Source organism: Notolepis coatsorum (genome assembly GCF_963971535.1).
Source record: "Notolepis coatsorum genome assembly, contig: SCAFFOLD_193, whole genome shotgun sequence".
In the NCBI taxonomy this organism is placed as follows: Eukaryota; Metazoa; Chordata; class Actinopteri; order Aulopiformes; family Paralepididae; genus Notolepis; species Notolepis coatsorum.
In genome coordinates this window covers 111,408-220,895 of record NW_028172772.1, presented here as the reverse complement: position 1 = coordinate 220,895, position 109,488 = coordinate 111,408, and the positions used below count along the sequence as shown (strand labels likewise).

The 109,488-nt window shown below is 43.6% G+C and overlaps 2 protein-coding genes and 1 pseudogene across 4 annotated transcripts; 2 read left to right on the top strand and 1 right to left on the bottom strand.

The window, feature by feature from the left end:
* The first annotated feature begins 25,927 nt into the window (after positions 1 to 25,927).
* On the top strand, positions 25,928 to 61,694 carry erlin2 (ER lipid raft associated 2). 2 transcript variants are annotated; one of them, XM_084338952.1, is made up of 12 exons: positions 25,928 to 25,999; positions 26,996 to 27,103; positions 29,060 to 29,141; positions 46,676 to 46,722; positions 47,704 to 47,765; positions 49,544 to 49,669; positions 50,644 to 50,717; positions 52,637 to 52,695; positions 53,328 to 53,419; positions 55,430 to 55,519; positions 58,156 to 58,235; positions 58,366 to 61,694. In XM_084338952.1, the coding sequence occupies exons 2-12, from the start codon at positions 26,997 to 26,999 to the stop codon at positions 58,540 to 58,542; spliced, it is 996 nt and encodes a 331-aa protein (XP_084195078.1). In that variant the 5' UTR covers positions 25,928 to 25,999; position 26,996; the 3' UTR covers positions 58,543 to 61,694. The 2 variants fall into 2 exon arrangements, with proteins under 2 accessions (XP_084195078.1, XP_084195077.1); XM_084338951.1 differs by having other exon boundaries at positions 25,959 to 26,116.
* Positions 61,695 to 66,325: 4,631 nt separating this feature from the next.
* On the top strand, positions 66,326 to 82,973 carry LOC311247977 (cholesterol 25-hydroxylase-like protein; annotated as a pseudogene). The gene is made up of 3 exons: positions 66,326 to 66,397; positions 79,288 to 79,343; positions 82,549 to 82,973. The product of its transcript is annotated as a cholesterol 25-hydroxylase-like protein (transcript).
* Positions 82,974 to 97,625: 14,652 nt separating this feature from the next.
* bmp10 (bone morphogenetic protein 10) lies at positions 97,626 to 99,783 on the bottom strand (the record flags this gene model as incomplete). Its single annotated transcript, XM_084338948.1, has 2 exons — positions 97,626 to 98,743; positions 99,354 to 99,783. The coding sequence occupies 2 exons, from the start codon at positions 99,781 to 99,783 to the stop codon at positions 97,626 to 97,628; spliced, it is 1,548 nt and encodes a 515-aa protein (XP_084195074.1).
* Positions 99,784 to 109,488: the final 9,705 nt, after the last annotated feature.

Sequence of the window (109,488 nt, the reverse complement as noted above, 5' to 3'; positions counted from 1 at the left end):
CTGTGTGCCTGTGTGTCACAATCACTCAACTGTAGAGGGAGCATTCAGGAGATGACATTGTTGTCTCACAACTGTTCAAACACAGACATAATTCCAGGTGTCAACACATTGTCACCACATCCACCCTCTGAACACACACACGCACGCACACACACACACACACACACACACACACACACACACACACACACACACACACACACACACTCAGATAAACTAAAACATTAAAATGGTTCTGTCTCTCTCTCTCTCTCTCTCTCTCTCTCTTTCTCTCTCTCTCTCTCTCTCTCTCTCTCTCTCCCCCTCACACCATAACTCATATCCCATGTCTCTCTCCCGGGTGCGCTGACAGCTCTGATCTAGATCCCCGACACTCTGGCCTGATTCCACCACCACAACGACCTGTTGTGAGCCTTAGTGGATACATACAGCTTATTGTCCCGCTAGGCCTTGTACCGTGCATGTTTTGCGTTAGCATTTCATGCCCATCCATGAGTTATGCATGTTTAATTTAGCAGGACTGTGAGAGAATGTGCGCTCACATTATGTGGGTTAGCGTTTACATTAGGGAGAGTCATTGCGGTTTGTTGAGTGAGGGTTAAAAAGAAAAAACTTTTTCCAGAGGCAGGGTGATTATTTTAGCTTTTTTTTTGGAAAGAAAGACCACTCCCTCACCTCAGCCTGCTTTTCACGAGGGACTCTCTCCTCTCCTCCCCTTATCCTCTCCTCTCTCTCAGTAGTGACTTCCTCCTCTCCTCTCCTCAGTAGTGACTTCCTCCTCTCCTCTTCCTCAGTAGTGACTTCCTCTCTCCTCCCCTTTCCTCTCCTCTCCTCAGTAGTGACTTCCTCCTCTCCTCGCCTCAGTAGTGACTTCCTCCTCTCCTCTCCTCAGTAGTGACTTCCTCCTCTCCTCTCCTCAGTAGTGACTTCCTCCTCTCCTCTCCTCAGTAGTGACTTCCTCCTCTCCTCCTCCTTCCTCAGTAGTGACTTCCTCCTCTCACCTCTCATCTCCTCTCCTCTCCTCTCCTCTCCTCTCCTCTCCTCTCCTCTCCTCTCCTCTCCTCTCCTCTCCTCTCCTCTCCTCTCCTCTCCTCTCCTCTCCTCAGTAGTGACTTCGTCCTCTCCTCTCCTCAGTAGTGACTTCCTCCTCTCCTCTCCTCTCCTCAGTAGTGACTTCCTCCTCTCCTCTCCTCTCCTCAGTAGTGACTTCCTCCTCTCCTCTCCTCAGTAGTGACTTCCTCCTCTCCTCTCCTCTCCTCAGTAGTGACTTCCTCCTCTCCTCTCCTCAGTAGTGACTTCCTCCTCTCCTCTCCTCAGTAGTGACTTCCTCCTCCCCTCTCCTCTCTAGTCAGGGGGCCAACACTGATATTGCAACTTAAGTAATCGCTCTTGGGTAGAAGCTGTCAACCTATCCAGTATTCATGTTTAACCCCTTGACATATGGCCTAGCTATGTTGACATCTTTGAAAATGATTTATTTGGTAATTTAATCATTGTATCATCGGACCTTTTTTCACAATGCTGCCAAATTAGTGACAATTTGCTCTGTAATTTCTAACAATTTTGTAATATTATCCCTCAATATATCTCCTGTGAAAGTATGATCTTAACTATTGATAAAAAAAATATCAACCAGATGCACTGTCTGGGCACATAGGAAGTGGAGAAATGGAAGCAGCTTCAGCATGCTATGAGGAACTTGTGCTAAAAGTTGGGGAGATTAAAGATCTGCTTGTACAGTTTGACAAGGCCAATGAAGACAAGCCAACCTTTACCTTCTGGAGACAGTACATGGACCTTGTGTCTATTCTCCTTGCGTTCACCCGGGCACTGAGATGTGGTGATTGGAACCTGTACATGTCAGCCTTCAAGAGCATGATGCCTTGGTTTGCTGCGTATGATCACGCCCATTACACAAGATGGGGTGCTGTGTTCATAGCAGACATGGAACAGCTGGCACAGACAGCACCAGAGGTCTACCAGGGCTTCCTAGATGGTGATTTTGTAGCCAAGGAGACCAAACACAGCTTCAACGTGGTGCCTTTCGAGCTTCGCCTTGAACACATCAATAACACGGGAAAGGTTGCTGGAGGTTTGATAGGCATCACTAGAAATGATACAGCAAGAAACCGTTGGTCAATCACCTACAATGAACGTGCATCCTTGGCAGAGGATACCAGATCCCCGTTTGGACCGACACATGATGACGACGATGATGAGGAGACGCACAAAGACTGCCTTCAATCAAGAATCAAGAGGGATAATCACGATGTCATTCAACTTGTTGATCAGTTCCAGAGATACAACGTCTTCCAACGTTGTATAATGTATGATTTAGTGTCCTTGACAACTGGTGATGTTGCCTCAGAAGAGATACTGAATGACCTTACACATGCTGCAGAGTCTGGCAAAAAAACAATCACTGAGTTGGTGAAAAACCGACTGGGCACAACGAACACAGACTTCCACGTCAGTCTCACCAAGAGAAAACCGAGAACATTCTCAAGCCTATACAGCACATAATTTATACATGACTATTTTATTTTTCATTATTCTGATTTAACTGATGGTCTTGTCATTGTTGTTATTATTATTATTATTATTATTATTATTATTATTATTATTATTATTATTATTATTATTATTATTATTATTATTATTATTATTATTATTATTATTATTATTATTATTATTATTATTATTATTATTATTATTATTATTACTGTTATTGTCCTGTTATTAGTATTGTTACTGTATTGTGTTGTCTTGTTTCGTGTTGAAAAGGGAAAATAAAGAACAATTTGATCAAAAAAAGCCTATACAGCACAGATACCAAGCTTGAACAACTCAGATCCAAGTGTGTGAAGCCTGACAGGGATATTTTTCGCCGCATCATTGTATCCATGGAGAGTGGCAGAGAGGTCAACATGGATGAGCTTCTCCAAAAAGAACTGTGTGCAGTCCCCCTGTCACTTGCCACAACAGATCAAGGGGGAACACGGTTGGTGTACATCCAGCAGAGTGAAAAGGTACCCAAATTCTCGGGCAATCTGGATAACGCAGACTCTCCTACCCTGGAAGAATGGATTGAACTGATTGAGAACCATATCCAGTTAAAATCGTCTGAAAAAGAAAAAGCTAATTGTGTGTATAACCATTTAGAAGGGGCGGCCCGGGTAGAGGTTAAATATCTTCCCAAACAAGAGAGAGACTGTGGGTGGAATAATTCAGATATTGAGAGAAGTGTATGGATGTTCACACTCTCTAATCTCTCTTCAGCGCAGGTTTTTTAACCGCAAACAACGTGAGGGGGAGTCATTGTTGGACTATTCCCATGCCCTTATGTCCCAAATGGATCAGATTGTTCAAACAGACGCACAGGCTAAGCCAAAGTCCCAAAGAGACCTGCGTGACCAATTTTGTGAGGGGGTCAAGGACCATGGTTTGAGTATAAGATTACGAGACAAAATTTGTGTGAACCCTAATTGGAAAATTAGGGATGTACGGAGGGAGGCTGTTGAGTGGACAGCGCAGTGTGAAAAACGGTCATTTAAAAAGGATAATCACTCTCCTCCATTTTCGAATGAAGTCCAGGCACAAGTGTCCTGCGAGCCAATTGAAAATAAATCAAGTTATTCTGAACTGAAAGCCCTCATTGAGGCTCAACAGAGACAATTGGATGTGCTAATGAAAGCATTGCAGCCCTTCAAACAGGAAGGTGGGGCTCAACCTCCATCTAGATTTAGAAGAGCTCCTGCTCCTGATGGAAAGCCTATCTGTTTTCGGTGTGATCAAAGGGGCCATATAGCACGTTACTGCACTGCAGCTCTCCCAAAAACATCCCAGCCCAAAAAGGGACCAGGCCAAGCAGAGGGACGAGAGCCCACTACTACCGAGCAAAGTCATATAAACCCTGAGACTAAGCTTGATTCAGGACGAAATCCATCTGTTATGTCGACACTTGTGAGTGAATGTCCAGTAGTGGAGGTTAAGATGGGGGAAATGGTGGTTCCATCATTATTGGATACTGGGTCCATGGTCACAACGATGACTGAGAGTTTTTTTAAAGAACATTTTGGTCACCTCACCGATGCTCAGTTACATGAGTGTGCATGGTTAGATCTTCGGGCAGGAAATGGTCTAGAGCTGCCATACCTGGGTTATTTGGAGTTGGACATCACGATTTTGGGAAAATGTATCACGGGCAGGGGTGTCCTGGTAGTAAGAGATGCAGATGACCCTCAAATGCAGCATAAAAAAAGGTTAACCCCGGGAGTACTGGGTATGAATGTAATCAAAGGGTTTTATCAGGAGTTGTTTGTACAGTCTGGCTCCAGTCTTTTTGAGGATCCTAGAGTGACAGAGGCCCCGGAATGGAGACGAGCCCTTAGACACTGCCAAGTGGAGGAGACCATGGCCAATTCCCCTGAGCCCTTCAGAGTCAGAGTGAGAGGTAAGCGGCCATTTTGTGTAGCTGCCGGTACATTAATAATGGTCCCTGTAACATGTCCTAAGGTCCATTCACAGCAGCACATGGAATTATTGGTGGAGCCATTACGGCCAGGTGAGGGGGTACTTCCAGAAGGGCTGTTGGTTTCACCTGCCCTAGTGACAGCTGAAGCAGGGATAACATATGTACCAATCACTAATGTGGGCTACTCTGATGTTTGGCTAACCCCACGCAGGGTCATCGCTACGGTGAGCATGGTAACTATAGTATCAGAACCAGCTCCTCAGGTTGAGTTTCGCAGGGATGTGATTAACAATGAGTGCACAGCATCTGTGTCCCTTCCAGGAACTGAAGCTGGGGGGGGGGGCTGACTGGGTTTTGCCTAATTCTTTTGAGGGATTAGATGCATCTGAGCAACAACAAGCGGCAGCTTTGATTAATAAATATAACAGTCTGTTTGCAAAAAGTGAAGCTGATTTGGGCTGTACCAATCTGATTCAGCATGAGATCCCCCTGCTAGATGATGCTCCTGTACGGCAGCCGTACCGTCGCATCATCCCGTCTCAATATGATATGGTGAGGGCCCACATAAAACAACTGCTGGACAGCCAGATCATCAGAGAGAGTTGTAGCCCTTATGCATCACCCATTGTCATGGTACAGAAGAAAGACGGCGGAAACCGAATGTGTGTAGACTATCGTCGCCTCAATGCTAAGACTAGGAAAGATGCGTTCCCTTTGCCACGGATTGAGGAGTCATTAGATGGACTGGTGGGAGCTAAATGGTTTTCAACTCTGGACTTAGCCAGTGGCTACAACCAAGTGGAGGTTGTGGAAAAGGATAGGGCAAAGACGGCATTCTGTACTCCATTCGGTCTATTCGAATTTAATAGGATGCCATTTGGATTGTGCAATGCTCCTAGCACTTTTCAACGCCTTATGGAGCGCATGTTCGGAGATTGCCGTTATCAGTCTGTTTTACTGTACCTTGATGATGTGATTGTGTTCTCTTCCTCTGTTCAGCAGCACATAGAGAGGCTGGAGGAAGTTTTCTCTCGGCTACAGAAGCAGGGGCTCAAGGTAAAGGGTTCTAAATGCCATTTCTTTCAGAGGCAAGTGAAATATCTGGGCCATGTAGTTTCGGCTGAGGGAGTGGCAACAGACCCGGACAAGGTAGCAATTGTGAAGGAGTGGCGGACCCCCACTAATCTGGCCGAGCTCAAATCTTTCCTGGGGTTTGCTAGTTACTATCGGCGCTTTATAGCTGGGTTTGCAAAGATGGCTGCTCCTTTAAATCATGCAGCAGCACAATTGTCCCCAGGCATAAAAAAGGGTAAGACTCCCAGGAAGCCACTGGCCCCGGTCTGGACACCAGAGTGTGAAGAGAATTTTGGCCAGATAAAGACGGCGCTGATCTCGGCACCAGTGTTGGCCTATGCAGATTTTCATAAGCCATTTGTGTTACAGATTGATGCTAGTCATGCAGGGTTGGGGGCAGTACTTTGCCAGGAACATGGAGGGAAGCTCAGGCCTGTCGCTTATGCTAGTAGGGCACTTAAACCTACAGAAAAGAACATGCAGAACTATAGCTCTATGAAACTAGAGTTTCTTGCTCTTAAGTGGGCAGTGTCGGAGAAATTCAGAGGGTATCTGTTAGGGGGTTCCTGCACTGTATATACAGATAACAACCCACCTAGACACAGCTAAACTTGGTGCAGTAGAGCAACGATGGGCAGGCGAGCTGGCTCCATTTAACCTTACTTTAAAATATCGTCCTGGGACTAGGAATGGTAATGCGGATGCCTTGTCTCGCCGGTACAGGGAGCCCAGTACAACTGAGGCCTCGGAGGAGGAAGATGTTTGGGAGGAAGGGCTCTTTGGCATCCAGTCTGACATTTCTGTGCTTCCAGGTTGTTCCAAGGAGAGCCGTGTTGCAAGAACAAGATCCAGTTATTGGACCACTGTTGGCCTGTTGGAGAAAAGCCAGGCCACCCGATGCAAAGGAGAGGGAGAGGTTTGGCCAGGGTACCAAGGAGCTTGCACGCCAATGGGGGCGCCTGAGAGAGGAAGGGACAGTGCTGTATCGACAGTGTAAATCTCCTGATGGTGGTAAGGAGATCTATCAGCTTGTACTACCACAGTGTTTACATAAAGATGTGCTCACTCAGCTGCATGATAATCATGGGCATCAGGGGGTGGAGCGGACGTTGCAGCTTGCGCGTTCGCGGTGTTACTGGCCAAATATGTACAGGGATGTCGAGAAATGGTGTCTGCAGTGTGGGAGATGTGTGTTGGCTAAAGCTGTACAGCCAAAAATTAAACCAGTTATGGGCAGTCTACAGGCCTCTAGGCCACATGAAATCCTGGCTATAGATTTCACCATGTTGGAACTAGCTTCAAATGGAAGAGAAAATGTGCTGGTCTTAACAGATGTGTTTTCCAAATACACCCAGGCCATTCCCACTAAAGATCAGCGGGCCAGTACCGTAGCTGATGTTCTGGTTAAACAGTGGTTTAATTTGTTTGGTCCTCCTGAACGTATCCATTCAGATCAAGGAAGAAACTTTGAGAGTGGGTTGGTCAGGCAGTTATGCAAGGTCTACAAGATTCGCAAGTCTCGTACTACCCCTTACCACCCTCAGGGAAATGGTCAGTGTGAAAGATATAATCGCACATTACATGATTTGTTGCGCACACTGCCCCCAGACCAGAAGAGATATTGGCCGCGGCACCTTCCTCAGTTAACCTATGCCTATAACACCACAGTGCATCAGTCCACTGGCATGACTCCCTACTTTTTAATGTTTGGCCGGGAGCCCCGACTCCCTGTGGATTTTTTGCTAGGGGAGGGGTTAGAGGAGGCAGAGCAGGGTCTAGAGGACTGGGTAAAGGAGCACCAGGAGTCACTGGAGGGAGCGTATAGCCATGTACGACAGCGCCTGGCTACAAGGAGAGAGTACAGAGATAAGAAACAGGAAGAGCAAGTGAGGGATCCATTTATAGGGGAGGGAGACCTTGTATATGTCCGTAACCATGGGGTGAAGGGTCGTAACAAGATTCAGGATGTCTGGGAACCGACCCCTTACCGGGTGGTACAGTGCCCCGCAGAACGTGGTGTAGTCTACTCCATCACCCCTGCAGTTCAGGATGGTCCGGTACGGCATGTCCACCGGACTGAGATGAGAGGTATGCCCATAGGTGGGTTGAGGCCTGATACAGGCCATGATTTGGGGGAAGAGCAGGAGGAGCAGGGGGATGGAGGAGACAATGGGGTGGAGGATACAGATGTTACATTGACAGAAGGACGGCCGTTGGAGTCGTATAGTGAGGGGTCAATGTCAGAATCCGAGCTTGGTCCAGAGGATGATGTGTTGGAAGGAGGGGATGGTGACTTGGAGACAGATTTCCCAGTGGTGGTGGAAGGCCTCAGGAAGTCTAATAGGAGTACTGCAGGTAAACACGATAATCCGTTTAGACTCCCTAAATTCTCAGTTTAAGGTTTTCCCCAAGTAGTAGATTGTATTGGTATATCGTCGGGACGCCGATACATTTGGAGGGGGTGTATGTGACGGGTGGCATTAATGAGAAAGGAGGAGGGGCCTCAATGAGCCAGGTTCCGTTATAGGGAGATACCTGCGGGAGGAACGTTAGTTGGAATTGTTTGTTGCGGCCGGTGCAGTGAGGTAGGTGCACACCTCACTCCGGAATGCAGGAACAAGCATTACACGCTAAGGTAGGCAGTGGTAGTATTATGGTATAGGAATAGCGGGTTTTAAGGTGCTCGACAATATGTGTGACATGGAGTGTTTGTTCCAGATCACTTGCCTGGTTCCCAGCGGGATTGAAAGTAGTCGGTAGGATTATAGGACCACCGACGAACCAGGTATTTTAAATGTAGTACTTTGTTTTAGCATGTAATGTTGTTTAATAATTATGCGTGTTATTGTTTTAATAATAAAGTGTTTTAATACTGTTGTGTTTGTTTCCCGGCAGAGCACCAGTGGTCCAGCTGCTCTTGCCGTGAAACACTTTTAGTATATTGTTTGGTAGTTCTAATATAATGTCTAATCCGCCCGGGCCAATGGGCCGGTAGACGGGCAAAAAGAATTGGGTCTTGCCCTTGGGCCGGATTAGTTTTCTTTACATGTATGTTTATTTGTGTGTCCGTTTCCCCCCCACCATAACACCAACCCATGTACAAGGTACCTCTCTCAGACGTGAACACGGGCAGGCTTAGTGTGCCATTATCATATGGATGCCGTGGTTATGCACAGTTTGCACAAGTTGAATCACCGAGTGGTAGGATGTCTGTTTACTTCATTGTGAGAAGTTTGACATCCCTTTTTATACAGTTCTTGACGTGGTATTTATTGATGTGTGATAAAGTTTCCTTCATTGTGTGAAGTGCTATTTATTAACAATCGATATCGTATGAAATGCTATTTATTGACAATTGATATTACTCCTTCATTGTGTGAAGTGTCACCTGGTTGCTGTGAATAAAACCCTGCCCGGTCAAGACTGATTGGGGTTCCTGAGCGTGAGGTTGAAGTGGGCTTATAGAAATGTTGTCCACTCCTTTTTATGTAATAAATATTATGGTTAAATTAACCTACACTCTTGTGTCTTTCTTAAAGCTAGGAACTTAGCGGGTGTAACATATGATAGCCTGCCTTTCAATACATGAACTTGAATTCCATCATGTTTGTGTGCGGGACTCACAAGGCTGTTGTCACAATGGGTGGTACCGGTGTACAGTAATAATAACAGTCCACACAATATCACGATCCATGCCATAGCCTATGTTCTATTAGGACATGATCTGTGACGACAAATGTTCTAGAATGTTTGATTAAGATATCATACTCTGACAGCATGCCTATCTATGAGCAACAAAAACGCGAACTTGAATCCCATCATATACATAGTCTGTCCACTATAGTGTCATTGCAATGCGTTTTCTATTCTTTCTTATACAGTAAAAAGGGGGAAGAACACTATATTCATATGACTTGTATTCTGCTTACAACTTCGAAGTTCCACTTGTTTCGTTTAACGTAAAGCCTTTTAAATATAATCAAAACGTTCCCGTGTTTCTGCGGTCTGCGCAGAATAATAACGAGTTGAGCTTTATGATTTATGATGAATTGAAAATGGGGGACCCTGATGTAAACAAGACGAAAGTTGGTCTGCATCCCCAATTAACAATTGTATGTACTGAGCTGTACTGTACTGTACCCATTCTGCAATCTGTTAATAAACTTTTCAATCAATCAATCAATCAAGCTACGCGGAGCGCAGTCAGTCAGTAGCCTACACCCCGTATATTCCGATAACGCTATATAAACCATGCTGCATTCATTCTGAGAGAAAGATCTATTATTCCAAATGCTATTTATAGGGTTTTGACCATAATTACACTACTGTTGCTATTTTACAATGAACTATAATGAACTACGGTTCGTACAAAACGTGCCAGTGTTATTATGCACAGAAGCTAATTTCCTTGTTGTAATAATATATTCTACCACTGGGCGCTAGGTACGCCAGGTCTGAACTGTGCGTAGATGTAAGCACGAAGTCAAGTTCAAGTTGAAATTGATGAATCCCACTCTTTGCTTAGAAATGATCGTACGCACAGGGTAAGCACAGATCTGTGCGTAGAACACGTTGATGAATGAGGGCCCTTCTAGTGCCCCACGCTGCCTTGACTACACCTCGTCTCACGCCATAGCCTACACGCACACTAACAACACTTCCAACATTCCCATTCTGCACACAATATGCACTACACACGCTTTGCACTCATACACATGGTCAGGGACACATTTCATATCCAGAATTCTAGTTGCACCATACACGTCCCAGAAATGTCCCTCCCTCTTCCAAATAAACACGCCTGTTGGCTTGAACCTGCCTAACCCCTGAGCTGCTCTGGTTCCTTCCGACCCTAACACTGGATTCATTTTATTGTTTTAGTTTTTATTTATGTTTTATGTAATATTGTGTATACATACAATGGTTCCATTACTGGGAAGATGATCCTCAGTAATCCACAAAATTATTTTGTCTTATCATTAAAAAGTCAAAAAGCATTCGCACGAAAGGTCACCTCGAGAATCATATAGATTTCCGCTTGTACATTACATTATTCAAACCTGTGTAGTATTGCACTGTATCAAACCACTGTGCTTTAACTTGGCAAAAGTACCTAGCATACATTGGAGTCATGATTCCTAAATTATTTGGGCTACTATATCATGTTTCCAAGCTGATATTCACTCTAAAAACATGTTTTCTTTTAGGCGGAAATATTTTTTTTTACTTTTTTCAATGGTCCAGCTCTATATTCTCTGACACAGTAACATCAATTTACATTGTGACACTTCTGCAGCCATCCCACTGCTGTCACCTTTCTTTTGATACCAGGATTATCTATATGGCCCTTGTGATTGGGGAGCTATTCTATATTTATTGTGGGCATGTCATTTCGGGCAGGCAATCTGAAAAATTGGCCTGAAATGTCCTCTAAAAGTCACAAAATAATTGTTCAAACTTGTCAATCACCCTAGAACATCTTACATAGGTCCCCTCTCACCAAACCAACATGTTGACAGCTTCTACCCAAACATGGCAGCAAAAGTGTTAACGGAAGCACTTTTCAGGACCCTGACTACTCCTCAGTAGTGACTTCCTCCTCTCCTCTCCTCAGTAGTGACGTCCTCCTCTCCTCTCCTCAGTAGTGACTTCCTCCTCTCATCTCTTCTCCTCAGTAGTGACTTCCTCCTCTCCTCTCCTCAGTAGTGATTTCCTCCTCTCCTCTCCTCAGTAGTGACTTCCTCCTCTCCTCAGTAGTGACTTCCTCCTCTCATCTCTTCTCCTCAGTAGTGACTTCCTCCTCTCCTCCCCTCTCCTCAGTTGTTTATTTTGTTTATTAGCAAAGGATCCCCATTAGCTGACGCCGAGACGTCAACTAGTCTTCCTGGGGTCCAAGACAACATTAAAACATTACAACATATACATTGCAATTAAAACATAATACAATTAAAACATAGCAAGACATACCAAATAAGGAAACACAACATAGCAAGACGTACCAACTGAGGAACCACAACAACATTAACACACAAACATATTATATCTAAATATGTACATCAACGGTAACATATTGCATATCTCAGCATTGTCAATATTGGCTACATGTAAGATTTTAATTTATTTTTGAAGCTTGCTACACCTCTTATGTCACGTATGTCACTTGGAAGATAATTCCATGCCCTAATAGCCCTATATAAAACTGTTCTTTGCATACTGTTAGTGTTTGTATGGGGTAGAATAATCTGCCCTCTACTTGCCCCTCTGGTAAAATGCATGTGCACATTTGAGGCGTAAATTATTTTATCCGTGATATATTTAGGACTGTGGGTTGTGATCACTTTATGAAAACAAATTAAAAGGTTGGCAGAAAGTCTTTTCTCAACACTCCTCCAACTAAGACGTTCATGCATTTGAACAACACTAGTCCTATATGAACAACCAAGAACGAGTCTTGCTGCCTTATTTTGTACCACTTGTAACCTATTTAGCGACTGCTTTGAAGCAGAAGCCCACACTACAGAACAGTAATCCAAGTGGCACAAAACCAAAGCACAAACAATCTGATTAAACAGTGCAAATCCTCCTCTCCTCTCCTCAGTAGTGACGTCCTCCTCTCCTCTCCTCAGTAGTGACTTCCTCCTCTCATCTCTTCTCCTCAGTAGTGACTTCCTCCTCTCCTCTCCTCAGTAGTGATTTCCTCCTCTCCTCTCCTCAGTAGTGACTTCCTCCTCTCCTCAGTAGTGACTTCCTCCTCTCATCTCTTCTCCTCAGTTGTGACTTCCTCCTCTCCTCTCCTCAGTAGTGACGTCCTCCTCTCCTCTCCTCAGTAGTGACTTCCTCCTCTCCTCTCCTCTCCTCAGTAGTGACTTCCTCCTCTCATCTCTTCTCCTCAGTAGTGACTTCCTCCTCTCCTCTCCTCAGTAGTGACTTCCTCCTCTCCTCTCCTCTCCTCTCCTCTCCTCAGTAGTGACTTCCTCCTCTCCTCCCCTCTCCTCAGTAGTGACTTCCTCCTCTCCTCCCCTCTCCTCAGTAGTGACTTCCTCCTCTCATCTCTTCTCCTCAGTAGTGACTTCCTCCTCTCCTCCCCTCTCCTCAGTTGTGACTTCCTCCTCTCCTCTCCTCTCCTCAGTAGTGACTTCCTCTTCTCATCTCTTCTCCTCAGTAGTGACTTCCTCTCCTCTCCTCTCCTCTCCTCTCCTCTCCTCTCCTCTCCTCTCCTCTCCTCTCATCTCCTCTCCTCTCCTCTCCTCAGTAGTGACTTCCTCCTCTCATCTCTTCTCCTCAGTAGTGACTTCCTCCTCTCCCCTCCTCTCCTCTCCTCTCCTCTCCTCTCCTCTCCTCTCCTCTCCTCAGTAGTGACTTCCTCCTCTCCTCTCCTCTCCTCAGTAGTGACTTCCTCCTCTCCTTTCCTCTCCTCTCTTCTCCTCAGTAGTGACTTCCTCCTCTCCTCTCCTCTCCTCTCCTCAGTAGTGACTTCCTCCTCTCCTCTCCTCAGTAGTGACTTGCTCCTCTCCTCTCCTCTCCTCAGTAGTGACTTCCTCCTCTCCTCTCCTCTCCTTAGTAGTGACTTCCTCCTCTCATCAGTAATGACGTCCTCCTCTCCTCAGTAGTGACTTCCTCCTCTCCTCTCCTCTCCTCAGTAGTGACTTCCTCCTCTCCTCTCCTCAGTAGTGACTTCCTCCTCTCCTCTCCTCAGTAGTGACTTCCTCCTCCCCTCTCCTCAGTAGTGACTTCCTCCTCTCCTCTCCTCAGTAGTGACTTCCTCCTCTCCTCTCCTCTCCTCAGTAGTGACTTCCTCCTTTCCTCTCCTCAGTAGTGACTTCCTCCTCTCCTCTCCTCTCCTCTCCTCAGTAGTGACTTCCTCCTTTCCTCTCCTCAGTAGTGACTTCCTCCTCTCCTCTCCTCTCCTCTCCTCAGTAGTGACTTCCTCCTTTCCTCTCCTCAGTAGTGACTTCATCCTCTACTCTCCTCAGTAGTGACTTCCTCCTCTCCTCTCCTCTCCTCGGTAGTGACTTCCTCCTCTCCTCTCCTCTCCTCTCCTCTCCTCTCCTCTCCTCTCCTCTGTAGTGACTTCCTCCTCTCCTCCTCTCCTCTCCTCTCCTCTCCTCTCCTCTCCTCTCCTCTCCTCTCCTCTCATCCCCTCTCCTCGGTAGTGACTTACCCAGCTGCCTGTGATGTCGCTCAGGGCGGAAAAACTTGGGGAGGGGATAGGAGGGAGGGCTAGGAGGGAGGGCCAGGAGGGAGGGCCAGGAGGGAGGGCTAGGAGGGAGGGCCAGGAGAGGGCGGGAAGGGAAACAGAGCTGATTATCCAAATACAGTCATTAAAGGGGAAATGTGTTTTTCAAGCTGTCAAGATGATTAATGGGCGAGAGCAAATCCTCACAAATGCTCTTGTTTAGTCTAACTGGCAGACATGATCCTGCCCATTGATTTATGGCAGGCCTGGTGTGTGAGGCCATAGTGAGGTTAGGGTGTGTGCATGTGTGTGTGTGTGTGTGTGTGTGTGTGTGTGTGTGTGTGTGTGTGTGTGTGTGTGTGTGTGTGTGTGTGTGTGTGTGTGTGTGTGTGTGTGTGTGTGTGTGTGTGTGTTTTGTACCAGGATGTGTGTTTATGTGTGCATATGCATGGATATTTGTGTGTGTGTGTGTGTGTGTTTGTACCAGTATGTGTGTTTTTGTGTCCATATGCATGGATATTTGTGTGTGTGTTTGTACCAGTATATGTGTTTATGTGTGCATATGCATGGATATTTGTGTGTGTGTGTGTGTGTGTGTGTGTGTGTGTGTGTGTGTGTGTGTGTGTGTGTGTTTGTACCAGGATGTGTGTTTATGTGTGCATATGCATGGATATTTGTGTGTGTGTGTGTGTGTGTTTGTACCAGTATGTGTGTTTTTGTGTCCATATGCATGGATATTTGTGTGTGTGTTTGTACCAGTATATGTGTTTATGTGTGCATATGCATGGATATTTGTGTGTGTGTGTGTGTGTGTGTGTGTGTGTGTGTGTGTGTGTGTGTGTGTGTGTGTGTGTGTGTGTGTGTGTGTGTGTGTGTGTGTGTGTGTGTGTTTGTACCAGTATGTGTGTTTATGTGTGCATATGCATGGATATTTGTGTGTGTGTGTGTTTATGTGTGCATATGCATGGATATTTGTGTGTGTGTGTGTGTGTGTGTGTGTGTGTGTGTGTGTGTGTGTGTGTGTGTGTGTGTGTTTGTACCAGTATGTGTGTTTTTGTGTCCATATGCATGGATATTTGTGTGTGTGTTTGTACCAGTATATATGTGTTTATGTGTGCATACGCATGGATATTTGTGTGTGTGTGTGTGTGTGTGTGTGTGTGTGTGTGTGTGTGTGTGTGTGTGTGTGTGTGTGTGTGTGTGTGTGTGTGTGTGTGTGTGTGTGTGTGTGTGTGTGTGTGTGTGTGTGTGTGTGTGTGTGTGTACATGCTCAGTGGGGTGGCAGGGCGTTGGAGAGAGGGAGGTTTTGAGGGAGGAAAGGGATTTGTGGTGAGTGAATGTTATAGCGTCCAGGACATGGAGAGAGAGGGGGGGGGGGGGAGTAAATACACCCAAACCTTTTCGCTCCTGTTTGTGAAAGTAGCAACATGGCTTGTCCGAGGGGGGGGGGGGGGGGGGGTATGAGGGGGGCGAGTTTTCCCTGAACTAGTCTCATATTTTATGGCGTTATTATGCAACCACAACACGGTGATTGATGTCACATCCTCGATGAATCAAACTTGTCGACGGGCATCCATTGCTCACTCGCCAATATCTCTCACCACCACAAACGCAACAGGAATAAGCAGTTATTATCTCATCAGTCAAGAGTAATTGACGTCCAGAAGCTCTCTGTCATAACGTAGCACAACTAACAACAACTCATTATTAATACTCATCATAATAGAATGTATCTTCACCCCCTCCCATGTTCCCTGTGGAAAGTATTACACTGCCAAAACATCCAAACAAGGAGGCGTGAACTCTGAACCCTATCATTCCGTTGTGAGGAGGACATAATTGGACAAAATGGGTTCTGTCTCTTTTAAACATTTGAAACATTATGGGAAATGCACTTACCGTTTTCTCCAGGTGGATACCAATTTCCTCTCTGTGCGTTCAGTAGAAAACTATCTGGCAGCAAGCTAGCCTAGCTTAACACAAGTGAATGAAAGTGGATACTACAGACCAGCTAGCCTAGCTTAACACAAGTGAATGGAATTGGAAACAGACCAGCTAGCCTAGCTTAACACAAGTGAATGGAAGTGGATACAGACCAGCTAGCCTAGCTTAACACAAGTGAATGGAAGTGGATACAGACCAGCTAGCCTATGCTGTTGGAAAAAACTCCTCTCCCGGTGTTTTAAGCTAGGCTAGTGGTCTGTATTCGCTTCCATTCATTTATATATTTTTTCATTACTTCACAATGATACAAAACAAAACAGCATAACGTTAAACTTGACAACATTTATCATTTATCATCATCATTTATTTATTCGTACATGGAATTACCACAGTCCAACAGTACATATTCATATAATTCATATAATAATAAATTTAACATCAACACAACCAAATTAAATCAACATAAATAAACCCATTTTGTCTATCTATCAGTCAAACTACATATTTAGGTTCATTCATTTACACACACACACACACCCCCACACACACACACTTATATAATGTATTATACTTCTATATACTATCTAATTTCTATTTTATTATAATATAACTAAATCATACTATTTATTCTACACCATATTGGTACAGTATTATACAATATTTTAATATATTATTATTCTATGTTACGCTGCTATATACTATATTACTATACTCATACTGGCCTACACTACAACTCTATGCTACATCATCCTGACACGCTAAACTGCAATATTATACTAAACTGTGCTATACTGTCTATGTATCTTTTCTTTGCACAACCTTTTGAAGTGAAATATATTATTGGAACTCTTTTCATCGTTCTGCAAGGAGTTCCATAGTTTGATACCTATAACTGAGGTGCACCTTTGTTTTAAGGTTGTTCGTGCAAATTGGTGTTTAAAATTTAATTTCCTTCTGCTGTCATCTGGACAGGGAACGAACAACCTCTGTATATTTGCTGGTAATACTCTGCATTTTGCTCTAAACAAAACTAATAAAGTCTGTATTTCAGCTAACTCTTTAAGTTTCAATAGTCTGGATTTAATAAATAATTCGTTGGTATGTTCTCTTGAATCTACATTGTGAACTATTCTTACTGCTCTCTTCTGTAATATAAATAATGGCTTTATGTTGCTTTCATACGTGTTACCCCACACTTCCACACAGTAACTCAAATATGGTAGGATGAGTGAACAATATAATATTCGCATAGAATTATAATCAAGCACGTTCTTTGCCTTGTTCAAAACAAAAACACTCTTGGCTACCTTATTTTTTATGTACATTATATGTGGCTTCCATGTCAATTTCTCATCCAACATAACACCCAAAATTTTTTACTGAGATACTCTTTCAATATTAACTCTGTCAATACATAATGCCACATTGTCCTTCTTTCGATTAGTAAATATCATAAATTTCGTTTTTTCCAAATTTAGGGATAGCTTATTGTTATCAAACCATATCTTAAGTTTACACATTTCATTTACAATGTCATCTGCTAATTTTTTAAGGTATTTTCCTGAACTGAAGAAATTTGTATCGTCAGCAAATAAAACAAATTGCAATATGTTTGACACTTCACATATATCATTAATATATCAAATAAAAAGTTTGGGCCCCAGGACCGAACCTTGAGGGACACCACATTCAATATTCATACATTCAGATGTGTAACCAGAGAGTTGTACATATTGTTGTCTATTTTCAAGATAGCTACTTAACCAGTTCATCGCCACCCCTCTCACACCGTATGTTTGTAATTTAGAAATTAAAATGTCAACCCTCAGTATTCTTTTTAATTTTAAAATTGTTATAGTTATATAATGTTAGTTAACATTTAAATGTATAGCAATAAATAGTTAATACTTAAGGACCAGCCAAACACAAAAAGCTTGTCCACTGAAAGACCACCATCAAAATGTAAATTGCCATCGACTTGGTCTGCATTCGGCCGAGCCCAGCACCCCGCGGTGCGGTCCTCCTCGCTACTAATATGCAGTGACCCTTCCCGGCACCGAGATCAGCCATCAGCACCCGCTACACCAACCTCCAGATGTCAGTCCCCCCCCCCCCCCCCTTGTCCCACGCGTCCTGCGCTTCAGAAGACGAAACAAGAACCAGATCACCACGTCTTTGCTGAGCATGTAGGATTTCATTCCATATTTTTTGGCTAAATTGTTGTATTTTCTTCCCTTCAACAGCCACATGTTGCTCCATTTTGAAAGATATGCAACGTTTATATTTTCCAATGAAATATAGAAGGAGGTCTTGAATTCTTCCAGTCATGCAGTGAGAGTTTTTTCATGACCAAGTAATCCATCCCATCATGGGTATTTAGTTACGGTATCATGATGGATATCATTAGACAAAGTGATGGTGAAAAGTGTATACTTACCTTCAATGTTTCAGTTAGCCAACACATGCAGTTCTGCACATTAGATTCACATTTTGTTACATTCCCAAAATGCATGTATTATAGAGTCACTTTCTATTTTACATTTTATACACTTATTTGATATGTTTTTCTTGATTTCTAACTTATACTGAATAAGCCGTACCTTTTCATTGGTTGTTATATCTTGTGTAATTATCCATGACTTTAACCAATTATTTAGTGATTCTCCTATAGGCCATGTTTCAATGTATTAATTATCTTAATTTAATATATAATACGTATTGTTTGATTTTCGTAATTCTTTAGAAAAAATATTTATATAGGTTTTTAGCTTGTTTCTGCAGTAAAGTTAACGTTTTCTATTGTACTGTCAACATCAAAATGATTGATGAGTTCAAACGTTTTATTAAAGGTGCGGTAAGTGGCATGTTTTTTGTTTATTAAAATAAGTGGTCTACAAGTTAAAATAGTAGCTCTACACTCCGACAGCCGTCACTGACATAGATTGTCTGGTCAGTAACATGGGTCTCCCAGTCCCTCCACTCTGCAGTAAACAGAAAATTTATTTTCTGGTATCCACTTTATCCAATCAGGAGAGAGAGCTCCACACTGTAAATGTATCTGACAGAAATAAGAAATAAAAACTAGTTTTAAGCAATGTGTCCTTGAAAGTAAAATAATCTACCAGTGCAGTAAGCACATTTTGCTTGGCAAGATTTCTTGAAATAAGTAAAAATATAATGTAGGTTCTCTCTTCTGATTGGATATAGTGGAATGTGATATCAGAACATTTATTTTCTGTTTACTGCAAAGAGGAGGGACTGGGAGACTCATGTTACTGACCAAACACTATATCAGTGATGGCTGTTGGAATGTAGAGCTATTTAACACTTATTTGAACAAAAACCATACCACTTACAGCACCTTTAATATAGTGACTGACCGTATATCTATGACTATTTCTAAGTATTTTAAATATTCTGTATTAGTGCAGTTATATTTCATTTGTATCTCCTCAAATCGTATTAATCAATTGTTATCCATCAAATCCTTAATGTATACTATCCCAACTGTTTGCCCATTTTGTCCATTTGATTGGTTTGTTTTGTATTCATTATCCCATCATTTAGTATTTTTGGTATTGATACTGGTTAGAGTCTTTTAGAGTTGCCTCCAATTATTATTAATGATAAAATGTTTTTCATTTTCTTTCATTTAAAATTGTGCTTAACTGTGCATTTTCTATTTGGATCCAGGATTGTTTGGAAGAATTTCTCACTATATGATATATTAAAAACCCTGTGTTGCCAAATACCTTTTATTTTATTTGGTAGGTTGAATCCACCTTTTGCCCTTTGTAGTTGCAGGATGAATCTGTTTATTCTATGGGGTTTATTTTGTCATATACTGTATATTCAGTTACTTTTGTGTGTATCATTTTAACAAATTCCCTTGGTGGCAGTATATGGGTATTATTGAGAAGGTAAATAAAGGTTTTGGAAGGCAGACCTATTCTAAATAAATCTATTCATCCCATTAATTTAGGGGGGAGATTTTACCATTTAAATAGATAATTTGTTATATATTTTGTTAATAAACTCTATTGTCTTTGTATGTTGCTTCCCTCAGATTAGAGGATCAAGAAAAGAGGGCGGGTTTGATTTAGATCAATTTGTAAATCGCTTTGGATAAAAGCATCAGCTAAATGACAAAATGTTAATGTTTTGAGATGAAGATGACTTCCATGCAGTGTAGTCCAGTCCTCTGACTATACGCAGGACACCAAACTGGGGAACGGCCCTCCGAGGGTCTGGACTAAAATATTTTAAATGTTTTTCTTTTACTAAAAGGTGCATATGAGTCACGACTGGGGAGGAGGGTGGGTCTAGAATGTCCTGCTACGCCCCGGTCAGTCATCTCTATAAACTGAAAATGCACCACAACATACAGAGTAGATGATCAGCCCTCCTCTCTCCAGGCTATAGTCCAGACAGATGACTAGCAGCTGTTAGCCTTATACAGCCTCTTCCTTCAGCGCGACCATTAGGCCTATCTGTCTGCAATTTTCTCATTCTTCCACTGCCCCCCTCTAAAGCCCAATGTTATCCGTTCCCACACCCCCACAGCACTGTATCTATACACTGTACCTCAGTTTGGCCTGAATAGGCTCCGGCACATTCACAGAGCCAATTACCCTGTCCGCCCACACATGCAAACACACACACACACACACACACACACACACACACACACACACACACACACACATACATACATATACGTGCACATGGGCAGTCGGGCAGCCATACACACATATGCACTTATGCATGCACATACTGAATGGCCAGTTGGGTATACATATATACACACACATGCAAGCACACAAATGCATACAGACACATATGCATGTGTACACAGACTCACACACCCTTAAACGCACACATACATACACACACACACACACACACACACACACACACACACACACACACACACACACACACACACACACACACACACACACACACACACACACACACACACACACACACACACACACACACACACACACTGAGTCGTCTCATAAATCTCAAAATGAAGCAAAAGCGGGACACCCATGAGGAAGGCGTTAAATGGAGATTTCTGCAACGAGGGGAAGACTAATGCAGGGGGGGGGGGGAGGAGGGGTGGCGTGTGTAACTCGACACCGGGGCGTCCTCTGGGACTGGAGATTGCTGAAGCAGTGAGAAGAGAAGGACATCGGAAACCATCCAACACTAATGATAATGGATGACCCTGGAAAAGAGCAGTGGAGAGGTAGATGAAAGAGAGCGTCCTCAGCCATAAACCTCTATCTCCACTTAATTGGTGTCCTCCCTGTTTCAGGTGTGCGAGAGACACTGTGGGATAACACTGATGCATCTGTCACGAGGGAGAGGCAGGAGGGCGGGACGTCAGATGGACAGCGAGAGATAAAAAGCACACAATCCGGGCGGCTAAGTGGCGCAGTGGGCAAGGCGCTCGCCGCTAACGCAGGAGATGCTGGGTTCGAGCCCAGCTCTCGGCGTTGCTACCGGCTTGGCCGGTTGTTCATACTAACACAATTGGCAGTGTTAGGGGTGGGAAAGCCGGTGGGTGGGGATCGGACGTTGTGGACAGCAACTCCTACAGGTCGGTTGGTGCGCCTGTACAGCAGAATCAGGAAGCATCGGGGGCAGCGTGAGCCTCCCACACGTTACTCCTCGCCACTGAAAGATCGCGCTGTGCAGGTGAAAAGATGCGACAGGCTGCCTCCTCGTGTACCGGAGGGGACACGTGATGCAAGGCTTGGTCCTCACTGCAGCCGACCAGTGGGAGGCATGGTCTAGCAACGTTCGAGACAGGGGAGGGGAGAATTGAAGGGAGGATTGGTGAGGCGAAATTGGGATGGGAGAAAAATAGAAAAATAAGGAGAAAAAGTGGATCAAAGAAGAAAAAAAGCACACAATCCCTTTAGCAAAAGTAAATGTACAAATGCTCTGATGAGAACGGGCCCTGGTGACAGTAAAGAGTCCTCCGTTCAGAGTTCTACTTAAGTAAAAGTATAAAAGTAGTATCAAAAGTACAATGCCTGGTAGTTTGATCCTAGAATGTATTGAGCTCTAAAGAAGAGCAACTGTTAACCCTTTCACTACCACACTACAGAAGGTTAGCCTTTCATATACCCTTTGTCGTGTGGCAGTGAAAGGGTTAACCTTCTGTATCGTCGCAGACTCGCAGTGAAAGGGTTAACCCTCTGGCAGTGTGGTATAGTGAAAGGGTTAAAGTAGCTGGTGGTCCAGTTGTGTTGACTGTCATTAATTCATAAATTCGAAAAAGCATACTTTTCATAAAATGATCATGTTTCTTTTTTTACAGGTACAGTATAATCTGTAATATCTTCAAACAGCAACCTCTATAGGCAGAAGAGCCCCCCTTGATATTTACTTTGTTTCCTTTTTCTGTTAGTCTGTCATTGTTTGGTTCCCCCTGCCTGTGTGTATTTATCCTCTACTATTTGTTCTGCTTTTATTGATCTCCCTGCACTGCACCTTGCTACACTTCTACTGTATTTATTTCATTTATTTCATTTATTTTATTTATTTTATTTATTTTATTTATTTTATTTATTTTATTTATTTTATTTATTTTATTTATTTTATTTATTTTATTTATTTTATTTATTTTATTTATTTTATTTATTTTATTTATTTTATTTATTTTATTTATTTTATTTATTTTATTTATTTTATTTATTTTATTTATTTTATTTATTTTATTTATTTTATTTATTTTATTTATTTTATTTATTTTATTTATTTTATTTATTTTGTAATGTTGTCATCGTGTGGCCCAGGTTGTTATTGTAAATGAGATCTGGTTCTCAATGAACTTGGTTAAATAAAGGCTAAATTAGATAAATAAATAAATAAATGCAGTATATATACAGTATACAGTATATATTTTCAGTATAATAAGTTACTAAACTCGATCCCACAAGTCAGACCAACAAAGAAAGTCAACAAATCACTATACCAAGTGTGGCTCTTTTACAGATTATACCTTTAAGCAAAACCTTTTCCTTCCAAGTAACTATTAACCCTTTCACTACCACACTACCAAATGGTTAACCCTTTCACTACCACACTACAGAAGGTTAACCTTCTGTAGTGTGGTGGTGAAAGGGTTAATGGAAGCAAAAAGTCCCTAAAATGGAAATACTCAAATAAAGTGCAAGTGTGTCAAATCTGTACTCTTGCATTACTTGATTAAAAGTACCTCCCTAAAAACAAATGTTACTTTGGGGGACCCTGATGTAAACAAGACGAAAGTCTTTCTCTGGTCTGCATCCCCTTGTGTGTACTGTACCCATTCTGCAATCTGTTAATAAAGTTTTCAATCAATCAATCAATCAATCAATCAATCAATCAATCAATCAATCAATCAATCAATCAATCAATCAATCAATCAATCCCCCCTGCAAATGAGGAGAGATGAGGGAATGAGAGAGGAGGAATTGGTGGTTCAGCAAATCTTGGGTATCCAACATTGTGAGTAGCTCACACACTGTTCCTGTGTGTGTGTGTGCGTGCATGTGTGTGTGTGTGTGTGTGTGTGTGTGTGTGTGTGTGCGTGTGTGTGTGTGTGCGTGTGTGCGACGGCGTGTGTGTGTGCGTGTGTGCGACGGCGTGTGTGTGTGTGTGCGTGTGTGTGTGCATATATACATTATTTGATGTAGGTTTGTGTATTTGGTGGAGTTTATCCCAGCTGTGAGCTAAGCTCCAGAGAGAGAGAGAGAGAGAGAGAGAGAGAGAGAGAGAGAGAGAGAAGGAGAGGAAGAAAAGGAGTGTGTGTGTCACAGCCCTATGATTAATGAGCCGCAGGGCCTTGTTTCTTCTCTCTCCTTCCTCTCCAGCCGTGTCACACACACCGTCACACGTCACCCTTAATGGACGGAGGCAGACCAGGCAGTGCTGCAGCAGCCAGGCCCCGTGGACATGGAGGAGGAATAACCAGCCAATACATGCAAACAAATACACATGTTGTGTACACAACACAACACAACACACGCTGAACACAACACAACACAACACACACTGAACACAACACATCCACCATCCATTTGATGAAACGCAGACGTTTCCCTAGAAAAAACAGCTCCTCTTTATCTGACACGACGTATGGGACACCAAGACAAAGTCCTGCAACAACGGGCGTGCGTGTCGTTAGCATGAGCCCGCGTGTACTACTGGAGCCGTCTTGTTGATGTATTGCGATGCTCTGTGTGTGTGTGTGTGTGTGTGTGTGTGTGTGGGAGGGAACATAGGAACTGACAGAGGGAGAGAGAGAGGGAGGGAGAGAGAGAGAGAGAGAGAGAGAGAGAGAGAGAGAGAGAGAGAGAGAGAGAGGAGAGAGAGAGAGAGAGAGAGAGAGAGAGAGAGAGAGAGAGAGAGAGAGAGAGAGAGAGAGAGAGAGAAAGGGAGCAGGGCTTGCATGTGCACTGGTTCCCAGCCTGTCAGTGTGCTGTCAGCCTGTGATTTATGGTGGTGAGACTGGGAGCAGTCTTCGCTGCCAGTTCAGTATTGTTACAACTGACAGCTAATGAGGCCAGACGGGCTTTCAAGCACAGCACTTAAGGCCTCCATCTTCACGAGTCACAGGCTCCTTCTTCTTCCTCCTCCTTTCTCTCTGTCTCTCTCTGTCTCTCTCTCTCTCTCTCTCTCTCTCTCTCTCTCTCTCTCTCTCTCCTCCCTCCCTCTCCCTCTCCCTCTCCCTCTCCCTCTCCCTCTCCCTCCCATGTATTTCTTCTTCCAGGGTGGCAGGCAGCACTATATGGGGAAGGCTCACTACAGAGAGAAACATATAGGCAGGCAGACAGAGATATATGGAGGACACTCTGTTACCAAGATTGCTCTCTCTCTCTCTCTCTCTCTCTCTCTCTCTCTCTTCTCTCTCTCTCTCTCTCTCTCTCTCTCTCTCTCTCTCTCTCTCTCTCTCATGCATGCTATTAAGCCAGAGGCTGAGCTTACATAAATCTGTGTGTTTGTGTGTGTGAGAGAGAGAGAGAGAGAGAGAGAGAGAGAGAGAGAGAGAAAGAGAAAGAGAAAGAGAAAAGGAAAAAGAGAGCGAGAGAGAGAGAGAGAGAGAGAGAGGGAGAGAGAGCGAGAGAGAGAGAGAGAGGAGAGAGAGAGAGAGAGAGGGAGAGAGAGCGAGAGAGAGAGAGAGAGAGAGAGAGAGAGAGAGAGAGATCCAGCCTGTACTGTAGCTTCCTTCTCATCCTCCAATACTAGTATTCCTTGTAGAATTCCACTGTCATATTTTCCCTGTTATTAAGCGAGTATTCTCTCTGTGTTTCAGTCCAGTTTTTCCCTGGGTCTAAGTGTGATTATGTGATTGTGGTGAGTGAGAGTGCTTCCTGGAGAGACGTGGGAGCCTCTATCCAGTGAGTGTATACCTGCACTTTGAAGGCCTTGGCAGCAGTGCGGTATATACCTCCAACACCCCGGCTGTGTGGACCCCGTGCTATAATCACTACCAGAGTCCCTGGCAGCGCTTACCGTGCTCTGCCTTCCTGCAGCTCCTCCCCTCTCCCTCGGCCCCTGGTTCCTTGTCAGTCGTGATTAATGGCACCAGGGCCCCGGTGCGGCCTACGCTGCCAGTTCCAGCGATGTTCCCTTGATACTTAATGAACTCTGACAAACTTCTTTTCCCTCGCTCTGTTGTTCCCCCCGCCCCCCTGCCCCCCTCCCGTCCCCTCCCTCTTTAAAATGCACAGCACAAAACTACCACTGCAGTACCTCCTAGAGGTTGGCTCGGGCCCTTTGTAAATGTCTCGAGAGGCCATGGTCTAAAAATAAAAAGCACCACCACGACCATCTTTGTGTCATGACCCCCATGCTTGTGTGCCAGGCTTGTTGTGCTCGTGGGCACATGAAAAAGTTTACTTTGTTTAAATAGTTAGGGTATAGGCTTACAGTCTGCACCCTTTTTAATTGGTTAAAAATCATGTTGATAACTTTAGACTAGTCTACGTCATCATCAACTGTCGCTTGTATCGGCAATTATCTCAAGGCAAGTGCATTCTCCTCTGCTGCTATATATTGGTTGACATGTTGAAACCAAAATATACTATGGAAGTGGGCTATTACTGCAACCTTTTTAATACAAAAAAAACAGAGATAAGTATGCTACTGGATCTAGACGGGTCTTTGGCGCCATCTGCTTGTCAAACGAAGAAAGTACGGCAAAGACGCCTCGAGCACGTTTCTTGTCCACTGCTAGTGACGTAGGACGTAAAATGCGGAAGTGAAACAGGCAGCAGGTGTATGCATAGATAATTTCTCCGCGTTGGGAGACGTCTCGTTGGAAAATACAGGTAGGTTACGGGGATAACACTGAAAGATCCAGGAGCATAGTATCATTGTATAATTACATAGTTTGACGACTTCGTTCTACTTAAATCGTGTGGTATCACGTTTGTCCGAGGCTAAAGGTATGTTTGCTAACTTATGGACAGTGTGTTGTTGTGATTATTATGAGTATGACACTTTGACCAGCTCCAGCAGTAAGCTAGCTTAGCTAACTGAGGCTAGAAGCAGCTTTTCACAACAGATGAGTGGCTCCTCTGCGTGTTTAGCTTGCCTACCTGAAGGGACCGTGCAGTTTGACAAACTCTTGACTTGTGCAATGTGCAATGGCCAGATATTCCTTGTGTGTGTGTGGTGGAGCGTTGCTCGTGTTTTTTTCTACAACATTGTCCAAAAACCAAAGAGCAGAGTGGTGAGGGACTCAATCCTCTTAAAGTGGGACAAGGTCAGCAGCCCCTGCTACTGTCTGACTAAGCTTCCCGAAAGGAGATAAACCTGTGAGCAAGATGCCACCGTGGCTCTCTTGCATATCTGTTATTATTACAGTATTAAGTTATATATATTTTTTAAATGTTTTGTTGTACTCATAAACTACTGTGTATTTGTAGATCTGGTATGTCATAAATGTCTAGATGCAACAGTACTGTGTCTACCTGTATGTTGTGTATGTTGTGATGAATTGAAAATGGGGGGGGGGGACCCTGATGTAAACAAGACGAAAGTCTTTCTCTGGTCTGCATCCCCTTAACAATTGTGTGTATTGAGCCGTACTGTACTGTACCCATTCTGCAATCTGTTAAATAAAATGTTCAATCAATCAATCAATACATGCTGCAAAGTTCAGGCGAGGGGCGGAAGTGCTGTTCCATCTATCTCACAGTTTGACATTCAGTCATTCCGTGGGAGGTTTGGAGGAGACCGAGGGCCTCTTAATCACAATGAAGGCTCGGTAAAGGAAGTGCCTCGCATCAGTTTGTTCAATTATTTTCTTGTCTTCTTGCCAGCATGGCCCAGTGGGGTACCATATTCTCAGTGATTGCAGCTTTCACGGGAGCAGCGCTCTTTGCATCAGTGCACAAGATTGAGGAGGGACACACTGGAGTGTACTACAGGTAAGGCTGCCGCTTCAAATACGTGTCCCACCAGACGCGGCTGCTCAAACGTTTATATACGCCAGGAATCCCCAAATAGACCCCATTCTGAAATAGCTTTCGGGTTTAGGTGTAATTTCGTCCAGAATGAACCTAAGATATTCCTTTATTGATCCCCTTGGGGGAAATTCAGGCATCATAGTAGCAGCATAACTAACTGCCTACACTGTGCATGGGGGAGATTACAGTAGACTGAGAGAGTGAAACAAATTATTGGAATAGTCATCATTTATACATTGTCACTGTGAAAACATTTAGTGAGTGATAGATAAGATAAGAATAAACTTTATTGTCCCTGAGTGGGAAATGTACTTGGAACATCAGTGCTGCATCATTCTGTGATAACAGTGTAAACAAAGGAGAAGAAAAAAAATATATATACAATCAATCATTCATTCATTCAGTTAGTAAAAAGGACTTCAGACAAATATGATGATACATAGAGATGTGCAACCATAATACATATTATAAGTAGGTAAACTCATTTCAAAAGCTTCATATTGCACCCTGCCCTAATTAAATTACAACAGATTAAGACTTGGACAAGAAAGAAAGAGGTGACAGCCCACTGTTAGGTGGTACCTCAAAGGAATCGACCTCTAGAACTTCTTATTCGGGATAAAGAATATGAGAAGGGTCCTGTAAGATTCTGTGCCTGGCTGACCACTACTTTCTCGAAGATAGATTGGAGTGACGGATACTTGGTGTTTCCGGTCACCTTCATCGTTGCTTTCACTAGCCTTCCAAGCTTCGATTTACATGCTGGACACCACCTGCAGTCCCATAATGGTCCCCTGACCCCACTTTGAGAACCACTGCTCTGCGACTCAGCTGCACTACTATGAGTAGCATCTGTTCCAATGCTACTTAAAGGAACACGCCAACATTTTGGGAAATTTGCTTACCGTCTTCTCCAGAGAGAGACAAGAAGATAGATACCAGTTTCCTCTCTGTGCGTTCAGTAGAAAGCTATCTGGCTGCACGTTAGCCTAGTTTAGCACAATGAATGGAAGCGGACATGACTGGTTAGCCTTCGGGAGAGGTGTTAGTTGGACAATGCCTAGGCTAACCGATCATGTCCGCTTCCATTCGTTCTCTGGAGAAGACGATGAGCTAAATGTCCTCAAATGTTGGCGTGTTCTTTTAACATCGAGCAAGTAGAATGGTAAAAGTACCTGACAACTGTTTTGTGTCGAAAATTCAACTCTGAGGCTAAATATATAGACCGTAATATACTGTAATTTGATAGGTCTGTCAAAATGTCAGACCTGGCCATCCCTCAGTCTGTACATCTTTTTTATTGATATATACAATTTGAATGCAGACCTGTAGGTCTTCAACTTTTGTTACCAAAATAACTCTGAACTGTCCCTGCCTCTTACCACCAGTGAGGCTCTACTCTCACGATTAGCCTACAGATTGCATCGCTAGTGACTGGGCATAATATGATACTGGGCATAATAAATCATTAGCGATGCACTGATACCGATACTGATATTAGATATTGGGCCGATAACGGACACAAAACTGATACCATGAGCCATGACTAACATGTCAGAGATGGATTAATCATTTTTCTCCAATGACCCCACACTTGTGGTCTAAGTCTATACTGTTGAGTCAAACAAGTGGATCTGATTGGTCCTGGGTATCAGCTGTTCAGTGAAACTAATGGATCAGATTGGTCCTCGGTATCAAACTAATAGTTGGGATAGGTCCTGGGTATACGCAGTCAAATGGTGGTATTATTGATCGTCCCTGATCTTATGACTCCTCATTCAATGGCAGAAGAAGTTGGAGGATGATTTTTTCAATAATCAAGTTCTCCCTGGTAAAAACACCTATTCCATTGTGTAACCTAGTGTACCAGGAATACATTATGATGTGTGTGTGTGTGTGTGTGTGTGTGTGTGACAGGGGAGGAGCCCTCCTGACACAAACCAGTGGTCCTGGGTTTCATCTCATGCTTCCCTTCATCACCACCTACAAACCTGTCCAGGTGAGGGGGGGGGGGGGGGGAGGATATGGCCGTCCAACCCATATTCTGCTGTATGATGTGTTAAGAAAGTATATATATATATATATGAATGTAGATATATATATACCCCAAGTTCAAATGGTCAAGAAAAATCACAGATTGGACTTATAATACTGTATATACCATATACAATGGGGGAAATAAGTATTGAACACATTAGCATTTCCAATGTGGCCATTCAAGTGAAATTTTCACCAGACTTTGGTATTAACTCAGGGAATCCAGATGAGAAATCTAAACATTAAAGTCCATACATAAATAAAGTTATGTGTAATAAAGTGGAATGACATAGGAAAAAAGTATTGAACACACTAACTGAAATTAATTCAATACTTAGTGGAGAAGCCTTGGTTTTAGGGATGCTCGATATTGGCTTCTTTACCTATACCGATATTGTCCAACTCTTAATTTCCGATACCGATATCAACCGATACAGATATATGCAGGGTTTCCCCCCCCAAAAAATGGAATAATTTCAGGTAATTAACATTACATATCTCTTGTTGTGGAATTAACACAACATTATGCATACTTTTGACAATAAATAAAATCAGAATTTGTTCTTACTTGTTTGCCTGGGTAAATAAAGGTTATAGAAATGTAAAAAAAAAAATTGAAAACCGATACCGATATTTTCCGATATCACATTTTAATGCCGATATCGGCCGATAATATCGGACATCCCTACTTGGTTTGTAATGACAGCTTCAAGGACGCTTTCTGTATGATGTAACTAATCACCCGCAGTATTCAGGTGTGATTTTGGCCCATTCCTCTACACAGATTGTCTTTAAATCTAGAAGATTGCGGGGGGCCTCTTGTGAAGATGGCAACAGGTTCCTCTCAAGAATCTCTCTGTACATGGCTCCATTCATTGTTCCTTCAATGATATGATGTCTGCCAGTACCAGGAGAGGAGAAGCGGCCCCACACCATGATACTTCCACCACCAAACTTCACTGTTGGTATAGTGTTATTCGGGTAATGTGCAGCGCCATTTCTCCTCCAAACATGGTGTGTTGTGTGACAGCCAGAAAGTAACATTTTGGTCTCATCTGACCAGAGTACATGCTACCAGTAGTTCACTGGCTTGTCCAAATGTTGTTTGGCAAACTTTAAACAAGCTTCAACATGTCTTTTCTTCAGTCTTGCGGGCTGAGCGTGCACAGAGGCCATGGTGGTGGAGTGCATTGCCTATGGTCCTTTCTGTCACAGTTGTACCTGCTGTCTCCAAGTCTTTCTGAAGCTCTTTCCTAGTGGTCCATGGCTTTTTGGCTACTCTTCTAAGTATCCTTCTGACTCCCTGCTCAGAAATGTTGCGCCCCGCCAACCAATGTTCCCTCTAATTTTTTTTCGGTCTGAGCAAACACTCAAACCTCCTGAGCAGACATCAGCAACTACTGAGCAACATACGTCACCTTCCGATTAACCGTTTGGTTGATAAGCGGCGGTTTGTAAAAAATTATTTACCTTAATATCCAACATAAAAATCTACACATTTAGCTGATACACAGAAATACACAAAATATTTATTTGACCATTGACGATACAGAGCAACGTCCTCCCTCCCTCTTCTCTCTCTCCCTCCCTCTAAACCTCTCACCTTCCCCTCTGCTTCATTCCTCCTTTCTGTTATTCAGATACACACAATTAAAAAAAAAAGTCACTTGTTTCCAGACTCCTCTGGTCTGGTCTTAGCTCTTACTTAGTCCTTTCTGTTAGTCTGTGTGCACACTGCACACCAGAACACCTGCACATAAGAACACCTGCACATAAGAACACCTGCACATCAGAACACCTGCACATAAGAACACCTGCACATCAGAACACCTGCACATCAGAACACCTGCACATCAGAACACCTGTACATCAGAACACCTGCACATCAGAACACCTGCACATCAGAACACTGCACATCAGAACACTGCACATCAGAACACTGCACATCAGAACACCTGCACATCAGAACACCTGCACATCAGAACACCTGCACATCAGAACACTGCACATCAGAACACTGCATCAGAACACTGCACATCAGAACACCTGCACATCAGAACACTGCTCATCAGAACACTGCACATCAGAACACTGCACATCAGAACACTGCACATCAGAACACTGCACATCAGAACACTGCACATCAGAACACTGCACATCAGAACACTGCACATCACAACACTGCACATCAGAACACTGCACATCAGAACACTGCACATCAGAACACTGCACATCAGAACACTGCACATCAGAACACTGCACATCAGAAAAGAGTCACTTGTTTACTCCTCTGTTCCTCAAAAAATAATAAATAAAATAATCCAAAGGCAGCTCTTCTCCTCTGGTCTGGTCTTAGCTCTTATTTAGTCCTTTCTGTTAGTCTGTGTGCACACTGCACATCAGAACACTGCACATCAGAAAAGAGTCACTTGTTTACTCCTCTTTCCTAGCATTACTGAGGCACCATCAGAGGTCAGCATCACCATTCTCTGCATGTCTAATTCATGTTTGGAATAAAACTGCGTGATGGCCTCAACAATAGCTGGAGCAGTGCATGACGTTAACTGAATGATGCATCATGCCACCAAACTCAGTTTTGTAGTTGACATCATTTTCCTCCCTGTATTTTATATACAGAACTAGCATTTTGTGCACTGTGATGTCTGTGCTCTCATCTACTATCAAAGTATGAAACGGGGCATTTCGAATATTGCACAGTCTCATTCTGTACAATTGCATTGATTGACTTCACAAACGCAAAGGCATAGTTCTTGCTCCGCCAGTGTTTTGGGATACTCACATTTTGCCACATGATCATGGATCTGTTGAACAGACAGCATCGATGCGTTTATTTGTATGCCGAGTAGTACATTGTCAATGAGCACTTTCACTTGCTGGCTGTTAGATCTGTTCTTTTGCAACTGCTTATTCCTGTCGTCGCGTCTCGCCCGTCCGCATGTATATTTTCCCTAACGCTTTCACTTCCGCGTCGGCTGCTGCAGATTCAGGAAGGGCCAAACGTTTAGGCAAATCACAGACGCCGATACTAAAACGTCTCTCTGTGGTGCCACGCAATAGGTTGGATCGTATCCAAGAGCTAGCCAACCCAGAACATGTAAATTACGTGCATCCAAACAAACTCCCTTTTTTTTTTCTTTACACAAACGTTTCTGTGCGCAACAGATTTCAGATGTGCGCGGGAGCATTTGGCCATGTGCGCACGGGCGCACCTTAGGGGGAACATTGCCGCCAACGGAACGCCCCGCCCCTCCAGAAAAAAATATAATAATAAAAAAAAATTTATTAAAAAAAATTCTATTTATTTATTTATTTTATAAATTTATTAAAGTTTGCTTTAATCACAGTAACGTTGGCGAGCTAGCTAAATTATACATAAATCGGTTTTCATATAAATCAATCTTTACTAAGACTTTAAAACAGTGGTGCGGCACGATCTACGAAGACGCAGAAATAAGCTACCAAATCCATTCCGAGACTGACTAGCGTTGCGCGTAACAAGTCTCAGTCTCTCTCTCTATCTCTCTCCCCCCTTCAAGTAACCAAACGTTACACTATAAAAACGAACTGGATAGTTGATATAAGTTGATATATGAACTGGATAGTTTATATAAGCCATTCTCCCTTTCTGTGTGTGTGTGTGCGCGCGCGCGCATGCCCGTCCAAACTCTGGTCTTTGGCAAGTTTGATAGTATTTACTGAGGATGGCCAGATAATGTTGATATTTAAACTTAAAAAATAATTATACAGAAAGAAGCTTCAGCAAGTACAAAACGCTGCTGACCGACAAAAGAGAATCACTGAGGAAAACACAAAGGCCTATCCATCATCTATCATAATGGTGATGTCAGCCAGAGATGGGGAGATGCATGAACCTTTAAAGGACATCTCTTTGAAATAAATTACATTTTACAGTTTTTTTCTGATTTCTTTTAAGCAATTTATTATTTTGTATTATTTACTATTTAATTGTACTATTCATTTAATAATAATAAATAATAATTTAATTGTACTATTTAATTATTATTTAGTTTCTTGCACTGCACTGGCAGTTGAACTGCATTGAACTGAATTGGAAAAAAGAAACCTCATAACCTAACTGGCACTGAACATTGAACTACACTGGCACTGTTTGCAGATGTACTGTTATTAAAGTTAGTTAAAAACATAATTTTGTATCGTTTTTTTTTGTTAAATCCAAAGGAAAAAATATAAAATCAGAGAAATCCGAAAACAGGAAAAGATAAAAGCGGATTTCATAGGGCCCTAGTTAAATTCACTATGAAAATCTGCTCCGCTCTCATAAACTGACTCTTCGGTCAGAGCGTCCAGTGTGCACTCTGAGCCCTCAGAATTTCCGAACAACATGAGTGCGCTCGCTCTGACACTGGTTGTAAATAGTTATGAGTGTTGTATGTGCCTCCCTGTATTGTAAATAATTCATATGTGTGTTGTCACTACTGGATGTATAATTGTAATTAAGTTAATTTATGTGTTATTAAATATTGTTAATATTTATTTACCTAATTTATGTGCAATCGTTTCATTTCAGCTCAGTGTAGAGAAATGCACAGATACTAACAACCGCCTTACTGCACGCGTCTATGACGACACTGTTGACACCACGTATCCGTGACACGCGCGCGGCGCGCCCCACGAAAACACTAGTAGTTTTTGGGGGCCTACCACCCCCCCTGAAAAAAATCCTAGGGGAAACACTGGACTGCTTACTAAGCCTTACTGGAAGATTCTGAAGTTGGGAAATACGTCTTTAGCCCATTATATTTTCATGATTTGCAACAATCTGTTTGTGAAGGTCTTGAGAGCTCTTTGCTTTTACCCATCATTTGATGTTTCTTGTGTGGCACCTTGGTAACAAAAAAAACATTTTATAGCCCATCAATATATTCTAACCCAGTTGACATTATTAGCACAGATAGGAGGTAAGTTGCCTCCTAATTAGTTTTGGTTTTCAGCTAGTTCCTTGCCTTTCCTTGCTGTGGTGTACTGTTTTTTCTTAGTGTGTCCAATACTTTTTTCCTGTTTGATTCCACTTTATTACACATAACTTTATTTACATATGGACTTTAATGTTTAGATTTCTTGTCTGGATTTCTTGAGTTTGTTATGTACTAGAGGCCTGGTCACTCCTGTTTCACCAGGGCAGGCAGGTGAGGGCTGCCAATTAGCCAATTAGTGCTGATTGGTTACCTGCTGGGGAGCTTCAAAGGCAGACCCAGAAACACACATGCACGGTCTGTGCCTAGTGAAAGAGCTGTCAGGTTCTTACAGTCCTTGTCCGTTGGGTTACCAGTACATTAGTTTATAGTTATATTAGTAGTTCCTTGGTTTAGTAGCATTTTTGAGTTAGAGCACAGGGTTTTGGTGTTGATTACACATAGGTTGCGTACCCATGAGCCAGGGTCGTAACAATTGGGCGCTCATCCGGGATCTTTTACCCCTAGAACTTTGTTTGGTGATTTTTTTTTTGTGTTGCACGGGGTGTCATGTTATGGTTTGGGTGGTGTTCGTTACACATGGTGTAACGTGGGGGCTGAGCCATTTTCATCAAACAGGTGAGTATGCCGTATTTGTTTGTAATTTGATGTGACTACTTATGCTGTTAAAATATATAGTTTAGTAGGCACCACATGTAGATAGGGACATTATTTTCTGGTTGTGGGTTAGCGTCCGGTGCACCACGTACTCCTGGGGCGGTCAATGAAATGATTGTATATGATCTTTGACTGGTAGCAGGTGTGGTTGAAGAAAGTTAGGTCTACAGGGCATTAGTTTAAGGGTAGGTAGGTTAGGGCGGCCAGGAAACACAGGTAGTGTGGTAGGGCTTGATTTAGTGTTTCTTAGGGTAGACATGTGGTAGGCCGGGGTTTTCTGCAGTTTAGACGTAGAAGCATATGTGGTCACATCAGGTTAGAAGGCGCACCTGTTTGGAAAATTTTGTTGGATTTATTTTGTTTGTTTAAGTGTTTGGTGAGCATACCTGGTAGCACCTAACACCCTGCGTGTATGACACGTCTATTTAGGGTGGGTGTGTTTTAAAAAAAAAAAATGTTGGTTGTTTGTGCAACCTGGAAAGGTGCGCTCCGTAGAGCTCACATTTCCACCGTGTTCCATTCTGGTTGTTATTGTTGGCAATTAGCATTATTCATGGTTCTTCAGTGGTTATTCGTTGTTCTTCAGTGGTTCGTTAGTGGTTCTTCGTGTCTGTGAGGTTGGGTGTGTAGCTTGGGGTGTCTAGTTCAGTGACAATGGCTTCCATCAGGGACTTTGTTGATCGCCCGTCTCATGACTTATTAGACACATTTTCCAAAGAACAACTGCTCGAGCTTGCTGTGCACTACAAGGTCGAGCTTACTCCCAGTGAGAAACGTTTGAAACCATCTGCCTTGGGTGCTTTGCGGGTTTTGCTCATTAGGGGACAGGTGCTTGAGGAGAGGGTGGAGGAGCCTCCATCGTCTGGCGCGTCTCCGCTATTACCTGGTGTAGAGGGTGAGTGGAGGATTAGGGAGTTGGAGTTTAAGGAGAGGCAGCGAGAGCGAGAGCGTGAGGAGAGGAGAGAGGAGCGTGAGCTTAAGGAGAGAGAGAGTAAAGAGGAGCGTGAGCTTAAGGAGAGAGAGAGGAAAGAGGAGCGTGAGCATGAGCGTGAGTTTAAGGAGAAACAACTGTTGCTGAAGCACGAGCGTGCACAGAAGGAGCTTGAATATAAGTATGCTGCCTTGCAGGCGGGTGCTCTGCATCCAGAGTCACGTTCCGGGTTTGATGTAGGCAGGAATATTAGGATGGTGCCACCATTTTTTGAGAAAGACGTGGAAAGATATTTTCCCCTTTTCGAAAGGGTGGCAACCACATTGAAGTGGCCTGATACCGCCTGGACACTGCTGCTACAATGTGTTTTGGTTGGTAGGGCACAAGAAGCCTACACTGCTCTGTCCCTTGAACAGAGCGCTGATTATGAACTTGTTAAAGCTTCCATATTGAGGGCTTATGAGTTGGTCCCCGAGGCCTATCGTCAGCGTTTTAGAGGTTATCGTAGGCAGGAGGGGCAGTCTTATGTTGAATTTGGAAAAGAGAAGGAGAACCTGTTTGACCGGTGGTGCACCTCGCAAAAAGCAGAGTCAAGGGAGCAGCTCAGACAGTTGGTTCTCCTAGAGGAATTTAAGAGGTGTGTTCCTGATAACGTTTCCACACATCTAAATGAGCATAAGGTATCGAAGATAGCCGACGCTGCTGTCTTGGCTGATGAGTTTGTGTTAACACACAAGTCTGTCTTTGTAGAGGAGGGCCGTGTGGAGTCCAGGGGTAGTAGGCGTCCTTCTCAGGGGAGCCGGTTCCCGGCACCCGTGTCTGCTGGTCGGTTTACTTCGACTCCTAGGCAAGGTGGCTCTGCTAGTGCATTCCCAGAGGGGGTTATCTGTTTTTACTGTAAGGAGCCTGGTCATATCGTTGCTGGATGCCCTGTGCTTAAGCAGAAAAATGTAAAAACTGTGGCTCTGGTAGAAATCATAGACAGGACACCTATGCCGACATTAGAGGGTGGGGTGCGAAGTATCAAAGGTGCAGACAGGGAGCTAGAGGGCTCCTCAACATTTAGGATGGAGGGATTTGTTTCACTGGTTGGTGAATTAGGATCAAGGCAGGCTATTACAATATGGAGAGATACAGGAGCTTTCCAGTCTCTCATTCTGGATGGGATTTTGCCATTTTCGGAAGATTCTTCATTGCATTCCGGTGCCATTGTTCAGGGCTTTGGAGGAGGCTTTGTGAATACTCCTTTGCATGAGGTCTCGCTAAACTCTCCCTTAGTATCAGGCAATGTTGTCGTAGGAGTGTGTTCTCACATTCCCATAAAGGGGGTGTCCTTCATTCTAGGGAACGATTTGGCCGGTGGCAAAGTGCTGGCTACTCCAGTTGTAATTCCCGTCCCTGTAGTTTCTGAGGTTCCTGATGAGCTCGCACAGAAGCATCCAGGAGTGTTTCCTGTGTGTGCGGTAACACGTGCAATGTCAAAGGTCAAATGTGACACCCATGAGGTTGTTAACTTAGATGGTGATATGACACTTAGTGACACGTTCTTTGTTGAGTTGAAAAGTGGCCCTGATGAGGGTTTTGGTAAGGTGATACCGTCTCATGAGCAGTTGGTACTAGGGATGTCCCGATCACCTTTTTTTGCTCCCGATCCGATCCCGATCATGTGATTTTGAGTATCTACCGATCCCGATCATTCCCGATCCGATCAATAAAAAATAATTTTTTTTTTTTTTTTTTTTTGATCTTAATTTCTCACATTACATTCACCCTGAATGTTGACGTTATCCAGGTGAAAAGTTGACTTCATTCAAGCGAGGCATTTGCATTTGCAATCCTTGACATAAATCATTTGATGTATAATTAAATCAAAGGAAATGCGTTTGGGTCTGAGTGTGGCTGGTCTGCCGTTCTACAGCTGGATACTATTAGTTTGTTTTGGCAAAATTCTTCTGCTCTGTGACTGTGAGTCTGTGACAATAAATAAATGAATGGTGATATGCAATTTAAAACCAAAACTAAGGCCTCAGTATGAGTTTACCTACCTCCCAGCACAATGTGCTCCAGCCTGTTGCTTCATGAGATGGCAATAACATACATAGAGCAATGGCGCCATCGTCTGTAAAAACCAGGTGACTGCACGTCAGCTAAAGAAAATGCAATCAATGTTTTTGTTATTTTTTTATTTAACAGTATCCAACAGGATTCACTTATTGCAGCACAAACAAAATAAATATAAAGCGTATAGTTATATATCAGTAGTGGTGCACCACAAAATAAAATAACCATGTAAAACAAATAGTGCAGAATTAAGAATAGTGCAGCAATAACAAATGTACTGGTCTGGTAGTGCAAGTAACAGAGGTAGCTTGACTTTACATTCAGTCATACTCAATGACTCATAAATAATAAAATAAAATATAAAAATTGTCTTAGTGCAGAATAATTCTAGTCTAGACTATGAACTAGTCTAGTTTTAAAATTAAATTAACAGCAGCAGCTCAATGAAACGTGACAAACATGTATATATTCAAATATAAATTGTAAACAATGGGATATAAAATTGCAACACACTTTTAAATTAACCCTTGAAATTTGAATGTACTCTAGACTATGACCTAGTCTAGTTTAAGCAGCAGCTCAATGCAATGTGAAAAACAACGTATTTCACAATTCAAATATAAAATGTAAACATGAGATTTTTTTTAAGGGAAGCCTAACCCCTTGAAATTTGAATGTTCTCTAGACTATGACCTAGTCTAGTTTAAGCAGCAGCTCAATGCAATGTGAAAAACAACATGTATATATTCAAATATAAATTGTAAACAATGGGATATAAAATTGCAACACACTTTTAAATTTTTTTAAGGGAAGCCTAACCCCTTGAAATGTGAATGTACTCTAGACTATGACCTAGTCTAGTTTAAGCAGCAGCTCAATGCAATGTGAAAAACTACGTATTTCACAATTCAAATATAAAATGTAAACATGGGATATAAAATATTAATTTAAACATGGGATATAAAATTGCAACCAACACGCTTTTTTTTTCTTTTTTTCTGCACTCTATTCTTACTCACTGTCTGGCATCACAATTAAGTGGAGATTTTTTTTTAAGAAAACCAGCATCTCTACCCTCTCAGCTGAGAGCCGATTCCTTTTCTCATCCAGGACGTTGGACACTGCACTAAAGAGTCTCTCACTGTCCACAGAGGTGCAGGGGGCACCGAGAAACTTGGTTGCAACAGCAGCCAGTGAGGGGAAACGTGAGACATTATCTTTCCAGTAGTGCAGAGGATTGCTTTTCCTAGGGTGGGTTTGCTCTGAGAGATAGGTCTGTACCTGGACTTCAGCTGATGTACTGCTCACAGACCGGGCCTCGAGCGGATTCTCTCCCAAAATCTCATCCATGACTCTGCCCAGGCAGCTGCTTGTGCTTGCTTCTTCTTCTAGACGCGGTGTCTTGCTTCTAGGCTCTGCGCTGGCGTCTGCGGCCTCTGGCTCTCTGGCAGCCCTCTCGTCCTCCATCTTCACCACCTCCTGGATGAGCTTCTCCTTGGCAAGCCTCAGGTTGTCTGACTTTGTGAAGAATCTGAAAGTAGATAAATGTATCAATTACCCACAAGTTCACAACTAAGTCAGTCAAACATATGGCAAGACAACACACAGCATTTTATTTAGATAAGATTATTTAGCATTAATTTTTTTTTTAGATTATTCTTGCCTGTCTTTGTATCTTGGATCCAATATAGTGGCGATGGTGTATAGTGGCTCCACCTCTATCTCAGCAAAGCGGGTCTCCACTGCAGCTAGGAGCGTGCTCTTCATGGTTTTGACCCCCTGGTCAGTGGTCATCTCTCGAGAGAGTACACGTCTGAGGGCTGTTTGGATGAATGAAATGGATGAATGGTTTATTATTTAGAATATAAAATACATTTATTTTATAGTAAAATTAAATTATTAAAATATAGCAAATTATTAATTAATTTAATTATATAATAATAACCTGTTATTGCAGGGATTACATCAGCTGCAGATGCAGTGGGGTTGCTCACATCCCTTGTGAGTTCCTCAAATGGAACCAACACCTCAGCTGTCTTCTCCATCAGGGTCCACTGGCTGGCTGTCAGGGTGGTTGGGAGGGTGTAGTCGGCTGCATACACACAGAGAGCCCGCTTCTGCTCCAAGATGCTCTGCAACATGTAGAGGCTGCTGTTCCACCTCACAGCAACGTCCTGCTGTAGACGCTTGATGTCCATCTTCAGGTCGTTCTGGATATCTTCCAGACGCGAATAGGCCAACGGCGAATGTTTGAAATGGCCAATGATTTTCCTTGCGGTGGCCAGTGTGTCTGTGACGCTGCGCTGAGACAGTAGACCCTCATGCACGGCAAGTTGGAGCGTGTGCGCGAGACAGCCCACACTTGTTACTTCCATGTCATCCATGGCCTTCTTCATGTTTCGCGCGTTGTCCCGCAAAATAACATGGACCCGTGACTTCTCAATTCCCCAACTGTTAAGCATGCCCAGGAGCGCCTCTCTAACACGATCTGCCGTGTGAGATCCTCGGAAGTTCTGCGTATGCAATGTAGCATGATGCAACTCAAACTCGGAGTCAATCCACTGAACGGTGAAACTAATGAGTGACATTGGACTCACTGAAGAACTCCATATGTCTGTGGTAAATGATAAAGCAGGCACACCTCTTAACATGGCTTGCAGGTGGTCACGGAGCTTGGTGTGAAGCGCAGGCAGAGCTTTGTCTGTGAAGTAGTGCCGAGAAGGCAGCTGATAACGTGGCTCCAAGTGCTCTATGAGACGGCGAAACCCCACGTTCTCCATCACAGATAACGGCTGGTCATCCAACGCGATGAATTCAGCTATCTTGGCTGTTATTTTCTTCGCCCTGTCACCCTGCTCTGGCAGTTTATCTTTCCGTTTAAAAGTCTCTGAAAGTGTCGGTTGTACAACGTGTCGGAGTGTAGTTGCAGCGATGTACTCGCCATGTTGTTGTTTGTGGCTTTTTTTCAGGTGACGAATTAGATTCGTGGTGTTGAACGCGGCTCTGTTTTTTCCTCCACGCGGAATCTCCTCCTTGCAAACATTGCAAGTTGCAAATGGATTGGCTTGACTTTGTACTTTAAAGTGCTTCCAAACCTCTGACATTTTTCTACTCCGTGGATAACGTGTTTCGGGAGCGACGTGTTGTTGTTGTGAGCGTGTAGGTATCTTGAGGGATTCGGCATACGTCACTCTTGCAACGGTGTAAATTAAAGGGAAGGTGTTTGTGGACATTTCTTCTGCTGTGTGTGACAATAAATAAATGAATGATGATATATTATGTAATTTAAAACTTAAACTAAGGCCTCAGTATGAGTTTAAGACGTGAACATGGTCATGTTTGTTGAATAATAATAATAAAAAAAAAAAAAAATTATAATACCCCCCTTTTTTTTGACGGCCGATTTTTTTTTTTTTTTTTTTTCGATCCCCGATCCTCTGAAAAGCACGTGATCGGCGCCGATCACGTGATCGGATCGGGACATCCCTAGTTGGTACTAGAGCAAAACAAGGATGTCTCCTTGTCGTCCCTCTTGGAAGAGGCGGTTTTAGAGGATGAAATGGTAGATACGTCTCAAGGATACTTTGTTAGCAATGACGTGCTCATGAGAAAGTGGACACCACCTAACCTGTCCAGTCTGGATGACTGGGGCAGTGTGTTTCAGATTGTTGTTCCAGCCGTGTATCGTCCTGATATACTGCATCTAGCACATGATCATGATCTTGCTGGTCACATGGGGGTCAGGAAGACTTATGACCGTGTGCTGAGACATTTTTGTTGGCCTGGTTTGAAGTCAGATGTGGCACAATATTGTCGCTCGTGCCATGTGTGTCAGGTGGTTGGTAAACCAAACCAGAAGATCCCTCAGGCTCCTCTGCAGCCTATCCCTGCCGTTGGGGAACCTTTTGAGCGGATCCTCATTGACTGTGTTGGTCCCCTCCCTCGAACTAAGACAGGGAACCAGTACCTTTTGACTATTATGTGTGCAGCGACCCGTTTTCCTGAAGCCATTCCTTTACGCAAGATCACAGCCCCAGCTATATCCAAAGCTCTGGTTAGGTTTTTTTCGACTTTTGGCCTACCAAAGGTCATTCAATCAGATCAAGGGTCTAACTTCATGTCCCGTCTCTTTGCTCAGGTCCTCCAGCAGTTGTCTATCCAACATTGCCCTTCCTCTGCCTATCATCCAGAGTCCCAGGGGGCGCTGGAGAGATTTCACCAGACTATCAAAACAATGCTGCGGGCATATTGTACGGAGTTCGACAAAGACTGGGATGATGGAATCCCTTTGCTTCTGTTTGCTGCTAGGGAGGTAACCCAGGAGTCTCTTGGATTCAGCCCGGCTGAGCTGGTGTTCGGCCACACAGTGAGGGGTCCTTTGAAACTGCTGAAGGAAAAGTGGTTGGCTGACCAGACTCCTTCCTCTACTAATTTGTTGGACTATGTGTGTGACTTCAAGCTTAAGCTTAGTAGAGCATGTGAACTAGCGAAAGAGAACCTAAAGGTAGCCCAAGGAAAAATGAAGGTGTGGTATGATAGGCGGGCCCGACATAGGGTGTTCTCACCGGGAGACAAGGTGTTGGTTCTCTCGCCTATTCTTGGGTCTGCATTACAGGCTAAATACAGTGGGCCATACTCCATTGAGCGCAAAGTTGGTGAGGTCGACTACTTGATTAAAACTCCCGACCGCAGGCGCAAGAGTAGATTATGTCACGTCAATATGTTGAAGGCGTACAATGATAGGGCTCAGGTTGACCAGTCAGGGGTCAAGCCTGTGGCTGTTCTAACAGTTTCTGCATCTCCTATTGTAGCCGACTGTTCTGTGTCGAAGGAGATTTCTCAGGGCCGGTTGCCAAACACCCAGATACTAGGTGACTTGGACTCACACCTGTCGTACTTACCACTTCCTGAGCGTACGGATGTGGTGCGCCTACTTAGACAGCATACACGTTTGTTTTCTGATGTCCCTAGTCGTACTAATGTACTCGAGCATGACATTGATGTTGGTAGTGCAGGACCAATTAAGCAACATGCCTATAGGGTGAATCCGGAAAAACGAAGGATCTTGAGTAAGGAAGTAGACTATATGCTGAGACATGGCATTGCGGAGCCCAGTTCTAGTGCGTGGAGCTCCCCCTGCCTGCTTGTTGATAAGCCAGACTGCACTCATCGGTTCTGTACTGATTTCCGTAAAGTTAATACAGTAACCAAGCCGGACTCGTACCCTCTGCCTCGGATGGACGACTGTATCGATCGGGTGGGTTCAGCAGCCTTTGTAAGTAAATTGGATTTGCTAAAGGGATACTGGCAGGTTCCGCTTACTCCGCGAGCACGTGAGATATCCGCTTTTGTCACACCAGAGAGTTTCTGCCAGTATACAGTGATGGCCTTTGGCATGCGAAATGCCCCAGCGACGTTTCAGCGGCTAGTGAACAAGGTCCTGGGCGGGGTAGCGTTCTGTGAGGCATATCTGGATGACCTGGTTATCCACAGTTCCTCTTGGTCACAACATGTGGAGCATCTGGCCGAAGTGTTCAAGCGGTTGGGTGATGCTAACTTGACAGTTAACCTTGCGAAATGTGAATTTGGACAGGCCACGGTTACCTACCTGGGTAAGGTGGTTGGACGTGGGCATGTGTGCCCCGTTACAGCTAAGGTGGAGGCTATAGTGGGCTTCCCTGCTCCCATCACCAGGCGGGAGTTAAAGCGCTTCCTAGGTATGGCAGGGTACTATAGGAGTTTCTGTAGGAACTTTGCTTCTGTTGTTGCCCCTTTGACCAATCTGCTCAGTCCTAAGGTACCTTTCGTGTGGACTGAGACTTGTCAACAGTCTTTTGAGAGCATCAAGGGTATTCTGATTAGCGCTCCCGTTCTGTCAGCTCCCGATTTTCAACTGCCATTCAAGTTGGCAGTGGATGCTAGTGACCTCGGTGCTGGAGCCGTCCTCCTGCAAGAGGATGCATTAGAGGTGGAGCACCCAGTGTGCTACTTTTCTAAAAAGTTTGACAGGCATCAACTGCACTACTCTACTATAGAGAAGGAGGCGCTCGCTTTGGTTCTTGCCTTGAACCATTTTGATGTTTACGTGGGATCCTCCAGTTTACCCCTTGTTGTGTATACAGACCATAACCCTTTGGTTTTTCTTCGCAGCATGGTGAATTCGAATCATCGTTTGATGCGATGGAGTTTGTTCCTCCAGGCGTATAACTTGGATATTCGCCACATTCGTGGGAGGGACAACGTGCTAGCAGACGCCCTCTCACGATCGTAGTACCGGTGTTTGTGGTACCCGTTATCGCTGTGGTGGTAGAGGCCCTGACAACTAAGGGGTCACAGTTGTTTTTTGTTTTGTTTATGGGTTGTTGTGTAGTGGTTGCCTCTTGGGCAACCAGTTTGGTGGGGGAGGTGTTATGTACTAGAGGCCTGGTCACTCCTGTTTCACCAGGGCAGGCAGGTGAGGGCTGCCAATTAGCCAATTAGTGCTGATTGGTTACCTGCTGGGGAGCTTCAAAGGCAGACCCAGAAACACACATGCACGGTCTGTGCCTAGTGAAAGAGCTGTCAGGTTCTTACAGTCCTTGTCCGTTGGGTTACCAGTACATTAGTTTATAGTTATATTAGTAGTTCCTTGGTTTAGTAGCATTTTTGAGTTAGAGCACAGGGTTTTGGTGTTGATTACACATAGGTTGCGTACCCATGAGCCAGGGTCGTAACAAGTTAATACCAAAGTCTGGTGCAAATTTCGCTTGAATACGCTGATTGGAAATACATTTACTGAACAAAATGTTGATGTGTTCAATACTTATTTCCCCCACTGTACATATATTTATCCACACCTGACCTGTTTGAATATACCTGCATATATTCCTGTATACATACTTGTATATACTAGGCTTGCTGTGGTAGTCTCTGTGATACCGGTGTTACTTGGTGTTCAAGGCATCCACAGAGTACATTACTTGCCCACCGCAGACATCGGTGTATTTATAATATAAATAAAAACCCATTTAGTTAATTTTCGCATATCAGTGCCCACATTCAAATAAAAAATGCAAATTTGTAAAATACTAAACGTGTTATCAAGCGTGTAAGACGGACATCATTATACCGTAACCTGTTTCACTTTCATTTACAGAGTAGTTTAAACTTAACATAAAGGAGACAAAGAAGCTCTAGAGACGAGTCGACATGTTGCACAACAATAGTGGAGGATTTGGAAATATTTTGGATTAAACCCTGAAACGGAGAATGCTTGACTGGAGAGGAGCTCAGAGCAACAGTCCAGACCAGCAACAGTATGTTTGACTGGACAGGAGCTCAGAGGACCAGTCCAGACCAGAAACAGTATGTTTGACTGGAGAGGAGCTCAGAGGACCAGTCCAGACCAGCAACAGTATGTTTGACTGGAGAGGAGCTCAGAGGACCAGTCCAGACCAGCAACAGTATGTTTGACTGGAGAGGAGCTCAGAGGACCAGTCCAGACCAGCAGCAGTGTGTTTGACTGGAGAGGAGCTCAGAGGACCAGTCCAGACCAGCAACAGTATGTTTGACTGGAGAGGAGCTCAGAGGACCAGTCCAGACCAGCAACAGTATGTTTGACTGGACAGGAGCTCAGAGGACCAGTCCAGACCAGCAACAGTATGTTTGACTGGAGAGGAGCTCAGAGGACCAGTCCAGACCAGCAACAGTATGTTTGACTGGACAGGAGCTCAGAGGACCAGTCCAGACCAGCAACAGTGTTTGACTGGAGAGGAGCTCAGAGGACCAGTCCAGACCAGCAACAGTATGTTTGCGCAGTATGTGATCAATGCGTCCATCAATGAACCGATAGAAAAGTTACCAAAGGTATTACTGTCTGTTGGTTTATTTAGAAATTGGAACTTAACGTCAACTCTGTCTCATTGAAAACAGATGTAGACGGATAGACACACCGGATAAATGTAGCTGCATAACGTTTCAAAGTAAGCGCTCTACAGATATTGAGTACTCAAGTGCTATTTAGTAAAATGTCAGGTGTCGCCGGTAATACCGGTGTTGTCATGAGTTTATTAGTCATGGGAAATTTCACATCACTGTGGCAACCCTAGTATATACTATATCTATATCTGTATATATTAAAATAAAGATAATCCGTATATTCCTTACTTACTCTTACTAGTTATATCACTGATCAGTATGGCTTACTACCTTAGTGTACTGTACATAATAATTCTGTAACATTGTACATACATCAGATTAGCATATTTACTCAGTAGTACTTGGGGGCGACAGTGGCTCGGGAGGTAGAGCAGTCGTCTGGTAATCCGGAGGTTCCCGGTTCGACTCCCGCTCCTCCCGGGCAACGTGTCGAAGGGTCCTTGAGCAAGTCACTTAACCCCTAATTGCTCCCGATGAGCAGGTTGGCACCTTGCATGGTTGCCTCCACCGTCGGTGTGTGAGTGAACAAATTGTAAAGCGCTCTGGATAAAAGCGCTATATAAATGCAGCCATTTACTGGTGTGAGCTGAGTAGTGTAGTTTTATGAAATTTCGGTGTCCATCGAAAGCCCTGGGTCTCCTCTTTCTTAGGACTACAACGATTTCATGACGGCATAATTTCCTCGTGTCTAAATCATCCGTTTTCCGATGTTTATTTTTATAAGCTCATATTTAGCTAATAACACTTCAAATCATGGGTAAACAAATGTAGTGCTGAAAATATACACTTTGACTGCTGTTTTGATAGGGTTAGGGGCTTTACTCTTGGCTACATTTGAAAAAGAAACGCAACATTACTTAATATGGACTGTATTGATCTATTTATGACGTGAAATAAATCTTGGCCCGGGCCGATGGGGCTTAAGGGGTTAATGTTTCTTCATTCGATTTGCAGACGACATTGCAGACCGATGAAGTGAAGGACGTACCATGCGGCACAAGGTACCATTTGAGTTCTCATTGGCTCAACTTCAATCACATAGTATTATTCTCCATTCCCTGGTGCTGTTTGTAAGATGTCCAGTTTGGAATGGGGACCATCTAGACACAACCACATACACATTTGTGAAATAAGCACAGAATGTAATGGTTGAGTCTATGTTCTTCATTGGTTGCCTGTCGAATCATTAAATGCTGTGACTATTTCACAATATGTGTTTGTCAAATCATTAAATGATGTGACTATTTCACAATATGTGTTTGTCAAATCATTAAATGATGTGACTATTTCACAATATGCGTTTGTCAAATCATTAAATGATGTGACTATTTCACAATATGTGTTTGTCAAATCATTAAATGATGTGACTATTTCACAATATGTGTTTGTCAAATCATTAAATGATGTGACTATTTCACAATGTGTTTTGTCAAATCATTAAATGATGTGACTATTTCACAATATGTGTTTGTCAAATCATTAAATGATGTGACTATTTCACTATGTGTTTTTCAAATCATTAAATGATGTGACTATTTCACAAAATGTGTTTGTGGTTGAGTCTACAACGCATCATTTAATGATTTGACAAACGCATATTGTGAAATGGTTCACATACCAAACGATCTTCCAAATAGTAGTGTGTATGGACTGTTTGGGAAGTTCCCTTAGTTTTTTTCCAGCATGGCTGCCTGTAACCACTTTCAAAAGAAAATGCCAAATTTCTGTGCAGTGGTAGAGTAGGTGGACACTGGAAAAGCATATTACTATTCTACTGTGACTTGTTTATAAGATCCAGTAATTATGTTTTTGTTGATATATTACTCGTATATCAACACACAACGACCGCCGTCTCTTCCATTGCCATGTACAAAACAATGGTTGCTATGTGACGGGCAGCCATGCTGGGAGAAAGAGAAGTCTCTGTTGGTAGTTCATCTTCTGGTCTGTGCCGAGACTTACACGCCATTTCTTCTCCACAGTGGTGGAGTGATGATCTACTTTGACCGCATAGAAGTGGTGAACTTCCTCGTTCCTTCAGCAGGTAAAACATTAGGGGGGGAATCATTGTGATTGTAATTATTATTACACCAGTTCACTGCATAGTATCTCTTAAAAATAACACGCCGACATTTTGGGAAATTAGCTTACCGTCTTCTCCAGAGAGCGACATGTTAGCCTAGCTTAGCACAATGAATGGAAGCAGACATGACCAGTTAGCCTAGGCATTGTCCAACTAACGCCTCTCCCGAAGGCTACCGGCCGTGTCCGCTTCCATTCATTGTGCTAAGCTAGGCTAACGTGCAGCCAGATAGCTTTCTACTGAACACACAGAGAGGAAACTGGTATCTATCTTCTTGTCTCTCTCTGGAGAAGACGATGAGTTAATTTCCCAAAATGTTGGCGTGTTCCTATTGTATTGTATTGTATTGTTGTCACACGTCATGGTTAACAAGACTAGGTCAAAACCTAGTATATGGCTGGACCATGTCGACCGGTCGTAATTTCTCTGACGTCGTTGGTCACCTGATCCAACGGCCCAATCATGTAACTTCATCACTCAGATCACTCAATCAATTTACTTCATTCACTTTTAGAATTGAACACGCAATTCCAGTAAAAATAACACTCTCAAAACCCCCCAAACTGGACAATCATTTATTGAATTTTTGCTAGGCTAGAAAAGTGATTATTAAGAGTCTGATTATTTCTCCACCACTACAAGAAACATACATGATGCACTGGGTAATGCATTTGGTATTCGATAAGTAGAGACAAAAAAAAAAGACCAGGGGACGCACCATTACCCAGATTAAAGGGGCACTTAACCAAAAATACAATACTGATTTATTACATTATCTCAAACATGAGAACAGGGATTTGCAATTTTTTGCAATCTCTGTCCTTTTTTTTTATCTACTTTTTCTCCTTATCTTTTATTTTTCTCCCATCCAAATTTCGTGTTTCCAATTCTCCCCTCCCCTGTCTTGAACGTTGCTCGACTATGCCCCCCACTGGTCGGTTGTAGGGAGGATAGAAGCCTTGCATCACGTGTCCCCTCCGGTACACGAGGAGGCAGCCTGTCGCATCTTTTCACCTGCCACGGCGGACTCTCAGTGGCGAGGTGTAACGCGTGGGAGGCTCACGCTACCCCCGCAGCCCGCTACTTCCTGTCTCTGCTGTGCAGGCGTCCCCCAACCGACCTGTAGGAGTCGCTGTCCACAACGTCCAAATCCCCACCCATCGACTTCCACCCGCTGGCTCTGCCAATTGAGCCAGTATGACGGCCGGCTCAAGCCGGAGGCAATGCTGACACCCGCATTCGAGACCGGAGTCTCTTGCGTTGGTGACGAGAGCAATCTCCGCTGCGCCACCCGGCCGATCATCTCTATCCCTTTGAGTTGTAATCAACACAAGTATTCGGTGTCCTCCAACAACATCATTATTCAAACGTGTTAACTCTCAGTAACTGTCAAACTAAATGAATGTGTGCAAAACAATTGCATGTAGGATTATTTGCCAAATACGAAGTACCCCCTTCAAAGATTTACCAGAGCCTTAAAAACATTAGATATTTCTCACAAATCTTTTTACGTTGGTTTTGGTTTTGGTATTTTCTATGCCGGCAAAGACACTTGTGAAACACAAGTCGGTGTGATCACTGTGATTGTGAAACGCATCTTCAAGACTTCTTTTCTACTGACAGCCTGGGATTATAGTTTCATGAGAAATTCTACATTCTTTCATGACACTTGCAGCAGAAACAAAGAGCACTCTGTACTTTGCAGCTGATCTGATTCAGTCATCGTTTGTCCTCCGCAGTGTTTGACATCGTGAGAAACTTCACAGCGGACTACGACAAGGCCTTGATCTTCAACAAGGTGCACCATGAGCTCAACCAGTTCTGTAGTGTCCACTCGCTCCAGGAGGTCTACATCGGCCTGTTCGGTAAGAAGCACAACTGGACCCGTAGCGTAGATGTTTGTTTATGGTGTTATTCTGTATCCATGTTCTGCTGTCAGTGTCTTCTCTTCGTTTGTTCAGTGGGTGTGGAGTCTGTGGACTACAGTAAGAACATTACCACCACAACAAGAACATTACCACCACAACAAGAACATTACCACCACACCACCACAACAAGAACATTACCACCACAACAAGAACATTACCACCACAACAAGAACATTACCACCACAGCAAGAACATTACCACCACAACAAGAACATTACCACCACAGCAAGAACATTACCACCACACCACCACAACAAGAACTTTACCACCACAACAAGAACATTACCACCACAACAAGAACATTACCACCACAACAAGAACATTACCACCACAACAAGAACATTACCACCACACCACCACAACAAGAACATTACCACCACAACAAGAACATTACCACCACAACAAGAACATTACCACCACAGCAAGAGCATTACCACCACAACAAGAACATTACCACCACAACAAGAACATTACCACCACAACAAGAACATTACCACCACAGCAAGAACATTACCACCACAACAAGAACATTACCACCACGGCATGATACAATGGGAGATTGCCAAAACAGTATAATCCACCTCAATTTCCCTCAAAAAGCACTTAAAATCTTAAAAGTCCCACTGCTTAGAAGTAGTGCTTTAATCACAATCAAGTATCCAAATATGAACCCTTTTAATGCTACAACCTGCACTTTAGCCAAAACTAAGAGCAACAGCGATGAACGTGGAACATTGTCCCCTGCCACCACTGCTGCAAAACAATGACAGATGAGGAAACCCTGTGCTGCCGTTAATCTTTTCCGCAGTCGACAGCCAGAGATTGTTTCTACTGTACTGAATGTTCTCACCCCCTCTTTTTCATCCCGTCTCTCGTCTTTCACACTCCGTCTCCCCGGTTCCTCCCTGTAGACCAAATAGATGAGAACCTCAAGCTCACGCTGCAGCTGGACCTAAACAGCATGGCCCCCGGACTAATCATACAGGTGCATACTTATTACCATACTTCTTTACTCTGTCCTGTGTTGTTATTATTACCATACTTCTTTACTCTGTCCTGTGTTGTTATTATTATTATTACCATACTTCTTTATTCTGCCCTGTTATTATTATTACCATACTTCTTTACTCTGTCCTGTTATTATTACCATACTTCTTTACTCTGTCCTGTTATTATTATTATTACCATACTTCTTTACTCTGTCCTGTTATTATTATTATTATTATTACCATACTTCTTTACTCTGTCCTGTTATTATTACCATACTTCTTTACTCTGTCCTGTTATTATTACCATACTTCTTTACTCTGTCCTGTGTTATTATTATTACCATACTTCTTTACTCTGTCCTGTTGTTATTATTACCATACTTATTTACTCTGCCCTGTGTTATTATTACCATACTTCTTTACTCTGTCCTGTTATTATTACCATACTTCTTTACTCTGTCCTGTTATTATTACTATACTTCTTTACTCTGTCCTGTTATTATTATTACCATACTTCTTTACTCTGTCCTGTGTTATTATTATTACCATACTTCTTTACTCTGTCCTGTGTTATTATTATTACCATACTTCTTTACTCTGTCCTGTTGTTATTATTACCATACTTATTTACTCTGCCCTGTGTTATTATTACCATACTTCTTTACTCTGTCCTGTTATTATTACCATACTTCTTTACTCTGTCCTGTTATTATTATTACCATACTTCTTTACTCTGTCCTGTGTTATTATTATTATCATACTTCTTTACTCTGTCCTGTTATTATTATTACCATACTTCTTTACTATGTCCTGTTATTATTATTACTACCATACTTCTTTACTCTGTCCTGTTATTATTACCATACTTCTTTACTCTGTCCTGTTATTATTACCATACTTCTTTACTCTGTCCTGTTATTATTACCATACTTCTTTACTCTGTCCTGTTGTTATTATTACCATACTTCTTTACTCTGCCCTGTGTTATTATTACCATACTTCTTTACTCTGTCCTGTTATTATTACTATACTTCTTTACTCTGTCCTGTTATTATTATTACCATACTTCTTTACTCTGTCCTGTGTTTAGTATTATTACCACTTTACTCTGTCCTGTTATTATTATTACCATACTTCTTTACTCTGTCCTGTTATTATTACCATACTTCTTTACTCTGTCCTGTTATTATTATTACCATACTTCTTTACTCTGTCCTGTTATTATTATTACCATACTTCTTTACTCTGTCCTGTTATTATTATTACCATACTTCTTTACTCTGTCCTGTTATTATTACCATACTTCTTTACTCTGTGTTATTATTATTACCATACTTCTTTACTCTGTGTTATTATTATTACCATACTTCTTTACTCTGCAATGATTGTGAATCGTAAAGTCAACTTAATGGATGCCTGTTTTACAGTCCTCTTATTATGTTGACTTTTACAGTTCAGTGTTTTAAAGTAGCCCTCTCAGCCCGGGACTTTTACAACAATAGTATGGGACTGTAAAAAGGATCCTTTTTTTGTTTGTTGTAAAGTCTACAAAGGACTCTAAAAGGAGCGCCCGCCTCCACCACCCCACCCCCTTCCACTGACCCCTGCTGTGTCTCATTCCTCTTAAAGCTCCAGTGGGGTTCAGAGTTCTGCCCTTATTTTCCCTGTAAATCTCCAGGAAGCCTTACAATAACAACTGCCGAGCCAGAAACAAATAATACCTCAGAAGGGCTTGTTCTGGGCCCCCATCTCCAAAGGCTTTATTTGATAATTTGGTGAAAGTGTCTTAAAAAAAAAACGCACTTTAAACCGAATCTGGTCTTTGTATAATTATGCCCACCTCTCGTGGATTGTAGTTGACCATCTCTGTTTCTCTCCCTCTCTCCTTCTCTCTCGCTCTCTTTGTTATCAACAGGCGGTCCGTGTTACAAAGCCCAACATCCCAGAGAGCATTCGCAGGAACTATGAGCTCATGTGAGTGTGAATGTTCCCCAACCCCTGCCGTCCGTGGTGTGTATCCTCTCCACCGTCTCTTCTTGCCAAGTTCAGCAAGGAGCGGCGCTCTGCCATGTCTGTCCGTGCCAGTGTTGTAGTACTCGAGTCCTGGACTGATTTTCAGGACTCATGACTTGGACTTGAGCACTGATGACTCTGACTTGGACTTGGACTCGAGCATTGACTGCATTCGGACTCGGAAGGTGCAGAAGAGGATTTGAATTGATTACTGCGGTTTTTATTTAATTAATTTTTTTTGTAATAGGCCCTAATCATTTGGCATACGATATGAATGGCAACATTTTGTTTTTTGCTTCTACAAATACTGTAACATTATTTAATTTCGATGGTGACCGCTGTGTCATTTATGTTTACTGTAGACCTTGACTGCCAGAGTGGAGTGGACTCAACCTTGATGACTTGGACTCGGACTAGGGTAATGGGGACTCGACTCAGACTTGGGCTCTTTCTTTGGTGACTCGGACTTGGACTCGGACCCGGAACACTGGGGACTCGGGACTCGAGATTTAGTGACTCTGCTACAACACTGGTCTGTGACCGGCTGTGTGGGATTTACGACAGATATTGACTGTGTGTATTTGTCCACGTAGGGAGAGTGAGAAGACCAAGCTGCTGATCACTGCGCAGACTCAGAAGGTTGTGGAGAAGGAGGCGGAGACGGAGCGGATCAAAGCTGTGATTGGTGAGGGGGCCGGGGCATGAAAATGATCAATGAAAATGATTGATTTTTATTTATAAATCATTTTATTGATGATTATATAAAGAAAAAGCATGTCTCAGAAATGTAGCTGAAAATCAATACTCAGATTGCACTTAAAAACACAAAAAAAAGCCTTCCAGTGTGGTAGATTGTAAATTGACAAAAAGGTCATCTTCTTCATCAGAACACTCTGTGTGAGTATACTGTCATTTTTGCAGAGATTCCTAGGATGTACCCTTTTTGCCACAACTTTTTATACTCATCAGTTTTTTCTCAGCATTTTGAAATACATTGTTGAAGCTTTTCTTTTTGTTTACACAGAACAACAAGATACTTTAGGGATGCACTGATATCACTTTTTCACTGCTGATACCAATTCTGAGTCTTGACTGTCAGTATTTGGCCGCTACCAAGTACTGATCCATAATTTTTACTGAATATTATAGATTTAGACCATTAGCTTGGGGTCCTTTGGCCCAAAATTATTGAGATATAATCAAATGTTCCCCATTAAGACGGATCTAACATATCTTTATATAAAAAAAGAAAATGCAATAAATCATTACTTTCAATTCTGGTATGTTACATGTCTCTTGTTATTGGATGTTCTCCGATATGGTATCTAGTATCGGTGTTCCTCCAAACAGTTGTGATTGGAGGATCAAGAAAAGAGGGTTGGGTTCAAGATGGGTCCATTGTATGAAAGAGCATATTCATAGTACACTACTCTCATAACACGTGTCTTGCCATACAATATGGTGCAATGCCACAGCTCATTGGCCACTTCCGTTTAGTTTATTTGACAATAAATAAGTTAATTGGACAATTTCATCATAGCTTAAAAATCATCAAGGATAGCACAATAAAGTCTCTTCCATTGTGATCTTTGATGAGTTGACAAACAAGATGGCATAAGGCCAAATGGCTAGGCGGCATCCAACAATGGTGGATTAGCTAGCATGACAGTTGTCATTTAAGCAATATCACTCGAGAGGGAGTGCTGATAACAGCACTGAATATCAGCACGGCCGTCTACGACTGGATCATAGTATTGTTATTGTTGAATCATGTTATTCAGTATAACCGCACGACCTCGAGTGTGATATTTCTTTTATGCGTTCTACGTATAAACAATCGCATTTATTTGTTAACAGTAATAAGCGACAACCGATTATGATTTGTTTGTTTATTTCATAATTTATTTAGCTCTTGAACTTGGACCGTTGCCAGGCACACCGTTAATGTAGCCGAATGAACGGCTATTAATAGAACACCTATGAGTGAGAGTGATACATATTAGGGCTGTCCCCGACTAAGGATTTGGATGGTCGACTATGATTGGCAAAAATGTGCCGTTAGTCGACTATTGGTCGACAAAAAAAAAAGTATAATATTAAAAAATATATATCATTCCATTTGGGCTGTGGGGGGTGCTTAATGTCTGAAGGAGTCGACTGAAGGCTTCTTGTCCTCTGCAAAAGCATGCAATTGGTCCACTGATTGATACATCTTGATATTTGTCTAGCCTAGTGTGTTCATTAGATGGGTGAAATCCTCTTTCAGTGCCTCTGTGCCTGTTTTCGTAGGCAGTTAGCCTCTGGTATGCGTGCCATTAGCGTTAGGCACGCTTCTAGGCCTCTTTTCTTTTGGAAAGAATGATAAAGAAAATAATAATAATTCTAAATATATATATATTTTTTTAATATATATTCGACTAAGAGGTTGGCCAATCGACTACGGCTCCTTTCGACCGATTAGTCGACTAATAGGGGTCAGCCCTAATACATATACATAGTTAAAAGTCCTAGTGCTGTTATACTGAATATCAGCACTCGTGAAATACTCTTGTCCAATAAAATCACTTGGTTTTTTAATGATAATCACCTGTTATTTGATTACAATCACCTGTTGTTTGCCACCCAAGATATCTGTTATGGAATACTATAAATGGATATAAGATGGAAGGTGGTGTTATTTCTCTTTGTTGTATAGAGGCTGAGAAGGTGGCCCAGGTGGCTGAGATCAAGTTTGAACAGAAAATCATGGAGAAGGAAACCGAAAAGAAAATCTCTCTAATTGAAGGTGAGTAGCTGGTAAATGTTTAAAGCGGCATTTTGCTTCAGATGAGATGTTAAACTGAGGCCCTGACTGAATTCGGTCATTAACACATTGAGTGCCACGCCCCTTCCGGGAAGTGACCACTTCCGTGCCGTCCATTAAACCCATGTAAACGTAGTTGTACTTTGTAGACCTAAATCTATATTTTATAGTATAGCTATGGGTCTAATAACACCGTCGAGTCTCATTGAGCTGCTTCTGGTCAACATGCAGAAAACTGATTATTTTTTCATCCGTACATTTCCGTTTTATACCGTTTTGAATATGAACATAGTCCGGCCGCTTCTGAGCAATTCCAGGGAAAAGACACAAACAACGTTTTTGTGTAATTCAATAAGCATGTTGTAATTTTTCGCCTGATTATCGGATCTTCCTGAAATCAACGCTAGATCATCACTATTATCCTTTGTCGTGCACGCATGCAATGTGATTTAGACCGGCGCGCCCCCCCCCACCCCCCTCCTGCAACCCAACGGAAAACAACCAAACAGCTATAACACAGATAGCTTCAATCGCAGTAGAAATAAATATCAGATCAACGCAAGCTTCATATATTATGGTGTCCTTACCTGGTCTCTGAAGTAATGAAAAAAAAAGAATCCAATAATCTCATCGCCATTCCAGTTATCCACAGCGATCATGCCTCCGACGTTGAAGGACATTGCTCTTCAACGGGCGGGCGGGGTCAGTAGTCCAAAGCATCCCTATAAGCGCATGTTTTGCCGGAGTGTTTAGGACCCGCCCCAGCTCGGTAGAGAAAAGAAACCAACCCGTTTCTAACGGGGTGCATTACTGGCCGAAGGTGTTAGAGGGTGGTATAATACCGTCTGCCAGCTCAGACACACTCAGAACAGTATGCACAAGGTGCCCCGCTGAATTATGAATGGCAATAGATAATAAAAGAAATACCGTGGCAGAAACGTAGATCTACGTGAACGGCAGTCAATGTGTTAAAGAACCATGAGTAGGGGGTTCCCCAACATCCCTGGCCAAAATGAGGTCTCTGACATCAAGGCCACCTAATCATCCCTCCCCCTTAATTGGTTAATATCAATCCCTGTCTACTGAGCTTTTCAGCCATTGTGTAGTAGTGTGATGTGTGCCGGGTGTCAGTGACTGGCAGGCATTGCACCTGCGTAGCCCAAGGTTGGCTGCGGTGAAGGAGGCAATTTCCACCCTACATTGTAAAGCACTGAGTGTCTAGAAAAGTGCTATATAAATGCAACAATCATTCATTCATTCGTCCAAAAGATGGAAGGCAAGTGTTGAAAGCACTGTAATGTGGCATGTGGTTATTTTGTAAAGATTAAATTTTTTTACATTGAATTTACAGAAAACATACTATATCGTGATATGTTATCATCAGGATATGAAATTACCCATATTATGATGTTTTGTCCCTATCCTGCTTTGGTCATTGGATCTTCATTAGGATCTAATTAACTGAATTGTCAACATAAGGAGATGACACTTATACGTGTTTGGCGTATATAAACAATACAATATCCTATTCAATATCAGGGACCCGTATGTTGCCGGTAGAAGGCATACTGCGAAGCCGAGGGTGCAGTACCGGCCAGATCCTCCCAGGTGGCGGTATCGAGCACCCTTTGAAACATTGTATTGCCTGTGGGTCGATCTAATGGGTCCGGGCCTTTTTTTTCTTCTTTTGCTCAAGCTCAGCGTTTATAACGGTCGGATTGAGAAGAATAAAATACTCCCGATGCATGATGTGTGTGTGGATTATGTTGGCGACATGATGGACATCAATACTTGGAATGGCGACCAGATAATTGGAATATTCTTTTTGGGGTACATCCTAGTCAAGGTAAGATCTACTGTATATGATATCAATCTTGCGTTGATCCAAGCATGTCTTCAATGCGATCTGATCGTGTGTGTAATGTTAGTCCACAACGTATGCCGTTGGTGGCGATCAAAGCATCAAAAGTAACATGATCATCATGCATTCATGATGAAACATAATACCTATGATATAGATTTGATTTGAGAATAATAGCGGGTCCAGGCAAGAAACGTCCGGTTTTATTGTAATACACGCATGAGGCTATTGCTCAGCATTTCGGGAATTACCCCAGACCAATCTAAAACCATACTCGTATTCACCACGGTAACGGGAATGTATGGATGAGAAAATGTTTTCTTTTTCACATATTGAACGATAGATACTCGATGTCAAATGGGCCATAGTATTGTATCCATAGCTATAATATATAATATAGGTATAGCTCTACAAACAAGGTGACTCAGTCCTATCTTTTAAAGCGTGGCAATGCTACCACAGAGCCATGGCTAATCCCCGGCAGTCAATGGGGTTAAACAAAGGTTCCAAATATATATATATATAAAGAAAAGCTTCTTTATAATGCCATGTATCCGTTAAACCTGACCTTGCACTTCCTGTGCTTTTCTATTATCCTCCACCAATTGTTGGGAATCAGTGGAATGCTCACTACATCAGTCCCTCCATCACTGCTCCTCCCGACTCTCTTCTATAGTGGATTTCTTTATTTCGACCAACACAGTCCCGCCTTTTCTGCTCTAAAAGTCTCTCTCGCTGGTGACTTTGTGGTTTATAGACGGCGCTTACCTGGCCAGAGAGAAGGCCAGAGCAGACGCAGACTACTACAGTGCACATAAACTGGCCTCTGCCAATAAGGTGAGTGGGGGAAAAGCTCCGATGTCCCCCCCCCCCCCCCCCATATGTCGACCTGAACCGGGGCGTCTGCACCGGAATCCGTCCTCGACCTGCCCCTGACTCCACACCTTCCACTTTCTCCACCTCCTAGATGAAGCTGACGCCAGAGTACCTGCAGCTGATTAAGTACCAGGCCATCGCCGCCAACAGCAAGATCTACTTTGGGAGCGAGATCCCCCATATGTTTGTGGACTCCACCGCGCCGTCCTCCCTCCAGACCGCCGCCGCTATGGATGTCCTGGGTGAGCAGATCCTGGACTTTGATTAAAGGAGAAGGGAGCGCACACCCACAGGACCACGCAGGGTCGAAGGGGCTAGCGGGCCGGAAGCCAGAGAGCTCGACCCCTGTGGCCAGAAACACCACTCGCACAGACCCCCCCCCCCCCCGACGCAGGAAGGCTCCTCTACCTGTGCTGCTAGCCAGACCTTGGACTGTTAGGCAAAACCAAGGGACGATGAATGTTAAGTGTGGTAGCTGTTGTTGGCTGTTAAATGTAATTTTTGCCACGCTCGTTTTATTGTGAGTGTTGTTGTTGTTTTTTTTTCTTTTCTTTTCTTGCACAATGGACTTTGGAATATTTAGTAGTAGAGAACATTGACTGACTTTATGCAAGTGACATCCTGCGAAATGTTTTGCTCTATATTGGATGTAGCACTTTTGTTTCCTTCTGCCGACCTCCGGTGTGTCGCACAACTATAAGCATTATTGGACGTTTTGATAGTTTTGCGCAACTAGACTTTAATTGCAAGTATCTGGCTTGTATTATACAGATTCACCGTTTCACCTGACTGTGTCGGGCCCATATTGGCCTTTTTATGAAAAGTGGTTATGGTCCTGACAACATTACCATCTTTCATGGGCTCCAGCAGGTACATTTTAAAGGGGACATAACCTGTGTTCTGCCTAGTCTGTATGGATTTTGTTTTGCCTGCTCCGTATGGATTTGGTTTGGATTGGTCTGAAATGTTATTTAGGCACTGGCTGAAAATACTGTAGTATAGTTTGGCCAGGGTTTGACATGTTCAGATGAACAGGCCTCAAGCTGTTCACAAGTATTGCTCGTTGTGAGGTCCCAAGGGGGACACGCACACGAGCAACACGTTTGCTTTAATGAATCAATTAGCTGTGTTTTCTGGTGCCAGGAACACTGCCTAATGTTCTGCCCAGTTTGTAAAAGTGTTTTGCTCATGGGTGTGGGGCAGCCAGATGGGCAATGGCATTAATTTAACACGTGTTGGGTGCTACACCCACCAAAACAGATGAGGGAAGAAAGATGTGTTGGAAAATACACTTAAAATTAGATTTGAACTAGTTTTGTTGGGGGGGGGGGGGGGGGGGGGGGGGGACTTTCCCTTGAAATAAAATATCACAAGAAATCCGTAGATGGCAACCAGGTCATGCTAGCTTGTGTGTAGAAATTATCTATTTATTTACTAACTGTCCAATAACTTTTTTTTTTATATATATAAAATAAAATGAATCTAAGGAAAATGTATTATTAATTTAAAGACCGTAATGTATCCTAACATTATTTGCCATAAAATAAATTACAAAAATAATCAGCACTTGGCAGCTGCAACATTATCAGACCCATATCAGTCTACCACCACCTTTTACACCAGCCTCCCTATTGAACAGCTAACATTTCAAACATGCATTTTGACAATAGAACAGATGCAGCTAATAGTTCTTAGACCTTTGTGATGAGGAAATTGTGTTTTTGTGTCCTCCTACTTCAGAGGAAGCTGTAGAAGCGAGTCGTTATTTATTGTGAGCCGTGGACATATTGTTCTGTTGGGATGGGTGCGGTGGATGGACGCATTGTTCTAAGTTGGGGCAACAACGTGGCAGTTCTGTACCTTCAGTAGGTGCAGTGGGGCTTCAGATTATTCATTTCTTAATGAGCCTTTCAGGAGTGTATTTTGCTTTCACTCTCCAGTTGCTATTAGTTAAAGGAACACGCCAACTTACACTGGCACACCTACTTCCAGTGAATGACGCTAAGCTAGGCTAACGGTGCGGCTGTTCCCTAAGCCTCATGCATGCACAGAGAAGAAAAGGTTATGTATCTGCTTGTCTAACTCCAGGGTAGATGGCAAATAAGAAAATGTCCCAAAAAGTTGGCGTGTTCCTTTTTTAAGTTCTCACCTGAAAGGGTTAAGAAACCCACTTCCAACTACCTGAATTGTGTTGCACTGAACTGTTCCTCAAGTTGCATAATCTGCACTGAAAAATTGCCCTATTATGTTTATTAAGTACATAAAACATTGTAGGAAGAGCACACTTCATATCTCATACCTCCGTGGTAACTGTTGAGTGATACATTGAGTTTGTGTCAGCAATGTCTGTTAAACTCCGTTATTCATCGTGAGCGAGGTCTAGAGTTTGTACACAAGACGAGCATGTTGTCTTATGTTAATGATCTGGGACCAGACAGCTCGCAGACGAGAGGCACTTCCTCGTTCAGGGGCTCTATTCGCTGGATGCCTGGCTGGGGGGGTCTGTTTGGGATGATTTAGGTAACTTTTAATGAATCATATTCATGTTTATGTAACATGTGTTCTCATGAAAAGCATGTCAAGACAATGGACCAAATTTGTTATCTGTTTTTCCAAAGAACCGCTCCATGTGCTGTAAATTCTATGATTCAGTGTCTCAATTTCTACTGTACCCTTTTTATTTAGTTCAAATGAAACTGTGATTGTCCTCCCCTAAAATGAAATAAATATGATTACAGGATAAAGGGTACTAATATAATTAACTGGACCATTTTATTGGGTTGTGATGACGGTTACAGTGTTTTCATTATAGTCTCTGTGAGAGACTGTTTGGTCAGTTTTACTTCAAGGCAATGCTGATTTATGTTGCACATAATCTCACACGCATTCCAAAAACTCAAAATAGTTTTGCACACATTAATTTAGTATGACAATTATTGGGAGTGAATTCATTTAAATCACCAGTGATGTCAGCAGGGACATGAGTGTTGAGCTGTAATTAACACAAGGATTTGTCCCTGATGACATCACTGGTGGTCATATCCAAACTCATTTACTGTCAATAACTGTCAAAACTAAATGGGGTTGTGTGCAAAACTGTTGAGCATTTTTGGATGTGTGTGGGATTATGTGCAAAATAAATTAGCATTGATATTTCTTTGGTGTAGTGCCCCTTTAAAATTTCTATTGGGTCTCTGGCACATATTGCTGCACTATGTGCGTGGAGCTGTTCTCGCATTTTAAAACTGTCAATTCTGTCAAATGTTCAATATTAACCTACAAAAGAGGACTTCCCCCTTGTAAACATTATTTAGAGTTGCCCAGGTTTACTTGAACTACTATGACTTGAAAGGAACTTTTTTTGCACTCATGCACAATCAAAATATTGTCATTTGACAATAAAGTGGGTTTTTCTTCTTATGTGAAATCATTGTCAAGTCTATCACTGTGTATGGGGTATGTCACCATTTATAATTGACAATCGGATATTATAATTTATTTAAATTAAGATCCATGCTCCTTAGCCTATAATTATTATGGGACACATCACCAAAAAACGATGTTGATTATTTTTGCACATAATCTTACACATTCAAAAACTAAACTGTTATTGAGAGTAAATTAGTTTGAATATGGCCACCAGTGAGGTCACCAGGGCAGGGACATTGCATCCTTGTGTTGTGTTAATTGCAGCACCATGAAATTATGTAGATATAGGTGCTACATGTACCTTCTCATTTGATTGAGCTGCTATGCTTGTGCTGATTACCACAACATAATAATTTTACCCAGGGACGGTGCACATTAATCAACATCTTCAGTTTCCACATCAATGTAAATGTGCCAGAATTAGCTAATGACTCTCAGCTAGTTTTCATCTGTAGTCCCTGCCTAACACGCATGTCTTTATGGTGTGGGAGGAAACGAGAGTACCTGGAGGAATGATGATGTCACTGGTGGCCATATCCAAACTAATTTACTCTCAATAACTGTCAAACTAAATTAATGTGTGCAAACCTGTTTTTGGATGTGTGTCTGTGAGATTATGCTAAATGAATCGGCATTCTTTTTTGGTGACGTGCTGGAGGTACCAAAACATGTTGAGTAGTAATTATTATGCAAAGTCTAACTGGAGCACTCTTAAGATTTATAGATAGCCTAACCTTTTGTTAGCAATCTGGGTTGGGGTAAGCCTCAAAGTATGATGATATAGTGCCACCATGTGATGCTGACAGAAAGCCTACCTTGTGAGAAGACCTCTAAACTTCCAGCAGGCAGCGTGGTTCACGGTAAGCTACAACCCCTCACAGTTCACTATGACGTGATATATATACGAAGAAGCCATGACTGCCTATAACAAAGCAATGCGGTTGGCAAGAAATGATTTTTATTTTTTTTAAATTGGTCATTGGTTTCTGCATTATTTGTTATTACATTCACAATACATCAATTCTTCTTGAAAACAATCATGTCCTTTTATCCTTTCACATCCTTCTCGTTTGTGAAATGTGAGAATGTCCATCAATTCTCCACTTGTTTGTGGAATGTGAAAATGTCCATCAATTCCTTTCCTATGACCCAAGGTTTTTTGTTTTTATATTTGAAAAAAAAATGAAAAATAAATAAAATAAAGTCAACATGCTAACGAGTGAACTTGGGGAGATTTCGTCACATGTATCACAAAGATTACATCACAACTTAGGTTGTTGTGCAATAAGTAACGCTCACATAATGTTCTTTTAACAGTTCAACTAAAATCTGACCATGTAAGCTGTAGTCCTATTTTCAGAAATTTCGCCTAAAGGTACATGCCTAAGTAAATGGAAGATAGCTTCACTTCTACAAGGTCAATTTGCATGTTCTTGGTATCTAGGAACATCTAGGCACCTGGGGGTATGTAATGTATTCCCAGTGTCAGAAATATTGTGTCTGTTACTAGGCTTGAGTAAATTGTAATGAAAAAAAGGAGAATATAAATGATATTTTTTTGCATCTGTGCCGGTGAATAACACTATGTTACAATTGTGAGCAATCCGAGCTTGCTCACTGAGCTCATTCAGCACCTTATTGAGATCAAGTGTAGTAAAAATCTAAGCAAATTAATAAAGGGAAGATGATTAAACAGAAGGATTTGTAGATACAGTAATAAATGATAATCAATTTGAATTATTAATTCATATTTGACCTTGAACTTGACCTTATTATGGCCAAATCATACATCTATGGATAGGGAAAATGCTCCTCTTTCCAATGGCAGGGTTAAATCTGGATTTAGTCATTTCCTCACGGTTTTACGATAAAAGATATATAATTAGCATTTTTCCGATAAATTCTTATTTTCGGTAAATCTTACAAAACATCGGTAAAAATGAAAATATACACTTTGACTGCTGTTTTGATAGGGTTATGGTCTTTACTCTTGGCAATTAATTTTTTTTAATAAAAACATCCAAGGGCCCCCATTTTTCGAAGGATGTTTCCTAGGTATAAGGTGTCGAATTCAAAGTGGATGTCAGTCTAAAAAAATGGCTTCTAAGTTCCTGTGAATCTCTTGCCAATATGGCACCAGGGCCTAACATTCCCAGAATATATGTAAATGATTAGCTTCATTTAGTCCACAGGATGCCTAAATTCTTAAATTCTTATCCCAACCCATGTTTGCTTACGCGTTCGCGTTTTGCGCTCTGATTGGCCACTGACGTTTCTGGTCGCGCCTATCGTGTGACGGCAAGTTCTTTCGCCGGTTAAGCTTAGGCACTCTTTCGAAGTTGGTTAAGGTTAGAGTTTGTCTTAGAGCAGGGCGATATCGTGTGACGGCAAGTTCTTTCGCCGGTTAAGCTTAGGCACTCTTTCGAAGTTGGTTAAGGTTAGAGTGTGGATCGTAGGCATTAGGTAGTTTGCTGCTGGTCGAGGCGGAAATGGTCGCGTCACGTGATTGGGCGCACATGACCAGAAACGTCAGTGGCCAATCAGATCGCAAACATGGGTTGGGATAAGAATAGACGCCCACAGGATCTCCAGCATCCCACCCCGGTCCCCTGATGTCTTCTCTGCAATGGAGTGATAAAAAAACCTTACTAGTTTCTTCCATCCAAATTCCCTCCAATTATTGGAGCATGTTGTTTCCCATTGTTGTGTACATAATCGATCCCAGACATCCCCTGAGATTGACAAATTGTGCGTGCGTGCGCCCATCCCAACTCAACTCTGGTCTTTGGAAAGACCAGAGGAGTTTGATAGTATTTACTGAGTTTGAATCTTTCTAATTAAGATTTCTAATTAAGATATCGATGTGCTGCAAAAAGGTTTAGTGTTAGCGGGAGGCTACTCTCTTTGACCAACAGTGACAGTGTAAAGTTAAGGGGTAACAGTGAGTGTAAATTTAAGGGGTGGCACTAAAACGAGAAACGTTTGTTCCTCTTGAACGAGGTACACCTCCGTGGAGGGTGCAAACCATGGGGGAGCTAGGGGAGCCATGGGGGAGCCCTGAAAACATGATTTGTGAATTTTTGGGGGGTCTCTAAAATACTGACAATAAATGCTATTTTTGCCATGCATTTCTCATTTTTCTGTAATTTTCTGTATCGTCATCATCGTGTATAATGCGTAAAATTAGGCTATTTTGATGTATGCTTCATGATTTGTGCACTAATTCACCGTTGGTTCAATAGATGGTGACATGCATGCTATTCTTGCAATTACCATTCGGAGCGTGGCGGCGCTGCAGCCTGCAGGCACAAATCAAACTTCACCCGCCGTTTTAAAAGAAGGTATTAAGGATAATGTCGAAAGTTAAACGAAAAATCAAAGAAGTAAGCCTAACCAATTTTGGTTTTACAAAGAAGGCGAAGCAGCCAATCGACTCGACTGAGCAGGAGCCGGTAGGAGGAGCATCTACTTCTTCAATCGCAGACCATTTTAAATTGACTGCTGGCGACGCTAACAACCTGCTGCGGGGACTACTTCTGTGACATGCCGATTTTGAGAATTGGGCAGATCTTCACCATCAAGTGGGTGGTGAGTAATTTTAATACTGTAAAAGCAGTCTGCAATAACTACCCTGCTTTAGCGCGCCACTTTAAAACAGCAAGTGAGGACGCATCTCGCAGGCAGCTGATCCCAGGCCTTTGTGGTCGCTTCTGTGTTAAGGTAAGACCTTCTTTTCCTAATTACAGTAACTGTATTATTATCATTATTGCTCATTTATAAAATGTCTATGGTATGATTATTGTGCGTTGGTGGTTACATGCGCAGCTGCGCTTGTCTCGTGTGTGGGTGCGTGCGGCTCTCACCCTGTCTTTTAGTACTGACCAGGGTGCTGACTGGTGTGATAATGTTGCATTTGCCTATAATAATGTTAGACTCGATGTGTTTGGTCGTTGACTTGTTCGGTATTGGTTAATCCGTGTGTTTATGTGTAAATAGGACTGTTGTAAGTGCATTTTAGTGTTGGATCAGAGGGGTTATTCTGAGCATGTGTATTTCAAATATGTGCGTCTTCATCATGCATGCATGCAGACCTGTGTGGTGTGGACTATGTGTGGTTCTGTAACGTTACTCATATAGCCTATGTCAGCATTGCAAGCGTCACAGTAAAGTCCTCCCTGTGAAGCACGCGCAGCGCTGCTGACCCCCCCCCCAAAAAATATAATGAGCTCCCCCGAAGACCATGGTATGGTTCGCACACTGCCTCCGTGTCCAGACAGAGAGAAACGCTTGTTCCTCTTGAACGAGGTAGACCTCAGTGTCCAGACAGAGAGAAACGTCTGTTCCTCTTGAACGAGGTACACCGCTGCGTCCAGAAAGCCCGAACACAACTCATGGCTGTGAGATAATGAGCAGGTGACAAGGCAGTTTAGAGCTACAACAATCTACTACACTCAGACAACTTAAGGTTGATGGAAGCCTAATGAGCACTGTGTGTGTGTGTGTGTGTGTGTGTGTGTGTGTGTGTGTGTGTGTGTGTGTGTGTGTGTGTGTGTGTGTGTGTGTGTTTCTCCTCTCAGGTGGAAAGGCAAGTCACTATGTATCGTCAGTGCTGGACGGGACTCATGGCGGTGTTGCTGATCATGATGGTAACGCAGACGTCGGTCGTGGACGCCAACAACCTGACAGAACCAACTGTGAAGCTACCTTTGGAAGGGGAGAACGGCGTGGTCGAACCGCCGAAAACCGTGGCCCGAACAAAATAGCACGAGCAGTTCTGACACTCCCGTGAACGGCGCTGACTCTCCAGCGAGCTCCGGTGTCTGGCTGATGCAGCTGCTGATGGTGGCTTTAATCTGCGTGGCGGTTTAACGCCTCACTCCTGTGACCATGGAGGGTCAAAGTTTAACACCAGTCCTGAACTGAACCTTTCCAGTGTGTCTGATGCGGGGTATATATTAGGGCTGACCTTCATTTTTTTTTTTAGAATTCGAAGCTTCGGGGCCGAGATTCAATTTAATTTAACTTTGTCAGTGCTGTAAAGTGTAAACCTTTTTAAATCTTAGACAAACACAACAGTTTGCTTTCATGAAATATTGTAAGCCGTCATTTGAGGCTTTATAAAGCAGCACAATGAACACAAAATCTGTCAGTGCCGAGTCCGACCTCATCTTAAATAACAAACAGCATTGCTTGTTGTAATTAACAAAGAGAGGCAGAGTTGATTTAGCAAAAAAAAAAAATTATAATCTAATTTTATGCCCATCGAACGAAGCTTCGAAGTATTTAAGACAGCCCTGTTACATTTAAGACCCTTTTAAGACCACTTAGAGCTGCATGTAATACCAATTCCATGACCGTACTAGCAAAAATAACTAGGCTTTCCCTTTCAGAAAAGAAAGGAAGTCAAATGCAGGGCATATCTGCGGGGTGTTAAAAAGTATTCTTCAAAGTCTGTTCATCTTTTGCTGTCACACTCTCTCCATGTGCTTGAAATCAATAAAGCAAATTAAAGCTACAAGGGAATCGCCTCAAAAGTCAGTTCTGTACAACCTCGTCGGGGCAGGTCTGCGCACGGCTGAGCATTTTCATTTCCAGAATGAACAGGGAAGTAAATAGTTTGCTTCATTAATTAAAGGGTGTGAATTTAAGTGTTCTCTAGTGCCTTTTGTCCGATTTAAGGTGGTGGTATAAGTTAAAGGTTGTGGTGTCGAAGTAAAAGAAATCCATGCCCGCTAACGCGGCACCTATCTGGGCTAAGCCCAGGATCTCCTACAATCCTAAATCCGCCCCTGCTGAGGATGGCCAGATAATGTTGATATTTAAACGAAACTTTAAATAATTATACAGAGAAGCTTCAGCAAGTACAAAACGCTGCTGACCGACAAAAGAGAATCCCTCACTGAGGAAAACACAAAGTCCTAACCATCATCTATCACAATGGTGATGTCAGCCAGAGATGGGGAGAAGCATGAACCTTTAAATTACCTCTCTTTGAAAGAAATCACATTTACCCTTTCTTTCTGATATATATATATATATATATATTCTTTTTTTAATGAAACAAGACAAAACACAATACAGTAATAATAATAATAATAATAATAATAATAATAATAATAATAATAATAATAATAAACAAGACTTCACAGGACAATAACAGCAGTAATAATATCAATAATGACAATAAATAGCAATACAAATAATAAAAACAATATAAAATTAAGTTGCCCCCGCCTACCCATCCCCCCCACCCAACCACCTCTAATGTAGTTTCCCCCACCTACCCAACCTCCTCCAATGTACAGTTTCTTCCCCCTCAAATGTATATACTCTTTTTAGATTATTTTTGTACTCACAAACAGTACTGTTGTAGATCTGGTATGTCATATATGTTATGATGAATTGAAAATGGGGGACCCTGATGTAAACAAGACGAAAGTCTTTCTCTGGTCTGCATCCCCTTAACAATTGTGTGTATTGAGCCGTACTGTATTGTACCCATTCTGCAACCTGTTAATAAAGTTGTCAATCAATCAAACAAACCAGTTTCTCAGGAACTTAGCATGTTTTTTTTTATCATGCACATCTTGTGTCTTACCTATTTTTTTTTTTTTTCTATGCCTATTTTTATTATTGTATTTTGCACAATCGATGCAGGCATGACCACCCGCATGATGATGACTAATTTCTGTATTGTACCTCACTGTTACTCATTTTACTCTGTATTGTATATTGACTGAACATTCCTTTACACTCATTTCCTTTTTTTTTTGTACTGTATGTAGCACAACTCTCAGAAACAAGCATTTGATCATAAAGTATTCTGTATTTTATTGTGTCAAATAAAAATAAACTTGAAACATAGAAGGACTGATTTTTGACATGATGCGGCGCAGTTGGAAGAAACAGAAAAAAACCAGCTATAATATAGCATTATATTCAATCTCCCCGCTCCAAAAATAAAGGTTATTCAATTCGATAACGGGGTAAGTAATGCCGATAAACTTTCAGGCGGAGCCGCCTCATTTCCAGACAACTCACTCTCGGTCGTGGGTTTATGCAGAGATGAGGCATAATATCTCTTATCGTGTAAGATAAATACTCTCAGGCAACATGCGTGTGGCGTCCGATATATGGACATGTCTACATTTATACAAATGTAACCGTGGAGGAATTATTTAAGAACAATGTAACGCTATTCAAGTATAATTCCCAACACATCCGCGTCACGTGGCAGCCACCCTCCAATAGGATACGAGCTAAATATCTTAACTCAAAAACACCTAAAAGAGGAAGAGTTGAATATATTTTCTACGAATCTGAATCATATTATAGACAAAGGAAATGAATAACCTCAACCGAACGCTCAGCGGGTGACATCAAGTTGACTTTACGATCCAATCTCTCCCTGTTTTTCTGTTATGTTCTCTCATGTTGCAGATACACAAGGAGCTCTGGCTCCACCAGCTGGACAATCAAGCTAACTGCACTTAGCGTAGGCGAGTGAGAGAACGAATGAATGAATGAATGAATGAATGAATGAATGAATGAATGAATGAATGAATGGATGGATGGATGGATGAATGAATGAATGAATGAATGAATGAATGAATGAATGAATGAATGAATGAATGAATGAATGGATGAATGAATGAATGAATGAATGAAAACTTTATTTAACAGATTGCAGAATGGGTACAATACAGTACGGCTCAATACACAATTGTTAAGGGGATGCAGACCAGAGAAAGACGTTTGTCTTGTTTACATCACGGTCCCCCATTTTCAATTCATAGTGACATTTATGACATACACAACATACATGACATTTATGGCATAGGGACATACATGACATACAGGTATTTAGTACTGTTACATTTGTGACATATACGATATGCAAATATACAGTACTGTATATACGGTAAGTAACTCCACGACCAATGTCCTCAAACTTAAAACATGTCATTTCATTACAGTCCCCTTGTGTTTATACTGGGAATGGGTGAAGACATGCCAATTGCTGGAGGGCTAACGGCTGGTGAACTTGAGAACGGTTATGATTATTTCACTCTTAATACTAAACACTGTTAGGACTATGACTCTTAGGACACTGTTATTAATTTACCCAAGGGGATTAATAAAGGAACACTTGACTTAATTTAGTTTAATTTATTGGCTAATTCATGTACAGAAAATGAACACTGACAATGAAATGCATTCATAAAACTTTGAACCGTTGCTAATTTGAACCTGTGTGAATATATGGTCTGTCCTGCACGAGGACCAGGCCTCCCTCCTCGAGTCCACCATTTGCAAACGCGCTTGCGAGGCCGTATTTTAACTACATGATTACAACTTCAGATCTAATTGTATTGCTTATATCTATGTATTTCTACTATTACTCTGCCATACCTGTACCTCCCCTCCCCATGCTGCTATGACGCCCGAATTCCCCCAAGATGGTCAATAAAGGAATATCTTACTTTAAAACTATGCAATGTTACTCCAGAGACAGTGAGTTGAGCTTTTAAAATGTCTGGCTCAAACCCGTTAGAAATACTTGAACCGCTTGCCTCAACTGCTGGTGAGACTGAGACGTTAATAGTCTCTGAAGAAGCTCCGGCTTTTCCATCCCTGCATCTGATCAAAACACAACTTAGACTGAAGTGGACGTGCATTTTGTTTTACATTAACGCTAGACGGGAACTACGAGCTGACCCCAACGCGTGTGACGTCAAGAGGAAGACTCCCCTTGCTTTGGCTGCGCAGAACGGACACTATAACGTGTTGGAGGTGTGTGTGTGTGTGTGTGTGTGTGTGTGTGTGGAATGAGTTAATGGTTAATATTTTTGATAAAAGTTAATTTACTGTATTTTTATGGTATTTACACTTAAAGTAGAAAAACAAAGGTAATCTGTAAAATAATACAGTGAATTTCCTGTGAAAAAAACGTTTTTCTTTTTTTTCTTTTTTTTTACAGTGTATGGAACCAAGAGGAGAGCGTACCAGTGTTAGCTGCTGTGCACTGGCTTCCGGTCATTATAATTGATTTTAAGGTCCCCCCCCACAAAGCCCTAAATGGAACAGGACCAAATCTCTTGTCAACTATGTGGTAACATTAATAATCTACTACTGGTTTATTGAAGGTTCTGTTAGGGTTTGAACCGACCTCAATCGCACGGCACAGACAGGAGTTTCAGAGTTAGCCAAATACTAGGGCGTATTTATTTACAGAGTCACAAAAGGGGTAAAGTAACAATTATGAAACAACAAGGGAGACTGCCATCGGCAGAGTTCTCTGCGGCTCTGCAGATCCTCCTGGTGATAGCAGTGGGGAATCGGTATTTGACGTTGTAGCGGCTCTGCAGATACTCCCAGCTTTAACTCGAGGTGGAAAACGGAGAGAGAGAGAGATATCAATAACAGTCCAACGAAACACAGAGGCAGTGTGGTTCCCTCCTCCCTTAGCTGTGTCCAGAACCAATGAACAGTAACAATCTTCAGTGTTCTCCACAACACACAAGTTAGCTGAGTTTAGTGCAAACAGAAATTATATCTTCAGTGTCTCTTCAAAACACACACTTCAACTGAGTCCAGTGCAAGCAAAAATGATAATCTTCGGTGTTCGTCACACACACAGACAGAATAATCCAGAGGGGTTTGGTTCCAACTCACCCAAGCGCAAACACGTAAAGCGGGTAAACGAGGCGCAGCTCCAAACGGGGAACAAGGTTCTCATCAGCGGATCTCCACAGAAAGTCCTGGAGGGAAAGAAGACGAGGCACAGCAACGGGGAAAAAGCAGGCAAAAGCAGTTGTATTCCAAAACGACCCGACATCGATTGAAGGGAAGTCCCAGTATAAAAAGCCTCTGGGGCGCTAATCAAAAACTATGACAGGTGCGCGCTGGAATTGATACTTGCTCCAAAAGCGTGTGGCGGGGAATGCACCAATCAACACAGCACCTTAAAGGAGCGGAGCGTGTGGCGGGGAATGCATCAATCAACACAGTACCTTAAAGGAGCGGAGCGTGTGGCGGGGAATGAACCAATCCTCACAGTACCCCCCCCTCCACGGGAGCCACCCGGCGACCAGCCCGACCCGGCTCGTTTGGGTGAGCACGATGGAAGTCGGTGATCAGGCCGGGGTCCATGATGAGCTGGCGGGAGACCCAGCTCCGTTCCTCCGGGCCGTACCCCTCCCAGTCCACCAGGTACTTGAACCCCCGACCCCGCCGTCGAACGCCCATCAACCGGCGGACCTGCCACTGGGGGTGTCCGTCCACCATCTCGGGAGGAGGCGGGTCCGGAGCAGGAGGCATCAGGGGACTGAGAGAGACAGGCTTAACGGATACATGGAAAACGGGGTGAATGCGCATGGACGCAGGAAGCTTAAGACTCACCGCCGCCGGACTGAGCACCTTCAGAACCTCAAAAGGACCGACGAACCGGGGGTTGAGCTTCTTGGCCGAGGACCGAAGCGGAAGGTCCTTTGCGGACAGCCACACCCTCTGCCCAGGGTGGTACGTCGGCGCAGGGACCCGGCGCCGGTCGGCCCCACGACTGGCGCGCTCCGATGACCGGAGCAGCGCAGTCCTGGCAATCTCCCAGACCCGACGGCACCGGTCGAGATGCTCCTGTACGGAGGGAACTGCCACTTCCGACTCCTGTGCAGGGAAAAGAGGGGGTTGGTAGCCCAGGGATACCTCAAAAGGTGAGAGGCCGGTGGCGGAACTGACCATGGAGTTGATGGAGTACTCGACCCAGGGAAGGAAACGGCTCCAAGAAGCGGGTTTCTCGGCAGCCACACACCGAAGAGCAGACTCCACGCTCTGGTTCATCCTCTCCGTTTGTCCGTTAGTCTGGGGATGATAACCAGAGGAAAGACTGACCGTTTCCCCCAATCCCTTGCAAAAAGCCCGCCATACCTAGGAAGTGAACTGGGGCCCCCGGTCCGAGACGACGTCCTGGGGAAACCCATGGAGGCGAAACACGTGGCGTGTCAGGAGGTCCGCCGTCTCGGCCACCGAGGGAAGCTTGGGAAGGGCCACGAGGTGAACCCCCTTGCTGAACCGATCCACCACGGTCAGTAGGCACGTGTTCCCCTGGGAAGAAGGAAGACCCGTGACGAAGTCCAACGCCACATGGGACCAAGGGCGGCTCGGAATGGGAAGCGGCTGCAATAGCCCGGAGGGTGCCTGGTGGGAGGCCTTGCTGCGGGCGCAGACTGCGCAGGCCAGTACGAACTCCTTGACGTCGTTCCTCATGGTGGGCCACCAGAATCGACGAGCCAGGAAGGAGAACGTGCAATGAACGCCTGGGTGGCAGGCGAACCGGCTGGTATGGCCCCACTGGAGGACCCGGGACCGGACTGAGTCGGGGACGAAGAGACGATGAACCGGTACATTGCCTGGAGGGCGATGGAAGCGTAGGGCACGCCTTACCACCCCTCGATGCCCAAGGTGACTACTCCTACCACCCTGGCCTCTGGGAGGATGGGAGTCGGGTCCTCAGTGGTTGGAGCCTTCTTGGAGTGTAACCGGGACAGGGAGTCGGCCTTCGTGTTGCGGGAACCAGGGCGAAACGTCAGCGAGAAGTCGAACCGACTGAGGAAGCTGGCCCATCTTGCCTGCCGGCCATTGAGGCGCTTGGAAGCACGGATGTACGTCAGGTTCTTGTGGTCCGTCCAAATGGTAAATGGCTCCTCGGCCCCCTCTAGCCAATGACGCCACTCCTCCAAGGCAGCCAATGACGCCACTCCTCCAAGGCAGCTCCCGATTGCCGATGTCATAGTTCTTCTCGGCAGGGAGGAAACGACGCGAGTAGAAGGCGCACGGATGTACCTTCTGGTCCGTTGCCGACCGCTGGGATAAGATAGCTCCTAGTCCGGTATCCGAGGCGTCCACCTCTACGATGAACTGTCTCTTGGGGTCTGGATGGAGCAAGACCGGGGCGGAAGTGAACCTCTTCTTGAGGGAGCGGAACGCAGCACACGCCGCTGGGGACCAGTCGAACGGCAGGGCGGGAGAGGTCAGCCTGGTAAGTGGTTCCGCCACCTGACTGTAGTTCCGGATGAATCTTCGGTAGAAGTTGGCGAACCCGAGGAAGCTCTGTAACTCCTTCTGAGAGGTGGGTTCCGGCCACTCCTCCACGGCCCGGATCTTGCGAGGGTCAGCTCGGGTCAAGCCTCTCTCCACGATGAAGCCCAGGTAATCGACGGAGTCGGAGTGGAATTGGCACTTCTCTGCCTTGACGAAGAGCCGATTGTGGAGGAGGCGCTCCAGCACACGGCGGACATGCTGGATGTGTTCCTCGAGGGTCTTGGAGAAAATGAGGATGTCGTCTAGGTATACCACCACAAACTCCTCCAGCATGTCACGAAGGACGTCGTTCATGAGCGCCTGGAATACCGCCGGAGCGTTGGTGAGGCCGAACGGCATTACCAGGTACTCGTAGTGGCCCCTGGGAGTCTTGAAGGCGGTCTTCCACTCATCGCCCTCTCGGATACGGACCAGATGGTAGGCACTCCGGAGGTCCAGCTTGGTAAAGACGGTAGCCTGGGTGAGAGGCTCGAAGGTGGAGTTCATGAGAGGAAGAGGGTACTTGTTCTTAATGGTGATCTCGTTGAGCTGGCGATAGTCGATGCAGGGTCGAAGGTCTCCGTCCTTCTTCCCAACAAAGAAGAAACCGGCCGCCACAGGGGAGGAGGAAGGCCAAATGAGTCCTGCTTCCAAGGACTCAGAGATATATTGATCCATCGCTGCCTTCTCAGGGACGGTCAGACTGTAGAGGCGGCTGCCGGGAAGGGGAGCCCCTGAGCGGAGGTCGATGGCACAGTCGTAAGGCCGGTGAGGCGGAAGGGCCTGAGCCCTGGACTTACTGAAAACCTCCTCGAGGTCGTGGTACTCGGGGGGTATGGTCGAGAGGTCCGGAGGCGGCTCACAAACGGATCTCCGGGGCGAGGGACAGGACGCCGCCTGAAGACACTGGGCATGACAGGAGGAGCTCCACCCCCTGATGGTACCGGAGGACCAGGCGATGTGGGGCTCATGCAGCGTGAGCCAGGGCCGGCCCAGGACTACTGGGACAAGAGGGGATCTGGTGATAAAAAACTGAAGTCTCTCAACGTGGTTACCAGCAATGGTGAGCAGGACAGGACAGGTGCGTTGAGTGATGTCAGCCAGGCGGTGTTGGTCCAATGTGAACACCTCCAATGGCCTCACGAGGTCCTCTAGTGGAATGTTGGCCCGGGTAGCAAACTCGAAGTCTAGGAAACTCTCGTCAGCACCCGCGTCAATGAGTGCCTCCACCGTGGCCCGTTGGTCCGCCCAGGCCAGGGTGACGCTAATCAGACGGCTAGGTGGTGCACGGCTCTGGGAACGAGAAAACCGGCTCACCAGGATCTCCCGGGGTCCCGGCGAGCCTGGTCTTTTGGCCGGGTGGGGCAGTTGGAGATACGGTGTCCATCCCGACCGCAGTAGAGGCAAAGGCCGGACCTGAACCTTGCCTCCCGTTCAGCTTGGCTAAGATGTGAACGTCCCAGCTGCATGGGTTCCTCCCCGGGCACCGAACGGGAGGGGAAGGAACCACCAGTTGTGTTGGGAGCAGGGCGGGCCGCAGTACCGTCACGAGTACGGGGGGTCTGGGGAACCTCTGGAGGTCCCGGTCGGGTTCTCTCACGTCTTCTCTCCTGGAGGCGTCCGTCGATGCGAATGGCGAGGCTGAATAGGTCCTCGAGGGACTCAGGTTCCTCACGGGTCGCGAGCTGGTCCCTGACAGCGTTGTTGAGCCCCCTCATGAAGGTGAGACGAATCGCTTGATTGTTCCAACCGCTCTCCGTTGCCGCCAGTCTGAACTCCAGCACGTAGTCGGTGACCCCGCCACTGCCCTGCCGGAAGGTGCCCAACCGAGCTCCAGGGTCCTGGCCACGGGCTGGGTGGTGGAAAACCCTGCGGAGCTCTGCCACGAAGTCTGGGTAGGAAAAACAGAAATCAGCCCCCATTGCCCAGGAGGCAGTAACCCACTGTGCTGCCCGGCCTGAGAGCAGGTTAGTCATGTAAGCCACTCGGGCTCCCCTTGAAGTGAATCGGCTGGGTTGATGACGAAAAACCAACTCACATTGCATGATGAATGTGGCACAATCCTCGAAGTTACCATTGAACAACCGTGGTTTGGAGAGACGGGGCTCCCGAGGTGCGGGATCGGGAGGCGCGGGGCCTGCCACGGCTGCGGGTGATGCTCCGGCCGAGGCTCCTGTAGTAGGTGGGGTTACAAGCAAGGTGTTAACGGCTTCACTCAGTGCTTGTAATTGGTGGAGAATATTAGTCTGCTAATTACCCTGGGCTGTCTGTAGGCTAGCCAGAGAGCCAAGGGACTCCTGAATAGGCAGGACCTGGTCTCGGAGCTCCTGTACAGCAATGCTGTTCTGACCCTGTCTGTGTCGGCTGAGGTCGTCATGGTCGGGTCGTAATGTTAGGGTTTGAACCGACCTCAATCGCACGGCACAGACAGGAGTTTCATAGTTAGCCAAATACTAGGGCGTATTTATTTACAGAGTCACAAAAGGGGTAAAGTAACAATTATGAAACAACAAGGGAGACTGCCATCGGCGGAGTTCTCTGCGGCTCTGCAGATCCTCCTGGTGATAGCAGTGGGGAATCGGTATTTGACGTTGTAGCGGCTCTGCAGATACTCCCAGCTTTAACTCGAGGTGGAAAACGGAGAGAGAGAGAGATATCAATAACAGTCCAACGAAACACAGAGGCAGTGTGGTTCCCTCCTCCCTTAGCTGTGTCCAGAACCAATGAACAGTAACAATCTTCAGTGTCTCTTCAAAACACACACTTCAACTGAGTCCAGTGCAAGCAAAAATGATAATCTTCTGTGTTCGTCACACACACAGACAGAATAATCCAGAGGGGTTTGGTTCCAACTCACCCAAGCGCAAACGCGTAAAGCGGGTAAACGAGGCGCAGCTCCAAACGGGGAACAAGGTTCTCATCAGCGGATCTCCACAGAAAGTCCTGGAGGGAAAGAAGACGAGGCACAGCAACAGGGAAAAAGCAGGCAAAAGCAGTTGTATTCCAAAACGACCCGACATCGATTGAAGGGAAGTCTCAGTATAAAAAGCCTCTGGGGCGCTAATCAAAAACTATGACAAGTGCGTGCTGGAATTGATACTTGCTCCAAAAGCGTGTGGCGGGGAATGCACCAATCAACACAGCACCTTAAAGGAGCGGAGCGTGTGGCGGGGAATGCATCAATCAACACAGTACCTTAAAGGAGCGGAGCGTGTGGCGGGGAATGAACCAATCCTCACAGGCAGGGTAGGAAACGAACTTTTTGGCTTACCAGCCAACTGGCGAGTATCTGATTTTTTTTACCAGACAAACTGATTTTTTACCAGTCAAAAAAAATCGCTAATTGTGATAATTACTTCTTTGTATGTCTTCGTCTAAATTGATTTTCAATCATAGTAAAAATCACACCGTGTCTCTACTCTTTAAAATATTTATTAGCATAAAACATTAATAACAGTCTCTACTCTTCACAATATTAGCATACAACATGTATTAATCACACTGTCTCTACTCTTCAAAATATTAGGATATCACATATTAACATGAAAGAGGGGACTATTCTGGACTGGGTTGGGCTGAACTAGGCAGTGAAAGATGCTGGGCTGGACTAGGTTGGACTGGGTTGGGCTGGTCTAGGTTGGACTGAGTTGGGCAGTGAAAGAACCAAGCATTTCACTGTAATGTAATAGCTAAATAAAACAACTTGACTTGTTACATTTGCACTCTGGTTGTATGCCAAATGTATTCTGGTTGTACTGTACTTGTGCTGTAAGATGACAATACATTGGAACCGAATTGACAACGCTAGCGGTTCAGCAGGTGTATTCTGAATGCCAAGTATGACAACATCACCGTTGTGAAGGGCATATGGGCGAGTGGTGATATGGGGGGAAACCCGGTAATAATAAAATGTCACTCGGCTGCATTTAAGCAAAGCCGCTCAGTATAGTCCACTATGTTGAACGCGCGTTATGGTAGCTTGTTACATGCTAGGTAGCTAGCCGGCTAATGCTGGTTGACTTGTCATTCTCATCCGACTCGAAGGAGACACGTCGCATGCTGTTGTTCGCCCCCATGTCAGACCGCACTGATATCCGAAAGCGACGACTCTACATGCAATTATTTTCATCCACTGATGTGTTTTTGTCTAAGTTTGTCTACGTTGTCAAGCCGGTGGCAGGAGTCTGTAGGTCCGCGCGCAGTGATCTGTCCACTTCCCCTAGATGGGCGGCATCTTCTAGAAAATGAGTGTTCATTGGAGGAGCTTAGAGCGCATCTGTACAACGATGATGTTCATTGGTTATGGTTGGATTATTATGAGGCGCAAATGGGAGGAATCAAGGGGGGAGTCAGAGTTCGGTTTGTGCCAGTGAGCGAATCAGCAGATTGCAGAATGATTTTTTTGTTTTGTTTTGTAATTACTAGTACTCGCCAGACTGGCGAGTGCTCTTCATGAATTACTCGCCAAACGTAAAAAATACTCGCATTTGGCGAGTAAAGTGGCCTAATTTCCTCCCCTGCTCACAGGTTCCCAGCAACAGCCAAACGAAAATTGAGGATGTAGACTTTGCTGATTATGCATCAAAGCTGTGGAACACTTTACCTATAGACAGACATTAGGGAGGCTTATACTAAATAGTTCTAGTTTCATCGTTTTATTTAGTGAGCTTTATTTAGTAGCCTTTTAATGCATTCTCACTACATCCACACTGTGATTATTGTATTGTAAATTAGATATTTTATTGATGTTTATGCTGCCATTGTATGCTATTTCTGCTCCAATTTTGCTTATCAATGTTCGTATTGTTATTGTCTGCATTGCTTTTTTAACCTTGTTCTTATTCTCTGCATTGCTATTTTAAGTAGATGTTATGTCCATGTCACTGATGTAAACCACTTTGGGCTGCAACTCTGAAGGGTGCTATACAAATAAAGTTTATTATTATTATTATTATTATTATTATTATTATTATTATTATTATTATTATTATTATTATTATTATTATTATTATTATTATTATTGTGCATAGGCTAATAAAGGTATAGTCTCTGTGGAGAATAGCTTTCATCCAATAGAATGGCACTGTTGCTCAACAGAAACCATGGACCCGCCTACCATGGCCAGCAGCACCATGTGAACCGTCTCCACTCCTCCTCACAAGATGTGTACACTTTTCAATGGGACAAACTTATTACAAGGTAGCCTGTAACTTAAGCATGGTGAATAAGACGGTGCCCTCGGTCGATATGTGATGCATTTAAAACAACCTGGGGACTTGTTACTCCTCCAACCACCGTGGGATCCCTGCTGCGAGGACGAGGGGAGATACTTGGTTCACCTTGTTACCTGCCCGCGGGGGGTCTGCGCTTTCCTCACACACCTGGGGTGCGTCTTCCCACGGATAGGTTCTTCTTAACAGCATTTCTGGGAGCGCAGAGCCGCACTGTTTGGGACGATGGTGGTGGGACTGCCACACTGTGTGTTTTCAAACCCTGCTGTTGGTAGAAGTGCTTCCTTTTGTTTGACATGCTGTTTTTTGTATGGCACTATTCTATGCACAGGTGAGCGATTTGTTTTCCTTATATAACGTGGTGTGGTCTATCTAATCGATAAACGGATGATGTTCTGATTGATCAAATGACAGGCCTCATCATTACCTGACACTGTGGTCTAGATCAGGGGTTCCCAAACTTTTCAGGCCGGGGCCCAGAAAATAAGGCGTCAGAGAGCCGCGGCCCAATGCACATCGTCTGGCTTTTTTTTTTTTTTTTTTGTCAGGCGACCGATTTTTTAAGCCAAATATCACTTCAATCCTATTAAGTTAGTTCAAGTTAGTTATTCATTTATATGTGCTATTTATGAGAGGGCTAACTTGTTGCAAAATAATAATGATAATAATAATAGCCTCATTTAAATACTATTGTTGCTTCGGTTGTTTTCAGCGTTTTATGTGCATAATCTGTTATTTAGTTTGAAATGTTCGTTGAAATAAGTAGATTTTTCGTTTTTGTTTATTATAAAACCATATAGTCACATTTTAGAATACAATAGAATAGAATTTTAGAATACAACTAGAAACACTGTCCTGGCCTGCTTCTAAGTTCAGTGACCTGACAATAAATAAATAAATAAATAAATGTTTATTTTTTTTTAATCATCTCGCGGCCCACCCGTGGCTGCTCGCGGCCCACCTTTGGGTCGCGACCCCGACTTTGGGAACCACTGGTCTAGATCAGTGGTTCTCAACTGGTCTAGCCTCGGGACCCAACATTTTCCTTAGTCATTAAGTCGCAACCCACATTTTTGAACCACTATGATTTATTTCAGATATTTTCTTTTGCAGTAATATGCAATCTTTCATGCACTGTTAAAACCCATTCCCCGCCAATGACATGTTACCACGTCATTCTCCGCCATGCGTAATCTGCCAATGACGTGTTACGGCGTCATTGAGATCAATATTTCAAATTTCTGTCATGGCATTCACATTTCACCCACGGAGTCTTGGCTGGTACTGTAGATCTCCGCTCAACTCTCCAATGCTTCAATACCGCCACCTGGTGGCCGATCGGCGAGTTGCCAAAACCGGAAGTGGCCGGAAGTGCTTGGTCCGTACCCTATTCCGTCTGGCCACTCGCTATCGCTCCCGGGACTCCATCTCGACACACTGGATAATCGATCCGTTGCCATAACTCAATAAACAACATGATTGGACGTATATTAGTATTATACAAAACGGAACTGGATCACCTAGATCAACATCCCATAATAGCGATCTTTTTGCTCCACGCTCATCACCCAAGATAAGGTAAGAGGAGACTGGGGTGAGTTTCAGCGTTTTTCTTTATTTTTTTCGATACAAGCTGCTCTGATCTATATATCACCCATACTACATAAATTATTTAACGTCGGCCACAGAATTATAAACCCCCCCCCCCCCCCCCCCCCACTCCGGTCACCAGCAGTTGACATTTTTAATCTGCCGTCGATCGGTATCAAACTGCATTTGATGATCTAATATATGCATTTATGGCTATAACTCACATTCTATGAAATACTGCAGAAAACGATAAAAACATATTTATACTTAGTCTAGATGGTATTTTAGTATGAATGTGTGAATGAAAAAGTCAAACGTTCCTACATCCTGAACGATAGATAATTGATGTTGAATGGGCCATAGTAATGTCAATTTAGCAATACAATTTAAAAAGTTATAGCCCTGCAAAGAAGGTGAACATCTCCATAGACAAATAGAGCTGGCAGATTGGATACAAGGATGCTATAAGCCCTGGCGGAGAATGGGTTTTAACAACATGAAATAAACACAAAAAGTGCAACAAAAGTGCAACTAGGGATAAAAACCCAATGAAATAAAATAATTATAAATAATTATGCTTCTTAGCAGACTTCTTAGCTTAACATAACAGACCTACAGTAAGTTTGGGGGAACTAATGGGATAACTGGGGTTGCAAAAAAAGTGCAACTAGGGCTAAAAACACAATGAAATAAAATAATAATAATAATAAATAATAATAATAATAATAATAATAATAATAATAATAATAATAATAATAATAATAATAATAATAATAATAATAATAATAATAATAATAATAATAATAATAATAATAATAATAATAATAATAATAATAATAATAATAATAATAATAATAATAATAATAATAATAATAATAATAATAATAATAATAATAATAATAATAATAATAATAATAATAATAATAATAATAATAATAATAATAATAATAATAATAATAATAATAATAATAATAATAATAATAATAATGATAATAATAATAATAATAATAAATAATATATCCTTCTTAGCAGATTTCTTAGCTTAACATCCCAGGGAACTAATGGGATAACTGGGGATGTTGTTTGCTCCTGACAAGAGTCTCAGTCTGGGGTGATGGTAGACAAAGCAACTCTGAGGTCATGCTCAATGTCCAATCTGTTCCTCTGCTTTGTCTTCAGCTGGACCAGAGCTGAGAAGCCACTTTCACAAAGATAGGTAGTGCATTTTTTTTTAAACTTTTTTACACACACATCCGCGACCCACTCAAAATGGCTCCGCGACCCACTTTTGGGTCGCGACCCGCCAGTTGAGAAACACTGGTCTAGAAGAATGGGATTAACCCTTGTGTGGCGTTGAGTCTGTGCCTCTGTGCGATCCGTTTTCAATGTTTACTAAAAGAGAAATTATACAATGAATATTATTTTAACACGAGACTCACTGCTGGCCATGGCTCATTCTATGTTTAGAACATACAAAAAGGTTCACTGTGTATGTACCACCTTTTATTTATACATTTCAAGATAAGCATGATGTATTCTATGCATGTCTTGATTATAATGAATATAATTTTTTACAGACATATTTGATCACAAAAAAACTAATAGCAGTTTTTATTTTTTTTATTTTTTTTTATTTATGTGATCTAGCAGAGGTAAATGGCAAATATGAACCATGTATGCTGTCTAGATTGTTTGTAATTGAGATAAAGTTAACATCTGTTAACTATTTTTTACATGAATTGTTAGTATGGCTTCATTGTTTTAAAATCCCAATAATGTTGTGAATCCACCAGACCCATGAACACTGGGTGAGTAACAAAAACGTGGCCACCACACAAGGGTTAATAAATACATATATTTAATTAAGAAATAACCTATACAACAATATAAAAATATTTGCTATTAAAGTTGCCCCACCTATAATGCCTTTCATGCATGGTTGCCAGAGTCCCTTGGCTCTACGGTTACACCCCTACCGGACAGTACACACCACCAGAACCACACTCCGTTTGCCCTGGCAGCCCAGGATGCCAGCTCCCCGGAGCTGCTGTCCCTGCTGCTGCTGGGGCTAACCAGTGCCTGGCTCGTAGGCTGCCACCCTCTGAGCGAGGCCCTGTTCCACCTCCTCAACAGCTGGCTGGCGGTGGAGGACCACTGTGGCTACGACCTGCCCTGGGGACCGCACCGCCTGCTCCCGTGCCTGGGAGGAGCCCCCTTCCACCAGGCCCACCACAGCCTGCTCAGTGGAAACTATGCCCCCTACTTCACCCACTGGGATCTCCTGTGTGGGACCTTCATCTACAGTTCTAACAGGAGAAGACCGGGGGAAGACGTGAAGAGAAGGAGAGACAATAAGGACGAGGATCAGTGAGACAGTGTGTTTTTTGCATTTGTGTGCATTTATGGCATTTAGGTAGGCGTGTAGCAGCTCGGATCTGAGATCATGGACAACACTGGGTATTTGTCTTGAGTTTATATTGATGAGATAAAAGGGACTCACACTGAGTTTCAACACTATACACGCTGTGAGAGCATGCTGTGTATTGGTGAACAGCACTAACACAGCCCCTGCTCTCCCTACTACCAGAGAGGAGTTTGTATGTATAGGCCCCACCACCTACTAAACTGTGATGTCACATGGATCCACAGCTACAAGTGCAGTGAGGGATAGAAATGTCGACTGAGGGGGCGCCAGGGTGGCGCACCACGTACAGCGCTGCGGTGCAACTCGGCCATCCCGGGCTCGACTCCCGGTCCCGGCGACCTTTGCCGAATGTCTTCCCCCGTCTATCTCCCATACTTCCTCTCTCTCTCTCTACCGGACTGCCCGGTAGCAAAAACCAATAAAATATCTACCAAATACATAATAAAAAAAAGAAGAAGAAATGTCAACTGTGAAAGTAGTCAAGCTCATTTTCTAGGGTTAGTGTTGACTATAATAATAATAATTTCTTAAATTGATATAGCGTTTAACAGAGGAGGGGGACAAACTAAGGGGAAGGAAATCAGAGGGTAAAAAACCTTGTTATGTACTGTGTGAGCCAATCGGAGGTTACATTTTGGATGATTTTGGATTGTGGTTAAACAAAATAAATGTTATATCTTGGAACAAACATGCTTATTGGCTCACTGACACTGATGAGATTAACTACTTAGGTATTGAAGCTTGGTATCGCATGACACAGTGTAATTCAATACCAGATGTCGATACCACAGCATTTTGGTATTGTATAGTATTGAAGCAATTCGATATTGATATGGCTTAGAGTAGACGACAGAGTACAGCAACTTGCAATTGGCCTGGTCTACAAGATACACTACTACACCACTAAGGTACCCATGTACATGTCAAAATACTTCCCAAAGGTCAGTGAATTCCACGACCACAACACTAGAGGGAGCTCCACAAATCATGTTCAACCCAAATTTGGCTCAAACCAGGGACTAAACACGTTTTGCAATTATGCCACATCAATGCAATTCTAATTCTAAACTGGCCCTGGTAAATGTCCAAACCCCCCACCCACCCAACCCCCTCAAATGTACAGTTTCTTCCCCCTCGAATGTATATTTATTTTTATGATCTCTGTCTCTTAAACAGTACTGTATATTTGTATATCTTGTATGTCATAAATGTCAGGATGAAACAGTACTGTCTATCTGTATGTCATGTATGTCATAAATAAATGTGTGCCATTGAAAATGGGGGACCCTGATGTAAACAAGACGAAAGTCTTTCTCTGGTCTGCATCCCCTTAACAATTGTATGTATTGAGCTGTACTGTATTGTACCCATTCTGCAATCTGTTAATAATATGTTTTCAATCAATCAATCAATCAATCAATCAATCAATATCATAATCACATTTAGATTCCCAGCCCTACGTCGTGCTGACGGTCAGGGGTAGAGGCCGCTCTGTGCAGCAGTGTGACTGGAGGCTCAGTTACCTGGAAGGGAACCAGGGTTGTGGACTAAAGTTTACACCGATTACTGCACAACATGTCTTGATTTTGTAAATACTGCAGTGACAACATGCATGTTAACAAAAGGGTCATGGTGTAACAAAGGGTTTGCAGATTCGTACTTTCCTCATCTTTCTATTTCAAAGGGGTGTTATTCCTTTTAGTTTTACGTTTGTTTTCCCATGTAAGGGTTTTATGAACATTACAGTTCATAAATCAGGGATGGTGTGTGTGTGTGTGAAGAATGGACCCCTGCATTTGTTTCCCCCTGCTTCTCTTTGGGCCAAGTGTCTTATTTTGTTCCCATGGATGAGGATGTGTATAATATGCATGTTCTAATCCTTCTGCTAAAGATCGGGCCCTTGGCGAATTTATTTAGAGAGAGCCGAACACAAACCACATCTATTATAATAGCATGTGGTTTGTGTTTGGCTCTCTCTCTCTCGCTCTCTCTTTATATGACCTTCAAGCGGTGTTTGAAACGCTGCACTTGGTACCTTTTTCCAGCCAAAGCCACGTGGCGAGCAGCCTCACAGTCAGGCTGCACGACCCACCCCGTCGTGCCGTGGTTCCCAACCTTTTTTGAGTACTGTACCCCCAACCTAAAGTACCCCCTACTACGCAATCAATCGTGGTGATCCCCAGGATATATAATTAATAGTCTATATATTGTGTGTGTGTGTGTGTGTGTGTGTGTGTGTGTGTGTGTGTGTGTGTGTGTGTGTGTGTGTGTGTGTGTGTGTGTGTGTGTGTGTGTGTGTGTGTGTGTGTGTGTGTGTGTGTGTGTGTGTGTGTGTGTGTGTGTGTGTGTGTGTGTGTGTGTGTGTGTGTGTGTGTGTGTGTGTGTGTGTGTGTGTGTGTGTGTGTGTGTGTGTGTGTGTGTGTGTGTGTGTGTGTGAGTGAGTGAGTGAGTGAGTGGATGACCTGGATAAAGTCACATGGTCACACAGGTTGGCAGTTTATTGAAGTAAAGTTTTAGTTCTGGGGTCTGACATCATCATCTCATTCCCATTGTAACATTAAGTTAACAAAGCACTGAAGACTCAAAACTAAGATAACATAAGATAAGATGAGATACGATGAGATGCGATACGATATGATAGAATCAGATGAAATATTCCTTTATTGATCCCCTTGGGTAAATGTGGGTGTCACAGCAGCATGGGGGAGGAGAGGTATGGGCAGGGTAATAGCAGAAAGACATAAATATAGGCAATAGAATTAGATCTGAATATAAAAAGATGTAAATGGGATGGTTTCATGCTATTATTCGAAAGCATGTCGCCACAGAGGAAACACATTGGCTGTGGTTGCTCTGTAGTTGTGACAGTAAATCCAGAGAGCACATAATGTTCACCAAACTGACGATTCTTCACTTTCGCCGCTTTCTTTTTCTTCTGAATGGGTTCTCCTGATTCAGCAGTATCACCTGTGCTGTTGTTACTGGATGAACCAGCTCGACTCAGCCATTGATCCATAATGTTAACAGACATTTTGAAAGAGGCTTGATATTTTTGCTAACTAGCTACACAACAATGATGATGCTCGGTGTAACGCCTGACAGTCCGGTGGGAAGCTGAACGTTGCGCGATAGAACAAGTATAGACAATAATAATATTATATCCATCAAATTATTACTTAATTTGAATTCCCCCAATTTTGGCATGCATCTTTATTTGGGTACAGTTTTCCTGTACATACATCTTTTATTTATTTTTTTACAGTAGGAAAGCAGGAGGGCTATCGGTTCATAATTTCGAACAGTACTATTGCTCTTTTATGCTCAGGCCGTTGCTAAGATGGTTCAATAATGATTCTGACATACCATGGGTGAATATGGAGAAGCACATTGTATCTCCATATACACTCAAATATATCCTCTTTTCTGGTCTATCCCAAAGCTTTTGCAGTACTAAATTCGGCCCAATTATAGCACATTCAATTTACGTTTGGAAATATATTGCCAAAATGGGACAGTGGGACACAAAATGGCACCTAGATACCCCTATTTTTTATAACAACTTCTTACTGTTGGGAGGGAAACCAGCTACATTTCCCAATTGGCAAAGACAAGGTATTCACAAACTATCTGACATATACAGTGAATACGGTCTCAGATCCTTTCAAGAGCTCAAACAAATCTATAATGTCCCTAGTACATCCTTATTTTTTTATTTACAGTTGCGGACTGCAATGTGCACTTATGGTCTCCCATGGAATCAGCCTTTACCAGTTCATCCTTTAATGATTAGTGAGTGGCATAAATGTTAAAAATGGTTTTGTTTCTGGGTTATATAATAAAATACAAGGAAAACTAAACAGAACTACAGGTAATATTGAAATTCTTTTATTGGGAAAACCACTTGAGATACAGTATCTCGTTTTCGAGAGGGTCCCATATTTTGTGCAATGTAACACATGACATACAACAACAACAAAAATTAAATAAATACAGGACATACAAAAACACAACAGAACAAGTACACATTGTAAGAGGATATGTCTCATTATAAGAGGATAAGAGGATATGTCTCAATCTCCATCATAAGAGGCCCACTCCCCGGCAGTCACATGACGCTGCCACCGCAGGGCAAACAAATATGCTTACCCCGCGATGACACCGCCAGGCAGCCGCCGCGAGAAAGGCCCAACAAAACATTCAAAGGGTGAGTAGAATACAGGATGTAATAGAAATTGAGCTCCAGGACTGGCAGGAGAAGAGGAGCAATCAACCTGCCCAACAAGCGCCCCAAATCAACCAAACGGCCCCCCCTGCCTAAAAATAGGAGTAGAGCCAACTAGCTAACCCGTAACACCCGCATAAAGGACGGCTGTGCCCCACGTCCCCTCACCAGCGCAGGAGCCCCACCAAGGAAGCATGTACACTTGCCAATAAAATTAGAACAAAGAGCATTTTTAAAGAGGTAAAATGAAGATATGGACCGAATGGACACCGGAAGATTGTTCCAGTCCGAAGGGGCTTTGAACATGAAAGATTTTTTGGCCATTGCTTTTGAAAATGGAGAAACTGTGAAAAAATACTGTACAGAGTGTCTTAGACGATAAGTGCAAGAGAAAGGGACCATCAACTGTTTCAGGTAAGCAGGATAGTCAGAATGGATACATTTGAAAATCAATTGCAGCCAATGTCTCTGTCTTCTTAAAGTAGGAGAAGGCCAGTCTAAGGTTTGATACATAGTACAATGGTGGGTTGTGAACGGACAGTCAAGAACAAATCTGCATAGTCTATTGTAAGCCACATTTAGAGGTGATAAATGGGTTTTGGAAGCAGCTTGATAGACAACATCCGCATAGTCCATTAATGGCAAAATAAGTTGTTGTGCAAGTCTCTTTCTAACAGTGAAGCAAAAACAATGTCTAGCTCTATAAAGGGCTCCAATGCTGCGATTCATTTTAATAACAGTAGAGGTAATATGGAAATTGAATGAGAGTTCGGGGTCAAGCCATACTCCCAAATACTTGATGCGTTCAGCTTTATGCAGAGGTGTATTATCGGCACATAAGATAGCGCATGCCTTAGATTCGGTTGCCTTCAGTCTTTTCCGCTGTCTGGAACATAGATTTAAAGGATTACAACGCCTGCATAAATTGGCAGAATTGGGATAATATTCCGTTAACCTCTCGTAATTATAATAATCAATTAACTCATTACAAACTGATACAAAGATTTTATCTGTCACCCAGGAAACTCTGTCAAATCAAAATTTTACAAAGTCCCATGTGCTTTATGTCCGCAAAAAGTCATAGGAACATACATACATATGTGGGAATGTCCAGGAGTACTAGCTTTTTGGGCCAAGGTTGCATTATTTCTCACTAATATAACGGAGATAAACATACCTTGTTTGCCACACATTTTATTATTAAACGATGTTTCATCTCTAAAAATCACAACTGCAAGCAGGCAGGCTACACAGTATATGACTATACTGACAGACAATCTATATACTGAAAAGACACTTTTTTATGCCACTGTGGGAATTAATATGAAATGCTGATCCGTTACAAAGACTTAATTTCCTGCATTCTGGTGAATTTTAGTGCATGTGAATCACAAACTAATGAGCCAATAATTGCTTAGTACAATGTACTGTTATGGACCTCAAATAAAACTGTTGTGGCACTAGCAATGCTACTCTCTCCACCTTCAAAAAGAAAAAAGCAAGAGCACAACATATTTTTCTATTTACTATTATAATACAGTTAACCACTCTCTCCTGTAAGGGCCTTTCTTTTTCTTTGTTTTATCCCTCTCTCCTCCACCCTTTCTCTTTCTTCCACTGTCCATCTTGACATCAACGTTAATTGACTTTCGCTCTACTGTATCTCTCCCGAGTCCCTCACTACCTGGCTCATTGCCTGGCTGTTATTCTGCATCTGAGTGCCGTCTGCCATTCCATTCGCCGCCTCCGCTGTCAATCAGTTGTATCGCCTGGTCCCGCCTCCACCAATCACAAGCGGCAGCACGGCTCCATTGTGTGTGTGTCCGCGTGAGGGAGAGAGAGTCAGATAGTTCTCCAACTCTGTCGCAGACGGTGAAATCCTGGTTGTTCCCCACCCACCTAGGTTATCTAACTATCGCGCCGCGCCGCCACCACAACTAGAAACAATGGCCTGGCAAAAAAAAGAAAAGAATAATAATAAAAAAAAAAAAAAAAAAAAATTTTATTTTTTTATATAATTTTTTTTTTAATCTGTGCAGGCCAGGCCACCGGGAAAACTCCCGGTGCTCCCGATGGCCAGTCCGGGCCTGGTCATGGATGAAAAGCCAGCTTCACACAGATACTGTATGTGGTGCTGAATGGTATCAACACCTTAACTGCTGCATCATGAGATACTTGGTAGTGGTACTCAGCACCACACTCTGAAACAAGCTCTCCAGGTGGTATCAGATGAGATTTCAAAGAGTTCTTCCAAAAGTTTAATTTAATAATTTAGGACCTGCTCAGAGGTCATCAGGAGATGTGTCAGGAAGCTTTGTCTCAATGTTGTCTGTAAAGTTTTTTTTTATCCAGAGTAACTTGGTGATCCTTTTCTGTGTTTTATTAAATAATGATTTTCAGATTTTGAGAAATGGTATTTTCATGGAGAACAGTGCAGCTGCAACAGATAGCACTTTAGTGATAATTTTCTGTAATCCAAAAAATTTAATAAAAATAAAAACATTTTTTATTTTTATTTTTTTATAAATCTCAAGGCCCCCCCTGTCATGCCTCTGCGCCCCCCACTTTGAGAAAAACACTGCTGTAGAGTGTGCTGATTGCCCGATGATGACGGCAGCTGAGGGCAATCACGCATTAATGGGCGGGTGGATAAAACCTGAGATCCTGCACACACTCATGGCCTTGTGCCATTATCACCAGCCTGTGCATAGTGGGTTGTGTCAGCCTTTTTGCCACGATGATTGCATGTGTCTGTATATAATTGTTGTGTTGGCCTTTTTATTGCTGGGCGGTTCCCAGATTGTAAGTGTGACTGTTGCTATTTGGCTCTTCTTAATAGCCTTATTCTGTTGCACTATTATTGCTGGGCGGTTCCCAGATTGTAAGTGTGACTGTTGCTATTTGGCTCTTCTTAATAGCCTTATTCTGTTGCTGGGTGGTTCCCAGATTGCCAAACAGGTGGCTTGTGGTTGTGTCCAGTGAAGTGTAGGGCTATCATTTACCTTGTTTGTTCATGTTTATTGTTATTCCTGTTTCGTTCTCCCCTTCCCTTGTGTCAATTTGTGTTGTGGGTTTCATTCCCCCCTTTGTTTAATAAATACTATTTACTTTTGGAAAGCGCTTTGTTTATCTCCTGCCGGGACCTGTGCTTAATAAAGCACTTACTGGGCGGGTTGAGTTCACAACAACCCGGCGCAGGTATATTTGTGTTATTTATAGACCTTTGTTTGTGACACATGTCTTTTATGGTGTGGGAGGAGACCCACGCAAACACAGGGAGAACATGCAAACCCCACACAGAAAGGCCCTCTGCCAGGGTTCTTGCTGTGTAGCAACAGTGCTAACCTCTAATTAACAGGTGATACTCAACATGATTGTACTTACACAGAAGTCATCCAACCACGACTTCTCTCTCGACAGCTCCACTGTTCTCTGTTCCTCTCATATCCATAAACATCATCTTTCACCCGACCCGCTCATTGGAACCCCATGTCAAACAAACAACAAAAACTTGAAAAACATTGCCACGTCTCCATCCTTCCCTCTCATTCTCAACCTGCTGAAAGTCTCATTCATGCATTAATCACCTCTAGACTCTATCCACCAGTGGCTCAGGAGGTAGAGCGGTCGTTTGTGGTTAGATAGATTCCGGCAGGGAGCTTCAGTTGAGTCTCACTCTAAAGTCAAGTTGAATCTCAACTGACAAGTCTGTAGACGTTCAACTAGCTTTCATGTGTATTTGCTGCATCTCAGTTGCACAATAACACATAAGCTACTTCCAGTATATAACAGATTACACTTGATAGTAGGTTGAGTGTCAACATTGGACTATCCACATAAAGAGTTAACAATTATTATATAGACATATGTACATGACACAAAGATGTAATGATGCATGGGGAAAAGCTGGGTTTTACTTGCAGGCAGTAATGTCAATTAAATGATGAATGAATAAATTATTATTTATGTAGCACCTTTCTAGATACTCAAAGCACTTAATATTATTGATGAATGACAATTGTAGGGTTTGTCATAATTCCTTTGGTTTCGCAATAAACTCTGGGCCATGCAGCTGGTAAGAAACTATTGAAGAAGTTTGAGTTGTGCAAACTCACCATCTTTAATTTTTCCAATAAATTCACCCTACTCAAAGTTAGTAATTGTCCTTGGCATGCGTGAGTGTGTGAACCAGTATGAACATCTGCATCTTGTTATTCAGACTCTTGCAATGTTTTTGGGGGGAATTTCACAATCATCTCTCCTGTGATGATTTCTGAGTCAAGCAGGAGTGTTTAAAGGCCCAATCAGTGATCCAAATGTAAACAAATGGGTAGTCCTGCCGCCAAAAGTAAGAACATGTTTTAATTGTCCTGTTGACTGACTGAGCTCTTAAAACGACCAACACTAAACAACATAAATATGAGTTTTTAATTGTATTTGCTGTATTCTGTATGCGTTTGGTCTGTAAAAGATTGGTCATGTTTGTAAACACTGGAGTGAAACAGATATATATTCTCATTTACAACGTTTAGAAAGTTCCAAATAGCATGTTTTCCATCTACAGATCAGATTCTTTAAGAATCATCATGGATTGGGGCTTTAACCCTTTCACTACCACACTACCAAAGGGTTAAGCCTTTTACTGCGACAATACAGAAGGTTAACCCTTTCACTGCTACACGACAGAGGGTTAAGCCTTTCACTGTGACAATACAGGTTAACCCTTTCACTACCACACTACCAAAGGGTTAAGCCTTTCACTGCGACAATACAGAAGGTTAACCCTTTCACTACCACACTACCAAAGGGTTAAGCCTTTCACTGCGACAATACAGAAGGTTAACCCTTTCACTGCCACACAACAAAGGGTTAGCCCTTTCACAACCACACTACAGAAGGTTAACCCTTTCACTACCACACTACAGAAGGTTAACCCTTTCACCTTTTGTTGGCCATTATTCTACTGCATGTAGGTCCTGCTTTAACCCATTCACTACCACACTACAGAAGGTTAACCATTTCACTACCACATTACAGACGGTTAACCGTCTGTAGTGTGGTAGTGAAAGGTTAACCTTCTGTAGTGTGGTAGTGAAAGGGTTAATGTGTGGTGGTGGGTTCTTTTTGCATATAAAAGTCAAAGACGGGCTGGGCGACGGCTCCTTCTCTGAGAGGCAGGGGACATGACGACTACAAGGGGAACGTGCTCGGTGTTTTGCGATGAAATCAACAGATAAGCATGTGACCCAAAAACGGAAACAATCATGCCAGCTATTAAAGGCCCACGTCAGTGTCGGGGCAAAACACAGGACAACACCCACGTTCACACACAGACCCTATACACCCCAATTTACAGGAGCCGTCGTCACGTGCGCCATGTCAGCTGAGGAAATCATATGAAGATCTAATGTCTTAATTGTCTATGTCTGATTTTATTTTCCTTATCATTGTTTTGTGTTTTTTTTTTTCTGTTTTAATATGCCTGCAATCTCAACGGCATTTGAAATGAGGGAAAGCTCAATTGCCTTCTTTGAGTATAAATACAAGATTGAACGAATATGTGTGTGGTCTGTCCAATTATTTGTTATTAGTTATTCTTTCAAGAAAGCACATAGCCTAATGTTACATATCCATTTCCTACAAACTGACATAAACAACGGTGAGATTACAATTATTTAAAAAAAACAGATTCAACATGTGAGTTCTGTCATGAATTGAAATGGGGGACCCTGATGTAAAGAAGACGAAAGTCTTGCTCTGGTCTGCATTCCCTTAACAATTGTGTGTATTGAGCCGTACTGTATTGTACCCATTCTGCAATCTGTTAAATAACGTTTTCAATCAATCAGTCATGTTAGTTATTTCCCCCATGGCTGTTTTTAGAACCATCTCAGGGAGAACAAGCACAGATAATTCTGCAGCCACCCCTTATCATCACAGCACATGCTAAACACTTCCCATTTCAACATACTCCCTAAACGTTTGCCATTCAGTGACAGTGGCCAGATTCATTTCTTCAGGCATTCTGTAAATATTCAATTAGCGAGCCTATACTACACTGGGGGCCAGGGTGCTTGCCCTCCGGTCTGCGACCATTTATAGACAGACTCTACTCCCATATTTAACCCTTTCACTACCACACTACAGAAGGTAAACCCTTTCACTACCACACTACAGACGCTTAACTGTCGCTTAACTGTCTGTAGTGTGGTAGTGAAAGAACCGTCTGTAGTGTGGTAGTGAAAGGGTTAACCTTATGTAGTGTGGTAGTGAAAGGGCTAGCCCTTTGTCATGTGGCAGTGAAAGGGTTATTTTTTATTTATTTTTTTGCATATAAAAGTCAATGACTGGTTGGGCAACGGTTCCTTCTCTGGAAATGAAGAGACAGGGGACATCACGACTACAAGGGAACAGCGTGGTGTTGAAGAGACAGGGGACATCACGACTACAAGGGAACAGCGTGGTGTTGAAGAGACAGGGGACATCACGACTACAAGGGAACAGCGTGGTGTTGAAGAGACAGGGGACATCACGACTACAAGGGAACAGCGTGGTGTTGAAGAGACAGGGGACATCACGACTACAAGGGAACAGCGTGGTGTTGAAGAGACAGGGGACATCACGACTACAAGGGAACAGCGTGGTGTTGAAGAGACAGGGGACATCACGACTACAAGGGAACAGCGTGGTGTTGAGGAGACAGGGGACATCACGACTACAAGGGAACAGCGTGGTGTTGAAGAGACAGGGGACATCACGACTACAAGGGAACAGCGTGGTGTTGAAGAGACAGGGGACATCACGACTACAAGGGAACAGCGTGGTGTTGAAGAGACAGGGGACATCACGACAACAAGGGAACAGCGTGGTGTTGAAGAGACAGGGGACATCACGACTACAAGGGAACAGCGTGTTGTTGCGATGACATCAACAGATTTCAAAACGCAAAAGCAATATTTGATGGTCATGCCCAGGCACGTGCAGGGGGAGGGGGGGGGGGGGGGGTTGGGTGCCCAAGCACTTGCTCATGTGCCCCTTGATGACCAAAGTGGCCTTTTTTGGCAAAGCTTTTTTATTATTATTATTACTATTATTGGCCCATGGTCCTCATCAAGAATAATTTAAATAATATAAAGAAAAAAGAAAAAATGTAATGCCTGGCGCATGGTTTTCTGTTATATTGCGTGACGCGTCGCCCTCCCTCTTGGAATGACGGGCCCATTAGCCAATAGAAATCTTATAATACATTTTGATAAATCCCAAACTATTTTGATCAATCCCAAACTATACCAAGGTGGGAGAGGGCCCTCAGAGGACTGGGCTTATATATTTCTAAAGGTTTTTACTAAAAGAGGCATGTATGAATTGCATCTGGGGAGGGGAGGCCCAGAGATGATCTGTGTAGCAAAAACAAACAGTGAAACAGTGTGGAGAATTACTCCTGTCCTCGCCTCCCTCCATTGGCTGCCTGTGCAGTCTGGGATACATTTTAAGATCCTGTTGTTTGCTTATAAAGCAATGAACGGTTTGGCCCCACCCAACCTCACCGAGATCCTGCACCCCATCACGGTCTCTGAGGTCTGCTGACCAGTCCCTCCTGGTTGTCCCCAAATCCAGGCTAAAGAACAGGGGGGACCGTGCGGTTACAGCCCCCAAAACTCTGGAACAAGTTGTCTCCCCACATTAGGCTGTGGCCCCAACGCTCCCAATGTTTAAATCCCATCTAAAAACACATATCTGTTCTCCCTTGCATTAAAACAAATAAAGAAAAGTGTACAGTCTGCTGCCTTAATCTGTTTGTAGTTCTGTGTGCATTGTATTGTGATTAGTCTATGTGTTTTTTACTGTATTGATTGATTGATTGTGAAGCACTTTGGTCAACTTTGTTGTTTTTAAACGTGCCATATAAATAAAGGTTGATTGGATTGGATTGGATATCATACACATCTCGGAACTCTTAGTTCTATTGCAGTGTCATTTATTTAAAAAAAAATTTGAAATCACAATCTAAAATGGTTGCATTTTCAAGAGCATAGGATGCCAAATTCTAGTTTAGTTTTCTGTCTAGAATATTCAATGCCGGGACAGGTTTCCCACAAGCAGCTGTCCACGTCTGCTAACTGTCAGTGTGAGCGGCAGACCCTCCATTGTGTTCATTAGCAGACCTTCCGTTTCCCATGGTTCTGTGTTTGTGTGTCGCGTGTGAACTATAACCTGTGAGCTGATATGCTGTAACTGAACGATCTGAATTTCAGCTCGGAATTTAACCCTTTCACTACCACACTACAGAAGGTTAACCTTTCACTACCACACTACAGAAGGTTAACCTTTCACTACCACACTACATAAGGTTAACCTTTCACTACCACACTACAGAAGGTTAACGTTTCACTACCACACTACAGAAGGTTAACCTTTCACTACCACACTACATAAGGTTAACGTTTCACTACCACACTACATAAGGTTAACGTTTCACTACTACACTACAGAAGGTTAACCTTTCACTACCACACTACAGAAGGTTAACGTTTCACTACCACACTACAGACGGTTAACCGTGTGGTTGTAGTGTGGTTGTGAAAGGGTTAACCCTTTGTCGTGTGTGGCAGTGAAAGGGTTAACCTTCTGTATTGTTGCAGTGAAAGGGTTAAACATTTGTTAGTGTGGCAGTGAAAGGGTTAACCTTCTGTATTGTCACAGTGAAAGGGTTAACCATTTGGTAGTGTAGCAGTGAAAGGGTTAAACACTGCTTTTGCGAAAGCACGTTCGATTTCTTCTTCTGTGTCGTAAGTGGAAAGATGCAGATGATTTGATGTGCAATTATTGTGCAAAATAGACAGCCAAAATCTGCTGTCAGTTGAATTAAAAGCTATTTTATTCATCGAAGTTGGCATTTCACTTCAGAGTCACAAACAACAGTATTTACACTCATCTTGATATGGGATATTCTCCAACATTACGGTCAAAGTTGTATAGTTTCTGAAGGGTTTATTATTGGTGAAAAACCTTTTAAGTTTTTAAGTCTTTAGATAATAAAGACTTGTTTATTTATTTCACTTATTGAGGAATTAGTTTCATTGCCCTTCCTGAAGTGAACAAATTGAAATGTTATCCTGCTCTGTACACGAGATGCAACTCATATAACTCATAATAAAATCTACTTTTTGTAGTAAAAAAATAAATAAATTAGTCAAAATAAATAGTCTTCATTTGACTCAAAGCAGCAGAGGTCAGTATCAAAAGACATAACAAAAGTACATCAAAATCCAGAAGAGGGACAAGGCAAGGTAATCCCATTTCCACTCCTATTCTTTAACCTAAAGTTGATAGCAGTCCACAGTGTCATCTTTACCATAACTGTGAGGGATGGCGGAGGGAAGGAGTAGGAGATAATGCTGGAGGTACACGGCGCTAGGTCAGTGAGTTGAGCTTGTATAGAATTCTCAGTGCCTAGGAATTTGGACAGCTCTCCCTCCCTACCCCTATCCCAGCACCTCCCAAACTGCTTGTGTCCGGTCCTCCATGCCTGAGTGGGGGAACACAATGTTTCTCAACCCCAACGCCTCCTTATCAGCCAGGGGGAGAGAGCGGCTCGCACGGCATCTGACTGGGGCTGAAGTGGGAAGGAGGGTTAGGGGAGATAACCCTACCACCCGGACCCTTGGACCCCAGCACCAAAACACCAGCGGGGGGGGGGGGGGGGCAGGGAGGTAGGTCCTGGAGAGCCGGGGGTCCAGTCGGGTCGCTGAGGCCTCTGGGGGAGGCCGTTTTAGCGAGCCAGGCCACATGAAGTGCTGATTAGTGTTTTGCGTCCAGTAGAGAGGCCAGAGATAAGTAGAGAGGAAGACAGATGTCAGAGGATCAGTGTCAGAGAGGGGGGTGGGGGGGGGGGGGGGGGGCAGGACAACTGGCCCATCAGTTCCCACCAGGCCGCACACATACTGTTGGATAAGTCAGGGTGATTGGCTGGATCCAGTGGAAACATCATCATCATCCTCTTTGTACAAAGACGAGCTCATAGATCTGCTGCAGAATTCATCCATCAGAGTTCATCTGCCTTTCAACTGGCCTTTACATCGACTGCACAAAATTAAATATATATTTGTTTGTGTTTTCTGTCTTGAAATACAAAATATACATTTACAATTTACAGACTGCAAGTATTCGTTTTTAGAGCTTACACAGGTTCACAAACTGCAAGATATCTCACAGTCTCACGCAGTAATTCCAAAACGATTGCTCTCTTGGGGATACTGATCGCGCTTCAGGCCGCATCTCCATTTCCAACTCTAGTTCTGTGTCCTGGCCTTTTGAGTCCTTTCCTCTTGTAGTAAGACCTCAACAACGACTCGTCTTTCTGGCATAGGAGCGGACTATCTGCAACCACACTCTGCCACCACCATGCCCTCGAACTTGTATTTGTAGGTGACCACCCCCGTGTCGTCCAGGTAGAGCAGGGAGATGGGCTCCAGCTTGGTGGGCACGCAGCACGCCTGCGCCGCCTTCTGCGGACTGTTGATGTTGACCAAGGTCTGGACGATGGCGTGCTTAGTGGGCGTGACGTGTTTGGTCAGAGGATAGGTGCACGCGCCGCTGCATTCGAAGGCGTCGTACCCGGTGGGCGCCAGGATCCAGCTGTCCCACCCGATGTCCTTGAACTCCACAAACAGAGACTGTTTCTTGCACTGGTTGCCCTTGGCGTTGCGACGGATCCGAGACGCAGTGTCGTAGATGAAGTTGGAACGCATCTGGATGAGGGCCTCCTCGTTGGGCTCCTCGGCTCCCTCCTCCTCCTCCTCCTCCTCCCTCCCCATCCCTCCCCACAGCCCGTTTAGGCCCAGCTCCAGGTTCCCCTGGAGCACCATGTCCGAGGTCTCGTGGTCCATCATTTCGTTGAGCTCGCGCTTGTCGTCGCGGTGGTCGCTGCTCGGGTCGTCGGAGAAGACGATGAGCAGGGGTTTGTGTTTCTCCTCCGGGCTGCCGTCGATCCGCATGTCCCCGTCGGGCGCCTCGCCGCCGTCCCCCGCCACGTCCTCCGCTCCTCCTCCTCCTCCCTGCCCCCCCGCGTCCTCAGCGGCCAGGCTGGCGATGTGCACCTCCAACCGGTGGGTCGTGCCGGATTCAGACTTGCGCCAGCGTTGGAGGGCGGCGGTGAGGTCAAAGGTCTCCCAGCCGTTGTCGGTGCCGTAGACCTGGCGCGACGCCAACTCCAGCAGCGACTCTGTCTGTTTTCCTCTCGCTTCTCTAAACGTGTCGCCTCTCGCGGCGTCCTCGTCCGTCGCGTTGTTGCTGTCGTCGTCTCCCTCGCGCCGCTCCAGTTCGTAGACGGTGACTTTGCGGTCGACCCCGGCGTAGAGGTGGCGGTCGGTCTGAACCAGGGTGTAGAGGCGGAGCTCGGCCGCGGTGATGCGCTCGTGGTGGGGGACGGACGCGTTGAAGAGGAGCGGGTGGCGCCTCACTCCCCCCGCCCCCACTCTGCTAGGAGATGAGTCTGGAGAGGAGAAACAACGATGAAGCTCGACAAATTGTTCTTTAGATTCTCTGTAACTAGACTTTTTTAATGGAATTGCATTGCTAGGGAATAGCCTGTTTATTTCCTGTCAGCTATTGATATAAACAAAGAAATACACTCGAACCCATTCAGAATGTTTATGTTGGCGAGTCTGAAAAGGTCTATAGAACAGGGATTCTTCATCCTTTTCTGCTAGGGAGCCAAACTGAATCTGTGGACATTTTGGGGGATCCACTCTATTCCCTCATAGAGTACTATAGGCCTATAAGTAATACACTTAAAATAGATGTGAGTTTGTGGTAATAGACGCATTCCAAAATAGTGTAATATTAAACAAATAGTATATTGTTTCAACAAATTTTCTTTTGAATTTAGCTGTACTTCTTTATTATAAATAATTTATATAATAAGGAAATGGAATATTATAGTTTACATTACATTACATTACGTAAAGTTTCGTAATACTAGCAGTACTTAGAGTAATATTGGATATGCAAAAATGTACAAAAGAAAAATAACCTTTATAGATCTAACTTCAACACCTAAATAATCAACAGAGGCGAGGTCACTCAGAACGGAGATCCCGTACCTTCATTCTTGAAGCTGCGGATGATGTTGGCGGAGGGCATGGCCGTGCGGTCGTTAGCGAAGCGGTTGTACAGCTCCATCATGTACTCCGGCGGCTCCACGCGCACGCTGCTGCCGCCGCCGCGGGGCGGAGGGGGGGGAGGGGGGGGGCCCAGGCCGGAGGACAGGTTGAAGGTTCGCAGGAACTGCCCCTTCAGGCTCTCCAGCAGACTCTGCATGTCCACGTCGCTGTCCTGCTCCAGCAGAGAGAGGTCCACCACCCCTCCGTGCCCGTCCCCCAGCCCCGGGGCCGGGCGATGCCTCCGGAGCGTGTGCGAGATGGGGCTGCCCCGTCCAAAGAGCGGCCCCTGGAGGAGCAGGACGGAGAGCAGCAGGAGGAAAGTCTTGGTGGTGAAGATGTTCCCCGATTTAGAGACCCAAATGTTCGCCATGGAAAGAACAAGTTGTCGACGTGCTACTGTACCTCCTCCAAAGAGAAATCGATGCCCCCAGTAATGCCGAGTGATTGTGATCTCCACCCCTGTAAGTCCAATGATCTATTTAACGTAGATATTCAGCTCGACTCGGCACATCTTAAATCCAGCCTGTTGGCTGGTGATGGCTCAGTGCTAGCGTTGACCCTTGTCGTTGACCAGCGTGGACGCTCTCTGAGGGGAGTAGCCTGCGCTGTGTGTGGCTCTCTGCGGCGATGAAGTGCTCTCATGCCAGATCCCACAGCTTTTATCCTCCTCATGCACACCTTTTGATGTCCTTTGCCAAAGAGCTGGGGTTCCGGTGAGGAGAGGGTGGCAAAGGCTTGGCTTCATCCAGCGGAGTCATATCTCGGTCATTACGACTCTTCTCTTTGTGTCTCTCTTTGTACTCTGCTCTCTCTCTCTCTCTCTTTCTCCCCAGCTTGCCTTTTGCTTTCTTTCTGTCCCTTATCTATGATATGGTAGCCTCTGCATTGCTCAGTGCTTATGGTGTCCTGTGTGTGTGTGTGTGTGTGTGTGTGTGTGTGTGTGTGTGTGTGTGTGTGTGTGTGTGTGTGTGTGTGTGTGTGTGTGTGTGTGTGTGTGTGTGTGTGTGTGTGTGTGTGTGTGTGTGTGTGTGTGTGTGTGTGTGTGTGTGGAAGGAGTCTGTGTGTGTGGGTGTGTGTGTGTGTGTGCGTGTGCATGTGTTTGCGTGTTTGTGTGTGTCTCTCTCTGTGTATGTGTGTGTGCGTGTGTGTGTGCGTGTGTGTGTGTGTGTGTGCGTGTGTGTGTGTGTGTGTGTGTGTGTGTGCGTGTGTGTGTGTGTGTGTGCGTGTGTGTGTGTGTGTGTTTGTGTGTCTCTGTGTGTGTGTGTGTGCGTGTGTGTGTGTGTGTGTGTGTGTGTGTCTCTGTGTGTGTGTGTGTGTGTGTGTGTGTGTGTGTGTGTGTGTGTGTGTGTGTGTGTGTGTGTGTGTGTGTGTGTGTGTGTGTGTGTTGTTATCTCACTACTTCCTTAATGAGGACTTTGTAAACACGGAGCTGTACCCTCCACCGTGTGGAAGTGCTGTATCGTCGGGGTGCAGGGCGCAGAGCAGGGTTGGTATTCTTCACTTGTTTATTTGTTTTGTAAAATGGTGGAGTTCCGCACGCCGCTGTACAAGATTCATTGGCCATTTCTTTTTGACAAATACACCAAGGGCCCGTTGTTCGATGCAACAGGATACGTCTGTTTCGACAGAACTCTCCTCAACGAAATTGAAATGTAATGAGGTGTGAGATCTAATGATCGGGGACGAAAGATACGGAGCTGGCCTGGAGTCTGCAGAACATTTAAAACAGCTTAGGGAGACGCCGCCGCTAGATCCTGCATTTCAATCACTTCAACGGGTGTTGTTTCTTTTTTGTTGTTGTTGTTTAAAACTATATAATGTCCTGAGGAAGTAGTGTGCAAAAATCCACAAGACTAGAAAAAGAACATACTGTGTGAAGATTTTCAATCCAAAAATGGATTTATATCCATTTCAGATAACAATTGTTACAGATACTGAACATACAGATACGGAAAATGTCTAAAGATAGCTAATACCTTTAATAATATCCCTTAAGAGTGTTTATACAATGGTATGCAAATTTCTCTATTCTGATTGGCTGAAACAGTCAAGTTACACGTGGGTATTTGTCATAACCCCACGCTCTTGGTCCCAGGACCCGCCCACAACTGAATCACTATCAATCCGCCGTGCAAGTTTTTAGAAGTGAAAGCAAGATGGCGGACAGTAAATGTTATGAAAGGATATGTTGATAGGGTCATAAAGATTAAATTAAAAACTATTCTGTCACGGCGAATGTGTTTGTTTCTTACACAATGTTGGATTATGTAATTAGTGTTAATTAAAAACGGGAAAAATACGGGAACGGGATGACGGCGGGAAGGAAGGTTGAAATACGGGACAATCCCGGGAAAAACGGGATGGTTGACAGGTAGATTCCACACTCACTAAAAACAGCGCACCTCCCAGCTGCTTCTATAGAAAGTAGGTTTAAAAAATAAAAGATTCCCTTTTATAGGGCAAAGAAAACTTAGTTTTTTCTTCCTATAGAGCAAAGGAAAATTTTATTTTTTTTATCTACTTTCTATAGAAGCAGCTGGGAGGTGCGCTGTTTTAAGTGAGCGTGGATTATTGAATTGATTGATTGATTGATTGATTGATTGCAAATTTTATTACTGTCCGCCTTGTTTCCAACTGGTTAAGCTTGGCGACTCTTTCGAAGTCGCTCTCTTTCGAAGTTGGTTAAGGTTAGAGTTTGTCTTTATACAACGGCATGCAAATTTCTCGATTCTGATTGGCTGAAACAGTCAATTTACACATATGTATCTGTCATAATTCCACGCTCTTGGTCCCAGGACCCGCCCACAACCGAATCACTATCATTCCGCGTGCGAGTAAAAAAAAAAAAAAAAGATGGCGGACAATAATCTTTACAAATGGATATGTTGATAGCGTCATAACGACTAAATAAAAAACGATTCTGTCACGGCGAATGTCTTAGTCTCTTACACAATGTTGGATTGTGTAATTGATGGGTCATGAGTCATTGTGGAACAAAATAAAAATCGTGCGGATTGATTGATTGATTAATTGCAACTTAAAAAAAAATTATAATAATTTCTTCCCCTTCCTTGCCCCTGACTGCAGAGCTCACTCTCTCACACTGTCTGGCACACTCACTCGGTCGCATACACACCCACACACACACACACACACACACACACACACACACACACACACACACACACACACACACACACACACACACACACACACACATACACACACACGCACACACACACACACACACACACACACACACACTCCTGTCTGCAACGGCGGAGGAGAGTCAGACTGAGAGACATAGATGCAGCTGGGTGCTGCACTGTTTTAAGTGAGGGTGGACTGAATGGATATGTTGATAGCATCATAACGACTAAATAAAAACCGATTCTGTCACGGCGAATGTCTTAGTTGCTTAGACAATGTTGGATGATGTAATTGATGGGTCATGAGTCATTGTGGAACAAAATAAAAATCGCGCAAATTGATTGATTGATTGATTAATTGCAAATTAATTTTTTTTTACCTACTTTCTATAGAAGCATCTAAAAATGAAGTTCTATAGAAAGTAGGTTAAAAACTAAAGAAAAGTTGGATGTGCTAGTTGGTTGGATGTCTTAGTTGAGAGACAGTTGGATGTGTTAGTTTGTTGGATGTCTTAGTTGAAAGACAGTTGGATGTGTTAGCTTGTTGGATGTCTTAGTTGAGAGACAGTTGGATGTGTTAGTTTGTTGGATGTCTTACTGAGAACAGTTGGATGCACTTCCGAGCTGCTTCTCTTTTTTTTTTTGGGAACTACTTTTTAGGAGGATGGTTTTGTCAATAAATCTTCAATTAATGTGTGTTTATTGTATAGCAATAAGGTTGGATGACATCGGCCATTGTATAAAAGCCATTACACCACGTGCAGTCGTGGGTTATGAGAATTAGACCATGCCTAGGGGTGGTCGTTCCTGCGCGTGATGTAATGCTTTATTCACTTCCATGCAAGCAATCATTTTGACAGAGATGGACTCTTTAACTTTTCAAATCCTGCTTTATATGAAAGGCCCATTATTTAACTCTATTGCTCTGACCAGATTGTATCTTGTCTATCTGTTGTTGATTTGGTATTGTTAAGTTTAAGTTTATTTTTTACCCAGGGACAGTGCACATTAATCAACATCTTCAGTTTCCACATCAAGGTAAATGTGCCAGATTTGAGCTAATAAGCTAGTTTTCATCTGTAGTCCCTGCCTGCATGTCTTTATGGTGTGGGAGGAAACCAGAGTACCTGCAGGAAACCCACGCGAACACATGGAGAACATGTAAACTCCACACAGAAAGGCCCCCTGCTGGGGTTCGAACCCAGAACCTTCTTGCTGTGAGGCAGCAGTGCTAACCACTGTGCCACTTTACCCTTTTATTGTGTAATTTTGCGTTGTCTGTTTTAACTGTAAAATGCTATGTTTTAAGCTGCTGTCTTGACCAGGCTTCCCTTGGAAAAGAGATCATTGTGTCTCAATGGGACTGACCTGGTTAAATAAAGGCTAAATAAAATAAATAATAATAATACAAAAAAAAATGGTGTAGACTATATTTGGACATGAATATACCTGAATATGAATAGGAATATAACTGAAATTATTATATATATTTTTTTAAGAATTTTTTTTTGTAGACTATATTTGGACATGAATATACCTGAATATGAATATAACAAAAAAAAATGTTGTGTCTTTTTCATTGCTATGAATAAAATACATAGCAACAACACAACTCTCCCTAATTTCCCGTCGTACCCTCTTATTATGATGCCTCCTCAAAACGCTCTCCACTTCACATAAGTGGACTTCCTCTTATGGCCGGCCATTTGCGCTCCAACGTCAGAAACGGGTTATCTGGACACCAGCGGCCCCTCCCTGAGCGCAGGGGGGACAGGCGCACAGCGTTGCTCCAGCCTCACCCTCCAGAAAGCTGCCCGCCGCCTGGGACAACGGCCGAGAGATGAGCCTCTGTGCACCACGTCACAGGATGGATGTTCAAGGGGAGGCGGACTTTGTCTGGAGATGCATTCCTCTGTGATTAGGGAGACAGCACAGAGTCAAAGGTGACCAGGATGGAACCTGGATGACTCATTGAAGGACTTTTCTTTTTCTTTTTATAATCCAACACAATGGTCACTGATAGAAGTACGCTTTCCTTTTTTAGCCATGTGTGAATACTCAGTGTGTCATCCCGTTGGCCCTCGTCGTTAAGATTTGAATCTCTGCGACCGTGGTTAGGCTCATCATCAGCTCATCACCTAAATAGCGATCCTGTGCGACGTACATCTCCACACACAAGCACACGTGAACACACGCACACCACACATCCTCACTTGCATTCTCTCACACACACACACACACACACACACACTACAAGAAAGGTCACTTTTAAAAAACACAACTGTATATTTGTATATTTGTATATTATTGTATATAGTACTCATTACCTTTCATTATTAAGCTTAGCATTGTATTGTATTTTATTCTTATAACTTTTTATCATGTCTATTTTATTATCTATTTTATTACTCTATTTTATTATTTGTATTTTTGCACAATCGAGGCGGGCATGGCCACCTTCATTTCACTACATGTCTCGTGTATCTATGTACTGTATGTGACAAATAAATCTCTTGAATCTTGAATCATGGCGTACTTCACTCCGGAGCTTCTTCGGCCTGTGTGGTAGATACACCCTCGATAGCAGCGAGAGGTCAGTGAGACGGGAGGGAACGGGCTCTTCCTCCCCCTGTCACTCAACCAGCCCGGCTGACGGTCGACAGGCACGCTGTTATCTCCCCCCTCCGTCACATGACCGCTGCCACGAGGAGTCCCTCGCATCTTCCTCATCATGGGTTTAGGAAAAGCTTGATAATGGAAGTCAGTCTCTCTGTCTATACTCTCCTGCTCTCTTTCTAACGTACACACAGAGGCACTTCCTCTGCCTTTCTCTGCCTCACTCTTTCCACTGAGAAACACAGACAAGAGGTGGACGCACACACACACACACACACACACACACACACACACACACACACACACACACACACACACACACACACACACACACACACACACACACCAACGTGCACACACACTCACACCCCCACCCCCCCCACCCCGTCTCGTCTTTATGATGTGGAGACATCCCAACTATTTATCCCGTGCGCTAATGTTCACTTTATCTATTTTGACCCACAATCTCTTCTGTGACCTCATCCGTGAGGTGACATTCCCGCTTGTTTTTCCCAAAGCTTGTTCCCTCTCAGCCTTGTGGGGTAATTCCTGTCACAGCTCCTTCATTCATGAAATGTAATATCTGACAACAAATATAAACAAATGGGTGGCCCCACCATCACCAACCAAAAAATAAAGAACTAGGCATGGAGACATGTTTCCTAATACAATTTCTTATTTGTATTTGCTGTATTTTGTGGCTGTAAAAGTTTTGCTTACATTGATACTGTTTGTTTACATTGCAGTAGAACAGGCCTATATTCTGCTTCGTGATGGGTTAACCCTTTCACTACCACGCTACAGAAGGGTAACCTTTCACAGACTGTAGTGTGGTAGTGAAAGGTTAACCTTCTGTAGTGTGGTAGTGAAAGGGTTAACCCTTTGTTGTGTGGTAGTGAAAGGGTTAACCGTCTGTAGTGTGGTAGTGAAAGGTTAACTTTCTGTAGTGTGGTAGTGAAAGGTTAACCATCTGTAGTGTGGTAGTGAAAGGTTAACCTTCTGTAGTGTGGTAGTGAAATGTTAACCGTCTGTAGTGTGGTAGTGAAAGGTTAACCTTCTGTAGTGTGGTAGTGAAAGGGTTAACCATCTGTAGTGTGGTAGTGAAAGGTTAACTTTCTGTAGTGTGGTAGTGAAAGGTTAACCATCTGTAGTGTGGTAGTGAAAGGTTAACCTTCTGTAGTGTGGTAGTGAAATGTTAACCGTCTGTAGTGTGGTAGTGAAAGGTTAACCTTCTGTAGTGTGGTAGTGAAAGGTTAACCTTCTGTAGTGTGATAGTGAAAGGGTTAACCATCTGTAGTGGGGTAGTGAAAGGTTAACCTTCTGTAGTGTGGTAGTGAAAGGTTAACCTTCTGTAGTGTGGTAGTGAAATGTTAACCATCTGTAGTGTGGTAGTGAAAGGGTTGTGTGTACAGTTCTACATTTATCCAGTCAACAAGGTTAGAATACGGGCTCAGAAATAGACACACACACCGTGCTCCCATCTACGTCTCCTTTATATAAGCCTGGTCAATTAGCAAGTTACAGTTTATACTTTATGTGGTTCATAGGGCATATAATCACATTAGGCACCGGGTGCTCTCACTCACATTGGTAGGGGAACGCTATTCCCAACATAGGCACCTAGTGCTTAATACATTACTTCAAAAGCCCCGCTTGGATTAGGGGAAGACCCAGGCACATGTCAAGGAGTTCAATGGGAATTCAAGAACGTCACACAGTTATCACAATACAAAAATATGTTACATGTGGGCCCACGTTACCAAATAAAAACCTAAGCTAAAGCCGGCTTATAATGGTTGGGGTACCCCTAGACGCTGGTCGTTAGCGTTCGCTTCGAATGAATACTGTGTTGGAACACGAAGTACCGCTGTACTTAACCAAGATGGCGGATCCACTCTCACCACCCCTTGTCCGGGTGACAAGATGGCCGTCGGGCGATCCCGCGAGCACAGCCAGCGGGCTGGGGTAGGCAGCAGGGGCAGTGGCTGAACTGGAGGAGCGTGCTGTGTTGTGGCGACCTCTGCTGGAAGAAGAGGTGTCCTCTGCTGCATCGATGAGACGTCCACTGCGGGGCTGCTGACTGGGCTGGCGCGCTCTAAACTGTTGGCTACCTTAAACACAGCTAAACTGTGGGTCTTAGTGAACCCTCCTGCTATCGCCTGTACTGCTAACGCAACGTGGCTGTATGCACCACCGGTCTTCAGCGACGCTCGCCTTGTGGTATACTCGAGTCACTATAGCCGTTAGCAGCAAGCTAATACACCGCTTACACTTCTAGGATAACACGTTATCTACTGACGTTGGTTCTTCTTTCCGTATCGCTTACTCACACACTTCTCTATCGCTTGTACTTCTAGGATAACCTGTGTTATAGCAAAGTACTTATTATTTCCCGTTGCTCTTCAACGGGGCTCTTCAACGGGACTCTTCAACGGGGCTCGTCGAGAGCACACACCCGTTCACGTCCGCTCACGTCCGAGTTCACTGTCGAAGAGGACTTCCTTCTGTTCCGCCCTCCAGGTAATCATCTCTCACTCGCTGCTCCTTCCTCCTCCGCTCCGCCTGCCACCACTGCCCCCTGCTGGCGACCGCAAACTGGTCCCACTATAGGACACTCAAAGCAGGAAGAAAGATGCTTCAATGTCATGTTAATGGTCCATATCGAAGCCGGAGAAAGAAGAGCACCTCGCATCATTAGTCCGGGCGAGATATCAAAAAGGAACACTGTTTATCACATCTTTGTGCACACAGGGGAAGTAACAGGTTAGTCAGCACTTCTGAATAATTAGCAGAATATTCAGGATGCTACACAAGCTTTCCATTTTTGCACAAAATGAGTTCCCTTCTATCACCAACATTATTGTTTAAGCATTTTTGGTTGAAATAAAATGAGTTATAAGGTTGTTTAATTTGTCCTTAAAAAAGAACTACACTTACCAGTAGAACACGCCTGTCGTGGGCGGTCAGGTGGCGTAGCAGAGATTGTGTTCGTCACCAACCCCGGAGACGCTGGATTCGCCTGTTCGAATCCAGCTCACAGCTCCGGCGTTGTCACCAGCTTGGCTGGCCGTTCACACTAATACAATTGGCAATATTAGAGGGTGGGAGAAGCTGGCGGGGTGGGTCCGGGTCGTTGTAAACAGCGACTCCTACAGTTCGGTCGGGGCGCCTGCTAAGTGCGGATAGGATCTAAGGGCGGTAGTGTGATCCTTCCACACGTTACACGCTCTCAGTGAGAGTCCGCGCTGCCAGGTGAAAAGAAGCGGTTGATTGGATGGACGTGTGTCGGAGGAAGCACGTGGTAGCCTCCACTCTCCCAGACCGACTGTGGGGGGTAAGTGCGCAGCGACCAGGAAGGGGATTGGGAATTGGCATAACGACTAACATTGGGATGGGAGAAAATCTGAGGAAAAAGGAGGGGAAAAAAGATAAAAAAAACAAAAAACACGCCTGTCGTTCAGTGCTGTCGCCTGATACAGCCAGGAGTCTACGCTGTGGTGACGTCAGTCAGCAGCGCCAAAGTGAAGTGTAGTTCCTCAGTGAACGAAAACATAAACGTTGTTATTTAGCTACTTTTACGATTAATTGAGAATTGTTTCATGTTGAGCTATAGATTGTGGATGAATACACACACAGAATGGTACACCATGCCAATGTTCATGCTTTATTTGTTTTAAACGAGACGATTTAGAAATGTGTCCATTGGAAATACATTGCAAAGCGAGGTGGACCGCGCCGGAAACAACAATGACGTAACCACTACACCTCCCTATAGGCAGTGTGGTTAATGATTCTTAAAAAAAAAACATGTTTTTGAATTTCCTAATATGGCATCTCTTTTATCACATGCTGTCTAACAGCCATACGGTACCAAGCCAAGGCAGTCCATTACACAGCAATATCATTCCTCCACAAAAACATACCAATGCTGCAGTGGCGGCTCTGCCACTAGGGGCGCACGGGCGCCGCCCCCCCTTCAGGCCCTGCCTGGTTATATGAGAGTAGAACAAGAAAAAGTATCTTTTTGTTTTTTGTTTCATAGCCCTATAAATAATATAAACATGTTTAAAATGAATAATATTTACTCATTTTAAGTATGTTTGTATTTCCAATGCACAATATAACGTTATTATCTAAAATAAAAAAACACTCATTTTCCTGAGCAGGAAGTGACGTTTTTTTTTTTTTTTTTTTTTTTCGTATTTCTCGACCCGGGCTAGACGCGATAGCGCTCTGAGTGCGCGTCACAGTTTGATCGCTGTATCCGTCACAGCAATCAGTGCATAACGGGTTGTGCGTTGAAATATGAC

Excerpts from the sequence above, each read along its gene's own strand:
- erlin2 (XM_084338952.1), top strand. The coding sequence starts at position 26,997 with ATGGCCCAGTGGGGTACCATATTCTCAGTGATTGCAGCTTTCACGGGA. Across the intron at positions 52,696-53,327 it reads CGCAGGAACTATGAGCTCAT|GGAGAGTGAGAAGACCAAGC; the intron begins GTGAGTGTGAAT and ends TTGTCCACGTAG. Across the intron at positions 53,420-55,429 it reads GCGGATCAAAGCTGTGATTG|AGGCTGAGAAGGTGGCCCAG; the intron begins GTGAGGGGGCCG and ends TTTGTTGTATAG.